This window comes from Hippopotamus amphibius, chromosome 1, assembly GCF_030028045.1.
Source record: "Hippopotamus amphibius kiboko isolate mHipAmp2 chromosome 1, mHipAmp2.hap2, whole genome shotgun sequence".
Classification (NCBI taxonomy): domain Eukaryota; kingdom Metazoa; phylum Chordata; class Mammalia; order Artiodactyla; family Hippopotamidae; genus Hippopotamus; species Hippopotamus amphibius.
This window is the reverse complement of record NC_080186.1, coordinates 220,658,524-220,802,702: the sequence shown is the minus strand read 5'-3', so window position 1 is coordinate 220,802,702 and position 144,179 is coordinate 220,658,524. Positions and strand designations below refer to the sequence as shown.

The following is a 144,179-nucleotide window of genomic DNA, read 5'->3' as shown; positions in this document are numbered from 1 at the left end:
TTATTTATTTATACCTGGGAGAAGGGAATACTGAAAATAAGCATGTATGTAATATACAAGTAATCATGTGACTTCAGAATAACCATTGATTTTATTCCTTTGTAATTACTCTAGTTTGAGTGAAAAAATTTGTCTGCAGGAAGATGATCAACCAAAGGCTTTCAGACCCGCACGACTAATGAGGGGCCTATTGCAAAGGCCAAAGCCAAATGTAGGTAAAGCTGCTGGAAGAAAAGAAGCTCTTACATCACAGGAAAAAACTGGGGCCAGTGTAGAAAAGAATGAAAATGAATCCTGTATTGATAGAGATGTAAGTACTCTGATGCTTTCCAGTTTTTTATTAAATACGTAAGCCTCCTTTCATCCCCTCTTTTAAACAGCAGTACTACACAATTATGTACACTAATTTTTAAATTTGATGGTCACATATCAAAGCCAGCAGCTTTGGTAATTGTGAAGGCACTTAGCTCTCTGCTCTGTGGGTTTTAAGCATTTGTATGATGAACCATCTGCTTTCACCTTACTCATGTTTGAACTTGCCTTCCCCTATCACTCAGCAGGTGTTTGAATTATACTTCCCTTTTGAAAAATAGCTACGTATATGAATTTTAACACTGACTTAAACAAAATAAAATGTTAAAAGCTCCCTACTAAAATATTCTAACAGCAAAGATTATAAATTTTAGATTATTTGCATAGTAACTGGATTTTGTGATAAGAGTTGGCATAATTTGAGATTTGAATTTCTTTTGTTATAATTCCCAAGGCCTATAATATGATTATAATAATCAAAAAGATTTAGAAAGACCCCAAGGGATAATTTTTTTAAGCTTTTTATTGAAGTATAATTGCTTTACACTGTTGTGCCAGTTTCTGCTGTACAACAAAGTGAATCCCCGTATCCCCTCCGTCCATGACTCCTTCCCACCCTCGCTATCCCATCCTTCTAAGTCATCACCCATCATCGAGTTGATCTCCCTATGTTATGCAGCAATTTCCCACTAGCTATCTATTTTACATTTGGTAGTGTGTATGTGTCAATCCTACTCTCTCACATCATCCCCGCTTCCCCTTCATCCCCCACCCTGTGTCCTCAAGTCCATTCTCTACATATGCATCTTTATTCTTGCCCAAGGGATAATTTTAACAGATGAGGCTGAAGCAATTACTTGCTTTCTGATTGGGAGGAAAAGAATAGGGGCTTTGAGATGAGGTAAAAAGTGTGGCTTATGAAATTTTCTATATCTAAAGAAAAAACATTAAAAAGTGCCCCTTAGCAAATTCTCTGGCAGTCCAGTGGTTAGGACTCCGCGCTTCTGCTTCCACTGCAGGGTCCCTGGGTGAGATGTTGCAAGCCCGTGCAGTACAGCCCAAAAAAAGTGCCCTTTGAATATCAGTTTATAATTTTGAAATGTTTACCATTTTCCTTGTAGTCAAATTGTACATAATTTTCAGTGAAGTCTTTTATAAATGGGTGTTTCATTGTGAGACCTAAAACTTTTAAAAATCTGTGTTTGTTGTTAAGACTCCTGAACAAATAGAAGATCAGTCATGTAAACATTTTGAGTGTGAAGACATCACATCACAATCTGAAAAAGAAGATACTTCTTTTCAAAATGTGCAGTCAGATGAGCTCAAGGCTCTTAATGAATGTCTAAGGTAAGCATCATCTTATTGATGATATATTTGAATTGTATGTGAAGTTTTAGACATTGTTAATCATTTTATGAAAACAGTAGCAAATCAGACTGCTTTGTTATCTGTATATCAAATGATATAATATTTACAAGTATACATTCACCTTTCAAGGCAGTTTATAGTTTATATGTCATTGCCTTCATGTTGATGTCTCACTTATTGGTATTTTGATGAATTGATGTATGCAGTGCAAATTAGACCTTGAATTCACATGGATAGTATTATCACTTTACATGCATATTAAATTACATGTCTATATCCAAATGTGAAAATGCTACTTACTTTCTTAATATTTGTTTCTTTGGGATTAGATTGATCACATATTTACCTTTATTTAAGGTTTACATAAATTTTATGTAAAACTCACATATAGAAATCCATACTTCTCACAGCCAGAGCTGTCTGTATGTATTATTTCCACTCTGGAGGATACCAGACCAGATCAATGGAATTATTGGTATGTTATAAAAACTTTTTTCCTTTTGGGAATGTTCAATGCACAAAACTAGTGAGAACAGAATAACAGACTCCCATGTACCTACTATCTAGTTTCAACAATTATTCATATTTTACCAATCTTTACATTTAAAGTCTGGCCTACTGTATTCTTTATTATAGCTGTGTGAGCCTGTTTAAATACTATCTAACCTGAGAGTGAAAACCAGGTTCCTGAACTACTTGAAAGATCTTTATTAGAAGACAGAAAAATTCCTTTATTCCTCTCTTCTTTCTCTATTCCTTTGCTTCTTACTCTCCTCTGTATACCCACTTCCTACACCCCCAGCCTGTTTTACTGCTTTGCCACAGAAACTCTGGGTAGAAGCCTGTACAACTGCATTACTTGTTACATATCTCTGATACAAAGATTAATTATAGATATCTGACAGTTCTGATATTTTATTTATTTATTTTTTTCAGTTTAAACCAGACTCCACTTTCATGTGGCTCAGGAGAAAACTGAGTTTTCCCTGAGTGGCCTTTGGGTTTTAGAACCCTGGTGGATATTGTTCAGAACTAATATCAAGTCTGATATCAACAACTTTCCTCTCCAAAGGCAGTGAGTGGCCTTTCTGGCCTTTGAATCTCCAGTATTCGTAAAAACAATTCTAAGGTTCTGTGTTTTATCAAATCATATGCCTATTTATATCCAATAGGCAGTTTCCCTCCTCTCCACTCTCAAACACTTTGAACTGTTCAAGATGCTATGTAAGAGAAAGAGATAATAGAGAAAGAGACTGAAATGAAGACTGCATTAAAAATTCTACTTGATCTGATAGGTTAGCAAATATGTTTTAGAAACATGCTCTTCTGGGCTGATTTTGCATCCTACTTAATATAACTATTTTGAGGTTTGTGTCATGATTGGTGAGTTATTGGTGAGTTATGAAAGTTTATAAATATTTTCTAGGTTCTTAAACTGTATTTTAGAAAAACACATCTGTGGACCCTGGAACAGATTTATATTTTGTGTCCATTCCTTCTCTTACCTTCTCCAGTTATGGTCTTTTTTTCTTTACTTTTCTCTTTAAATTATGTGACCTGAGGAGAGAGTTGTGGATTCCCTGTATGTTTTAAATTGAGAAATAATCTAGTTCAATTGCATATCTGATTTCCAATCTCAGACACTGCCTTTCAGTTAATTATGCAGCTGATATGAGCTCTATGATAGAAGGTCTGCCTTGTTTACCATTGTAGTCCCAGTTCATAGCACATGCCTTCCTGGCATGTAATACATGCTTAGAACTATTTGTTGAGTGATTGTTCATGAAGTCCAAGTAGTGTGATGTTTTTTATCAAAAGATCCTCTTATTACTTAGAGACAATCTAAACACATAGAACATAATCGTAATATTGCATATTTGTATTTTAAAATCTGAATTGATATTGAAGTAACAAAATTATGAATAAAGCCTTTGCTTAAAGCATTTATTTGTTTTAAGAATATCCTGGTATTTGAGAATTCCCTGGTGGAATTCCCTCAGCACTTCCACTGCAGGGGGTGCCAGTTTGGTCCCTGGTCAGGGAACTAAGATCCTGCGTGCCATGCAGTGTGGCCAAGAAAAAAAAAAAAGAATATGCTGGTATTTGAAGTTTGACTCTATGAAGGCAGTTTATCAGCACTAACCACATTAAATTTCCTTTATCATTTGGTATTAATTTTGCATTGAATGTCATCAGTTGCTAAAGTTAATGATCAGTATGAAACACCTCAGTTATATAAACAAGCACAATTTGAAAAGCAGTCTGGTTTTTAAAGACTGCCCTTGTGTTATCAAAATTTGCATTATAAAAAACAGTTGTTTCAATGAAGAAGGATAAAGACCTAGACAATTTCAAATAAGCAATAGCAGAGTTTTTAATTTTTTTTAAAGCTGTTATGTGTATACACTTATTCAGCCTAACACTGATGAAAAAATCTAGGGACTGAAAGAAATGTCCCTACAGGAAAATGCCCCAGAGGAGGTCAGTAATGTAGGTGAAGTGGAGGCAGGTTTGAAAGAAACTGGAAGAGAGATTTCCCTAAGGGAGAAGATACCAAGATAATTGATGCTGCTGAGGAAATAAGGATAGATTTAGAAGGAACTGAAAGAAGAGAAATGTCTACACAAGAAAAAGCCTCAGAGATCAAAATCTTAATCAGTCACTAAGTGCTCTTTCATTCATTTATATATTTTTATTGGTTTTACCATCTATTATTATGATTAAGCACAAAGCAGAGCAGGCTGCTGCTTTTTTGGAGAAGGTACTTGTACTAGATAGTGATTGTTATGTGCCCAGTGCAAAATGTTGTTATTTATTTACTCTTTTCTTTCATTCCCAGTTTCTATCATGAAATCACAAGCTTTTAGAGAAATGACTATATAGGAAGTCTTATTTTTAATTGTTTTTAAAAAGTGAGGAGGGGCAGACATAGTTCTTAGTCATAAGACTATACCTTTTTCAGATTTTGCCTCCATCCAGCTGTTTGAGATCCTGGTTAGTTCTGGCCATATAAGTGAGTTCTTTAACTCTTATGGCAAGGCATGTGTCTGGATAAAGGATAGTAGGGGTGAAAAGGTAGGAATAGCAGACACAGATTGGTCCAACTCCAGTGTAGAGCACTGGAGAGTCTTTCTCAGTCAGTTTTTGCCAAGGTTGATGTAGATGACAATTAGAAAGATGACGATTCAGGCCCAATTAGCTGCCACTCTGATTGACCTTATTGATAGATTTCTCTGTGTATGTGTCTCTCTAAAATAAATACATTTAATTATTTAAAAAATTTACGGTAATTTTCAAGCATGTAATTTTTTTCTCTCCTTTAATTTTTAAATTTTGCCCAGAGATTCCTGGTGCTTCATTAGTTTTGTTTTTTTTAAATTTGAGAGTTCCTGGTTTTTCCATAGTGATTTCTCAACCATCTTCAGTTGGCAGTCTGAATTAAAATTTGGTTGTGTGTCTTTTTTTTTTTTTTAATAGTATTCAAGAGGATAATAAAGCAAAAAAACAAGTTCAAGTTCTAAAGACTCGATTTCAGAAACCAAGGCCAAATATAGGAAGGAGAACTGGAAGAAGAGAGATTTTCTCAAAGGAAGAGATATCAAAGGAGATTCTTACATCTGAGGAAATGACAGCAGCTTTGAAAGAAACTGCAAGCTTGGGAACCTCACCGAAGGAGAAGGTACCTGTGGAAACTAATACTACTAAGGAAATGGAGTCAGATTTAAAAGAAACTGGAAGAAGAGACATCTCTCCCAGGGAGAAAATTCCAGAAATGATTGATGTCACTGTGGAAATGGAGACAGGTTTGAAAGAAGCTGGAAGAAAAGACATCTCTCCCAGGGAGAAAATCCCAGAAATAGTTGATGTTGCTGTGGAAATGGAGACAGGTTTGAAAGAAACTGAAAGAAAAGACGTCTCTCCCAGGGAGAAAATCCCAGAAATGGTTAATGTCACTGTGGAAATGGAGGCAGATTTGAAAGAAACTGGAAGAAAAGACATCTCTCCCAGGGAGAAAGTCCCAGAAATGCTTGATGTCACTGTGGAAATGGAGACAGATTTGAAAGAAACTGGAAGAAAAGACATCTCTCCCAGGGAGAAAGTCCCAGAAATGCTTGATGTCACTGTGGAAATGGAGACAGATTTGAAAGAAACTGGAAGAAAAGACATCTCTCCCAGGGAGAAAATCCCAGAAATGCTTGATGTCACTGTGGAAATGGAGACAGATTTGAAAGAAACTGAAAGAGAGATTTTCCCAAGTGAGGAGATAACAGAGGTGACTGATGCCACTGAGGAAAGTGAGACAGATTTGGAAGAGACTGAAAGAAGAGAAATATCCCTACAGGAAAATACCCCAGAGACGGTTGATACTATTGGTGAAGTGGAGACAGATTTGAAAGAAATTGGAAGAGAGATTTCCCCATGGGAGAAGATACCGGAGATGATTGATGCCGTGGAGAAGGTAGAGACAGGTTTAGAAGAAACTGATAGAAGAGACATATCTACACAAGAAAAGGCCTCAGAGGTCAAAACTATAGGTGATGAAATGGAGACAAATTTGAAAGAAATTGGAATAGAAATTTCCCCAAAGGAAAAGGTACTAGTGGGGATCAGTGCTACAGGGGAAAGGGAGATTGATTTGGAAGATACTGGAAAAAGAAACATTTCCCTGATGGAAAAGGTATCAGGACAGGTGACTGCCATTGAGGAAACAGAGGCAGATTTGAAAGAAACTGAAAGAGAAATTTCCTTGAGGAAAAGCAGATCAGAAGAGAACAGTGCTTCTGAGGGAAAGGTGGCAGATTGGGAAAAAATTGGGAAAATAGATATTTCTCTAAGGGAAAATGAACCAGAGGAGACTGGAACCTCAAGACAAACTGAGACAGATTCATTGCAGAGCGGTAGTGGTGACTGCAGCGCTGTGCCTTCACTAAATGTTGAAGTATGTATTATTCTGTCCTATAAAAATATTTTTTGAATACTTTTTCAGAGAAAAATTATTAAAATAAGTCCTGGATTATTGCCCTTAAGTCCAGCAACATTTAAAATCTCTAAAAGCATAAAGTCTTTCCCAGTCCTAAATTCTGTGTTTTAGGATCTTAAAGAAATTATATATTCTTTTTTTTTTAATAATGAAAAAAATTAAGTATGGGAAAGTTACTGTTCTTAGTGTCAGTTTAAAGTTACTCTTATATAAAAAGAATATAGGAGATTGGACTGAATTTGTGCTAACTCTAGTATGAGCATACATTGAAATTATTTCTTTTGACCATATCTGTATCAGTTTTTCTCTTTATTTCCTGCCCTGCCCCACTTCACTCCACTTTTTTTTAAAGAATATGCTTGTTTGTTTTTTAAATATTTATTTATTTGGTTGCACGGGGTCTTAGTTGTGGCAGGTGGGCTCCCTAGTTGCAGCATGTGGGATATAGTTCCCTGACCAGGGATCGAACCCAGGCCCCCTGCATTGGGAGCACAGAGTCTCAACCACTGTGCCACCAGGGAAGTCCCCACCCCACTTTTAAAAGTTCTTTTTATTAAAAGTTTCCAGTTAACTGAAGTTCAGTCTATTCTAACATTTTCTACTTTTCTAACTTTTGTTTTGGATAGGTAGTGGCATTTGTAAAACATAATATACAATATAGAAAGAAGAGTTTCCCGAATTCTGTGTTTTAGCATTTGTAAATTAAATTTTATTTTATTTGAAAATTTAAAACCCCCAAACTTCTGCATTTTTAAAGACAGTGTGTAGAATATATAGGCTTCTGTTTGAAATATATGGCATGCTTAAGGAATCTTGTATATGTGCCAATTCATTTCTAGGACATTAGCAGTGAAGTATTATCCGTGGTGCATACATCTGTGGAAGAAAAAAGAAATTCTGAAAAGGAAGTGTCAAGTCAGTTGAGTCACTTGACCATTTCTTCACAGACTTCTGAACTTGATAAAATAGAAGACCAGAGGATGCAATCTCCAGGTGTTGCAGAGCAGTTTTCAGAAACTAATTTAAGGTACAAGTATATAGGTCTGTGTGCTTTTAAAGACAAAGCATATGAAATTATATTTGCAGATTATGTTAAATTAAATGTGGTTTTAAGACATAGCATCTGTAGCATAGTGTTGAAAATTTTAAGCTTGTTTGGGGAAGACTGGGAGAGGTTTGAGGTCATTCTGATAGTAGATTGTGAGAATTACTAACATACAAAATTGTGTGCAGCACATACTTTTAAGTCAGTACAGGTGTGACAAACCCATATTTTCTTTGTGCAAAGATGATATTATTCCTGGGCTTATACCTGGATTGTACCACTCGTGTTTTTCAGGATCTACCAAATAGTCCAATTTGTTTTCCTGTTAAGAATTAGAATTAAATATTTACTGCCAGTCTCTAAGGTTGTCCTAAGACTCCGCTCCCACTGCCCCTTCATTTCATCCTAAATCTTGATAATCCTTATTCCAAAAGCAAATCTCTTCCTCAAGAACAGAAGCTATTTGAAGTTAAACCAGCACCTTTTGTGAGAAGTAGATTCAAAAGACCAAAGCCAAACTTAGCAAGAGCAGCTTCAAAAAGAGAGACTACGAAAGCAGAAAAACATGCATCTGGAAAGAAAGTAGAAGCTGATAAAACAGGAACTGTTGTGATACAGCAGAGCTGTGAACAAACGAGTACTCTCCCTTCTCAACATGTGAGTGTTATTTAAGATAGAGATTTTCTGTTTTAATGTAATTACTAAAGTAAAACACTTGGAATTAAAAATTCACAAATATTTCCTCATGTAATTTTTACTGCGTGATATTATTGTTACTGTACTTAATGTACCTCATTGTTTCACGGGGTTTGAGTAAGAATCTTTAATCTCTGATGGTGGGCAAATGTGTCATGGGAAGGATTTTAAAAGGCCCAGGCTCTAGTTCAAGTTCTGACCTTTATTCATTATGTGACCATAGCCAAATGATGCAGCCAGTTTCTTCATAGGAAAAATGAGAATGACGGTCCATCTTTATTTCACTCTGTTGTGAAAGTGAAATAAAAAGTTAAAAGCTTGATATGAGTTAAAGGAGATTATTTTATTTACTTGATTAACTTGGTCTATAAGAGATTAAGATGTGTGATACAGCATCAAAAACCTTGAAATGAAACATTAACACTCATAAGTTGAGTGCTCTAAACATAGGAAGTAATTTTTTGAATTAAAATTCTTCTTTTACATCTTAGCTCTGTTGTTACTGTGCTTGAACATCCGTACTTTTTCCTTCTGATCTTTTTTTTTTTAATTTTTAAATTTTATTTATTTATTATTTTTGGGGGGATACACCGTTTGATCATCTGTTTTTATACATGTATCCCCGTATTCCCTCCCTCCCTCGACTCCTCCCCCACCCTCCCTCGAGTCCCCCCCACCCTCTCCGCCCCAGTCCTCTAAGGCATCTTCCATCCTCGAGTTGGACTCCCTTTGTTATACAACAACTTCCCCCTGGCTACCTATTTTACAGTTGGTAGTATATATATGTCTGTGCTACTCTCTCGCTTCCTCAGCTTCCCCTTCACCCCCCGCCCCCCCAAACCTCGAGTTCTCCAGTCCATTCTCTGCATCTGCGTCCTTGTTCTTGTCTTGTCACTGAGTTCATCAGTACTTTTTTCTCCTAATCTTATATTTAAAAAAGATAAACCTTCGGAATTCCCTGGCAGTCCAGTGGTTAGGATTCTATGCTCTCACTGCCAAGGGCCTGGATTCAGTCCCTGGTTGGGGAGCTAAAATTCCACAAGCTGCACAGCGTGGCCCTCCTCCCTGCCCCCCCAAATCACTTTTTATTGATTATTTTATCTGATTAAAAAAATTTCAAATTGGAAAAAATATATCATCTAAAAAATATATCATCTAAAAAGTTAGAGTCCTTTATAATGTTCCATCTCTCCTTCCCAAGTTAATAATTTTAAATATATGTACCCAAACTTTTCTGTATAAATATTTATATAAATAATAAAATGTGTGGGTATTTTCATTATTTTACAAAAATGGCATCATAGCTTGCCTTCTGATTTTTTTCACTTAACACAATATTGTGAACATCTTTTTGGATCAGTATATAGAAATTAAACTTCTTTTAAATGACTCTCTACTGTTGCATTGTAAAGAAATTATAATTTATTTAGTTCCCTACTGATTTGTCTTGTTTCCAATTTTTTGTTTTTACTTTTCTTTTTCTTTCCTTTTTTTGGAGGGGCTATTATATTGTTATAATAAATATCCTTGCATGTAATTTACTAGATACTTATTTGAGTGTTTTTATAAGATATATTTCTAGAAGTAGAGTTGCTGAGAATTAAAATTATTGCTAGATACTGCCCTGTTGTCTACAAAGACTGTATCAATTTATTCTTCTAACAGTTTATTAAAGTTCCTATTTTCCTATACTTGTACCAACCCTCAATGAAATTTTTTTTATCTGCCTTCTAGGATGTGGCTTCCCTAATGACATCAAGAGAAAACGACAAATCAGATCACAGTCAGGAGGAGGCTGTGATACTACCATGTGTACAGACTGAAAAGGACCTTTCACCTTCAAGTTCTTTTGAACCTAAAGAGGAGTCGCAGTCTACACAAGCCCAGGAAAAGGAATTAGTTGTCTCTGTGGGGTAAACAGTGATAGTCTTTTTTAAAATCTAAAATAGGAGAATTCTTTCAAATATTTCTTCTTTTTTTTTTTAAGATTTTGAAAGTGAGTATCAAGAATACATGATTTATTTTTATTCATATGGCAGACTGCCTGAAACAAAAAATCAGGTCGAGTTCAACACCTTTTAACACATGCTTGCTTATGTTTACTGTTAGCTGCTTAAGATCTTATATACAAAGCAATGCATTTAAAAATATATGTGTATAAGGTATGTATTCATTACCTTTTTAAAAATTGTAGTAAAATACAAAGAATATAAAATTTATTATTTTAACCATTTTTTAAGTCTATAGTCCAGTAGTCTTAAGTAGATTCACATTGTTGTACACCATCACCACCATTCATCTCCAGAACATTTTTCTTCCCAAACTGAAACTCTGTACCCATTAAACAATAACTGCCCATTCCTCCTTCCTCCAGTCCCTGGCAGCCACCATTGTACTTTCTATTACTGTGAATTCAGATATTGTGGGTACCTCATATAAGTTCATTACCTTTTGAGAATTGAAAAAACTATTTTTTAAAAAAAAAAAGTATAATCAGAAAGTAATTTGATTTTCCTTTAGTGTACCAAATATTTTTACAGAGAGTTTATTAGATTCAAATTTTATATTTTGATGAAAACAGTAGTTTTCATCTTCTTACAACCAAGCCTTCTCTCTTTTCTCCTGTTCCCTTTTCTAGGACTCATAACATAAACACTTTAGAACAAGAAATGAAGGAAAGTGTTATCCAAACTGCTCCACCGGTAAGGGGCCGACTTCAGAGGCCCAGGCCAAACTTAAGAAAGGTTGGCCAGAGACAAGTAATAGAAAAAAGTGAAGCCAAAGAAATAATTAAGGAAGAAAGGACACTACAAAAAGATGAAACTGAAAAGAAATTCCTGACTGTGGTGAGTTTTTCCTATGTAATTAAATCAAGCCTTTGAATGCATATTAAAATATCAATGGTAGCTCAGACTTGGCTTAGAATACAGGCATCTGATACTTACTCTACTTAATACACAAGGTATCTAGTTTTGTTTCAGATTTACCGTTGTGGATTTTTGCTTTTTAATGAGAATAGATTTTTTTTTTCCTAACAAACCTATTCATTGTGAAAATGTTCAATCAATACAAAATAATATAATAACGACCCCAAGTCTCACCACTCTGAGGTAACCAGTGAAAACCTTCTGACGTATCTTCCCAGATATGTCTCCAGGCATGCGTGTGTGCATACTTCATAAATTTAAGTAATAAAAAAATTGTATATATGTTATTTTGTGACTTATGGGTTTTCACTTGTATTAATTGGCTTTCCATGTCATTAAATATGGAGATACATCATTTTTAACTGCTGTGTAACATTCTGCTATTTTGAATGACGGTTTAAACAATCTCTTATTGATGGATCTTTTGATATTAGAAACAAATCTAAGTAGTTAAATGCCCATTTCAACAGATCTTGTTTTTCTGTCCTTTTCTCTACCAAGGGAAAATCTACATTTAAAATAAAGTGATTGTAATCCTTATTTGACCCTCCCCCCAGATTAAAAAAAAAACACATTGAACTTTTGGGGAGGGAGGTTCACAACAGATGGTTATTGTAGTTTTTAAAGCATTATGTGAACATATTACTTCAGTAATCTTTGAAACTTTCTCTGTGAATAGGCAATTTTGTTTTGGGCAGCAAAATATGAACATTGCACACTCAAGTTTGAGACTTCATTTTAAAAAACTAAATATCTTTCTTAATGATTGAAATATTTTAGGAGATGTGTTCTGTTGGTAAAACAACAACAGCAACAACAAACTAAACTGATATAGTTTTGTCATTTCAGCCAAATTCTCAAATTGCAACCGAAATGGAAGTTGTATCCTCCAAAGTTTCAGAAGGCAGAATGTACGAAAACCAGAGTCACGTTCTTTTACAAGACCTTCATGCTAACAAAATAAATGTTTTAGATGAAAAGATGAGGTAAGTTTGCTTTTAATCAGAAAAGCATAAAACTTTTCAAAGATAAAGTTTGGATATTTGAATGATTGATTTTATGTAATTTCATACTTAGTAAGTTTTATGAAAGAAAAAAGTAATTATGAAACTAGAATATTTTAAATCTGCTTCTTCAAATACTCTAAGAATTGCATGACTCATACTCTTTTAATTTGTAATTTCTCTGAGAAGTTTGGCAAGCGTTCTCATCGTATTTTAAAACTAAACTTTGAGAATAGAGGTTCTTAAATTCTTTGCGTTTTTAGAAATTTATAACCTACTGATAAAATTAATAAATAGGAAGTGCTATAAAACATGTTCTATGTGCTGTACTTAGAGTTGTGCCCCACACCAAATGGTAAGAATCTTTTAAATGAGACACTAGAAGGCTGATGATATTTTAGCACTACTGCTTTTATTTATTACTTGCAATCTGCTTTATTATTGATGATATTAAATTGGAGTGTGTTTCTTCTTTTAGTGTGTAAGGAAAATTTAAAAATCTTTCCTTTTCTGGGTATAGTCCATGGTCCATCTAATTTTAATTTTATTACAATATCTTTGTAACTAGATCATGTTTTAGTGAATATTTATTAATTTTCCTCCAGAAAAATTGACTTTGAACATTCCAGCTTCCTTTAATTATATAGAATTAACTTGGTTTTGGGGAACTTACAAATTGACTTTGAACATTCCAGCTTCCTTTAATTATATAGAATTAACTTGGTTTTGGGGAAATGTAAAAGAGATGTTTCTGTATCCTTTTCTCACTCTCTGTGAAGCTGTAAGAATAGAATTTGGGCGTTATATCATCTGTCTGAACAAGCAATGCTACTGATTTTGCTGAATTTTAAACAGTCTGCTTTCATTTAGGCAGATTTGTTATATGAAACTTATACTGTTTTAGTATGAATTTCTGACATTTCTTTTGTTTCCTTTTATGTGTGTGTCTTGAAAAGCCTTTTCACATTGTTTTCCTTTTAAGATTAAGGCCAGTCTTTAACTTAAATTTAATTTTAATTAGCAGTGATCAGAGAATGCTGCATTGCAAGGGTCCCATTGGAGGGAAGATCTAAAAGAAGTGAAGGAGCAAGTCAAGGGATGTCTAGGGGAAGAGGGAAGAGCAGCTGAAAAGTACTTCAGGCAAAAGCATGTCTAGCATGTTTGAGGGACAACAAAGGGGGCCAATGTGAAACAGGGAAAAAGAGGAAGAGTAGTAGATGTATGAAAGGTAAAGGCTGAGTGGGGAGAAGCTCAGGCTATGTAGGACCATTGTATGGATTTTGTTTTACTCTAAATGAGCCTTTAAAGACTAGTGATCTTTGTGGTCACCTTTTCCTAATGCCTTCATTTATAGTTGACTGGATAGACCTAGAGCATTTAAATGGCTTGCTCAGATAATATTGGCAGTTTCGTTTTTACACTTAAGTTTTCAGGATTTACAACTTTCAGACTAGCAGATTCTATAGTTATATAGGCAGAGCTTTCTGAAAGAAACTACATATTTCAAGAGATTTTATGTTCAGCCTTTGCATTTCTTAAGGAGCGAGATCTAACTTTCAGATTTCCTATATGGAAACCCATTACCCACCCACCTCCCTTTTTAAAATCTTTTCTGTTTATGAATTTTATTCCAGCTTTTAGCTTTATCGTGACTGAGACTTTCTTCAGAGTATATGTTCTTCGTAGTTTTAAAGTTAGCTTATTCTTATGTCCGGAACTTTCTTACCCCTTTTAACCCCAGTAGCACAGTGAGCTTATATATATATATTTAATTCTTAAGTACCTTTGTAGAATCACACTTGATTGTAAGTTACTTATACTGAAGTTAAATATAACATGTTTTCCCAGATACATTAGCCTACACCGGAACATATTAGCCAGCATCATAACCTTGTTAGAACTTCCTGTGAACTTCCTTGGTGTTTCACTGCTGGAAGAACTTAGCAGGATTAGAGCATTTGGAAATGTAACTAACTACTTTCTCTTCTGGGTGATTTATTAGAAATATTACTTAAGATTAGTCTTTAATGCACATCTTTCAGAGAACTCATGATTCATACTTACATACCCAGTTTTTCTTTATAAATATCCAGATTTGTATTAGTTTTTTTTTTAAGTAGGGAAAGGGTTTTAATAGACATTTCTCAAAAGCAACAGGTTTGTATTAGTTTTAAACTTCCTAATTCAGATCCTTGTCAGTTATTAAATATTTCCCAGAAAACCTTGAGATAGCTGTTTGTGTTGCCTTGGGAGCTGTGGCTACTGTGTTGATTGTTAAAACCTTGTCTTTCTCTGATTTGGCGGATATAAATGGGTTATGTTGAGATCCTTATGACACTGGCTGTCAATAAATCCTTTTCTGTGAGCTGACAGGCATGTGGTAGGAGAGTAGACTCTAGCTTTCAAGACTGCTCTTGAACCAGAAGGACCAAGATTGTTGTGACCATTGTGTATTTGTTCATGCTACAGAGCCCAGTTGGGGCATTTGTTTAAAGTGTCATTATGAAGTCCATCTTCAGCTACTGGCATTTTTGTTTTGTATCTAGTTATTTCCCTGAAAATTACTTAAAGTAGCATGAAACTGTATACCAGAATCAATGAATGAAAGTAAAACAAAGATTAAGTATTATTGTGAAACTATTCCCCAGGCTATATAAAAAGTGAAAGTTATGAAAGCTTTTATATTCTTTCTATTCTTTCATATCAGCATGTGTGGTTTCATTTTATATGTTTAGTTTTATAGCCTATTTATATATAGTCCTTTGAACATAGAATTGGTTTGTGCCCAAAATTGTTTAATCAGCAGTTGCATCAACAGGAATTCTGATTTTTGTTCTTCAACATGATTTGTATTTCATTCTAGACATGAACATAAAACGTATGTTCCTAGTCCATCACAAATGATAAGAAGGCGATTCCAAAAGGCTAAGCCAAATTTGGGAAGAGCACAAGGGAAGAAAGAGGAATCAGGCATAGAAAAAGACAGAGCAGATGAGAGTGAGGCAAGGAAGCCAGAAGATAATTTGCTGCAACGTGGAGATTCTGACACCCAGCTTCTTCAAAAAGTAAGTTTGAAAAAAATAATTTTTATTAGTGGGCTCTGTTTTATTAATATCATGAAGGAGAACATTAAAAGAAAAGGTTTTCCTTTTGTACTATAACTATTTTCATGAGAATTGATTGACTTTCCGATACTGTGAAAGTTTAGGAACCAATTACTTGTGTCTATGTGTGTAAGGTTAGTGCTTTAGGCCAAACTACCAAACCAAATTACCATACAGATTGATTCTGTGATATTGTTAGTTCTTTCTTCTTAAATTTAAGGGAAAAGCTGAGTTTCTGACGTCTCTGGAGGTTTCAGCAAAAAAAGATTCTATAGGTTCCAAGGAGACTGGTTTGGCAAAAAAAGATGCTCAGTCAGAAGTTGGACCATCAGGAAGTGTTGGAGAGAAAACTGTAGGGGATAATTCTGTGCGTTCAGTTGTTGAAGAGCAGTATGTCAGTAAACCAACAAGGTAAAGTTTTATTTAACAAGCACTTTCACAATAGTAAATACAAATATGTCCTTCTAGTAAATACAAATATGTCCTACTCTAATTGATAGAGTAAAAAGATGGTTTGTTAACAGAAGTACAGGTTGTTTCCTATTGGCAGGTCTGTTTCTTTACCACTTTTGATTTTTATTTACTGAAATTTTTTTAATAATCTCAGAAAGATTTTTCTTTGCTACATTTAAAATGTCTGGGTGTTGAATATACTAGACAAGAGCAGAAGCCTGACTGAAGGGTAGTGTGATTACCTAAATAACTAGGTTGCTAATTCGAATGGAGTCACAAACGCAAGTGAAGGGTACCCTTCTTCAGCAGTTTTTAAGGAAAGTGGAGGGAGTCTAAGATCTAAACAATATTGCTCTGATGGATTTCCTTCTTCCTTTTTCCTTTTAACCTGATCTGCTTATCCAGTAGGATAAACTGTATCACTTTGATGTCATATTCTCTATTTATTGGCCCAGTGTTACCTCTTTTTCTTTTAATAATTTCCAGTCTTGCATTTCATCACCACTTAAATAGCAAGGAAAAAAATGGCTCAGAATTTAAAACTTACTGTGAAAAATTTGTAGGTAGATAGTAACTGAGATTTAACTCTAAATGAGAAACTAAATAGTAACAGTAAATTCCGTTCATTCTCTTCACAGCATAAGTTTTTGACAGAATGGGTAGTGGACATTTTATATTAATGGCTTGAGTTGAGATTTTACTTTAAAAGTTGGGTTTTCGTTAAAATTATCCTTGTGCACATAATGACTGTGTTGCTATTTTGATTAAACATCCAGCTCTTCACAACTGCTAAAAGAATCAAATTACTCTAAAATTGCTCTGGATCGAAGAACAGCTCGCTCTTCTGCCTCTGGGTGTGAGATAGATCGTAGTGAAAGGAGACTGCGTCGAAAGATTAAGCCAAACGTCCCGAAAGGGCGTGGATCAAAACGAATCCGGAGTAAGACCTCTAAGAAGGAACCTAGAGTTTCCAAGGCTGTGCTGGTGACTCTTCGAGCTTCCCAGGAAGAAGATGAAGATGATGCTGAAGACTTTGAGTCTGACTATGAAGAAGAAAGCTATCATCTTGCTCCAGAAGAAGTAAACAAAGCTCCAGTGTTTGTACCTGTTGGCCTCAGATCTCCTGAACCTGTTTCTGCTCAGATTGAGGAAACCATGGAAGAGGTAGTTTGAGTTTTGAATTCTTGGAACTTTATCTTACTTGTTTTTTGCTTTTAGTGGATCATTATTTCTTCTCTTAGTAATTATTAGGATTTGAAGATTATAGAGTAATTTGTTTGGGGCCTGCTGCATAGCCTAGGAAATCAGTAGAGATAGGCTTGTGTGATCTCCTGTGTTTACTCAGTCCCTGCAGCCCAGGCCCAGCACAAGGTAATCAGTATAACAATACTGAGAGAAATCTGATTTCGCTTGTGTCTGGGCACTGCTTAATCTACTTTCTGATTAATTAAAACAAACAAACAAACCTGGCAGATGTTTTCTATTAACTCTTTGTGGTAGGCTCAAGTTGAGCTCTGGTTGGTAGGAAAAGTAGAAGGGAAATTCTCTCTCTCTTTTTTTTAAATTGTGGTAAAATGCAAGTAACATAAAATTTACCATCTTAGCCATTTTTAAAGTACAGTTCAGTGGCATTAAGTGCATCCATCCACAGAACTTTTTTTCATCTTGAAAAACTAAAACTCTGTACCTATTAAGCAGTAATTCCAATTACTGCCTCCTCTCTAGCCTTTGGCAACCACTTACTCTAAGTTTCTCACGCAAGTGGAATCATACAGTATTTGTCCTTTTTGTGACAGGCTTATTTCACTTAGCATAATGCTTTCAAGGTTCATCTATATTGTAGCATGTGACAGGAGGTCCTTTTTAAGGGCCAAATAATATTCCATTCTGTGTACACAGTACCACATTTTGTTTATGCTTCTGTCAGTGGACAATTGGGTTGCTTCCACCTTTTATTACAGAGAACGCTGCTATGATCATGGGTGTACAACTATCTCTTCTAATCCCTGCTGTCAATTCTAGAAGTGGAATTGCTAGACTATGGTAAATTGTAAATCTATTTTTAACTTTTTGAACAACCCCCATACTGTTTTCCATAGCAGCTGCATCATTTTACATTCCCATCAATAGTGTACAGGGGTTCCAACTTCTCCACATCCTTACCAACACTTGCTTTTCCTGTTGTTTGTTGTTTTGTTTTTTTGGGGTTGTTTTTGATAGTAGCCATCCTAATGGATATGAGGTAGAGGAACATATTACTTCAGCTTCCTTTATTATGAAAGCTCCTTACTCTTTTTGCCTCTTGGTCTAGTAGTTTAACCTTGTAACTTCAAAGTTTTCTGTTCTGCCTCAATTGTCAGTAACTTATTTGGCTTATAGAATATCATACCTGAATCAGTTTTGTATTCATGATAGATTGAAAAGCCATTTGAATTCCAAATAGAATTCTGAACTCCTTTTTTAATCATCATTAATAGTATCATGTTAAATGTTATAAAGTTAATTGAAATGGTTGAAGCTAAATAAAAATGATGCAAAATGAAGTTGTTTCTTATAATTAAAGTTCAAAGTAAAGATAGTGATTTAAATTTTGGTTGAAACCAAGAAAATGCAAAAGGAAAGGTGATTTTGTGTAAGGATGGCTGGTTATCACTGCATGAAAATTCATTTAGCTATATGTTTTGTATGTTACAAATTTCTTTGGATGAAAGGCAAATTGCTTGTGAAAACTAATACTAGAAATTAGCTTCTAAAAATCAGGTTTGGGACTTCCTAGGTGGCACAGTGAGTAAGAATCCGCCTGCCAATGCAGGGGACATGGGTTCGATCTCTGCCCCAGGAAGATACCACATGCCGCGGAGCAAATAAGCCCGTGTGCCACAACTGTTGAGCCTGTGCTCTAGAGCCCGTGAGCCACAACTCTTGAGCCCATGTGCCGCAACTACTGAAGCCCACGCGCCTAGAGCCCGTGCTCTGCAACAAGAGAGGCCACCGCAATGAGAAGCCTGGGCACCACAATGAAGAGTATCTCCCACTTGCCGCAACTAGAGAAAGCCCATGTGCAGCAACGAAGACCCAACACAGCCAATTAAATAAATAAATAAATAAATAAATAAATAAATAAATAAATTTATAAAAATCAGGTTCTAGGATGTATCCCTGAATTAATACAGAATGCCTTGTTAAATAGCATTAATCATAATAATTAAGCAAGGAAAGCTTAAATTATATTCCTAATAGCCAGTTTACTAAAGAAGGGGAATTTGTTTATGTTAGAAAATGTTCCTTTATTTTTTATTTATTTGTTATTTATTTTGGCTCTGCCAAGTGGCTTGTGAGATCTTAGTTCCCTGACTAGGGATCCAACCCAGGCCCTTGCCAGTGAGAGCGCCAAGTCCTAACCACTGGACCGCCAGGGAATTCCCAGAAAATTTTCCCTTTAAAAAGTGTTGAAATGTAATGGCATATTATTAAATCATAAAGGGATCTAAAATATTAATATATACTTCAACATGAACCTTGAAAACCTTATGCTAAGTGAAAGAAATCAGTTACCAAAAAATCACATATTATGTGATTCCATTGATATGAAATGTCCAAAATAGGAAAATCTATACAGAAAGTAGATCAGTGGTTGCTTAGGGATTTGGAAATGATGGGTTAAAGAAGTGAGTTTAGGGTTTCTTTTTTTGAAGTGATGAAAATGTTCTAAAAATAACTGTGGTGGTGGTTGCACATATCTGTGCTTCCATCACCAAAAAACAGTGACTTATACAATTTAAATGGGGGCATTGTATAGAATGTAAATTATATCTTGATAAAGCTGTTAAAAAAACAGTTTGGGGTGGGGGGCTTCCTAGGTGGCGCAGTGGTTAAGAATCCGCCTGCCAATGCAGAGGACATGGGTTCGATCCCTGCTCCAGGAAGATCCCACATGCCATGGAGCAACTAAGCCCGTGTGCCAAAAAAAAAAAAACAGTTTGGGGGAATTCCTGGAGGTCCAGAGGTTAGGACTTCAAGCTTCCACTGCTTGGGGCACAGGTTCGATCCCAGGCCAGGGAAGTAAGGTCCCGCAAGCCACCAAAAAGAAGAAAGAAAGAAAAAGTTTTGAAACCGTATAGTGCTTACAGAACCAACTTTCAATTACCTAGAATATTCCCATTATCTACCCAACCCCACCTTTTCAGAAAATATTTTGTCATTTCAAATCACTTGAACCTTTAAAATTCATCCCAGGCCTGTAGGATATTAGCAGAGATTTTTCTCTAATTGCATATGAGAAAACAGACACGAGAACACATAGATTACTATAATAAATCCGTCTCAAAGGCAGGTTTTCAAACTTGACTCTACTCAGTTTCTACTGAATCACAGTCTTTTATACTCATCTCTCTGTTAATAAGGAAATAGGAGCCAGACTGCCTTCTTTATAGTCTAGGAGGTAAATCTTAGTCTTTTATCCCCCAGGTTATAGGGATCTTTGACATATGACTGCTGAGTGAAGAGTAAATGTGAATGGACCCATTATTTTGCATGGCCATTGCTATGGCTCTCCAGAAACACACAAGCTTTGGGGTTGTGGGCGAGGGTAGTTACCTTGGTGGGTCATGTGTGTGATAAATCTTTTTAAGTGCTTTCAACTCATCACTGTGATAGCACTTGGAACAGTGTATAGTTGATTCCATGTCTGTTTTTCTTAGATTGTGAGTTCCTTGCAGGCAGAGACCAACTTGTCTTCTTGAGCTTTGTATTCTTCTGCCTGTAGCCCTCTAGTTTTTAGGAGGCATTTCATGAATGTTGACAGACTGATGAGAGAAATTGTGGGAAAGTAGGGACAAACTGAGGATAATGGAAAGTGAAATGCTAGGTGCTAAGAAGATTAGCTCTGAAGTTTTGCTTACTGTTTGTACGAATCACAGACCCCTCAAAAACCTCAAATGTTCCACTTTTGCCAAGTTGATGTGAATCAGTTTGAGAATTACTGTATTTCAGTTTTTTTAATCATGTATAAATATGAATTATTTCTTCAGTTTAACATTTTATGATTTATTTTACTTTTCTGTGATAGTATGCCAAAATGAAATAATGAAACTTTTCACTTTGACAGCTTGAAATACGCACGAATATCCCAGATATAGGATACATAGCTGTTGTTGAACATCAGCTCTCATCAAACATAGATGTGACTACTCAGGAAACGAAACAAGAAGAAAATTTGAATGCGCTGTCAGTTGTAAGCATCCATTTTAATATGTTTTGTCTTTAATTCTTTGTTTACTTTCAAAAGACTGAAAGTTTATTTCGAAAGCTTTAGGTTTATATGTAGTTCTTAACTAGTATGATAGAAATTATTCTATTATTTCTAGGAGCTGTAAGTATGAATGGTGGAAACTAGTGAATAATTCATAGATTTTATATTTGACTTGAGAAGTGTAGGTATTTCTGTGTGGGAATAGTTCTTAATATCTTCATAGACTTACGTTAAAATTCTGATGCATTAAATATATACTAAATATAAATTATTTAAAACATATTCAGTTGCCTTTTGCTTGGCACTCTTCCTTATTTGGTTGCTATTTATCTTGTTTTTGTAAATGAAGAGTTATAACTTTTTAAAAAACAGCTTTATTAAGATATTATTCAGGGACTTCCTAGGTGGCGCAGTGGTTAAGAATCCGCCTGCCAATGCAGGGCACATGGGTTCGATCCCTGCTCCAGGAAGATCCCACATGCCACGGAGCAACTAAGCCTGTGTGCCACAACTGTTGAGCCTGTGTGCCATAGCTACTGAAGACCACATGCCTAGAGCCCGTGCTCTGCAACAAGAGAAGCCACCGCAAGGAGGAGCCCATGCACCACAATGAAGAGTAGCCCCCACTCGCTGAAACTAGAGAAAGCCTGTGTGCAGCGTCAAAGACCCAACGCAGCCAATAAATAAATCAATAAATAAACTTATTTTTAAAAAAAGATACAATTTATACACCATACACTTCATCCATTTAAAATGTTTAATTCAGTGCTTTGTAATGTATTCACAGATCTATGTACAGTCAATTTTAGAACGTTTTCATCACCTCAAAAAAAAATCTTATGCCTGTTGGCAGTTGCTCCCCATTTCCTTCCAGCCTTCTCCAGACCTAGGCAGCCAATGATCAACTTTTTGTCTCTATAGATTTCGCTGTTCTGGACACATACACACAGTATGGTGTTTTGTGCCTGGTTTCTTTCTCTTCGCCTCGTATTTTCGGGGTTCATTCAGGTTGTAGCATGTATCAGAACTTAATTCCTCTGAGGTCACATGATAACCCACATGAATATGCTGCATTTCCTTTCTTCATTCATCTATTCCAGGGCATACAGGTTGTTTCCATCTTTGGGCCATTAAAAATAATGCTACTGTAAACATTCATGTACAAGTTTCTGTGTAGCATAGGTTTTCATTTCTCTTGGGTACATTCCTAGGAGTATAATTGCTGTGTCTTATGGTAACTTGGTTTAATCATTCGAGGAACTAGCAAACTTTTCCAAAGCTGCTGCACCTTTTATTCCCGCCAGCAGTGTATGAGGGTTCCAGTTTCTTCACATCCTGACAATATTTGTTATTTGATTTTTTTGGATCTAACCATCCTGGTAGGTGTGAAATGGTACCTCATTATAGCTTTGATTTGCATTCCCTAATGATTAATGATGTTGAGCATCTTTTCATGTGCTTTTATTGACCATTTTTATACCTTCTTTGGAGAAATGTCTGTTTGGAGTCTTTGCCCATTTAAAATTTTTTTTGCTCTATTTGATTTTTTTATTGAGTTGTAAGAATTTTTTTATATTCTGGTTACAAGTTCCTAATTGTATATATGATTTTCAAATATTTTCTTTCATTCTGTGGATTGTCTTTTCATTTTCTTGATGGTTTCCTTTAGAGTTCTTGGACTTCATTTATCTATTTTCTTTCTTTTGTTGCTCATGCTTTTTGTTGTCATATCTAAGAATCCTTTCCCAAAGCTAACGTCATGAAGATTTACTCCTGCTTTAATTTTTTTTTTTTTTTTGGCCATGCTGCGCATGGCTTGTGGGATCTTAGTTCCCTGACCAGGGATTTAACCTGGGCCTCCAGCAGTGGAAGCACCAAGTGCTAACCACTGGACTGCCAGGGAATCCCCTCCCCACTGTCCCCCCATTTTGAGTTAATTTTTTATATGGTGTGAGATTAGATTCCCACTTCATTGTTTTGCATATGACTGTTTAGCTGTTGCACTATTTCTTTGAAAAAACTGTTCTCTCCCCATTGAATGGTCTTTTATTCTTGTCAAAAATTAGTTGGCTGCAGATGTGTGGACTCTCAGTTCTGTCCCATTGATTTATTTGTCTTTATGCTGGTGAGTCTCTATTGATTACTGTTACTTTGTAATAAGTTTTAGGATTGAAAAGTGTAAGTCATCCCATTTTATTCTATTTTTAGGATTGTTTTGGCTATGGCCGGTCCCTTGCAATTCTGTATGAATTTTAAAATCAACTTGTCAGTTTCTGCAAAGATGTCAGCTGAGATTCTCATTGGGATTGCATTGGATCTGTAGATCAGTTGGGAGAGCAGGTGTTGCCCTCTTAACAATGTTGAATCTTTTAGTCAATAAACGGGATATTTTCCCATTTGCTTAGCTCTCCTTTGATTTCTTTCAACGTTTTGTAGTTTTCAGAGTATGAGCTTTGCTCTTCCTTAACTTCATTTTCAAGTATATTGTTATTTTTGATACTATTGTGAATGGAATTGTTTCCTTAATTTCATTTTTGGTTTTTTAATTACAAGTTTATCAGAATACCTTTGATATTTGTATATTGGTCTTGTATCCTGCAGTTTTCCTAGACTCATTTATTAGTTCTAATAGATTTTTTTAGTGGATTCCTTAGGATTTTCTACATATAAGATCATGACATATGTGAATAAAGATAGTTTTACTTCTGCCTTTCTGTATTAAATACTTTTGTAGGGCTGCTATAACAAAGTACCATGAACTGGGTGGCTTACAACCACAGAAATTTATTCTGTCATAGTTCTGGAGGCTGGAATCCAAAATTAAGGTTCCCCTGGTGATGGGGCCTTCTGGTGGCTCTGAAGTAGAAATCATCTTGGGCCTTTCTCCTACCTTCTGGCAGTTGCTGGCAGTTGTTGGCAGTCCTGTCATTCCTTGATTTGTGGCAACACAATTCCAACCTTTGTCTCCATTGCCACATAGTGTTCTCCCTATATGTATGTCTGTGTTTCCTTTCTTATAAGGAAACCAGTCTTATTGGATTAGGGCTAACCATGATCCACTATAACCTCGTCTTCACTTGATTACATCTAGGAAGACCCTGTTTCCAAATAAGGTCACATTCACAGTACCAGGGGTTAAACTTCAGCATATCTTTCTGGGAGACATAATTCAATTTATAACACATCCCAGCCTGGATGTCTTTTATTTCTTTTCTTGCCTAATTACCCTGTCTAGAACTCCAGTTCAGCGTTGAATAAAAGTAGGGGAAAGCATCCAGTCTTTCACCCTTAAATTTGATATTAGCTGTGGTTTTTTCATAGATGCTCCTCCTTTTTTTCTTTTTTAAATATTTATTTATTTGGTTGCGCCAGGCCTTAGTTGTGGTTCACAGGCTCCTTAGTTATGGCACATGGGCTCCTTAGTTGTGACATGTGAACTCTTAGTTGCAACATGCATGTGGGATCTAGTTCCCTGATCAGAGATGGAACCCAGGCCCCCTGCATTGGGAGCGTGGAGTCCTATCCACTATGCCACCAGGGAAATCCCCATAGATGCCCTTTTTTAAATTGAAAAAGTTCCATTCTGTTCCTGGTTTGTGTGAGTTTATCATGAAAGAGTGTTGGAATTTGTTGTGTGCTTTTTCTGCATTTCTTAAGATGACCGTGTAATTGTTGTCTTTTATTGCATTGATATGGTGTATTACATTGATTGAATTTTGGGTGTTAAACCAAAAATTGCATCGCTGGGATAAATTCTACTTAGTCATGGCAAATAATTTTTATATATTGTTAGATTCAGTTTGCTAGTATTTTACTGAAGATTTTTTGTCCATATTCATAACAGATACTGGCCTATTATCTGTGATGAATCTAACACCAGGTTCTTGTGGTATCAGGAGCCAGAAGCCCTGCAGCTGGGGCCTGCAGGGAGAAGGGGCCCTGTTTTCTTGGCTGCAGCAGTTTGAGGTGGAGTCTCTGCCTTACAGAACTAGAAGGAGGGAGAGAGCAATCTTGGTTCAAATACGAGTCTTTCATTTTTGTTACTGAATTTTCAACAGTTTTATTGAATATATGTTCATCTTATGCCCTTAGGACCATTTCCAGAGGCTTTAAATGGTGGTTCTTTGATTTTACCAGTTTCTTTGGGGAGAGGGTCAGCAGAACTCCTCATGATGTCATGCTGGTTATAGATCCTGTAACTTTTTTTTTTTTTTTTTTTTTATTATTTTTTGGGGGTACACCAAGTTCAATCATCTGTTTTTATTTACATATCCCCATATTCGCTCCCTTCCTTGACTGCCCCCGCCTCGAGTCCCCCCCACCCTCCCCACCCCAGTCCTCTAAGGCATCTTCCGTCCTCGAGTTGGACTCCCTTTGTTATACAACAACTTCCCACTGGCTATCTACTTTACAGTTGGTAGTATATATATGTCTGTGGTACTCTCTCACTTCGTCTCAGCTTCCCCTTCACCCCCTGCCCCCTCCCAAACCTCGAGTTCTCCAGTCCATTCTCTGTATCTGCATCCTTGTTCTTGTCACTGAGTTCATCAGTACCATTTTTAGGTTCCATATATGTGAGTTAGCATACAATATTTGTCTTTCTCTTTCTGACTTACTTCACTCTGTATGACAGACTGTAGTTCTAGCCACCTCATTACATATAGCTCCATCTCATCCCTTTTTACAGCTGAGTAATATTCCATTGTATATATATGCCACATCTTCTTTATCCATTCATTTGTTGATGGGCATTTAGGTTGCTTCCATGTCCTGGCTATTGTAAATGGTGCTGCAATAAACATGATGGTACATGTTTTTTTTGGAATTATGGTTTTCTTTGGGTATATGCCCAGGAGTGGGATTACTGGATCATATGGTAGTTCTATGTGTAGTTTTTTAAGGAACCTCCAAATTGTTTTCCATAGTGGCTGTACCAACTTACATTCCCACCAACAGTGCAGGAGAGTTCCCTTTTCTCCACACCCTCTCCAACATTTGTGGTTTCCAGATTTTGTGATGATGGCCATTCTGATCAGTGTGAGGTGATACCTCATTGTGGCTTTGACTCCTGTAACTTCTTAATTTACTAAAATTCATTTGTTTTAAGCCACCTCATAGTTTAAAAAAATTATGACCTTCTTCAGACCTTGGTTTCCATTGGGTCAAAATTAGCAGCAGATAAGACTAAAGTTGAAGGATTATAAAAGTGAAGAAGTAAAGTAAGAAAGACAGATGCTTGTTGCGTATGATCAGAATTAAAATTTGCATATAATACAAGGAAAAGGTAGAAGAAGGAGCAAGAGATGAAAATATTTGGCTTTTAAATTATTTCTGCTCTTGTTGATGAAAACTTCTGAATAATTATGTTTCCACTCCATTGTAACCAAAAACTTCGAAAGACCTCTAAAATGTAGTGCTTTTTGAGATACAGAACGTGTATTTGGGAAAATACATAAGCTATTATTTTTCCTTTCATCTTTTAGGAAATGACCACAGGTGAACATTCCCAGGCCGAAACAGGTAACTGTTAATAAGGAAACTGCTAAAAATACTTCGTTAACATGAACGAGCACAGTGATTTAATAGTGGTGGTAGTTAGTAAGTGAGTCAGTTTGCTGCAGAGTTGAATGAAAAAATCCAGCAGTTGAATGTGTTATCTCTAGGAGAAACTTGGATTCTTAGAATTCTACTTTAGAGAGTGATTAAATGTTTGATAAAGAAGTATTTGTTTTCTCTGATATGCACAGATGTATTTCCTTTGAAAGTATTGTTATTTAGTGGGAAGGAGGCATTTTCAGTGAGTAAAAGTCAACAGTTGATGCTTTCTTTATTTGTAGTATATAAGCTGAATGAAACAATACCCGAGTAAGGGGTTAGTGGTCCGGGCCGGGGGGCGGGGGGGGGGGGGTGGTTTGAAACTTGTTACTAGAGGATAAACACTTAAATTAAAATTATTTTCTGAGCAAACAAACTTAAATTTCCAGATTCATTCTTCTGTTTTAATGTTAGTCTGGTTTTTCACAAGGTACCAGCGATGGAAGCACTGAAGCTGCCATAACTTTACTTACAATGGGAGGTCTGGTGTTGCAGTCAGAGATCGGTACAGAACAGAGTGATGGTAAGAATAAAAGATAAGTCCTACCAAAAAAAAGAAACCTTTAAAATCCAACTTTTAAGATGTTTTACCCATATTTGAATATTAAGTGAATATCTGCCTTTTACATTTGAAGTTGGCATCACTTTGTTATTTTTCCAGAAAAGGTAGTATGTATGCATTGATCCATCCTACTTACATAGCCCTCTACTGGCCTCCATTTCCATATGGTGCACTGGGTTTATTAGGGATAATTCGTATTCGTGAAATAGTTAATCTAGTGAATCCTCTACCTTTATCATCATAAACAACATTGGTTAACTGAACTCATTGATCACTGGTCACTTTACACGTTTCTTTTTTTGTTTTTTTTTAAAGAACTTTTATTGAGATACAATTGACATACAATAAACTGAATATATTTAAAGTGTACAATTTGATTTTTTTTTCTTATTAGTAAGGTATATATATAGCAATACCAGTCTCCCAATTCATCCCATCCCAAACCCCCCCGCTTTCCCCACTTGGTGTCCATATGTTTGTGCTCTACATCTGTGTCTCCATTTCTGCCTTGCAAACTGGTTGATTTGTACCATTTTTCTGTATTCTGCTTATATGTGTTAATATACGATATTTGTTTTTCTCTTTCTGACTCACTTCACTCTGTATGACAGTCTCTAGGTCCATCCATGTCTCTACAAATGTCCCAGTTTTGTTCCTTTTTACTGCTAATATTCCATATGGCTAATATACTTTATACATGTTTCTTTAGCAAAGTAGCTGCTGCTTTAGATAGTCTTCATGTTTACTTGCCAGTCAAATATAGTACAAAGGGGCTATAGTAGTCATTGAGATAATTTAGTTTAGACTATTCTGTTAGTTTGGACTGGGCCAAAAAATATGTTAACCCAGACTTTTATTAGGCCTTAGTCTTTACTATCAAAGTATCTTCTACTTTAAGTACATTAAATGGATAATTATGTTAATTATAATCCTGTTAAGTATTTTAACTGCTGATGAGTGACATGCCATTTGTTTTATTTATTTATTTTTTAAAGATTTTTTTGATGTGGACCATTTTTTAAGTCTTTATTGAACTTGTTACAATATTGCTTCTGCTTTATGTTTTGGTTTTTTGGCCTCGAGGCATGTGTGATCCTAGCTCTCCCACCAGGGATTGAACCCACACCCCCTGCATTGAAAGGCAAAGTCTTAGCCACTGGACCACTGGGGAGGTCCCCGGTCATTTGTTTTAAGTGTCAGACTTCTAGGCCCATAGCTATATATTTATCAGGAAAATCTCTGATTTGTGTTCCCTATAGGGCTCCTTTTTCTTTTTTTTTTTTTTTTTACTGTATTTATTAATTTCTTTATTCAACAAATATTTACTGTGCCAGCAATTTTTTTAATATCAAACACTATAATAGAAAATTAAAGGTGTCAACACAGTCCTTATCTTTTTTTTTTTCTTTTTTTTTTTTCTGACACAGAATATTAAAAGAACATTTATTTAAGGGGTGAGGTTTAGTAATATTAAATTTTGTTACTGCTCTTTTGAAGACATTGGTTTTTTTTTTTTTTTTTCTTTAATTCTTATTTTTTTATTATTTTTTTGGGGGTACACCAGGTTCAATCATCTGTTTTTATAGGGCTCCTTTTTCAATGGCAGAGTATTGCATTGCAGCCTGTCACAAATGTCTAGAACATAAAATGTAGATTTTAAAAAGTTATAAATGAAGGTAATCCTATCTTGAAATTCACCTGAGGTTATATAGTTACTGAAAGTAACAAAAAGGTTTAGTTTTACTTATAATAGCAGAAAAGTTTCAGTCTATAGAATTATTAAACTTAGAACGTGTCATATCTCTGGCATGAACTAAGAGGTCATAAATTTAAACTTGGAGACAAAAAGAGCAGACTTTAAAAATAACATAGATATTCAGTTTCTCGAATGTGTTTTATCCATTTTATCATTCTGCTGGTCTTCTCCTTAATGAATTGAATAAATCTTTAACACATTGTTTACTCAAAAAAAAGGGACTTCCCTGGTGGTACAGTGGTTAAGAACGCTCCTGCGAATGCAGGGAACACGGGTTTGAGCACTGGTGCTGCAACCAAGTCCGTGTGCCCCAAGTACTGAACCTGCACTCTGGAGCCTGTGAGCCACAGTAACCGAGCCCACGTCCCACAGCTACTGAAGCCTCGTGCCTAGAGCCCATGTTCTGCAACAAGAGAAGCCATGGCAATGAGAAGCCCGTGCACCACAACAAGGAGTAGCCCCCATTCGCTGCAACTAGAGAAAGCCCATGCACAGCAATGAAGACCCAACGCAGACAAAAAAAAAAAAAGTTAGGGATTTCCCTGGTGGTCCAGAGGTTAAGACTCCGTGCTTCCTCTTCAGGGAGCATAGGTTCAATCCCTAGTCGGGGAACTAAGATCCTGCATGCCTTGAGGCGTGGCTAAAAATAAAAATTTTTAAAAAGTAACATAGAATTTTACAATTGCTGCATGTTAAAGGATTAATTTGGACATCTATTTGTATTTGGTCAATTTTAATTTTCTGTATTTTTTCTGCAATAGGAGTATGTGTACTTCCTGACATTCATTCAAATGATAAAAGCCATATTCCTTTTAGCCCAGATAATATAAATCTCAAAATTGTTCGTGAATGTCAGGAACCGCCTTCACCTGTCCATAGTACATCATCTCCATCAGTAGAAGAAAACAGAGTTGTATTGGATGAACAAAGTACTAAAGAAGAAATTGGATTAATGGAAGAAGTAAAGGAAAACACTATATCATCCAGGTTTATTTTGCTTTTTTAAACTGTTTTGTTTTTTGAGTTGTACAAAATAAATTACAGTATTCAATTAATAAATATGTATAAACCAGCTATCAGTTTGGCCAGTAACTATGAGTAATACTTAGATAAAGTAAGGTGGGCAGTGCTAAGTTTTCACCCTTTAAAGTAAGGATTAGCTGATTTTGATTTTAGTTTAATGGTTTGCATATTAAAATGACCGCAATGCATGTTTTAAGCTTTAATGAAATGGTTTTTTTGTAAATATAGTCCCTGTTTTACAGACATGGTCCAGATTCTGTTCTCTTCTCAAGGCTTTTAGATGTTACTACCATGTGATTTTAGCATTAAGAAATGAACACTAGAGACAGTGTGACACCTGAGAAGGTGGCATATAACTGTACCAGTGCTGAATGGAAGGTATCAATGTGTGAGAGAGAGAATTCTTACACAGTTGATCAATTTCTCTCTCTTCCCATCTCTTTCTAGGACTGCAGCTTCTGAAGTGACCGGTAATTTGAGGAAGAGAAGTAGATTTGCCAAGCCTAAGCCAAACCTTAAGACGATTTTAAGGACCAGCAAGTTTGGTGCTCATCAGGAAGCTACCAGTTTGTTTGTAACTAAAGGAGAAGTGGAAATTCAAAGAGGTAAACTTTATTGTTCCCTTGAAAGTTACAAAATTACTTTGACACAAGAAATTTTCTTAGCATTTCAAATGGAATACTCAGTTTTACAGTCGTTTTAAGTATTAAAAAGTTAAAGCATACAGAAAGTAGAATGAGCTATAAAATAAATACCTGTAAATCCACCAACTAGTTTCAGTAATTATTAACTTTTCGCTATATTTACTTGATCAGACTTTCTCTTCATACGTTTTTTTCTATATGTGTTTATACATAAATACTCAAGCAGACATCTCATAGGCATACATGCCTGTGGCAAAAACACAATGGTACCCAAAAGGCAGAAGTTTCAAAAACTCCCTTCTTCCTTGGTTCCCAGCCCCTAACCCCATTTCCAGTATCAGTTTTTATTGTAGACTTGTAGAAATGTTTTATACACGTAAGCATCTAAATAAGGGTGTGTGTATATACACACATGCACCCATATATATATATACATACACATATATGTATACACAGGTATATTCCTTTCAGCAAGAACAAAAATATATGCATACTGTATCATATATACTGTTGAACACTTCTTAAAAGTAACAATTTTATCAAGATAATCCACATCTGTAAACTTCACCCATTCAAAGTGTACAATTTGGAATATTTTTAAAAAATAAATAAAGTGTACAATTCAGGAATTCCCTTGTGGTCCAGTGGTTAGGATGCCATACTTCCACTGCAAGGGCACGGGTTCGATCCCTGGTTGGGGAACGAAGATCCCACAAGCTGTGCTCCATGGCCAAAAAAAAACAAAAGAAAAAAAAAGTGTACAATTCAGTGGTTAGTATATTCACTAATCATTCATTTATAAGTTTTTGTGTAGACATATGTATTTTTTTTTTTAGACATATGTTTTCATTTGTCTTTTGTTTATACCTACAAGTGGAATTGTTGCCTCACGTGGTGATTCTATGTTTAACCTTTTGAGAAACTGCCAGACTGTTTCAAAAGTGGCTGCATCATATTATATTTTCAGTAACATTTGGTGAGGGTTTCAGTTTCTCTGCATCCTCCCAGACCCTTGTTATTATTTGTCTCTCTGAGTATAGCTATCCTAGTGGGTATAAAGTGCTATCTGATTGTGGTTTTGATTTGCATTTTCCTGTTGACTAGTGATGTTGAGTATCTTTTTATGTGCTTATTTACATATCTTCAGAGAAATGTCTCTCAAGATCTATGCTCATTTTAGAATTATTTGTCTTTTTATTAGAGTTCTTTATATATTAGTGCTTTGCAGTTTTCAGGATTAATATATTGAAAAAAATCTTTCCGTATGATCACATAATGCTGTTATTTCATTTTTTTCAATGGCCTCACTATATTGTGACACACACGTTGAACCTTAGTCCAGCTTCCTTTTCCATCTCCCCTCCCTGCCAAGGTCCCAACCCCTTAGGGTACTAGTGGGAGCAGGAAGAGCAGTGTAAGCAGCAGGCTGCCTCGGTTATATTCAGCCCCGTATGTAGATCTGACTAGTTAGCATCATCTTTTCCCTGTTTGGGGTTCCTGATTTCTGGGATTTCCTTTTCGCCAGCAATGCGTGTGGTTTAGGTAGTTAATTCATTACTTTGGCTTGAACAGTACCCAGAGGGTCTCTCAGTATGTAGGCTCCAGTTACCTCTTTTGTACAGATGGCATTTTCTTCCCCTTTGTGACATTATTCCTTACAGGACAGCTGCCTCCCCCAAGGTGGAACCAGCCAGACCTCATGTATACCCACCTCTAACCCTCTTTTGTTTTTGTTCTTTGGGGGTTTTTTAGAACTTTTATTGAGATACAATTGACATACAATAAACTGCATATATTTAAAGGGTACAATTTGATTTTTTTTTCTTATTAGTAATTTATATATGGCAATCTCAATCTCCCAATTCATCCCACCCCAATCCCCACCCCACCCCCCACCCCCACCCCTGCCTTGCGCCAGCTTTCCCCACTTGGTGTCCATATATTTGTTCTCTACATCTGTGTCTCTATTTCTGCCTTGCAAACTGATTGATTTGTACCATTTTTCTATATTCTGCCTATATGTGTTGATATACAATATTTGTTTTTTTCTTTCTGACTCACTTCATTCTGTATGACAGTCTCTAGGTCCATCCATGTCTCTACAAATGTCCCAATTTTGTTCCTTTTTACGGCTGAGTGATATTGCATTGTATATATGTACCACATCTTCTTTATCCTCTGTTGATGGACATTTAGGTTGCTTCCATGACCTGGCTATTGTAAATAGTGCTGCAATGAACATTGGGGTGCATGTGTCTTTTTGAATTGTGTCTAACCCTCTTTTGTATGTGGATTTCTGATTATACTGCTATTACAATAAAGTAGAAATACAATTGCTGTGGCTGCCAGGAGTGAAATATGTGCAGTGCAGATTCATTAATTATCTCATTTATGTAAAAAAATATAACCTTTCTGCCATGTGAATAAGCTTGCCCTTTGGGTTAAGAGAAGTTTGGAAGAGCCACTAAATAGTGATCTTTGAGAAAAGAATGTTTCTAAGATGGAGATGTTGACTTTACTTATTTTGGGCTATATTTTAAATGTGTTTTTCATTTAAGAAACTGAGGAAGATGCTTCTAAAGGAACAGAATTAGAAGATAAAAACCTTGGATCAGTTACAACAGCAGAGAGTAAGGAGCAGAGCAAATTGGCATCTGTACATGGTATTGGAGAAACCAGTGTTTCACAAGAAGCACACCTAACTGCAAGGTAAAAGAGGAAAGGTATTCTGGGATTTGATTTATATTCTGTCAACTATAGCCATAAGCTGTAGCTGTAAGAATTTGTTCTATTGCATTAAATATATCTTAGAAGTTTGAAAACCATTAAATTAAGATGAACCTTGACATACCTAGCTCTAAACTTTATTCTGTGATTGTCTCCTTGATTTCGGATACATACTAATCTGTCTTTCAGAAGTGAAGATCAAGAAGGGAGGTCTGAAGAGGTTCACATATCATCAGTTGCTCCAGTTGTTTCTTCTGAGTCAAGGCCCCACACACTTGGTTCGGGTATGGGTTCTGGTGAGAGTTCTGTTGAAGACCCCCTGGGAAAGGACTCTAACGGAGACAGTGTGCTTACACTTCATGTGCCAGAGGTAAAAGAATGTAAAATACAACAAGGGGTGGCTAGCTGTTTATTCCTCATTTAAAAAGTTAATTTCAAACTTACACAATAAACTTTACCCTTTTTAGTATACAGTTCTACAAATTTTGATAAACATATATAATCATACAACCAATACATGAATAATTCCATCACTCTCAAGATTTTCTAACGTCCTTTTTTAGTTACTCCTTCTCTCCACCGTCAGCTCCTGACAACCACTGATCTTTTTTTCTTTCCCTATAATTTTGCCTTTGCAATAATGTATCATGATAGAAATTTTATTGAGTGTGTTTTTAGTCTCTGGAGCATAGAGATAAAATAACCAATACCTAGCTGTGTTGTAAAAGCTTTGAAAAAGGAAGTGTTTTTTATAGAGAGAACTCTTAGCCTCTGGATCTGAGTTCATTCTCAGAGCAGGTGGTTTATTGAGATGTTGTATGTCCAATACTGTGTGAGATACTTGGAATACAAAGTTGTGAGAAACAGATGAGTAAATGAACGGTTGAGCTCAGTCTGGTAGGTGCTATGAAAGAGAACTGTGTCAGACTCAATAGGAGTGGCCCTCAGCCCAGTCCAGTGAAATCAGTCAGTGGCGGGGGTGGGGGGGTGCGTGGGGGCAGTCCAGGCATTAGCTTTTTTTTTTTTTATTTTCCCAGGTTATTCTAATGTGCGTCTAGCACTGAGCAAATCCTTGGTCTGGAAGGACAAGTATGAATTAGCCAGTTAAAGGGAGAGGAACATGTACAAAGAACAAGTGTGAAATAGCATGACATGCTCAGGAATGATATAAGTAGTTAGAGTGGAATGTAAATGAACAAAGTGCTTAAAGATGAAGTTTGGTAGTCTGGGGACAGATCATAGAAGGAATTTTTATGGCTTGCTAAAGAATTTGGATTACATCCAAAGTTGTGGGATTTTCCACCACTGCCCAACTTTTTAATTTTTACTTTTTATTTTGAAATAATTTTGAATTTAGAGAAAAGTTGCAAAAATCTTACATAGAAGTCTGTTAACATTTTGCCTGCATACCTAGCTCTAAACATTATGCTCTCCATCTTGGTAGATACTTTAAAAAAACTAAACCGTTTGAAAGTAAGTTGTGGACATGAGCCTTCACCCACAGATACTCCAGCTTGTATCTGATAAGACCACGGACGTTCTCTTACAGAGAAATGACAATACTATTACCATACTACGTAGCATTGATTTAATAATAATATATAATATACAGTTCCAGTCAAGCCTCTTACGTTGCATTTAGCTGTCATTTCTTCTTATTCTTTTAATCTAGAATAGTACTCCTGCCCTTTTTCCTCTTTTGTGTACTTGACATTTTAGAAGAATCCAAGCTAGTTCCAAGCTAGTCTGCGATCTGGATTTCTTTTACTGCTTCCTCATTGTTAAATTCAGGTTAAACATTTTTTGGCAAGAGTAATACGTAGGTGATATTTTGCTCTTCTTTTGCTTCATATCAGGGGACACATAATGTCAGTGTGTTCCCTTATTGGTGATGCTGACTGATCACTTGGGTAGAATAGTATCTACCAGACTTCTCCATTATAATTGCATCTTTTCCACTTAGTAAGTAATTTAGTAAGCATTGATGATTCTTGCCTGATCAGTTATTGACATTGTTGGTTGCAAAATGAAAATTTTAAGATCTTAAGCAGTAGAGAATTACAATTGGAATTGCATTTTAGAGAAAACAGCGTCTACAGTTTTGTGGAAAACAGATTGGAGGGAGCCATGCTGGAGGCAAGGAGACCAGTTTACTTCTGTATACGTCATCTACTAATGGTACAGTGGCCTCTCTGATGGGGATAGAGAGAAGGTTGAGGGGTTTGGATCTCCCTTTTCTGTTACTTCAAAAATCACTTCACAGCCTACACATATTTAACAATTTGGTCAGAATTCCTTTGTGTATATATATGTATTTATTTAAATGAATCAAAATTTTATTGGTACAACCTAAAGTTTCAAAACACTTGAAAAGTTCTGTGTATAGGTTAGATAAGTTGTTGAGTTTTGAAACAATAACTGTTCACAATATCACATTGTCAGGAAAACTTTTAAAACTGAGATTTGGTCAACCTCACTCTTTCATTTTAATGTTTCGTGGCAGTGTATACCAACTAGTATTCCAGAAGTCCAGCAAGAGAATGTAAACAATCCTCAAGACCTAACAGGTATGATAATCTGCTTTAGTAGAGTCATAGAACCTAATAGTATGTTTTTTACTCCCCATTTTGACTATGGAAAAAAAAAGCATTTTTGTTGGTCTATGATGGCCTTAAATTAAAAAAAAATAACCCACAATATATTTTGTGTATGTTCTGTTATTCAGAATTATAAATCTTAAAAAAAAAAGGAATTATAAATCTTCTCCATAGTGAATCATCTTAATCCGTTATGAAATTATTTTTATTTATTTCTCGAAGGGTATAATTTTAGTTTTTTATTCTTTGGGATAAGTTGTCATGAGACTTTTTAGAAATGAAATAAATTAATGATTTTCTGTCATTTCATGGTTCAGCTTTTTATTCCTAACTTTTAATCTTTGATAGTGAATCTATTTGCTAATGTACATCAAGATGGTGAGGATGAACAAGCATTCATTTTGACTCTGGTGGAAATCCCAACCAATGCAGTAGAAGAATTTGCTGATACCACTATGCAGTTAATGCCAAACACCTTACTGCCAGCGCCCATATTGGTCAAATCAGTGAATACAGAAGAAAGGGGGGACATGAGGTAATGAACCAGCTAAACTGTTTTTGCTGGGAAGAAGGGGTGGTTTATGAATTGAATAGTATTGATTGAACAAGCCATTCACCAGCATTATTTGTAATTGTCATGGAGATCTTATTTAGTAATTATGTGGTAAAATAGAGAAGAAATTACTGATTTTATATCTGATGAAGATGCCATTTAAATGTATAATATAATACTTTTGTATGAAACTGTTGGTATTTTAAGTATTTTGAAAGCTAAAAAAAATTAGCAGTCTGGATCATAAAATAAAATAGCATCAGTTAAAGGTGTGGTTACTTTGTATACATTTATATATATTTTAAATTCTGAAATAAATATACAGTCACAGAAAGTTACAAAAATAGTGCAAAAAGGATACATTTAAAATATTTTTGATACTCATTTTAATTCTTTGCTGTAGAATTCTTTTTTTTTTTTTTAATTTATTTATTTATTGGCTAAGTTGGGTCTTCATTGCTGCGCGCAGGCTTTCTCTAGTTGCGGAGAGCAGGGGCTACTCTTCGTTGTGGTGCACGGGCTTCTCATTGTGGTAACTTCTCTTGTTGTGGAGCATGGGCTCTAGGCACACGGGCTTCAGTAGCTGAGGCACATGGGCTCATCAGTTGTGGCACACGGGCTTAGTTGCTCCGCGGCATGTGGGATCTTCCCAGACCAGGGATTGAACCCGTGTCCCCTGCATTGGCAGGCAGATTCTTAACCACTGTGCCACCAGGGAAGTCCCCTTTGCTGTAGAATTCTTAAGTTGTATTTTACTAGTCATTGGTTAAGATGCTTAATTGTCTATCAAGTAACATTAGAAATTGAAGCCTTTTTTATTAAGAAGAGACATTTTAGACTAAAATTTAACCTTACTTACAAAGCAAACATTTTTATGCCTCAGATTTAATTCAATATTATGGAATTTTAAGTTGTGAACTTTTAAGTATGACTGGAGCTCAGACCTAACATTTTTGTGGCCATGGCCATGTATGTATTAGTTAATTTGAAGTTTTTTGGCAGTTTTCATTGGAATAGCTCAGCCTTTAACTTCATTAATTAATGTAACTAATTTAATGTGTATGTGTATTTTCTATGCAGTATCAGTTTTCCAGTAACTTCAGTTGGTCAGGATAACATGTGTTTATCTAATTCTGGAAGAGATGATTCTGAAAAGCCACCTGCTAATTTGGATCTTGTATCTAGGAAGAGACTTCATTGTAAGCTTGATGAAAGTGACCATGTTCCTCCTGCCAAAAAAAGTTCACTCACTTCAAAAGACGATTGTCAAAAATATACCTCTGAGGTAAGGTGGAATCATTAAGCAAGTAAGGTGGCCATATTACAACGGATGTATTTTTGTTTTTCCTTTAGGCTCTTTATATAAAGATAGTTCTAATACTTTTTCTAAAAAGATTTGTTATGTATGTGTGTATGTATTTATTTATTTATGACTGCGTTGAGTCTTCGTTGCTGTGTGTGGGCTTTCTCTAGTTGTGGCAAGCAGCGGCTACTCTTCATTGACATGTGCGGGCTTCCCGTTGTGGAGCACAGGCTTTAGTAGTCGCAGCATGCAGGCTCAGTAGTTGCAGCTCTCGGGCTGTAGAGCGCAGGCTCAGTGGTTATGGCATACAGGCATAGTTGCTCCCCGGCATGTATGATCTTCCCAGACCAGGGATTGAACCCGTGTCCCCTGCATTAGCAGGTGGATTCTTAACCACTGCCCCACCGGGGAAGTCCCAGTTCAGATACTTTTTACCATAAATAATCCAGATAAAACCAGTTTTGGATTTTTACTTTCAACCAGTTCTAGGTGAAAATTGATGGATATTAATCAGGAAGCCCATTCCCAGCTCAGTGTCACTGGCTAAAAATAAGGCCGAAAGCATCATACAGATGCGGATCTTGGCTGTACCACTTAACAGCTGTGGGATCTCAGGCAAGATACTTCACCTCTCTGAATGAGTTCCCTGTTGTGTAAGATGGTAATAGTGTTATCATCACTACCATTGTCATAATGCTTAAAGCTTCCCGTTTCTCTTCACGAATAAAACCAGAAGCTCTAAGGCCCTGTTTTTGTTTGGCTGTTTTCTGTGTCTAATCTCATCTTGTGCTGGTCTCTGCCTCACTGGCCATATTGGCCATCGTTCAGTTTCTTGAATGCACTGTACTCCTTCATGTCCCAGGGCGTTTCTTTTGCTGTCTCTTCTTTATGAAACATTCCCTTGCAAAACACACAGACTTCTTTAGCTCAATCATCAGTACCTCAGGGAAGCCTGACAATACTGTGCAGATTCAGTTACCAGCCACTGTGTTGTAGGTTTCTTAAGTACCCTCTTGGTTTTTTTTCTGGTACTCATCATAAGGTACCACACTATGGAAAATTAGAATCTATATTCTCAAAGGGACAGTTGAAGACCAATAGTCCTTAGATGATAGCAGACAACAGAGGCAGTGTATTCTATATATGATAGGTTAAAAAAATAGTACCCCAGAATAGTTTTTAATTTCTCTCACTGTGAGTAAGGTCGAACATCTTTTCATATGCTTAAGAACCAGTTGTATTTCCTTTCCTGTGACATGCCTCTATATTCTTTACCTATTTTTCAGTTAGGTTGTTGATCTTTGTCTTCTAAATTTGGAGGAACTCTCTGTTTTGTGTGTCTGTGATATGAGATGCAGATTTTTTTTCCCTCAGGTTATTGTCTTTTAACTCTACTTTTTGTGATTTTTCTCATACAGACTTTCTTTTTTGCTTAACTTTTTAATATGAAAATGTCCAAGCATTTAAAAAGGTAGACAGGCTAGTATAATGTATCCCTATGTATTAATAATCCAGTTTGGTCATTTTGTCAGCATTCCATGCAGACATTGTTTCATTTTATTTTAAAAGTGTATTTAATGACATGGAAAAAAGATCACAGTATATCACCATATGTAAAACTAGGTCACCAGTTTATAATATGCCATTTAAAGAATGATAGATATACGTTGGCGTGACTAAATACATAAGAAAAATATAGTGTCTCTTGGGCCTATTTGTGGTTTTTCTTTTCCTTTTTTAATATGTATTTTATTTAATTAATTTAATTAAATAATTTTTTGGCTGCGTCGGGTCTTAGTTGCAGCACGTGGGATCTTTGTTGAGGCACGCGGGATCTTTCGTTGTGGTGCACAGGCTCTTTGCTGCGGCTTCTCTCTAGTTGTGGCGTGTGGGTTTTCTCTTTTCTAGTTGTGCACAGGCTCCAGGTCACGTGGGCTCTGTAGTTTGCAGCATGTGGGCAGTCTAGTTGAGGCACGTGAGCTCAGTAGTTGTGACTCATGGGCTTAGTTGCCCCACAGCACGTGGGATCTTAGTTCTCTGACCACAGATTGAAACCTCGTCCCCTGCATTGGAAGGTGGATTCTTTACCACTGGACCACCAGGGACGTCCATGGTTTTTTATTTTCTAAAGTTTGTTTTCAGCATTTTAATGATAAAAAATTGCTTATAGAAAGTTGAAGTTATTTTAAATTCTAGAATGTACATACACTGCACTCAGACATGCAAACACTTTTTATTTTTCTGTAATCAAATTTATCAGTCTTTTGGGGAATTCCCTGGTGGTCTAGTGGTTAGCACTTGAAGCACTCACTTCTGGGACTTGGGTTTCATCACTGGTAGGGGAACTAAGATCCTGCAATACGTGTGGTGTGGCCAAGAAAAAAAAATTTTTTTATCAGTCTTTTATGTATGGCTTATGGAGATCATGTTATACATTGAAAGTCTACCTTGAATTTAATATAAATTCTTCTAATTAATATTATTGATTTGTTTAGAATTTATTTGGTTTTAAAACAGTGAAACCAACTTAATTTTCCCAAGATGCCTATCTGTTTGTCCCAGCACCATTTATTGAATAATTCATCTTTTCTCCACTGATTTAAAATTCCCCTTTTGGAGACTTCTCTGGTGGTCCAGTGATTAAGACTCTGTGCTTTCATTGCAGGGGGCATGGGTTCAATACCTGATTGGGGAAACTAAGATCCCACCTGCCACATAGTGCGGCCAAAAAATAAAGGTGTATTTTTTTAAATAAATAAATAAATAGAATAAAATTCCACTTTTGTCAAATATTAAATTCCCATACGCATTTGGGTATATTCCTAAACTTTCCTTTCTTCTGCATTGATTTAGCTATTTGTTCTGGGGCCAGTATCACCCTGTTTTAATTACTGTAGCTTTTAAGTGCTTTAATATCTTAAAGGGATAGTCTGTCCCACTCACTCAACCCCAGTACAATTTTCTTCTTTTTCCAAGTTTTTCCTAGATTGCTTATATGTTTTAAAGTTTATATTAATTTTAGAATTAGCTATTTAGAGCTTTAAAAAAAGAAACCTATTGGTACTTGTGTTAGGAGCATACTAACTTGATAGATTAACATGGAGAAAATTGACATCATAAATGTGATGTTGAATCTTCCTATCCAGAAACACAGTATATCTCAATGGTATTTCTCAATGGTATTTTATGTTCTTCTTCATATAAATCTGGTACATTTCTTATTGGGTTATACCTAAGAATTTTATCTTTTTTGTTGCTATTATTATTTTCTTTTTAATCTAGAGAGCTTTACTGAATTCCCCTCATTATGTGTAGTAATTTTTCTGTTGGTTCTCTTGAGTTTTCTAAGTAAACAGTCATATCATTTGCAAATATAATTTTAATTCTTCTCTTCTACTTTTTACACCTTTAATTTCTTTCTCTTTTCTAATTATATTGGCTAATATAACTTAAAAAAAATCAGAAAATCTTATTCCTGACTTTAATGGGAATACTTCCAGTGTTTATGAAGAGGGATGCTGGCTTTTGGATTGCAGTCGTTATATTTTATGGTGTTGAGAAAATGCCCGTCTATTCAATTTTATGTTTTTTTCAAGAGTGAATATTATTGGACACTTTTCCTGCAAATAGATAATATTATTATTTTTCTCCTCAGATCTGTTGAGTTATATTAATATGTTTTATAATATTGAGTCATCTTTGCATTCCTGAAACAAATTTTTTGTTTGTTTGTTTGTTTGTTTTTTGGCTATGCTATGCAGCTAGTGGGATCTTAGTTCCCTGACCAGGGATTGCACTCATGCCCTTAGCAGTTGAAAGTGCGGAGTCCTAACCACTGGACGGCCAGGGAATTCCCAAACAAACTCTATTTGATCGCAATGTTTTAGTCTTTTGATGTGCTGCTTAAATTATGCTTGTAATATTTTATTTGATATTTTTGTGCTGATGTGAGACTGGCTAGTTGATATCAATATTATGCTTGATTTATAACAGGCATTTGGAAGCTTTCCCTCTTCTGCTATGCTGTGGAATAATTTAAATAATAGTTGCAGTGTCTTTTTCAGAAATGTTTGGTAGAATTCCCATAAAACATGTCTGACCCTAGCGCTTTCTGGGAGATACAGGTTTTCTTTACTTAAGAAAGAAAGAAGGAAATAAAATTAATTTTATTTGACAAATAGATTTCTAATTTTTTTTTTTGTAAATTTTCTTAAAAAACAGGTGTGTTCACAGGAATTAATAAATGTTTTGGAGGAAACAGGTGAGTGAAATAAATGTTAATGTGACTGCATTTTGTTAAGTACCCCTGATTGTTTTTGATGGATCTTGTTTAAATTTGGGATTGAAGCAGAGTCTTGCTCATTTTTCTCTAAGAATCACGCTTTTTCTTCCCTTCTGAGATCTTAGATTTGGCACTTTGGTGGCCATAACAAGCTACTTTCATCCTGTATTTAATAGAAAACTATATGGCTCCTGGATTTCCTGTAAAAGCTTAACAACAACATTTGAGGAATTAGAGAGCTAGGTTAAAGGAGTTTTTATAGGTCCTTAGCTTTACTCTTTTCTTTTAAATTAGTTTTTATTGGAGTATGGTTGATTTACAATGTTGTGTTAGTTTCTGCTGCACAGCAAAGTGAATCAGTTATGCATATACATATATCCACCCTTTTTTAGGTTCTATTCCCATATAGGCCATTACAGAGTAGTGAGTAAAGTTCCCTGTGCTGTACAGTAGGTTCTTAGTAGTTATGTGTTTTATATATAGTAGTGTGTATATGTCAATCCCAGTCTCCCGATTTATCCCTCCCCTCCTCCTTTCCCCCTTGGTAACCATTAGTTTGTTTTCTACATCTGTGACTTTATTTCTGTTTTGTAAATAGGTTCATTTGTACTGTTTTTTTAGATTCCACATACAAGCTGTATCATGTGATATTTGTGTTTCTCTGACTTACTTCACTCAACATGACAATCTCTAGGTCCATCCATGTTGCAGCAAATAGCTTTATTTCGTTCTTTTTTATGGCCTAGTAATGTTCCGTTGTATATAGGTACCACATCTTTATCCATTCCTTCATTGATGGACATTTAGGTTGCTTCCATGTCCTGGCTGTTGTAAATAGAGCCGCAGTGAACATTGGGGTACATATATCATTTTGAATTACAGTTTTCTCTGGATATATGCCCAGGAGTGGGATTGTTGGATCATATGGTAGCTGTCTTTTTAGTTTTTTAAGGAACCTCTGTACTGTTCTCCATAGTGGCAGTACCAATTTACATTCTCACCAACAGTGTAGGAAGGTTCCCTTTTCTCCACACCCTCTGCAGCATTTATTGTCTGTAGATTTTGCAGTGATGGCCATTCTGACCTTAACTTTACACTTAGATTAGGAAGTGATCACTTTTTAATTTGAGAAATACTTATGGAGAAAGCTTTTCTAAGTCAAAATATATTGATACGAGTATTTTATATCTGAATGCAGAAGCTGTTACCATAGCTTTTACCTGTTATAATATTCCTAATAGTCCAGGTAACTCCTCTAATTTTTGACTTAGCTTACTCTTATTAGGGTAGGTTCATGATAGAACATCATGGGTTTAGTGGAAGGGCAAAAATAAAGATGCAGGTGTAGAGAATGAACTTGAGGACGGTGGAGCGGGGGAAAAGCTGGGACGAAGTAAGAGAGTAGCATTGACATATATACACTACCAAATGTTAAATAAGATAGCTAATGGGAAGCTGCTGCTGCTGCATAACACAGGGAGATCAACTCCATGATTGGTGATGATTTAGAAGGGTGGGGTAGGGAGGGTCGGAGGGAGGCTGGGAAGGGAGAGGATATGAGGATATATGTATAAATATAGCTGATTCACTTTGTTGTACGGCAGAAACTGGCACAACAGTGTAAAGCAATTATACTCCAGTAAAGATCTGAGGAAAAAAAAGAATATAATGGGCTTTCTTCTTCAAATATTGCAATTTAATTAGATATTTCAATATGTGTGCTTACCATTTATTTTCTTTTTTGAAGGGGGGTCTTACAAGGGACAAGATATTTTCCCTACCTCAGGAAACACACATACAATTCCAGAACCTCAGAAAGAGCAACTTGAACCAACTTTTCAGAGTATCACATCTAGATCTGTTGATAAAATAACAGATGTACAAGAAAGGAATGCATCTCAGTTACCTCAGGAGGAGATAATGGTGCCTGATAAGGAAGAAAGGACTTGTGCTGCCTCTACGTCTGAACAAATGGACAGCATCACATCATCTTCAAAAACCCCACTATCCAGGTATCATGAGAAAATCTTTAATAAATGTTTTTCTCTCCATTTTTCTCTCAGTGGATAAGTAGAACCTATATGGAATAGGTGTAACATGTATAAAGACTAAGTCCAGCACTAGGGATGGTGTTTTGTAAACATACCCCTCTGTCAGTAATGTAAGGGAAGGGGTGTCATCAAAGGAAGTACAGTAATGCCAGACACTTCTGGAGGACGTTCCATATGACAAGAGCTAAGCTTTTGAAACTTTGACTTTTAGATAGAAAATCTTTAGAATTTAGTATTGCACACTTTCTTTCTCAGGTTGTTCATGGTTGTTATTTTGATAATTATTTATTCTACCATACAGTAGCTGCCAGTGCAGATGTAGATGGTCTGAGACATAGGGCTGACGTCAGAAGTAGCTCTGGAAGTTGTTTTATTGACGTCCCAAATAATGTGTGCGTTTTTCTCTCTTGTGGCTTTCCAAAGAGGTAAACCCTGGCATTCTCCCTATAACAGTAAGGGGGGAATTTAAGCCCAAAGCCAGCTTGTCCCACATTGTTTCCTCATACTCTAGAAGCAAGTCTTCTGGGTTAGGGATGACTATTGGCTTGTCAGCAGCATTCAAATCATTAACGTGGAGTTGGTGAGTTGGAGAGGAGAGGACATGTACTAGCCTCCACTAAAGGAAAGTGGGAGAAAGTATGTATAACTTGAAAAGGCATATTTAACGAACCTGTTGTTTTTGTTATATAAACTACATCTTTTCTGGCATTAGAAGTATGCTAAAAATAGAATGAGGGCAGCATCATGGGGGTTTGGGTTCAACCAGTCGAGAAGCAGTGTTCTAGAGCAAGGGTCAGCAAATTTTTTTGGCAAAAGATAATGTATTATATATTTTAGGCTTTGTGGGCCATATATCTCTGTTGCAACTACTTAACTACTCAACAGATATGTAATCATATCTGTTTACATATATGACTATATGTTACATATGTAATATGTAATGTATATGTATACATATATTACATATTACATAATTATTACACATATTATATACATTATGTATCACATATGTAATATATAACCATATATGTAAACAGATGAACATGCTGTGTTCCAGTAAACTTATTTACAGAATCAGGCGGTGGATTGCGTTTTGCCTGTGGATCATAGCTTGCTGACCCCTGCTCTGGAGGCTTCCTACTCAAAGTGTGGTCCTGGGACCAGCAGCAGGGACATCATTTGAGAACTAGATAGAAATACAGAACTCAGGCCCCTCTCTCCCACCAACTCAGAATTTTCATTTTAATAAGATCCCCACGTGATTTGTATGTACTTCTAAGCTTGAGAAGTACTGCTCTAGAGTAAGCTTTGACCTTTGTCACATGTGTGTCATGGCCTAGTGATATCAGTAACTAGTGGTATCAGTACTTAGTAGATGTGCCACTCATGTGGTATCACACATGCCATTTTAGCATTCATGGAAAGAAGTTGGCACTAAGAATGTGTCTTCCTGGGACTTCTCTGGTGGTCCAGTGGTTAAGACTCTGCGCTTCCAGTGCAGGGAGTATGGGTTGGATCCCTGGTCGGGGAACTAAGATCCCACATGCTGGGCAGTGTAACCCCCCAAAAAAGTTTAACTATACAGACATAGGTGTTGTCCTGTAGAACTTTGTATATTCCTGCTTTCAGCTCCTTTGCTATAATAGCCTGCCTATGAAAAATTTAGTGAATAAATTTTTTTTTTTTAAATGTGTCTTCCTGGATATTCTTGAATATCTTTACATTTGCATTTCTAGACCTGGCAGAAGACCCCTGGGATTTTTGTCTTTAATATGTTCAAAGAATAGTTTGGAGTCTGATGAACCAACTCAGGTTCATAGTAAGAAACGCCTAAAACCTCTTATACCTGTATCAAGACAGAATTTGAAAAGATCTAATCCTCTCAATGTAAACCAGAAAAAAGCTGAAGAGTCCTCTGATCTTCCATCTCCAAGTGTTGTTGTTAATACTGAACCTAAAAATACTGATAGTTCAGCAACTCAGGTATGTGATAACTACTCTTTGTTTATTTGTATAGAATGGGTTGGATATCAGACTCAACTAGGAAAAACAAAGCAATTCCTATTTTCATCTGGACGTCAGAAATTATTACAGAGCAACTCCAGTCTGTCTCCCCCCTATCGTACCCCACTGCACTGGAAGAAGATAAGATGTTGAATTAGAAAGTTACAGCTAGTTTAATACAGAGCGATTGAACTAACCATAAATGGACACTTAATTGCCATTCCTTTACTGCAAAGACCCTTCTGACCTGTGGAAAACAAAGCAGTGCTTGCATTTTATTTCCTTTAGAAGAAATATCCTGACATCTACAAGCATTCAAGGAACAGTAGAATTAGAATTCATTTGCATGTTTCATTTCTGCATTCTGAAGCTCTCATAGCAAGTACTGGGGCAGAAAAATTTGTGAACTTGTATCAGAGACTTTGGAAAAATATTGAGATGACTTAAGATCTCAACAAAGAAAAGGCTGGTGACCGTCAATTGGCTAGCACAAGCCTCAAAGGAAGGAGTACTTTTGTAAAGAACATTTTTAACGTTTTAAAAATATTTTATTTCCTACAGTTATATTCAGAGACCAGGATTTTCTGAGTCTTTATCATTATTGCCAAATTACTTTGGAGAATAGTTGTATTTTCAGCAGTGTAACAGTGCCAATTCAGTCACATCCTTGACAGCCTGAGATATTACTCTTCAGAATACATTTGTTTGTCTTATTTAATGTAATGGTAGAGGGGTGGAAATGTCATTTCATTTTTAGAATTTGCATTTCTTCAGTTATTAGGGAGTTGGTTTTTTTCCATATATTTACCAGATTTTCTCCTTTTTTTTATTTTTCTTTTTTGTTCCTATCCTTTGCTGATTTACAGTTTTGGGGATCTTAGTAGTTTTCTTACCAATTTGTGTGAGATCTTTATGTATGTAAATAAGCCACATACCTTTTAACTCTTTACTGCAAGTATTTTTTCTAAGTTTATTTACTTTTTTAAATTTGGGGGAGTTTTTGTTATACATAACTTTTAAATGTTTAGTCAAATCCATTACTTGTTTCTTTGCAGTTTGTTAAATTGCTTTAATGATTAAAAGTTTTTCTCCAGAGGTATAAAATTATGAGTAATCAATTTTAAAACTTTAAACTCTATTCATGGTTATTGACTTTGGTATGTAGTGTGAGGCAAGAATCTAAACTAAATGTTATTCTCAAATTGATACTTTGTTTTTTTGAATAAGTAATATGTTCCACAAGTTTTACAATTCATAACCTACAAAAAAGTTTATAGTAAAAAGTTTCCCAGATCTGTCCTTAAGCTTCCTAGTTCCTCCTTTCTGCAGGTATATGGTATTATCAGTTTTTGGTTTACTTTTCCAGAGACATTTTAATATACACAAATATAGACATTTTTCTTCTTTTTTACATAAATAATAGCGTATCAGTCTATTCTTTGCTTTTTTCACCTAATAGTATGTCTTGGAAACCTTACAAAAGGGCTTCCTCCTCTCTTGTGCTCTTTAAAAAATTTAGATTCACTTTTTATTTTGAGATAATTGTAGATTTCACATGCAGTTGTAAACAACTATGCAGAGAGATCCCATCTACCCTTCACCCAGTTTTCCCCAGTAGTAACATCTTACAGAGCTCTCTTACAGTATCGCATGGGCTATTTTGACATTTCTACTACAGTCAAGATACAGAGCAGTTCCATCACCACAGGGATCTTTTGTGTTGCCCTTTATAGACACACCCACTTCCCAACCACCACCACTCTCCCCTTATCTTCTGGCAACCTGGTCGCCATTAAATTTGTCATTCTAAGAATGTTATATAAATGGAATCATATGTTTGGGATTGGCATCTTTTCACTCAACAGTAGTTCCCTATAGAGTCATCCAGATGGTTTTATGTATCAATACTTTGTTTCTTTTTATTGCTGAATAGTGTTCCATAGTATGGATGTACCAAATGTTTTGTTTATCCATTTACCCACCAAAGGACATCTAGGTTGTTTTCATTGTTTGCTGTTATGAATAAAGCTGTGAACTTTTGTACACAGCTTTTTGTGTGGACATAAATTTTCCTTTTTTCAGGAATAACTACATAATATTCCATTGTTTGGATGTACCATAGAATGATACTGACCTTACACTGATAGGCACTTAGATTATTCCTAATTATTTGCTATTTCAAACAATGTGTTAACAGCTAACTTATAAATGGACCGTTTTTCACATTTATAGGTTAAATTCCTAGAAATAGAATTGCTGATCTAAAGGAATGATTATTCTTTTGACAGACACTGCCTGATTGTCCTCCATCTGGATTATATCAGTTTCTGTTCTTATCAGCAGTATATGAGAGGGCCTTTTTCCTCATATTAGCATATTATCAATGCTTTTTATTTTTGACATCCTTCATAGATTTAATGAACACGTGTCTGTGATGTAGGTTGCAAATTTTTTTTCCATGCATTGCATTATCTTTTTTTTTTTTTTGTACAATTGTTTATACAAATTCAACAAAGGTAAAACTGAGTCAGGGAAGGTCTAGGAAAACAACACCTTACGACAATGGCACTTATGAATGCATAACTTTACACCTGGGAAACCTATTGCATTATCTTTTGATTTTGTGTATGGCGGTTTGTGCCAAGCAGACATTTAAAATTTTTGTGTACATGAATCTATCAATCTTTTATGGTTTCTGGCTTTCATTTCATTCCTTCACACTGTCTTCCCCACTCGAGGATCATAAAAACATTTTCCCATGGTATTTTATAGTACATTTTTAAAAAATGTTTTTACATTTAAGTCTATTGATCCATCTGGAATTTATATTGGTGAAGTATAGGTCTGACTTTTCCTTTTTGTGAGATAGTTATGCAGTTGTCCAACATTATTTATTGGATCATCCAAATTTTCTCAAATTTTTTTGGGAAATATCACTTTATCAGATACTAAATTTCCATCCATTTGTGTTTGGAATATTTCTAGTCTTCTATTTCATTGATTTGTATGTCTGTTGCTGTGCTGATACCTTGCTGTATTTAATTTTTTCTAGATTTATAGGTAGAGTTATAATTTTTGGTCATTGAGTATAAACGTATTTAAAGCTCTTAATATTTGTTGCTATATTGCTTTTCAAACAGATATTGATTTAGACTACCACTATCAATATATAAATGTTATACTGCATACTTATTGTTGTTATCTTTTTAGGTTTCTTGTAACAGTTCCTTACCAAAAGGAGAATGTAAAGGTGGCCAAAACCGGGTAACTGAAGAGGAGCCAACCACAGTCTCTGAATATTTCTTCAGCGATATCTTTATTGAAGTGGATGAAACAGAATAAAAGTCGTCTTTTTTTTTTTTTTTTTTTTTTTTAAGTCTAGGATTCCCAGAGTCAGTTATATCAGCAAAGCAGTATTTAGAAAAAAGCATCACTGGCAATTTTTCTTTAGGTTGATTTTGAATATTTAATAGGCTTGATTTGAAGCTTTTCTAATCAGTGAAAAGCATTGCTGAGGTTCCTTTCATCCTGATTGATCCATCAAGACTGCTTTCTCAGACAGAAGTAACAACTCTCGTTTACATTTTAACTCTTCTGTGTTGAACACACATGGACATGTTGGAATGTCGTGGATAAATGTCTCTGTATATATCACAGTGCCGTCGTATTTGGAGGTGGATTGCATTTAACATTTAGCAAACCTTTTGTGAAGGTTTTTTTCTGTTTCTTTAGGGTTTTTTGGTTTTTCGTTTCTTGGGGGGATGGGGGGGTTTGGATGGTGAAGGCCTTTTCAATTGCCCCTATGTGTATGAAAGGAAATTGTGAAACTCCACTTTAGTATGGTAAATGTTTAAAACTTTTCTATTATCAGCTATTTGACTGAAAAATGTGTATTTTTCTAATTCGTGTTGATGTAACATTAGTCCTAATTGAAGAACTGGTATTTAAACTTACTATTTATAAAGATAAAACATCAAAAAGCTTATTTATTTTTAAATTTTTTATTTAAAAGAATATTCAGTTTTAATTATTTTTACCCCTGAGATTGTGGGTAAAGAAGGCATTAACAAATTTATGTTTGTCTCCTTTCCCTCTTTAATTTTAAAGATATTTAAAGTGATGTAACTAAAGTGTTTCAATAGAGTATATGTTTTGAATACATTTTTTTCTCATAGTTTAGTATATGGACTTTGTACTGTGAATTTTTTGTTTTTCTTATTTCTTGGATAATCTCAGGATTTGTATGGAAAAAAAACACCCTTTATTTTTGAGGCAAATTTCCATACAAAACTCAGTCTCCATTACACACACACATGCTCACATACACACATTCCTTTTTTAAATAACAATTTCTTGGTATTTTTTTTTCCCCATTAAATTTTCCTTAAGGAACTAAGTACTTTTACCTTTATGCACAGAACGTAATTGTGATGTTAAAAACAGAAAATGAGGTAGCAGTAAGACTTTATTAAGTCAGTGATTATTATCAGTATGAATTTATTTGAAAAGCTTTCTGGGTTGATAATACATTAGATCAAAAGTCAGAAACATTTTCTGCAAAATATTTTCGAGTTTGTGGGCCCTCTGTGGTAACTATTCAACTCTGCCATTTCAGTGTGAAAACAGCTACAGACAATACTTTAATGATGGACATGGATGGATTGGATTTTTAGTTTGGCCCCTACATTAGACAGTAGTTTTCTTACCTTATGGTGCTGATGTCATGACCTATGAGATATTTGTCACTGGAGTTATGAGTTGTGCCTAGTAATTAAAACCATTGATTGCATTATGAAATCAGTATTTCACTTGGGAAGATATTTTAATGTCTAATTATGTTTGTAAATTGAAAAAAATGGCGGCCAGTTTTCAAGTTCAATGGTAAAATTGGATTTGGCTTGGCAAGTATAACAGTAATCCTAAATTATTAAAACAATTGATATTAGAGCATTTATTATTCATTGCCTTATAGTGAAATTTCCAGTTTAACTTTTTTTGTCCTAAAGGAGGATCTATAAGGAAATTCTCTTCATGTGATTAATATGTCACAGAAATCATGGTAGCAAATCACATTGCTATTTTAATGCCCTTTTTTATAACTTTTAAAAATCTCATATTCTGAAAATGTTTCTTTCATTTAGTTCATGTTAGTTTGGGTGTTAGGTTGTCATAGCTAAACTATTATTTTATTCCTTGTTTAATATTACTTTTAAATTTTGTTAACATCTGTCTCTTGTTCATCTACAGTGAGTTAATTTTATGGAAGATGTAACTTCTTACTGTATACAGGATAATTTTATCTTTGGGCATTCATTGTATTAGAGAATCAAGTCAGACAGCTAAATTATCCTACTATTATATCCTTCAAACTATTCTCGGAAAAAGAAACTTAATCAATGTATTTACCTTACAAGGTGGAAAGACTTGTGTTTTTAACAGAAGTGTTTTCACATCTGTGTTTAATCTGACTCATGTAAAGATGATGATGTGAAGAATTTGTATTTTATAAATCTTAAAAGAGATATGATTAAAGGTCTTTATTTTTTTCTTGACTTTTCCTCCTGAACACTTACGTCTTAGGAAGTGATCAACATGATGGCTTAAAAGCCTAATTGTTGGTAAATGATTGAGGCACAGATAAAAATATAAATATCCACTGTTTACCACCATGTTCTTTGAAATATAAGTGATCATGTATACTATGTTGCTTGAAGAAGTCTTTGACAAAAAGCAATATTTGTCATTGTAAATTTTCTTGTTCTAAAGAAAGCAGTTATATTCTATAGATGTAAATTATGTAAATAAAAGTTATTTTATATTATTTCTTTTGTGTCCTTTTTTCAAATGACTTAATAAAGATATTAATGTTAGTGAATGAAAAATAGTCTTATAAGTTCAGCTTACCCTTCTTCCCTCCTTCTGTTCCCCTCTTCCTTCCTTCCTCTCTTCCTTCCATGAAAATATAGTATAATTGGAAGAATTAATTTTTTTCTTATATGCATAGACTTTCCCCTGCATTTGGGACATATGAAGAGTTGCTTACTTTTTTGTTTATTAGCTCCTTATGCAATGCGTTTTTTGATAAAAGAACTCAATCTCTTTTACTCTTTTTTTTTTCTTCCCACTTATTTTTTCTCTGTAGAGAAAGACAAATGGGAAACTCTAGTTACAGATATGCTATAAAACCTGGACTTATTACGTTGTCAGTTGACTTTTTGTTATGGTATATAAGGATTTTAGCTTTCTTACAACTCTCCCCACTCTTTTTCTGCTTTCTCCCAATATGTTAATCACAACTTTGGATTAATCCATATTCAGTATTTGTATTGTATTAATTGTAATTATTCACTGCTGTACCAGCTCATGAACCAAGATGACATTTCCTTTCTGGTACAACTTTTTGTTTTTCTTGGAGTTAAGAATTATTTCATTTTTTCATTTGCTTTGGGTTTGTTTTTGAACCTGTGACTTGACTTCCCACACCCTCCAGCAAGTCTGTTTATACTTAGTTATAAATGCTTCTGTTTATACTTTTCCACATGGGCAAGCTGTCAGATAAACTGTTTTCCTTCTTTTTTTTCTTCCTGGAAAACCTCGTGGAGCTCTTCCTTCCTGCTTTAATCTGGACTGAGGCTTCACAGGTCTCCATGTGCAGCGCAGCTGCCATGCTGGGACTTCTCTGTGAATTCCCTACCCCTCTTTTCTGGTTTGGATTCCCTACTTCTGGAGCCAATGTCATTGTCTTTCTTCATTTATTTTGGAGACACACATCTTGCACTGTTTACTGCAAAAGAGTGCATGGATGATTACGTAACTTGAGACAACATGTCTGAGAGTTTATTCTACTCTCTCACTTTAGTTGGGCTCTGAAGAGAATTCTTGAATAATTTGAAAATAATTTCCACTTCATTTCAAAGTCATGCTCTGGTTATGTTCTGGTTTTCAGTGTTTAGAAATCTGCTGCCATTCTGATTTTCTATCCTTTGAATGTGGCCTTCCATTTACATATTTTTTGACCCTGCTATTCTGCTTAATAATGTGTCCACACTTTCCTGCGTGTGGGCATTCATGCTGCTGAGCATGTTATGGGCCTTTTTAAATATGGAAACTCATTTCCTTCCTTTCTGGGAAATGTTCTTGCATTATTACTGTGATAATTTCTCTCTTCCATTTTCACTGTTCTGATATCTGGAATTCCTATTAATCACATTTTTAAACATCCTTTACTGGTTCCCTAAGTTATCTTTTGTCTGCTATTTTCCATTTCTTACCCCCCCCCTCATTTTTTTGTTCCCCCCCTTTTTTGGGAGGGGAGAAGATTTTATCAATTTTTTCTTCCATTGGAGGAAAAATCATGTCTATTCCTTTTTAGAAGTGACTTTGTTAGTCACAAACTCTGTAGAGAGAAGACCAAGAGTCTTGATGCTTCTGACTAGCAGGTGTGCAGAATCAAGTCACGATGTGAACCATCCTTTGACTTAGTTCATAATTTTGAATCAACACAGTTTTCTACAATGAACATTTTTAAGGCATAATTTACATTTAATAAAGTACACAGATCTTATTCAGTTTGAGTACTGACAATGTGTACACCTGTGTAACCACCCCACAAAACAAACAGACAAATGTTTCCATCATCCCTGGAAATTCCTTTAAGCCCTTTCCCCACTGCCACCCACAAATTAGTTCTGCCTGATCTTGAACTTTATATATATATGTAATATATGAACTTTATATTATATATTCTTTTGTGTCTGGTTACTTTTGCTCAACATGTTTTTGGGATTCATCTGTTTTGTGTGTTAGTAGTTGTGTGTTGTTACCACATTGTATTCCATTTTATGGGTATACTACATATGAATATACCATAACTGTCTATCCATTTTCCTACTGATTGTTTCAGAATTTTGATTCTTTTGAATAAAGGTACTATAAACATTCTTGTATGAATTTTTTGTAGACATGCTTTTATTTCTCTTGTGTAAATGCCTAGGAGAGACACATCTTTTCTTAGATTTATTTTTCTAAGTACTTGATGTTCTGTGATGCCTTTATAAATGGTGTTTTTTAAATGCTTATTTTTGTTTGTATGTTTATTGTTGGAACATAGGAAAACAGTTTATTTTTCTATTGCAATTAAGATTTTAACAAATGGGGAATTCCCTGGCAGACCAGTGATTAGGACTCCATGCTTTCACCGCAAGGGTCACAGGTTCATCCCTAGTTGGAGAACTAAGATCCTGTGTACCTCTTGGCGCAGCCAAAAAAGCAAATAAACAAAAAAACCTCATTAAATGGCTAATTAAACCCTGTAAGTGCTAGCTTTTGTTACATTTTCTAGCCAAGGAATTCTTTTTTTTTTTTAATAAATTTATTTATTGATTTATTTATTGGCTGCGTTGGGTCTTCGTTGCTGCACACAGGCCTTCTCTGGTTGCAGTGAGCGAGGGCTACTCTTCATTGTGGTATGCGGGCTTCTCATTGCAGGGGCTTCTCTTGTGGTGGAACACGGGCTCTAGGCACGTGGGCTTCAGTAGTTGCGGCATATGGGCTCAATAGTTGTGGCTCACAGGCTCTAGAGAGCAGGCTCAATAGTTGTGGAGCACAGGCTTTGTTGCTCCGCAGCATGTGGGATCTTCCTGCAGCAGGGATCAAACCCATGTCCCCTGCATTGGCAGGCGGATTCTTCACCACTGTACCACCTAGGAAGTCCCTAGCCAAGGAATTCTTGATTTTATATTTTTTCCGAAAAGCCTTTTAAAATTTTTTCAAAATTCTTGTCTTTTATGTATGCAATATATTTTCATTTCTTCAAGGATGTTATAGTTTCTTCTGTTCTTGGCACTAAGGGCTTCTTTTGAGGTTTTTGGTTTTTATTTTCTTAGTTGTCGTGGCTGTCTTTTTCTTTTCCCTTTCTTTTTTTCTTTTTTCTTTTTCCACGTTGAAAGCTTTCTTCAGAGTCTAGTCATTACACCATGAAACTGCAAGGGAAAGCTTTCTTCAAATGCCGGTTGATCCTTGGTTATCCATGCATATGTTAGAGAAAGTTTCTAAAAAGCTGATTTGGAGCTTTTACAAGCTTATTGGAGGGTAGGTAGTATATGTCAATTTGTAGATTACACTGTAGGTCAGTTTTCCAGGGAACTTTTTCATAGTAGAACCTCAAATGTCATTTTGTAGATCTTTTCTTTAAAATAGGGTTCTCTAGACTCCCTTATATATAAACCTGGTAGGCAGCATTTTGGAACTGGGTGGGAAAAGAGACTTAGGGGAGAGGACTCTCTTGAGGGGACCCTCTAGACTTTCACTTAATCTCTCTGGTCTCAATTTAGCACTTCACTAATGCCTGGTGTCCCTAAATTTGGAACATCTCAGATTCAGTTTTTCCAGGGAATATATATCTCCTGGACAGGCTAGGGGTGGAAACTTGGGATTTTAACTGCTTCTCATACAGATTTTCAAGTAGTTCCACCATTTCTTGGTCTCCACCACCTCTCTCCACTTTTGTCCACATATTTTTCTGTACTTGGTACCACCAATTCCTGAGCCTTAGAGGGATTTCTGGGAGGCAAACTGACTTGTTGCTTGTTTGTATTTTCTACTGCAAGCACTTACATTTCAACTTTATTTTGCTGAATTTATTATTCCTATTTTTGCCTATTGTCTTCATATACCCCCTCATTTAATGGAAGGTGCGATATGAATTATTTTTCGTGTTCCTTTGCTGCTTTGGGATCATTTCCGAGAGAAGGAGGTGCAAACATCTTTATTTTCATGATAAAAGTTGAATTGTATTCCGTTAAAAATGAAAATAAAAATGTAAAAAGTAAATCTGAATACTATGAACAACTGAACACTAACAAATTGGATAATCTAGATGAAATGGACAAATTCTTAGAAACAAAACCTACCAAGACTACATCACGAAGAAACAGATAACCTGAATAGATCTATAACTAGTAAGAAGACTAAACAGTAGTCAAAAAATCTCCCCACAAAGAAAAGTACTGAATATGATGGCTTCACCAGTGAATTCTACCAAACATCTGAAGAACTAATACCAATCTTTCTCAAACTTTTCCAAAAACTTGGAGAGGAGGGAACACTCCCTAACTCATTCTATAAGGCTAGCATTATCCTGACACAAAAGCCAGACAAAGACACTACAAGAAAACACTATAGACCAATATCCTTTATGAACATTGATGCAAATATCCTTAATAAAATCCTGGCAAACTGAATTCAGCAGCATACTAAAAGGATTATATACCATGACCAAGTGAGATTTATTCCTGAAATGCAAAGATGGTACAACATAGAAAAATTGATCAATGCAGTAGTACACAACAGTAACAGAATGAAGGAACAAACCTCACATGATCATCTCGATGCATAAAAAGTAGATGACAAAATTCAACACTTTTTCATGATAAAAACATTCAACAAGATAGGAATAGAAGGAAACTACCTTAACATCATAAGAGCCACATGTGAAAAACCCACAACAAACATCACACTCAATGGTGAAAGACTGAAAACTTTTCCCCTAAGACAAGGAAAAGGCAAGGATGTTCACTTTGACCACTTTAAGTCAACACAGTATTAGAAGTTTTAGCAGGAGCAATTAGGTAAGAATGAGAAATGAAAGATTTAAATTGGAAAGAAAGTAAAATTATCTTTGTTCACAGATGATTTATTACATGTAGAAAGCCCTAAAGATTACACACAAACACGCACACACACATACACAAAACTTGTTGGAATTAATAAATGAATTCAGCAAAGTAGCAGTATACTAAGTTAACACACAAAAATCAATTGCATTTCTATACACTAATAATGAACAAACTGGAAAGGAAATTACAAAAACAATTCTACTTACAATAGCATCAAAAAGAATAAAATAGGAATTAACCAAGGAGGTGAAAGACTTGCACAATGAAAACTAAAAAACATTGTTGAAAGAGGGAATTTCCCTGGTCCCACATGCTGCGGGACAACTAAGCCCATATACCACAACTACTGAGCTTGCTTGCCTCAACTAGAGAGAAGCCCACACGCTGCAAGAAAAGATCTTGCATGTCTGAATGAAAATCCTTTGTGCCGCAAATAACACCCCATGCAGCCAATAAATAAATAAATAAAAACACTGCTGAAAGAAATTGAAGTCATAAATAAATGGAAACACATCCCATATTCATGGATTGAAAGACAATATTGTTAAGATGTCAATACTACCCAACATGATCAACAGATTCAATGCAGTCCCTATTAAAATCCTGACATTTTTCGCAGAAATAGAAAAACCTACCCTAAAATTTACATGGAATCTCAAGGGATCCCAGATAGCCAAAAAAATCTTAAAAAAGAAGAACAAAGCTGGAAGACTCACAATGATTTCAAACCTTACTGCAAACCTACAGTAATCAAAAAACTGTGTGGTACTAGCATAAAGACAGGCATACAGACCAATGGAATAGAATACAGAGCCCAGAAATAAACCATTGCCTATAAAATAATTTTTAACAAGGGTGCCAAGACTATTCAATGGCGAAAGGACAGTCTTTACAACAAATGAGTTGGGAAAACTGGATCTCTACATTCAAAAGGATGAAGCCACACCCTTACCTAACACCATATACAAAAATTAACTCTAAATAAATCTAAGACTTCAGTGGACTCAATAAGATTAATTTTTTCTCATTGTCCAGTGGGTGAGAAATTGTGAGGAAGCTCAGATTTGTTATAGGCAGAGTTTTACAAGTGTGTTATAATTGTACATCTAAGTTGTAATTTATCACTATTAGAATTTTTATTTACTTGTTTATGTTCTCTCCGCTCTCTAAAAGAGGTCGCTTTGTCTGTTCTCCACTGTATCCCCAGCTCCAGAAGAGCACCTGATAGGGGACAGTAAAGAAATATTTGTCGAGTGGATGGTTATCTCCTTTAAAGAGTTTAATTTCTTAGAGCATCTTAATAAGCCTGTTCAGTTTCCCAGCTCTCATATAAGGATAAGCTTTTTCATGTCCCGGAATACCCTTTCTAGCAGCAGGAGGAAGAAGAACACAGCATCCAGAAAAAAAAAAAACTGAGGCCGACGGCGAGGAAACTCAGCCGCAGCTCCCTGGCTCAATACCTCCGGAGGCGGGGAGGCCACAGAAGGTTCGCTCCGCCCCTGGACCCGCAACGCGGCCAGGCTAGCGAGGGGACTAGCCTCGCGAGGCTGCACCTCTGTCCCTTATTGGCTGAGTTCGTGGGGCGTGGTGCTCAGCGCCGACCAATCACGGGTGGCGTGCGCCGGCACGTACCGAGGCCGGCCCGAGAATCCAGGAGATTTCAGGTGGGCTGGGACTGCAAAGCCAGGGGCTGAGCTGTAGCCCGAAGCGGGGGAGTCGGAGAGGGAAGCCTCGGGTCCGGACCGGCGCAGGCCGCCCTCTCTTGTTCCTTCCCGCCTCTGTGCCGGCCGCCATGTGGGCCGCCTTGAGGCTAGTAGCCTTACGGCCGTGCGCCCGCGCCGCTGCGCCCGCGCCGCGCGCCTATCATGGGGACTCCGTGGCCACGCTGGGCACCCAGCCGGACTCGAGCTCTGCCATCTACCAGGTAGGGTGGGTGAGCGGCCCGGGCCTGGAGCACCCGGCCCGAGTCAGCGATTCCCCTTCGCCGACGGGACAAGGCGTTGGTAGGAGGGTAGAGGGTGGGTACGTTTTAACAGTGGCTGCACTTTGCTCTGGATCCCCAGTCACGAGACAGGGACGCACGAAGGGGTCGTGAAATGTGAAAACGAAAACAGTTCCGAGTCAGATAGATTTGAGTTCACTTTCAGCACTGGCAGTATACTTTGTGTCTTTAAAATCAGTGGTTCTTAAAACCAGTGGTTCTCTGGTTTAGCATTGTCACCTGGGAGCTTGTTGAATATACAGCTGCCTTAAGCCTCACCCTGGACCTTTTCGGGTCTCTGGGGTGGGGTCCTGGTGTTTGCATGGTTAATGAAGTTGGAGGAGGGGAGGGCAGGGCCTTGGTGGCTTTGGGAACCACGGGCCTAGCACAGCTAACCCTGGGTTGTGCTTACCAGACTTGAAATAGTCGATTATGTTAATAGAAAATACTTTAAATGGCTTTTCTTGGAATTGGGAGGTATCGCAAGGTTAAAGAAACAACTCCTGGTTGGTGAAATATCAAAGCTGGAAATTTTCAGTGTGTCCCTTGGTTTCTAAGCCTGTACAGATAACATTTAAGTTGTGCAAATAACTTTCATTGAAGACTTTACCCCCTCCTTGGCTGCGCCTCACAGCATGTGGGATCTTAGTTCCCTGACCAGGGATCAAACCTGCACCCTCTGCATTGGAAGCACAGAGTCTTAACCACTGGACTGCCAGGGAAGTCTCTCAGGGAAGACATTTTAAATAATTCTTGCCTTTGAGAAAACAAGGAAATTGAAAGAGAATCAGTAGACTGAGGCAGAAGCAATATCCAATGAGAGACTTCCAGAAGTCTTTAGATTTCCTGGAATGAAGAGAGAATGTTTAATTCAGAAGCATTAAGAGGTTACTGTGGTCTAGGCATTATTTTAGGTATTTGGAATAGATGTGTAGGGATGGAATGATAATTTTGTGGGGGAGATGAACAGGAAAGCAAGTGCATTGTGATGAATGCTGTCTAAAGCCTAAGAAAGTGATCAAGAAAGCTGCAGATAGGAGGTAATGAGTGAGTTGGCTCTTGAATTGGGGAAGAACTGGCTAGGTTCAGGATGGAGAATGGGAGGCAAGACTATATAAACTAAAGGAGTTATGAGAACATAGATACCAAGTTATGGAACTGGTTAGTGGGAGTGAGAACTTGGAAGCCCTAGCCAGGGTGTGGAATTCATGGAGCAGATGGGATCGCTTATGCTGCCAGGTAGAGGAGGGAAGCCACATGTAGAAGCCACATTTAGATTTCACTTTGCAGTCTGTCTGCTAAGATATTTAAGTAGAGAAGTGGCATGATCCTATGGACAGGGTGGAATAATCAGGGTGGCGGCAGTGTGGACAATGGATTTCCCACCATTTTCAATATGGCTTCTTGGCTGAATGTCCTCTTCGTTGCTGTAGACCTCTGAGTGTTTTCCAGAGCTCCTGTAAGGTTACTTTAGCTAGTTTTGGCTTGTTTTGTGATGTCTCTGTGGGGGAGTGAGGGCCTGGAGCTTCCTGGTCTGCCATCTTTTTGAAGTCAGGTCTGGGCTGATGTATTTGATGGTGGCTGCTAGCTAGAGGTTAGGGTGTATGAGCCTGAGATCATAACTTCTTTCTCTATGCGAAATGTCTTTTGTTCTGGTTTAGTCTGTGCACCAATAATGAGAATAGGGAAGTAGCTGTGCTATGGTAGAAAAAGCACTGGTTTAGTATTTCATCTATGTTTAAAAGCTAACAAGCAACATATTTCCATAGGAGGAAAAAAACCTGGAGGAAATGTGCTTAAATGTTAGCCAGTGGCCCTTTCAGTGAGCAAAAGAGACATGGTAGCATGTTGGTTTAAGAGCAAGTTTCTGGAGTTAGTGAGCTTTGGTTTAAATCCTAATTCTACTACTTGTTAGCTGAGTGACCTTGGGCTAGTTACTACATTAGCCAGATTTTGCTTCAGTAATGCTGAGCAGCAGTCAATCCCAAGATCTCAGTGTTTAAAAGAACAAATATTTTTTGTGCTTGGATCTTTGGGTTGGTTGTGGCAGTTCTGCTCTAGCACTGTATTAAATTCAGGTCTGCTCTACTTGTTTCTTATTCCAAGATCTAGAATAAAGGGGCAGTGGCTGCTGTGGGATGCTCTTCTCATAATGGAAGGCAGGGGCACAAGAGGAGAGCATGGAAACGCTTTGTCCCTCTTAAAGCCTCTGCTTGCAGTTGGTACACTGTCACTTTTGCCCACATTCCACTCGTCAAAGCAAGTAATATGGACCGATTCAGAGACTATGGGGTAGGGAAGTATAACCTCACAGTGAACCTTGGCAAGGGTGGGAGGGAAGGAAGAATTTTGAATAAGTAGTACAGTCTGCCTTATGGTCTAAGATGGCTGCCTTAAGCTCCAGCTATTATGTCTGAGTTCCAGGTGCAAAGGAGGAGAAAGGATGAATAGGGAAAAGGACACCCTTACCTGCTTGTCCTCTTTTTTAAGGAGCCTTTCTAGAAGTCATACCTAAAAACTTCTGTTTATATCTCATTGGTTAGAATTTAGTCACATGGCCACACTTGTCGGGAAAAGGCGGCTGTGATTACTTTATTTCATTTTTTAACTTTTTGGCTGCCTTTCAGGATCCTAGTTCCCCAACCAGGAATTGAACCTGTGCCATTGGCAGTGAAAGCTTGGAATCCTCGGCACTGGACCACCGGGGGATTTCCCCCCGTTCCTTTTTAAACATAAAATAGGGTCCATTTTCCCCCTGGGCTTTTTTTTTTTTTTTTTAACTTTTTGGCTGCGTTGGATCTTTGTTGCTAGGAGCAGGCTTTCTCTAGTTGTGGTGAATGGGGGCTACTCTTCGTTGCGGTGTGCGGGCTTTTTATTGCGGTGGCTTTTCTTGTTGCAGAGCATGGGCTCTACGCATGTGGGCTTCAATAGTTGCAGCACATGGGCTCAGTAATTGTGGCTCGTGGGCTCTAGAGCAGAGGCTCAGTAGTTGTGGTGCACGGGCTTAGTTGCTCCCCGGCACTGGGCTTTGTTTTTAAGTGTTAATTTGTCAGTAAGTGTAAAAGCAAGTATTTCTTCATCGGTTGGAATCTTCTCATGGTAGTGGTTGACGGGACAGAAAAAATAAGGTGGTGTTCTAACCTTCAAAGGGCTTATATTCATTAACAAAGGAAAGCAAATACTAGAGATAGCTTAAGTTCAGTAGATGTGTAAGGAAGTTGTTAAAATGAGTGGGAGTAGCCAGAAATGATGTTGGAGATGAGATGGAACATGAATTAGGCTTTAAAAGGGTGGTGAGATGTGGATAGAGAGACCAGAGAGGGGTGGTGGTAGTGCAGAAGAGCTTGAGCGAAGATAGAGAGGCACGAATTAATCTTTTTTACATTTTGGAGTTGGCCCAGCATGGAGGCCACATGGGTGGCCAAGTGGCCCAGTGTGGGGCCACATGGAGTTGGCATGTAATACTGTTCTCCTTAACTCTTATTACGGTAAAAAAAAAAAAAAGATCATTGCTTTCTTATAATACTCTCCCTCTTTTTCTTTGCTTCTATTTTAGGAAAACTATGAACAGATGAAAGCACTAGTAAGTCAGCTCCATGAACGAGCACAGAACATCAGACTAGGTAAGCACTCATTTATTCTTCAGTTTATGCTTTTAATTAAGATGTCCCTTCATAATTGTTTGTTTTAGGAAAAGCTGGTAGCATCAAGCTTTGACTCTTCAAGACTGTCCATTTTCTGTTGGTGGGAATGTAACTTGGGGCAGCCACTATGGAACGCAGTATGGAGGTTCCTTAAAAAACTAAAAATAGAGTTACCATATGATCCAGCAATTCCACTCCTGGGCATATATCTGGAAAAGATGAACTCTCATTCAAAGAGATACAGTGCATCCCAGTGTTCATAGCAGCACTATTTACAAGAGCCAAGACATGGAAACAACCCAGGTGCCCATCAACAGGCGATTGGTTTAAGAACATGTGGCATATATAGTCAGCCATAAAAAAAAGAATGGAATATTGCCATTTGTAGCAGTATGGATGGACCTAGAGACTATCATACTAAGTGAAGTAAGTCAGGAAGAGAAAGATACATATTATATGATATCACTTATATGTGGAATCTAAAAAATAATGCAAATTAATCTATACACAAAACAAAAACAGACACACAGACATAGGAAACAAATTTATGGTTACCAAAGGGGAAAGGAAGATGGGGGAGAAATAAATTAGGAGTATGGGGTTAATAGATAGAAATTATTATACACAAAATAAACAACAAGGATCTACTGTATAACACAGGGAACAGTATTCGCTATCTTGTGATAACTGATAATGGAAAACAATCTGAAAATATATATATATAAAACTGAATTACTTTGCTGCGTATGCACTTGAAACTAACACAGCATCGACAGATGAATGGATAAGGAAGATGTGGTACATATATATAAAGGAATATTACTCAGCCATAAAAAGAAATGAAATTGGGTTATTTGTAGAGATGTGGATGGACCTAGAGTCTATCATACAGAGTGAAGTAAGTCAGAAAGAGAAAAACAAATATCGTATATTAACGCATATATGTGGAATCTAGAAAAATGGTACAGATGAACCTATTTGCAGGGCAGGAATAGAAGTGCAATTTTAGAGAACGGACGTGTGGACACAGTTGGGGAAGGGGAGGGTGGGATGCATTGGGAAATTAGGTTTGACATAAATACACTACCATGTGTAAAATAGCTCGTGGGAACCTGCTGTATAGCAAAGGGAGCTCAGCTTGGTGTTCTGTGATGACCTAGATGAGTGGGATTGGGGGGGAGGTCCAAGAGAGAGGGGATATATGTATACACAGAGCTGATTCACTTCACTTTACAGCAGAACATAACAATTGTAGAGCAATTATACTCCAGTTAAAAAAGGCATGATATCACTTATATATGGAATCTAACAAATAATGCAGATGAATCTGTATACAAAATAGACACATACACATAGGAAACAATCTTTCCCAAAGGGGAAAGGGAAGGGGAGAGAGAGAAATTAGGAGTATAGGATTAACAGATACAAGTTACTATACATAACATAGGATAACAGCAAGGAGTTACTGTATAACACAGGGAACAATATTCACTATCTTATAATAACTGATAATGGAAAATAATCTGAAAAAGAAATATAAAACTGAATCACTTTGCTGTACACTTGAAACTAACACAATGTTGTAAATGAACTATATGTCAATTAAAAAAAAACTGCATTTGTTGGCATGCAAACATTTTATTTTTTCCTATTACTTGGCCAGTTTTTCTGTTCATATAGCACTGCTATTATTTGAGGGAAAGTAAAAATTCAGATTCGTCCTTTTTTTTTTTTTTTTTTTTTTGGCCGGGCCGTGCAGCTTGTGGGATCTCAGTTCCTTGACCAGGGATTGAACCCAGGCCATGGCAGTGAAAGCACCAAATCCTAACCACTAAACCACCAGAGAACTCCCTCATCAATTTTTTAAACCATTTCTTCTTAAGGTTTTTATTTCAGCCACAACATCACTGAAATTTTTGTTTTTTCACTTGAAGCAACTGAAACATTTTCTGTTCATTAGTCATATTCATACTATGTACTGCATTTCGGGAATTGTGTACTTTCTGCTGTGTCATGTATTTGGAAATAATTTCCATATGGGTTTATTGCTATTTAAATAAATGAGATTTCCTAAAAACTTTGTAAATTGTCACTTTTTATTTTTTAAATTGTGGACATAATAGACATTCTTTTGCTTGGAAGAAATTGCATCATAGGGAGGAATATAAAATACTAATGGATAAACAAGTACCACATTGCATTCTGTTGTGCCATTATTGGTATATATGGCAATTTACTTTAGAAGGCTGTGTGAAGTGAAACTAACAGCCATTTCCAAAATAAGAGTCTTAATATATTACAAGTACCTAACTGAGAAGGAGCTATATGAATTTTATAGCCTTCATTTAGAAAGAATTCTCCCCATTATCCTCATAAAGAATGTATTTTATCTGTAAACGTGTGGTTTAAGGGTATTGTTGTATTCCTGGGTATGATCTTATCACATTCAGAGGACAGACTTTCAGTAGAAGTCATTATTGAAATAATTTAGCAAAATCTTGATGGATTTCTCTTTAGTTTAAATAAAAATTTTTTATATTTTTTTCCTCTGAGGATGGAGGCAAGGTAATTGATTAATAGCAGATGAACGGAAAGCCCATCTAAAGTTGTGTATTCATTTGTGTAGGTATTAGGGAAGAAATAAGCTCAGTGTTTTGGTCCTTTGTAGAATTTTGAGGGTGGTACATTGGACTGGTTACTCTAATAACCAAGCAGTTTTGGTCCAGTTATTAATCCCTCTTGTAAATTTTCAGTATCTCATTCATAACTTAAGACTTAGGAGTAGGTCTGTGAATTATAGGCATTATTCACTCCAAGCACACATTTCTGTCTTCTTTTGACTTAATAGATTAATCCAAATTAATTGAAAAGACCGGAAAATAAATCCATTTGGAATATCTTGGTCTCTGTCTTTTGTACTATAGTAGTTTAGTGTCAGAATCAATTAAATCCTCTAAAACTTACCATGACAGGAACAAACAGATATGAAACTCAGTGTGGGACCAGTTGAAGCAAAGACCTCATTCAGATGGCAGTAATTGCTTCCATAAGAACTATGAGGGCATAGGGGAGAATTAAAAAAACAAAAACAAAAAACGTTAACTTCATATAGCTCCTTCTCAGTTAGGTACTTGTAATACATAAAGAGTATTGTTTTGATAATGGCTGTATTCAGTCCCTTTGGTTTTGAGTCACAAAAAACCAAATCAAACTTGTTTAATCCAGAAGTCAACAACCAAACCAAAAGAGGTGCTGAATGAACTGGGGGGCTCCAGCCCTTCCAGACTCACTTTCTCTGCCCTCCTTCTCTCATTTCAGGATGTGTATATGTGTGTGGGCCACGTTCTCTTCTGGCTTCTCCTTGAGGTGGGGAACTAGGTTGCTGGCAGGCCAGGGATTACATTCTTAGAGTTTATAACCTGAAGGCCAGATCTAGTTATCCTTTCATCTCCAATCTGGAAAACTTTGATGGGTTCACTTGGGTCCCATGTTCACTCCTTTGCCCAGCCACTGTATCCATGGGGATGCGGTACTTAAACGGTGTCAGCCTGGACCCATGTCCACCAGGGCCTGAGGATACTGTGGCTGGCAGCTCCTGGAACTTCATGGTGGTGGCAGTACTGTTTTCAGGAAAAGGGGAAAGGAAAGCAAGCAGTCAAAAAGGAAAGAAGGTCTATTAGACTGTCCCCAGACCAACCTAATTTCCCTCTAGGGAGAGGGGGATGTGTAAGTAGGGGGGTGACTTGTGAAAACAGGGGTAGTGAACATTTGTCATTCTTTTTGACCAGGTGGCTTTCGAACGCTGTTCTAATTGTGAGGAAATGGTGTTAAAAATGACATGAGTTTTTGTCTATTGGGTATGATTTGAGAGGCAAAATATCCTGGTAGGCTTTTCAGAAAGATGACTAGAATTGTAGTCATCTTGGAATAAGGTATTGTCTCCTGAAAAAGAACCAAAACCCTTGCTGAAATGAAAATACGTTTTATTAGGGAGCAGAGTTGATGAGTTGGTTATTCCCTGTGGCTGTGAAGACTAGGGGGTTGAATAAGGGGCGGTAGAGTCCTCCAGCACGGAGCATCTGCTAGGGATGGTGGGTTCTGATCGTCTGACGGTCTGGTCTCTAAAGGAGAATAGAGGACTGAGCAGGGCTCCTTGGGAGGGAAGCCAGGAAAGGACAGACAGCCTTCCTCACAGTATTGCCTAGAATTAGTACTGTTATGCCAGGAAAATGGATATTGCACAAGTATTTATAATTTAAAAGTAATATATACTATGTTATTATATAATATATATATTATACTTTGGAAAATAGAGAAAAATATAAAGAAGAAAAGAAAAAAAAATCACCTATCAGTAGTACCTCTAAACACACATTTAAAAAAAATTTATTTTATTGAAGTATAGTTGATTTACATCATGTTAATTTCTACTGTACAGCAAAGTGATTCAATTATACACATATATACATTTTTCATATTCTCTTCAATTATGATTTATTATAAGATATTGAATATAATTCCCTGTGCTATACAGTAGGACCTTGTTGTTTAAGGCTTGTGTAGTTTTTGAAAACATTTTAAAATGGGAGTTAAACTGCATGCATGTCGTTCCAGCAACGCAGATAGCACTACTGAAGTGACCATAGTTAGACATTTGTGCTGTGCACACAGAGGCAGACAGCTGTGTCACTACTGCCCCCTGATGACAGTGATGAAAAGATGCTATGAACTGTAAAATGCTTCCTGATTTCAGGGGGGTTAAAATGGGAACAAAATGTGTGTTTTAGAAACAGTGCAATATGGTAAATAAGGTTGAAAGAAAACATCAGGCTTTTCTGGCGCTCAGTCTGTGGGAGTGGAGATAATTAATGCAACATCTTTAAGAGTGATCCTTGGAAAACTGAGATGCTGTGACATGCTGTCTTTTCGTGGTGGTCCACATATCCTAGGCCAGTTTAAATGCCAGAGGAGCTGAATTCTGTGACCTGAGAATCTGTATTAGGGATGACACTCTTTCTGGTTTTTTCTAATAAAATCAGAATTCACTAGGGAACTCTGAATTCCCTTTGGCTGGGAGAAAAGAGGAAAGTCGTTTGATTTAATTCACACTATCTTGTAAGCCTTTCCCTCCCAGAATTATTTTCATTTTAAAAGATTAGATGTATGGTATGAATTTCTTAGTTACCTTTTTAAACTGTATTTATTTATTGTTATTATTATTACTTTTGGCTTTGTTGGATCTTCGTTGCTGTGTGTGGGCTTTCTCTAGTTGTGGCGAGTAGGGGCTACTCTTTGCTGTGGTGCACAGGCTTCTCATTGTAGTGGCATTTCTTGTTGCGGAGCATGGGCTCTAGGCGAGCAGCCTTCCGTAGTTGTGGCACATGGGCTCAGTAGTTGCGGTGCACGGGCTTAGTTGCTCCGAGGCATGTGGGATCTTCCTGGACCAGGGATTGAACCTGTATCCCCTGCATTGGCAGGCAGATTCTTAACCACTGCGCCACCAGGGAAGTCCTCTCTTAGTTACCTTAAGGCAGATTTAGTCTTAAAAATATGCCCTCTACCTCTTCAGAAAACAAAAAACAAACAAACCCAAAAAACCTCTCAGTTATAGGAAAGAGTCTCGATTTGAAAATAAGGTTGTGCTACTTGGAGGCTTGTTTAAAATCTGTATGAACTTCTTTTCTCATCTGAAAAAACAAATAGCTTTCTTAAATAGCTGAACATCTCAGTAGATATGCGGTATATTAAGATGAAATTCTTGGGCAACAGTGAAGGTAAACATGTGAAGGTGCAATTTAATCGTCTGCTCTGATCATTTGCCTTGGTTTGCTGAGAGTAGGTTGGGGTATTTCCCAGGCCCCGAGTCCGGCAGCTCTCAGGCTGGGGCAGGTTTGGTGTACCCCTCACCTCAAGCAGCCTCATGGGGTTGGTTACCCCAGTGGACTCTTCAATTATTGTCATTTCCTTTTGTCTGGAGCAATGCCAGGAAACACCAAAGACAATCTCTGAGTCAAGATACTAACTAAAGGGGACTTTTAAATTGCTATATAAGATGTTCAACGCTCTCATTTTTGGGGGCCTAAAAAGTTGTGGGTCACTAATGGCACCTTTAGTTAAGTTTGGTGGTGCTTATTATGGAAATCATTTCTAAAATAATGTTTTTTACCTGGTACAGATGAAGTTAGGAACTTTTCAGACTTCACATAGCACACAGGACGGTGCTGGTGCTTATAGCAGGTGTAATAAGTGTAGTGGCGATGAGACAGTATTTGCAGTGTATGAGACGCAGGGGGAAATACCGCATTATTTCCTTAAGTAGTTACTGCTGAATATAGAAAATGTATAATATACGTGTAGGCTCAGGGATAGGTTGATTTAAAAAAAATGCCGGTTTGAATGATCTGAAAAATTAGCTGTTTTCACAGGATATGTTAAATTTTTAAAAAGTACTATATTTTGCACTGTTATATGTTTTTCTGGTGTTAAGTTAAATGGAGACCTTATATTGAATTCATCTAATCTAATCATATTTTTTATCACAGGAGGTGGTGAGAAAGCCAGAGCACGTCACATATCAAGAGGAAAACTGTTACCTAGAGAAAGAGTCGACAATCTTATAGACTCAGGGTTGGTATATACCCAAGTGCTGGCTCAGGGTGTTCTCTATTCCATGGTGTTTTCTTAGATAGTTGTTTTTTTCTTTTTTTTGGCCATGCCGTGCAGCTGAAGGGATCTTAGTTCCCCAACCAGGGATTGAACCCAGACCCTTGGTACTGAAAGTGCAGAGTCCTAACCACTGGACCACCAGGGAATTCCCATCTTAGATAGTTTTGTAAATAAATGATTTTAAATTCTGGTTCTTATTGTAAGATTCAAAAACAAATGTTTATTGCAAGGCTTCTATGTGTCAGGTGCTGCTCTAGGTGTTAGTGGTAGATCCCTGAACAAAATAGACAAAGTTCCTTGCCTTACTGGAGTATGCATTGTAGCAGGAGATAGAAAATAAACAATAAATGTCATAAATTATATAGTGTGTTAGAAGGTGAGAAATGTCATTGGAAAAAGAAATGGTAGCCCAGAGTATGGGAGAGAAGGATGAAGGTCAAGTTGCAGTTTGAAATGCGGTGGTTAGAATGGGCCTCACTGAGGTGGTGACACTTGAGCAAAGATTGGAAAGAGAGATGGGCTGTAAATGTCTGGGCAGAGAGTGTTGTCGGCAGAGGGAGTGGCCAGTGCAAAGGTTCTGCGGTGGGAGCAGGTCGCATGTGCGCATGTGCTGAAGGGGCCCATGAGGTGGGGTGGAGGGGGAGGAGCAGGAGAGGGTCACATCTCCTAAGGGTTTGTAGGCCAGTGGAAGAGTCTGGGCTTTTACTCTGAAAGAAATAGGGAGACTTTGCAGGACTTAGCTGACTTACGTTTTAAAAAGTTATTCGGGCTGCTGTCTTGTGAGTAGACTGTCAGCCTTGAGGGTGGAAGCACCAAGATCAGTTAGAGAGAGAGATGAAGACTCAGAAGTATTGTTTCTGGGGACAGGCACACACACACCCAGCCCGGAGACAAACACCGTTAACATCTAGTATATATCCTTCTACACTGTTTTTATGGAAATGTGAATCAGAAATTTTTTTTTTTAAAGAAAAACAGAATCATACTAATATGCAGTGTTTTATAACCTCCCCCTCCCCCCCCAATATATCTTGACCATTTAAATGAGAGAATAATACAGTGGTTAAGAGCCTGGTCCCTTATTAAAGAGCTTTTTAAAACCAGCTCTGTCACGTACTAGTAGTCATGTGACCTTAGACAACTGGCCTAATCTCTGTATTTCAGTTTTCTCTTCGGTCAGCCGGGATCATGATAGGATCTATATCAGAAGGTAGTTATGAGGAATGAATGAGTTTCTGAAGCTGCTAGCAGAGAGGCTGGCAGGTGGTACGTGCTATGTAAGTGTTAGATGTTATTCTCTTTCTATGTTAATAAACACATCTGTACAACATCTTTAAAAATAAGTACCTAGTGTTCCTTTGTATGGCTATAATGTATAAATCCCCAAAGTGGTCACACTAGATTTTGTTTTAGACATTCTTCTTTTTGTAGATTTTATGTCCAACATGCATATTTGAAACATTGCCCCGTTAAAGAAAATCCTTTCCATGTGTAACTGTTTAAATATGATTAAAAAAAAAAATGACATTAATTCAGTCAACACCCTTTCTTCCATTCAGGTCTCCATTCCTGGAATTATCCCAGTTTGCAGGTTACCAGTTGTATGGTGATGAGGAGGTCCCTGCAGGTGGCATTATTACAGGCATTGGGAGAGTGTCAGGGTGAGTATTCTGCCCACACTCAGCTACGTGGATCAGGTCGGTGAGGCAGGGCATCCAGCACTCACTGCTCTGTGTATGAGCATGTGAGTTTTATGTTGGTGCTATTATTTAGAACTGAGGCTTCCTATCCAGACATATGTTAGATTCATCTGTGGAGCCTTTAGAGACAAAAATTGGAGGGAGTACCCCCAGCAATGATTCTGGGGACCGAATCCAGACCTTTGTACTTAATGAGAATCTCCAAGAGTGGACTTGGCTTGGGTAGTTTTCCAAGGCTCTGCAGGTGATCTCTTGCACATCTAGAGCGAAAACCACTGTCTTAGAGGAGTAGTTCTCTGAGTGGTCCCTAGGGAGCATCAGCATCACCTGAGAACTTGTCAGAAATGTTGATGATCAGGTCTTCCCAAGAAGTACTAAGTCAAATTCAGGGAGTGGGGCCCCGAAATCAGCGTTTTAACAAGTTCTCCAGGTTCTCCAACAAGTTCTCCAGGTTCTCCAATACTATTGTTTGAGAACCATTATAGACTTAGGGTATCTACATTGCTAGCTGTTACATTTATTTGTATATATTTATGTGGCCTCACATTCACCATGTAGTCACCATGCCTTGTACTGCAATAAACACTTCCTACTGACTAGTTGTCTTAATCTTCACACAGCTCTGTGAGAAGGGGTACTATTATAATAGTCATCACCGTTCTGCAGGTAAGGAAACTGCCTTAGAGATTGCCTAAGGTCAAGCCACTGGCAGAACTTGGCTTTGAGATCAGGCAGCCTGATACAGTTGCATTCGACTTGGATGCTGGTTTATGGTGTGTGTTCCTCCACCTTCACCCCATGATCTGTGCCTTCCCGGGAGGTGCGACTATAGCCATTCACCATTGTTTTTTCTTCTTGCTTCCTTCCTTAACCCTCAAACCTTACGCCACAGTGATATCAAAGAGATAGAAAGATAGGGGCCAGCACGCAGCCTTGTTTAATTTCACTGAGAATTTTAAACTTTGTAGTCAATACTCTTCTTATAGACACCCACTATATGACCTAGCAAATAAATAACCTAGGGAACAAAACTGATACTCAGAGGAGAGGAGCCGCATGCCCTAATAAAAGAAGCACAACCCTACCTGAGGCCGTGTGCGCAGCTGCTGTTCTCTACTTCATTTTCAACAACGTTTCAATAAGTTCCTTTTTAGAATTCTAGAGAATATAAAGTGAGGTAACAAAAACATCATAAATATAAAGAAGATTAAATTTTGTGAAGACCACACTGTTGTTCTCTCAAGTTTCAAGTGAGCTTCTGATCTTTGGATTTCCTGGCAGTACTAAGCAGGCTCCCTTACTGGCCCTCTTCATTCATTTCCCTGCTTCTTGTGTGTTACTTGTGGGCCATGGTCCCTACAAACTGGTTTTGGTGAGAAAGGGCACCACTAATGACTCATTATAGTATATGCTTTCAAAATACTATTTTAAAGTTTGTACCTGTTGTTACTTTAAGCAAGATCAATGTTGTATGTTAAACTTCTTTTAGTTTTATAGGAAAGCATATGGCAGTTAACATGAAGACCTTTTGAAAATATGAAAAATAAATGCCTTTGTTGGATCAGTTTTCCTTTTTGAAAATTACCTTCCTAAAAGGAAATTTTGAAGGTTTATCATGAGGGATTTTCTCACCCCAAGGCTTGGATTTGTTGTTGTTCTGTTATCTTGTGAGAACCCTTTCATTCAAAGAACCATTACAAAATGTGGCTTAGGTTGTTAGGTTTTGTCTGCTAGTACGGGGTGATGATTCTTTAAAAAATCAAGTATGAGTTTCTAAACTTATTAAAAATGGTCCATTTTGTATAAATGAATATGTAAACAATGATTAAAGCTTTTATATCATGAGATTGTCTACTAATGGCTGTCATCGGGGATATGTACTAGAAATTGCCAAATTGTATTGGGAGTGTCTTGTAATGAGATGCAGTTGGTCTTCACTTTGAAGAAAACACTCACATTCTCTTTCCAATGAAATTTCTGCCTTTCAGGGTAGAATGCATGATTGTTGCCAATGATGCCACTGTCAAAGGGGGTACCTACTACCCAGTGACTGTGAAGAAGCACTTACGGGCGCAAGAAATTGCGATGCAAAACAGGCTCCCCTGCATTTACTTGGGCAAGTGACAAGAATTGTAAAATAAATTATTACTAGCTAGAAAAATACAGGATTATTTAAAAGGCTATTCATATGGCGTTAACAGTAAGTATTTAAAAAAAAACTGTTGGTTTCTCTTGTAATTACAAAAATGCATATTCTCTAGGAGAAAATGTAAACAAGAACTACCCATAATAACATCACTGAGGAGGAATCCCTGACAATATTTTGGGGTTTGCCATTTTTTTTCCTCTACGTGAATGGTGTTTTCTTCCTTTATATATTTTGTTTTTGTGTTCACTATAATGGGTTCAAACTATGAAAAAATAATAGCTAATATTTATGGGTCTCTTGAGTGCCAGGTACTAGGTTAATGCTTGAGTATGTACATCATTTGAGCAGACATAATTTAAAGAAATATAATTTTCAATGAAAGTAAATTTACATTTGGAATTAAAATACCATGTTTAAATCTAAGGATATTTTTTAAAAGAGCATAAAAGCAAGGCAGTGTAAAGTTGGCACTTCCTGGATATTGGCTTAGTTTGTGAAAATACCAGTATATATTGTTCATTTTTGTGGATATTTGAATAGGTACTGAGACTTTTTTTTTTTTCCTGTGAAAATGAATTTACCTGGTTGACTCAGTGTGAACTGCTTTGCATGTATAGAAAACAGCACATGAGGCCCTACTGCTTGCAGGTGCTGTGCCCAACACTGTAGGGGATGCAGTGAAGGGTATTTTGTTGTCTGTCTTCCTTGTAGTGAATTAGAGACAGGATATAATGTATTAAACATCAATAGAAGACTTAATGATGGCAGGCAAGAATGATAGGTATAAGACTAGCTTTCTGTAACTTGCATTGTGCAGTCACAGTATGTGCTGAACTAAGTGCTTCACATACACTATTTCATGTCATCCCAATAACAACCCTATGGGATAGCCACAGTTACCTTCATTTTACAGATGGGGAAACCGAGGCACAGAATGGCTCAGAAACGCACCTGTGATTACACAGCTGTAAAGTAATGAAGCTCTGTTTTGAACTCGGCTGACATTCTTATCCACCACTGTAATCTGCAGTAGAAAGAGTACCAGAAGGCAATGTGCGATAAAATTATTACATGAATTCTGCAGATGATTTTTGGATTATTTTAAAAGAAAGATCCATTTTTTAGTTGAACTGGTTAAGGATTTTTGGTGCTTCTGAGGCTAGTCCTCAAAGAAGAGAACGTCCTAAACATTTCAAGTGGAATTTTGCACAGGGGTAGGAGAGCTTAATGTGTCTGAAGAAAACAGTACTTTTTTTGGACTGTGTTGGAAGATTGGAGAGAGAGGCTGTAGAAGAGTTTAAAAAGATAGGGCAATCCGGGTGCCTCCTCCCAAAAAAAAAAGGGCAAGTTTTTTGTGAATGTAGTTAAGAACTGCTGCTGTCATTGAGACAAGTCTTCCTATGTGTAGCATGTTTTGTTCATTGAGATGTACTTATTTCTGTTATTTCCCTTGTCTTCAGTTGACTCAGGAGGGGCAAACTTACCTCGACAAGCAGAAGTATTTCCAGATCGAGATCACTTTGGCCGCATATTCTATAATCAGGCAATTATGTCTTCTAAAAATATTATACAGGTAATTTCTCATTAATGAGATGTATTGCTTTTTGCATCAAATGTCTTTGCTAACCAGGTATTCTGAGATGACTTAAAACAGAATTTTTTTTTTTTTTTGGCTATGCCATGCAGCTTGCAGGATCTTAGTTCCCTGACCAGGGTTTGAACGCAGGCCGTTGGCAGTAAAAGCACAGAGTCCCAACCACTGGACTGCCTGGGAATTACTAAAACAGAATTTAATACAGAATTTAGGCTTTCTCCACAGAAAGTATCATAAGGATATCTCCAGTCAGATTCATCTGCTAAATATGGGAATACTGTTATGCTGTAATAAAGGTTATTTACCAAAGGAAAAGAGGTTTTAAAAAGAAAGGACACTGAGTAATTGCTTTTATAGGACTGCACTCTGGAGAAATTCCAGTGTGTGTATGAGGAGACGTACAAGGAAGTTCCTTACAGCATTGTTTGTTATATAGCAAAAGTTACAGAACAAAGTAAATGACCATTCATGGGAGAGTTATACCATTTAGCTATTAAAATGAATGAATAGAATTGTATGCATCAACAGAAATAAGTCTCAAAAATATGTTGGACAAAAAAAAAAAGTATAGAATAAATGTATAGCATATTGCTATGTATGCAGATATTAAATATATCAAGTAATCTATTATTTATGCCTAAACAGGTACATGGGAATGATAACACTCAACTTTAGAACACTGGTTACCTTTGAGGTGGGAGAGGGGAGGGAAAAAAAGGCCAGGTAGGAGGTCTGTAGGGGCTTCACCTCTATCTGAAATATTTTATTCCTTTAAAAAAGTTCAGAAGTAAATTTGACCGAACGTTAAGCTTTATTAAGACTGGGTATTAGGTAAAGAATGTTTATTTTACTATTCTCATCTTTTTTGCATGTTTGAAATACTTTATAATACTGCTGCAACGCCTTTGTTTTTGTTTTGTTATTGAATTTGTTTATAGTATTTTTATTAATAGTCTAATTAGTCATCACTTGCACTTATTATATCTCTCTTCTTTATATCCTACCACTACAATGTGTTAGTATTTCTTGTATTTTTACTGTTATGTGGCGACCTTGCCTATCTCTGTGCTTTGTTTATCTAAATAGAGACTTCAGCTTTGCTTACTTTTGCACAGATGGCCCTTCCATCCATTACCTGGTATGAAATTCTTACTATGATCTTTTGTCTTATAGCAGAAATTAGCCCATTTAACCTGATATTATGATTTATACAGCTGTACTAAACTTGCTTTAGTTTCCTAGGGCGGCCATAACAAATTACCACAAACAGGGTGGCTTAAAATGACAGAAATCTATTCTCTCAGGTTTCTGGAGGCTAGATGTCTGAAATCAAGGTGACGGCAGGCCCTGTCCCCTCGTTCCTTGCCCCTTTGAGCTTCTGATGGCTTCAGGCATTCCCTTGGCTTGTGGCTGTGTGGCTCCAGTCTCTGCGTTGGTCTTCCCATGGCCTTTTCCTCTGTGCCCTCTCTCCCTCACTCGTGACACTTGTCACTGGACTTAGGGCCCCCCTGGGTAATCTAGAGTGATCTTATCTCAAGAGCCTTAACTTAATTACATCTGCAAAGACCCTGTTTTTTCAAATAAGGTCACATTCACAGATTCTGGAGATTTCGGTGTGGACAGATTTTTTTTTGCGGCGGGGGGAGGGGGCACCATCCAGCCCACTGTGGAACTCTGCCCCAATGCATGCTTATTCTATGCTCTTTCTCTTCATGTCGCTTCTGTGGAAACTACAAGATATAAAACATCAACCAACATCTAACAAATATTTATGGAGAAGCTACTCTAAGCCAAGCCCTCTACTGGTGAATAAAACCAGGTAGGGTCTCTGCTCCTGTGGAACCTGTAGCTTGAAGTGCTTTAAAAACTAGGTCTTTTTAAAATTAAAAGTGTCCTTATATTTTTGAATAAGAAATTATCTGCTTATGATAAAAAATGTAAAATATCTAAGGGGCATTTGACTGAATGCCTTCAGCTTGCCTGTTTAATTTTTGTTTCCTAAAAATTTTAACATCCATATTTCTTTAACTGAGCCACTTGTCTTAGCATTTATTTTTTCTATTTCACTCCAATAGGAATTTCGTGGTTGAGGTTTGCCTTCCTATTTTCTTATGAACGTTGTGGAACTTTAAAAAAAAAATCAGATTGTTACTGTTACTGTATATAGCGTCCAGTGTGCCTCGTCTCATCGTTTCCCTAATATACAAGGGTGAGTCAAAAATTATCCACACTCTGGCTGTAGAATTTATTTTAATTAACTTTTAGAAAAGACAAATACATCATTTTTTGACATAATCTCCTTGCTTTTCAATACACTTTGTCCATCTGTCAACAAGCTTTTGTATTCCCTCATTAAGAAATGTCTTAGGCTGAGCTGCGAGCCACAAATGCACCACTGTCTTTGCTTCTTCATCAGAAGTGAATCCTCGACCTTGTAGGGCTGTGTTCAGGCGACCAAACAGGTGAAAGTTCGATGGGGCGAGATCAGCACTCCAGGGAGGATGCTTTAACATCTCAAAATGAAGTTTTTGCTCAGTGTTGACGGTGTGGGCAGAAGTATGCGGACGTGCACAGCCTCAGACCACAAAAAAACGAATCACTGCACGCTGCTCTTCTTTCATGCAAATCACAAATGGGACATCCATTTTTGCTCACACCACAGTTACAAATGAACTGATGTAACACGTTCACACCTACACAGCAGTGACTGGGGAGACAGTAGCCTTGAACGGAAAGTGCTGATAAGACAGTGAAGTCAAAAGAACAAAAGAAGTTTTAATATAACTGGAGTGCAGATGATTTTTGACTCTCCTGCGTATAAACTCAAAAACTGGCATCTCTACTGAAGCTATTGCTTCCTACTTAACTGAGAAGGTCAAGATGTGTGTGAGCACTGTTCTGTTAAAAACACTACTGCTTACTCTGTCTTTTTTTTTTTTTTAATCCCAGGAAGAACTATCTCTCTTCTGCAAGACTAGACTTGTCATTTATAATCTTAATACTAATCCCTCATTTGCGCTTCATTAATCCGCTTTCTCTCTTTTGCTTTAATATTACGCATCCACTTAATTTTTTTCCCCACAGCCAATAATCATGTTGACTTCCTGTTTGTTTGTTTTTTTTTAAAAGGAAAAAGAAAAAATAGCAAAAATTGATGCCAAAAGAAAAGTACCTTTTCTAGCTTGTACTGTTCCTTGAAGCTTCTCTCCCTCCCTGGATTATCAGACCTCTTAAGGACTGGCCCAACATCTTCATTCCTGACCACTCACTTTCCTAAAAGCCTTGCTGCCCTCAGAGGGTCCTGCTAACCTTAACACATTCTCACGCCATACAGCCTGTTGGCTTTGTCATTGTTCCCTTTCTTGAAATTCTTCTTAGCCTTCGTGCCACTGGTTTCCTTCTCCCACTCTCTTCATTTAATCGTCCCAACCCCGCCCAAGAACTTATTCTTAGTAGTTTAATAAAATCTAATGACATACCTGTCAGTTCCATGATCGTTCACTGGTCCTGGCCTCCGTCCACCTCCACGTACCCTTGGGGTTCTGTTATTTGGGTAGATTTCCTGGGGTACCAGAGGCTCAGACTAGACATTCTGTACTTCGCTGCCCCTGGTGACTTGTTCCTTCACCCATGTGTCTGTGTGCTGTTGATGGTACTTCCTTCTTGCTCTTTTCTCTAGGATTGAAACTTTGATGTCATCCTTGACTCTTCTCTGCTTTTTCCCCTGCTTAATCCTTTTAAGTTAGAAATATATCTTCCTTATTTTTGTATCCCCAGGAGCTTCTTTGATGCTGGGCAGATAATCAACATGTAGTAAACCTTTGATGAATCAAGTCATGTTGGTTTTTACCTTTGGATTGGTCCTCTCCACTCCATTCCCACTGCCATCACCCTAGGTAGTTCAGACCTTTTCTGTCTGTTGTACACATTACTACAAGGTTATTCTTTATCTAGTTCCGTTGTTTCAGACCAGACTTCATAGCCTGATACCTAAGACCTCGTGTGATCTGGTTCCAACCTAACTTTCTGGCCTTATTGCTCATGCACTGTAAACTGCTGTCAGTCTGAACCGTGTCCTGTTTTTCATATGCATCATGGCCTTTATGAGTTTCCGCTCAGATCCATGCCGGGCCCTCTTTTCCCCAGTCCTTCCATAGGAGTTGATCTAAGTCTCTAACCCATTTTCCAAGGCGCATCTCAGTTGCCACCTTTTCCAGGAAGGCTTCCCCAAATCCCTTACCGGAAGTAATCTTTCCTCCTCCCAACTCGCATAATTCTTGAACTGTACCGTATTTATCCCTTTTATCTAGACACGTCCTGACTAATTTCCCCTCCTGAACTCTATGCCAGTTGAGATGAGACAATATCAGATTATTTATATCCCAACACATTTACTGACCTACTTAATGATTTATTAAGAATGCAGCTCCTTCGTAACTCTTAAAGTGATGCCTAACATGCTGAGTAGTTCTAGCTCCTGTATTCAGTGTGTGTTTATTATTATTATTGACATCGTCATCATCGTCATCATTTCTGGCCATGCTGCACGCACGGCTTGTGGGATGCCAGTTCCCCAACCAGGGACTGAACCTGGGTCACAGCAGTGAAAGTGCTGAGTCCTAACCACTGCACCACCAGGGACTTCCCAATGTATTCTATTATGTATTTAAGACTTTAGCTTAGATGGACTGTTAAAAACAATTTTTAAAAAATATTTTACTACATAAAGCAGTAACTGTTGTAACTGCGATTACGTTATGTGTGTACTTTGATAGTGAGCACTAGCTTCCCTTACTTGTTCAATTCCTGTTTTCCTCCCAAGACTGGTTTTTATTTAATATTAACCTTGCCCATTGTAAATCCATTTATCCACTGATTTCTAAGAAGTAGGTCTCTTGACAGCCATATATCTGTCATTTCCAAATTTTTGCAGCCGTAAAGATGTGGCCAGATCCCTGCAGACCTCCCAGGTTAAATAACTTTGTTTTTGTACTTGAGAAAAGACAGTTAACTAGGTAGTTACCTTTGTATTCTCTTCTGTTTCATTTTCCCTTACTTTCTGGTAGGTTTTAGGACCCTGGTTTGTTTTTGAAATTGTGAGACTTGGCATATTGCTGTCCTGTGGTCCTTCTCTGAGCCTCATGCCCTGAGGATATCTTCTCTGGCCCTTCTCCAAATCTGTGCCTGATGCCCTGATGACCTTGGGGCTGCACTTCTTTTATTTTCCTGATGTGGTTCCCACGTTGCTGGCTTTTTAAATGTGAGACTTATAGTTCCCTTCAGAAGTGGGATCTTGGTGTTTGTTTTCCTCAAGTCTTGTGTTATCATTAATTGTTGTTGTTGTTGTTGTTAATGGATCCCATTTTTTTTATAACAATCAATCAATCAATTTATTTATTTTTGGCTGCGATGGGCTTAGTTGCCCCGCGGCACGTGGGATCGTCCCAGACCAGGGCTCGAACCTGTGTCCCCTACATTGGCAGGTGGATTCTTAACCACTGCGCCACCAGGGAAGTCCCATCATTAATTTTTATAGTCTAGTGAGAGTCTAGTCTAGACTGATCTTTGCTCTGATGCATCAATTCTCTTCCTTGTTTTACTGTGATCCTTACTGCACCAGCAACATATGTTTCTGTTTCTATTAACAGTTTATGTCTTCTGAAATAGGCATTATTCACCTAGCCATGCTTAGTTGCAGCTCCTCAAGCCTTCCCCCCACCCTTTCTTTTTATAAATTTATTTATTTATTTATTTTATTGGCTGTGTTGGGTCTTTTTTGCTGTGTGTGGGCTTTCTTTTTAGTTGCGGTGAGTGGAGTGGGGGCTACTCTTCGTTGTGGTGCGCAGGCTCCTTATTGCCATGGCTTCTCTTGTTGTGGAGGACAGGCTCTAGGTGCATGGGCTTCAGTAGTTGCAGCACACGGGCTCAATAGTTGTGGCTCACGGACTCTAAAGCGCAGGCTCAATAGTTGTGGCGCACGGGTTTAGTTGCTCTGTGGCATGTGGGATCTTCCTGGAGCAGGGATCGAACCTGTGTCCCCTGCATTGGTAGGTGGATTCTCAACCACTGTGTCACCTAGGAAGCCCCTCTCCCTTTTTCCTTCTTTGCACTTCTGCCTGTTTGTTCTTCTTTTTGAAGATGTACCTAGAGTTATTCTCAAGTGTCCCTCCCTTCCTCTTTTCTTAACTTCTCCCTCTTCCCACCTTGGCTTAGCTCATTATTATTATTATTTTTTAAAAACACTGTTTTTTGTTTGTTTTAAGATTTATTTATTTATTTATTTAATTTTGGCTGTGTTGTATCTTTGTTCTGCGAGGGCTTTCTCTAGTTGTGGCGGGCAGGGGCTGCTCTTCGTTGTGGTGCATGGGCTTCTCATTGCAGTGGCTTCTCTTGTGGGGCACAGGCTTTAGGCGTGCAGGCTTCCATAGCTGTGGTGCGAGGGCTCACTAGTTGTGGCTCACGGGCTTACTTGCTCTGCGGCACGTGGGGTCTTCCCGGCCCAGGGATCAAACCCGTGTCCTCTGGGTTGGCATTGGCAGGTGGATTCTTTTTTTTTTTTTTAAGCTTTTATTGAGATACAGTTAACATACAATAAACTGCATATATTTAGAGCGTACAATTTGGTATCCCAATCTCCCAGTTCATTCCCCCCCCAATGGCAGGTGGATTCTTAACCACTGCGCCACCAGGGAAGTCCATTAGCTCATTATTTTTGAAATTTATTTTCTCTGCTTCAGACCTTGGTAATTGTTTTGAGGGTCCTAGTTAGGATAAACACTGTGTATTATTATTTTTAAAATGCATTTCAACCTGCTCATGAAGCCAGATAGGGTCGGGGGTAGAAGAAACCACTCTGGTTGTTTTGAGGCTCTCTGATAAAGAGACTGAGGAAGAAACAGAATGTTCTGAGTTAGGTGGCCTTTTTGTTCTCTGTGTACATTTCGCCCTCTCCAGTGAGCACAGGTGAGCCTGCGTGTGCTAGGTCCAGCAGTGGGGTCAGCTGGCGTAGTGGATACTGTTCTTAAATTCTGCATAGCTGTTGAATGGATGTGTGTGTATTATGGCTTTTATTTCCTAATGGTGACTCTTTAGGTACAGGAAGAAGCAAGTGTGATACAGGCAGTATTTGCTTTCTACAATACTTTGGCTGGAAAAAGAAAAACGGTGAGAGATTTAAAAAACACATTATATAGTTTTAATGGCTTTTCCATCAAGCAACTGAAAATCTCCCTCCCAAGTTCTATTACATCTGTCACAGAGAGCCTTTGCACTGGATAGTCTGCAATTTTTCAGTGGAAAGATGGAGGTCTAGAGTTCACACAGCTTCTCAGAATTAGGTATAAAACCTCTTGACTCCCTCTCAAAGACCCCTTCCATAGGGCAGGCTGCTGATCTACAATACGTAATTTGTTTTTGGTGCAATGAGAACCAGTCTCTGTTTGTGCAGGCAAGACCTGGAGGGTAATGAAATTTTGTCCAGCGTTTTTCCAGACTATTAGCTCTGTTTGGTAGCCTCTCGTTTCCATTTACTTACAGCTTTTGCTGTACCGCCGGTGGCAGTGATGACAATGGTTGTCGCTGTCAATTATGCATCATTCTTAGCCTCCTTGCTGTTTTCTTGCTCAGGACTCAAGTTTTTGAGCTGAATTCAAGTTTTGAGCTCTTGGTTTGTCCATGTCGCGGAGCAGACGCACCTCACTGGTGACAGGGTGGATGGTGGCCTCTCAGTGGAGCTGGTGGGAGTTCTCTTTTGTTCTGATGCAGATGAGGGATGCTGTCACGTCTCTCCTGACGTAGTGCCTGGGCTTTGCCTCCCACACAGCCAAACCTATACTCTGAGTGTTTCAGAACAGTTTATGGTCGCAGAGCTTCCTTATGTCCTATTAACGCCCTTTTAGTAGAAGAAAGCAGCAGAATTTTCTTTCTGGGGTTCTGAATCATTTCTCCAGCATGGCCTGATGTAAGGTCTTCCTTGTACTATGGACCGGTGCTTTAGGACACGGAAAGTCATTGGTGCTGTTTGGGCTCTGGGGTCCCCATGCTCTGTGAGAAGCAGCAGTAGACACACTGGCAGAGTTCTTGGTGCACGTTCACTTTATTTTGCGAGTGAGTGAAGGGCTCAGAATTAAATGCAGAAGAGATTTTGTGACGGTGACTTAACTGTTCTTGTCATTCTATTGTCAAAATTTGCTTTAGCCATATAAAGTTTTGTGTCTGTTAGATACTTGGAACTAGAATAGCTTCTCTTTCCTATTGATGAAAAATTTAAGAATTTTGTTTCCTGTATACTTAGTAACTCTAGCTCCTGTGTTTTGTTTTTGTAAAATTTTATGTTTTGTTGAGGTGTAATTTATTGAGATATAATTCACAGACAGTTTACTCATTTAATATGTATAGTTCAGTGGTTTTTAGGGTATTTATAGGTTGAATCAATTTTAGAACCCTTTTATCACCCCAGAAGGAAATGTCACACCCATTGGCAGTTAATCTCATTTTCACCCAGTCCCTCTAGCCCCTGGTAACCTATGGATTCGCCTATTCTGGACATTTCATATAAACGGAATCATACTAAGTACTAAGGTCTTTTGTGACTGGTTTCTTTCACTTAGCATAATGGCTTCCAGATTTATCCGCATCTTTCTCTTGGTTTATCATCACTCTCTGGAATGCTATACAGAGTGCTAATACTGGTGTTTCTCCCGTCGCTGGACTAGAGGAACAGTTCACAGATACATTTAAGAGCAGCAACAATAAAGCACTTCAAACAGAGACTATCCTGGGTCTCAGATGGGCCTCAACTGCAGTCACTTAAGGGAGATGGTTTTTGTTCTCCGTATTAGTTCTCTATTACTGCAGAACAAATTACCCCCAAACATAGCAGTTTAAAACAACATTCATTATCTCGAGGTTTCTGTGGGTTAGGGGTCTGAGCACAGCTTAGCTGAACCATGGGACTGATTGCAGTCCTCTCAAGGCTCCACCTCCTTCCTCATTCATGCGGCTGTTGGCAGGATTCAGTTCTTTGCAGACCTCCCTCAGTTCCTTATGAGCTGTTGTAAGTTCTTTCCTATGTGGACCTCTCCATACAGCACGTCACAGCGTGTCAGCTGGCTGCATCAGAGTGAGCAAGCAGGTGGGTGAGAGAGAGGGCCAGCAAGACAGAAGACACGGTCTCTCGTACCCGAGCACCGCAGTGATGTCCCATCCTTGCCATATTCCATTCGTTAGAAGCATGTCACCAGATGCACACGCACAAGGGGACGGGATTATACAGGGCGTGAATACCAAGGTCTAGGATGCTGGGGTGTGTGTTTGGGGGGGGGGGGGCTGTTTTAGAAGCTGCTTACCACAGTCTCCTACCTTTTATTAAGCACAGGTCTTCTGTATACGTTTGTGATGTCTTACCTGGTGTCAGAGAAGTGAATTGATTTCCTTGATAGTGGAGATTCTGTGGAGAAAGGCATCTGAAGTGTTCCTAGGAATGTGGTAAAATTCGTCTTGTGAGAGCGCATTTGTGGTAGTTAAAAAGGGGCTTGGAGATGTCAAACCGTGGGTTTTAAAAACAAGATAGAGAAGAATACAAAGTGAGCACGGCGTTCTCTTCCCCACCCGTCCCCAGTCCAGCTGCGGAGGTGGGGAAGATCAGCCAGCGAGGCAGAAGAGTCAGAGCTCACGGGGCTGAGGTGTAAATGGGCGCCTGATGGGTGGCGCCCAGCAGCACTGCCCCTTGGAGCTGCAGGGTGAAAAGGCTGCAGCATGATCGAAGCCCTGACTGCACACCTCAGACGGACGCTGGAAGATCTGAGAGCTGGAGAGAATGTTGTTTGCCTTAGATGTGCTAATAATTTGTCAGCTGTTCCCTTGAGAGGCTTTTCTGCTACATTGGTACATCGTTTCTCTCCACCCTGAGATGGCAGGATGGATTTAATTTCCTTTCCCTCATTTTTGTCTTACGGCATGTGAGAAAATAATTTTCATCTTTGTCTCCCCCCCCCCACCCCCACCCCCACCCCCAGGGCTTGGTCTCGGAACACGACTTGCTGGCACTTGCTCTTCTTATCTCTCCTTCTGCTCAACAGCTGTTTTCATGGAACCCTGCTGTGCCTCTTTAGATCTTTAGATCCTACGTTTGAAAATTGTCCCTTTTTATATTCTTACATCACTGTAACTCTTCTCTGGTTCTTTGAGGTTTTGGGTTTTGTTTTTTCTTCTGATAGTGAACTCTAGTGTTCTAGGGCAGAGAACAGGGTGATAAGGTGAAACTGTGTCCTTTGCTTCTGATATAAACTTAAAGAAAAGCCCATACAATATTTCAAACTTGAAGAAAGTGCAGAGAATAATAGAACATGACACTCATGTACCCGCCACTTGGATTTATGAAGTACTAACCTTTGCTTATTTTTTGCCTCCAGTTTTTAAGGAAATTATTTATCCACAATATCCCTTTCAAGATATTGTGTTGATGGACATGTTGACTCTTTGCATATTTTTGCTGTTATAAACACTGCTATGACGAGTGTTTCCCTGTGCTCATGGGCGGGAGTTTTTCTAGCCTTAGATATCTTTAAAACAAACCTCTGTGGGGAGCTGGGGTGGGGGCAGGGGGGGAAATAGGGAGATTAAGAGGTACAAACTTCCAGTTGTAAAATAAATGAGTCATGGGTATGAAATGTACAGTGTGGGGAATGTAGTCAGTAATTATGTAATATCTTTATATAGTGACACTGTAACTAGACGTTGTGGCGATCATTTTGAAATGTACAGAAATATCAAATCCCTCTGTTGCATTACAGTAACTAACATAGTGTTGTAGGTTGATTATACTTCAAAACCAACCAACCAACCAAACTCATAGAAAAAGATATCAGATTTGTAGTTACCAGAGCCAAGGGATGCGGGGAAGGGGAACTGGATGAAGGTGGTCAAAAGGTACAAACTTCCAGTTATAAGGTAAATAAGTAATGCGATGCGGTGTGCAGTATGAATAATACAGTTAACACTGCTCTATGTTACACATGTTAAGTTGTTAAGAGTAAATCCTAAGAGGTTTTTTCATCATAAGGAAAAAACTTTTCTTCTATTTTAAAAATTTGGGGGACTTCCCTGGCGGTCCAGTGGTTAGGACTCTGGGCTTCCACTGCTGGGGCTGCGGGTTTGATCTGCCCCAGCATGCTGGGAACTAAGATCCCGCATGCCTCACGGTGTGGCAAATTAAAAAAAAGAAAACAAAAGAAAAGAAAACATATGTATGTATGTATATATACTCATACATACACACAGTTTTCTTTTTAATTGCCACACGGTGTGGCAAATTAAAAAAGAAAAAAAATGATATATATATATATATATATATATATATATATGCAATTTACTTTTGGGGGGAAGTCCCTGACAGATATTTTCTAAAACTTACTAGCCATTTTTCACAACATTACGTGAAATAGGGGAAAATGCCTTTTGTGACAGCCGTTTGGATGGGAAATGTTAGCTCATGCTGTCTTTCACTTTTGGATTAATAGTAGTGTGGCATATTTTTTTTTTTTTCAGAACAGATATTTGTAGGACTAGAAGGAAAACTGATGGAATATTGGAATTAGCAAAATCTACTTTCATGTGATAATTTAAGAAAATGTTCACTGCATATTTCTTTTATTTTTCTTTGTGGTATTGTTTATTCCTGTCTCGGGGTAATCAGTAAAACCCATATATATTATTTGTGTCATGCTAAGCTCTAAGCAAGAATTTTTTTTAAGCTTTTATTATGGAAAATTTCAAATACACACAAAAGTAAAGAAAACAGTACTGTGAACCCTCAGGTATGCATCACACAGCTTCAACACAATTGACTTTCTTTTTAAAAGCAAAATTTTCAGTTGTGATGCTAACATTAATTTTATATTTAGAAAGTCTTATATTCAGGGTAACACAAAATTAATATTACCCATTTGGAGAATTATTTCAGTATCCCTATGAGGTAAGTGGCAATTGTTTAGAGGACTTGTTATTACTATTATTATTATTAGATTTAGAAGTTGACCTTTTAATATAATTTTGCTAATTTGCGGGTGGATTGTGAGTTTCTTCTCTCCGTTAGTTGCTCAGGGTAATGGTCTGTTTGGCCAGGCTTCTCTTTGACAGGGAGATTGTCTGCAAGCTTTGTAAACTGGGACATAAGCCCTTCAAAATGCTTTGATAGAAAAGCTAGGAAACTATTCTAAACACTGAGAGGACTCCATTTTAAAAATGAATCACAGGGAGTTCCCTGGTGCTCCCTGTGGTTAGGATTCCGGGCTTTCACTGCCATGGCCTGGGTTCAATCCCTGGTCGGGAACTGAGATCCCACAAGCTGCAGGACGCAGCCAAAAAAGAGGGAGAGAGAGAGAGAGAAACACAGGTTCAAGCTAGTAATATCCCCTGGTACTGCAGTGTTTGTGGAACTATAGATCCAGGGACTGTATAATTCACTGTTTGAGCTGTACCACGTGAATTTCTTGTGTGCTTGGATTCCAGATAGCAGTGGTCATGGGCTCCTGTACGGCAGGAGGAGCTTATGTGCCTGCGATGGCTGATGAAAACATCATCGTTCGCAAGCAGGGTACCATTTTCTTGGGAGGACCTCCCTTGGTAAGAACCTATTGATTTGTTTGTTTCTTTTTGGTAAGAACATAGTCTTGCTTGCTTGATTGATTTAAGTAAAATGTGCATAATATGAAATTTAGCATTCTAACCATTTTTAAGTATATGGTGCTCTGGCATTAAGTATATTCACTTTGTTATGCAACTGTCACCACCATCGGTCTCCAGAACTTTCTCACCTTCCCAAACTGAAACTCTGTACCCGTTAAACACTAACTCCCTATCCCCTGCCTCCTTCACTGCCCCGGCAACCATAATTCTACTTTGTCTATGAATTTGCCTACTCTAGGAACCTCATTTAAGTGGGATCATGTAATATCTGGCCTTTTGTGTTTGGCATATTTCACTCAGCAAAATGTCCTCAAGATTTATCCGTGTTGTAATGTGTCAGAATTTCCTTCGTTTTAAAGGCTGAATAATATTCCAATGTATGTACATAGCACATTTTGTCTATTCCTCCATTAGGGGATTTTGGGGCTGCTTCCACTTTGGGGCTATTTGAGTAATGCTGCTGTGACCGTGAGTATACAAATATCGGTGTGAGTCCCTGCTTTCATTCCTTTTGGGTAAATATTCAGCAGTGGAATTGCTGAATCATGTGGTAATTCTATGTTTAAATTTTTGAGGAATCACTTCACTCCACTCTGTGGCTGAATAACTTTTATTGTATGGATGGTCTGCGTCTTGTTTATCCATTTATCAATTGACAGACGTTTGGGTTGTTTCCACTTTTTGGATATTATGAATAATGCTGCTATCCATGTTCATGTGCAAGTTTTTATACAGATATGTTTTCATTTCTGTTGGATATAAAGCTACAAGTACAATTGCTGGGTCATGTGGTAGCTCTAAGGTTAACATTTTGGGGAACAGCCAGGCTGTCCAGAGCATATTTTACATTCTTGCCAGGAGTGTGTGAGGGTTCTGATTTCTCTACATTCTTGCCAATGCTTGTTTGATGGTAGCCATCCTACTGGGTATGACATGGTACCTCATCGTGGTTTTTTTGTTTGTTTTTTTTTAAATTTTATTTATTTATTGCTGTGTTGGGTCTTCAGGCTTTGTGTAGTTGCGGCAAGCAGGGGCTACTCTTCGTTGTGGTGCACGGGCTCCTCATTGCCGTAGCTTCTCTTGTTGCAGAGTGCGGGCTCTAGGCGCATGGGCTTCAGTAGTTGTGGCTCATGGGCTCTAAAGCGCCGGCTCAGTAGTTGCGCACGGGCTTAGTTGCTCCGGGGCATGTGGGATCTTCCTGGAGCAGGGCTCGAACCCATGTCCCCTGCATTGGCAGGCGGGTTCTAAACCACTGCACCACCAGGGAAGTCCCCTCATTGTGGTTTTGATTTGCATTTCCCTAATGGCTAATGATACTGAGCATCTTTCGTGTGCTTGTTGGCCATTTGTATATCTTCTTTGGAGAACTATTTATTCAGATTCTTTGCCTGTTTTTTAACTGGGCTCTCATCTTTTTATTGAATTGTAAGAATTCTTTATGTGTTCTGGATAACAATCTCTTATCAGCTGTAGGATTTGCACATATTTTCTTCTGTGGGTTATCTTTTCACCCTCTTGATGGTATTTTCCTTTGAAGCATAAAAGTTTTAAATTTTAATGAAGTACAATTTTTATATATTTTTTCTCTTTTTCACTTGGGCTTTTGGTGCCCTATCTGTGAAGGCATTGCCTATTCCAATGTTGCAAATATTTAATCCTTTTTTTTTCTTCTAAGAGTTTTATAATTTTAGCTCTGATGTTTGGGTCTATGATCCATTTTGAGTAGTTTTTGGGTGTGGTTTCAGGAAGGGGTTCAACGTTCTTCTGCACGTGGACATGCAGTGGTCTCAGCATCATGTGTTGAAAGGACTGTCCTTTCCCCCTTGAATGGTGCTGGCCAAAGAAAAACACTTTTACTTATCTTTTTTCTACCTCAGCTGTACTATTGTTTGACTCAAGGTCAATAACAAGGCAATAAGCTGTTAAGTAAAAGCAGCAGGTGCTTATACATAGTGTGTTTAACTTTTGTGTAAAATGTGGGGGTGGGGGAATTATACATTTGTAAGCTTATATATGCAAAAAGAACCTGAAAAAGATAGAGTAAATGTTTAAATGCAGAGGAGATGAAACAGGGAGGAGAGAGACTTTTGACTTTCTGAATCTTGTGAAAACATAATCTTTTCAAAAGGTTAAGATCTGCACTCCCGCCCCGGTCAAAAAGAGTTAGAATAGCTGAGTGGTGCTCTAAATTTTTAATACTAGCAAGCTTAATGGATCACTGGTAGGGCAGCTACATGATTTGCAGACCCCAGTGCAAAGTGAAAATATGGGACCTTTTGTTCAAAAAGGAGAAAAGTACTGTTTTTTAAATGTATTTAATTAATTAATTAATTGGCTGCATTGGGTCTTCATTGTTGTGCACAGGCTTTCTCTAGTTGCAGCAAAGGGGGCTGCTCTTCATTGAGGTGCTCGGGCTTCTCAGTGTGGTGGCTTCTCTTGTTGTGGAGCACGGGCTCTAGGCGTGCGGGCTTCAGTAATCGTGGCATATGGGCTCAGTAGTTGTGGCGCACAGGCTTCGTTGCTCTGGGGCATGTGAGATCCCTCCCGGACCAGGACTTGAACCCATGTCCCCTGCATCGGCAGGTGGATTCCCAACCGCTGCACCACCAGGGAAGTCCTGAAAAGTTACTATTAAAAGTACTAAAATAGAAAACATTTCCCTTCTTCTGTGGTTTGTCTACAGGTCATGGTGTTTTTATTTACTATTTAATGACATGCCTCCCCCCCACCCCCCAACCCCAGGCATCTCTACTTCCCATGGGCCCACCACGACCCCAAGGATGTGCTGCCTCCTTGTGAGAATGTGCTCGGTACCCAGATGGGAATTGGCAGAAGGCTAGCTCTTAGCAACCCCCCCCCCCCCACACACACACAGAGTGGCCTGTTGGAGAGCACACTCAGCACTGCCATCCCAGGACAGTGGTGGGGCTGCCGTGTTCTTCCCTGAGAAACCGTGGGATGCACACCTGACCTCTGATCCTCCCTACACCTGAGCCAGGCCCCCGCTGGGGCAGATGTCACAGTTGCTAGACAGGGACGGGGAGGGGAAGGTAGGGCAGGACCCAGGGCCCAGGCACCAGTGGGCAGGGAAGTAGGGAGCCAAGAACCCATCCCAGGGAGCTGGGGGAGGCAGACTGCACAAGAGCCGAGGCTGTAAATCTCCACACACACGCTCCATTGTCCCATCAGACTTCACTTACAGAACACAGATTCAAAGATAAAGTTTTTTAGACGTTCCCTAGGGTGACCACTGAGCATTAAACTCCAAGCACAGGGCCCTTCTGAGAGTGGGACCCTGTGCAACCTCACTGGCCACCTGTGATGCTGGCACTGAGGATGGATTATGTCATCCTCGGGTCTTCCTTACCTCCCCTTTGGACATCTCCATTGTGATTTTAAGGAAAACAGTCATCACCCTGCTGTGCTTATGTCTCAACGTGATCCTAGACTTCAGAGTGATAAAGAGAGGCTGGGTGAAGACACAGGTAATTCGTACAGATTACAACAAAACATCCCACATGTAAGTAAAATCCAAGGATATTAAATAGGTAAAAAGAATAACGTCAAGGAAGTTCTAAAGCTATAATAAACCTACAAGTGGAGTAGTTCAGCCATGAAAAGAAATGAAGTTTTGACACATCGTACAACATGGATAAACCTTGAAAACACTGGGCCAAAAGAACATATATTGTATAGTTCCCCTTTTTTGAAATATGTAGAATAGGCAAATTCATAGAGACAGAAAGTGGATTAATTAGCAGTCGCCAAGGACAGGGAGGAGGTGGAATGGGGAGGGACTGCTAATGAGTATGGGGTTTCTTTTGGGAGTGATGAAGTGTTCTGGAATTAGGTGGTAGTGATGGTTACACAACCTTGTTAAGGTAATAAAAATCACTGAATTGTATTCTTTTAAATGATGACTTTTGTGGTATGTGAATTATATCTTAAAAAGTAAGTTTACTGCTTCAAAAGTCTGTCAAAGAATTATGTTTGGTTTTGGAATATTAACACAAGTTTGTTAAAAAGAGTACATTAAAAGATCTTATGCTTTGATGTTAAATAAGTTTATTTTCTGAATGATTGTGTTAATTTTTAATAACTTTTACTGGGGATCAGATAAGGCTGGAGAGCTGCCATTTCAAATGAATTAAGTGTCGAGGTATTATTCAAAAAGCCTACAGTATATTCTTTAATATTTCTGTAGCTATATGTGATAGTGATCAGCGGTTAATTTACCTATGTGTGGTAAACTTTGCTGGGTAATTCTTGTTTATTTTTCATTAGAGAATAAGTAAGGATATGCCTAAAATTTTAAAACATCTTTTTGGGAATATAGGCAGTATCATAATACTGAAATAATGCGAACCGTTTTCTTTTCCCTTTTTTTTTTAACTTGGTTTATTTATTTATTTATTTATTTATTTATTTATTTATTTATTGGCTGTGTTGGGTCTTCATTGATATACGCAGGCTTTTGTGTAGTTGCAGTGAGCGGGGGCTACTCTTCATTGTGATGCTTGGGCTTCTCAGTGCAGTGGCTTCTCTTGTTGTGGAGCACAGTCTCTAGGAGTGCGGGCTTCAGTAGCTGCAGCACCTGGGCTCAGTAGTTGCAGCACACAGGCTTGGTTGCTCCGAGGCACGTGGGATCTTCCCTGACCAGGGCTTGAACCCTGGTCCTTGGCAGGCAGATTCTTAATCACTGCGCCACCAGGGAAGTCCCCTGTTTTCAAGAGAAAACAGCTGTCTAAAGGTCAGTCTTACAATGTCTATTCAGTGGCTTCAGATTTAACTTGTGCCTTAAAAGGAAACAACATAGCAGCTGAAGTCTGCAGTTCTCTTAGAGAACTAAACCTTGTTGAGTAGTCTGCCATCAAAAGGCCATATTTAGTAGCACAGACATATATATACTACCAGCTGTAAAATAGATAGTCAGTGGGAAGTTGTTGTATAACAAAGGGAGTCCAACTCGAGGATGGAAGATGCCTTAGAGGACTGGGGCAGGGAGGGTGGGGGGGATTCGAGGCGGGGGGGAGTCAAGGAAGGGAGGGAATACGGGGATATGTGTATAAAAACAGATGATAAAACTTGGTGTACCCCCAAAAAAATAATAAATAAATAAATAAAATTTAAAAAAAAGGCCATAGTTACAGGTAGAAAAAGAAGCAGCAGCAGCATTATCTGCTTGAGAATTCTAAATTTTGATGCTTATTTCAGTGAAAATTGAGAGAAGGCTTTGTAGATTTCACACATAATGTGAGGTTCAGTTGCCATAGCTTTTAGTAGCTTAACATGGTTGAAAAAAAATGCATAATAACAAGACAAATGTTAACTTTTTATTTTATATTGGAGTACAGTTGATTAACAATGTTGTGATAGTTCCAGGTGTACAGCAAAGTGATTCAGTTATACATATGCATGTATCTATTCTTTTTCTTTTTTTTTTATTTATTTTTTTTTTTTATTTTTTTTTTTTATTTTATTTTATTTTTTTGGGGGGTACACCAGGTTCAATCACCTGTTTTTATACACATATCCCCATATTCCCTCCCTTCCTTGACGCCCCCCCCTCGATTCCCCCCCACCCTCCCCGCCCCAGTCCTCCAAGGCATCCTCCATCCTCGAGTTGGACTCCCTTCGCTATACAACAACTTCCCACTGACTATTCTACAGTTGGTAGTATATATATGTCTGTACTACTCTCCCGCTTCTTCTCAGTTTCCCCTTCACCCCCCGCCCCCTCCCATACCTCGAGTTCTCCAGTCCATTCCCTGTATCTGCTTCCCTGTTCTTGTCACTGAGTTCATCAGTACCATTTTTAGATTCCGTATATGTGAGTTAGCATACAATATTTGTCTTTCTCTTTCTGACTTACTTCACTCTGTATGACAGATTGTAGTTCTATCCACCTCATGACATATAGCTCCATCTCATCCCTTTTGATAGCTGCGTAATATTCCATTGTATATATATGCCACATCTTCTGTATCCATTCATTTGTTGATGGGCATTTAGGTTGCTTCCATGTCCTGGCTATTGTAAAGAGTGCTGCAATAAACATTATGGTACAAGTTTCTTTTGGGATTATGGTTTTCTTTGGGTATATGCCCAGGAGTGGGATGACTGGATCATATGGTAGTTCTATTTGTAGTTTTTTGAGGAACCTCCAAATTGTTTTCCATAGTGGCTGTACCAACTTACAGTCCCACCAACAGTGCAGGAGAGTTCCCTTTTCTCCACACCCTCTCCAACATTTGTTGTTTCCAGACTTTGTGATGATGGCCATTCTGATTGGTGTGAGGTGATACCTCATTGTGGCTTTGACTTGCATTTCTCTGATGATGAGTGATGTTGAGCATCTTTTCATGTGTTTGTTGGCCATCTGTATGTCTTCTTTGGAGAAATGTCTATTTAGGTCTTCTGCCCATTTGTGGATTGGGTTATTTGCTTTTTTGGTATGAAGCTGCATGAGCTGCTTGTATATTTTGGAGGTTAATCCTTTGTCCGTTGTTTCATAGGCAATTATTTTTTCCCATTCTGAGGGTTGCCTTTTAGTCTTGTTTATGGTTTCTTTTGCTCTGCAAAAGCTTTTAAGTTTCCTGAGGTCCCATTCGTTTATTCTTGATTTTATTTCCATGATTCTAGGAGGTGGGTCAAAAAGGATGTTGCTTTGATGTATGTCAAAGAGTGTTCTGCCTATGTTTTCCTCTAGGAGTTTGATAGTGTCTGGCCTTACATGTAGGTCTTTAATCCATTTGGAGTTTATTTTTGTGTATGGTGTTAGGAAGTGTTCTAATTTCATTCTTTTACATGTTGCTGTCCAATTTTCCCAGCACCACTTATTGAAGAGGCTGTCTTTTTTCCATTGTATACTCGTGCCTCCTTTGTCAAAGATAAGGTGCCCATATGTGTTTGGGCTTACTTCTGAGTTCTCTATTCTGTTCCATTGATCTTCCTTTCTATTTTTGTGCCAGTACCATACTGTCTTGATCACTATGGCCTTGTAGTATAGTTTGAAGTCAGGAAGCCTGATTCCACCAACTCCATTATTCCTTCTCAAGATTGCTTTGGCTATTCGGGGTCTTTTGCGTTTCCATACAAATCGTAAGATTTCTTGCTCTAGTTCTGTGAAAAATGCCATTGGTAATCTGATCGGGATTGCATTAAATCTGTAAATTGCTTTGGGTAGTACAGTCATTTTCACGATGTTGATTCTTCCAATCCAGGAACATGGTATATCCCTCCATCTGTTTATGTCATCTTTGATTTCTTTCATCAATGTCTTAAAGTTTTCTGCATACAGATCTTTTGCCTCCTTAGGCAGGTTTATTCCTAGGTATTTTATTCTTTTGGTTGCAATGGTGAATGGGAGAGTTTCCTTAATTTCTCTTTCTGCTCTTCCGTTGTTAGTGTATAGGAATGCAAGAGATTTCTGTGCATTAATTTTGTATCCTGCTACTTTACTAAACTCATCAATGAGTGCTAGCAGTTTTCTGGTAGAGTCTTTAGGGTTTTCTATATATAGTATCATGTCATCTGCAAAGAGTGATAATTTTACTTCTTCTTTTCCAATTTGGATTCCTTTAATTTCTTTTTCTTCTCTGATTGCTGTGGCTAAAACTTCCAAAACTATGTTGAATAACAGTGGTGAGAGTGGACACCCTTGTCTTGTTCCTGTTCTTAGAGGGAATTCTTCCAGTTTATCTATTCTTTTTCAAATTCTTTTCCCATTTAGGTTGTTACATAATACTGAGCAGAGAGTTCCCTGTGCAATAAGACAAATTTTTGAAGGAGTTTTTTTGTTCTCCTATCTTTTATCTTCCGAACTTGTTATTTAATAGAATGAGCCATTTTCGTTTTCTCTTGGACTTTTATCATCTTTGTACATATCACAGTTTCAAACATGTGGATGTTCCATAAATATTAACTGATGACAAATCTTTATTTTTTCAGTTGATGCTAGTCATTTCCCTGAAAATGAATATCATATATCGGTTGCTTATTCATTTTTACAACTTTCAACATCCAGACCCCTCTTATAAGTAGTTATTGTCTGGGCTGAATGTTATTTTACACTGAATTTTTGGGGAGAAGAGAATAAAGAATTTAGCTCTGGGGTGAACAATTGGAGGTGAAAAAATTTAATTACCTCTCCCTGTAAAATAATATTTTACTTAAGACAGAGCTTTTGATGTAGTGAATAAGTCATTTCTATGCTGTATTATAGATTAGTGTTCATTATTCTAATAAAAACTTTTCTTTTATTACTTGAAGAAAAAGAAACAAATCAACCGACCCAAAGAAGTAGGAATCAATAAATGATTCCTAAGGGATCAGGTTGACATTTAGCATTAAATGATTTTTCTTGCCTTTTCTAGTTAGAATTTCTCAGGCTATAATTAAGTCATTCTTAATTCATTACTTAAGATTTCTTTCTTTTTGGTCGTATTATGCTGAGTCTTAGATGTAGGTAATTATGGAGATTTTTTTCCCCATCGTAAAGATATTATACCTTTAACAGTTTGTTTTTGATAGTCACTGGAATTTTTTAGCAAAGGTGAAAAAATAGCGTTACTTCAGTATATATAATGTGTCCAAAGATGAATAAATCAGTTTTTCTTTTAAAAAAAAAAAGATTTATTTATTATTTATTTATTTATTTATCCATTTTTGCCTGTGTTGGGTCTTTGTTGCTACGCGTGTGCTTTCTCCAGTTGTGATGAGGGGGCACTACTCTTCATAGCAGTGTGTAGGCTTCTCAATGCAGTGGCTTCTCTTGTTGTGGCGCACGGGCTTTAGGCTCACAGGCTTCAGTAATTGCAGCACACAGGCTCAGTAGTTTTGGTGCACGGGCTTAGTTGTTCCGGGGCATGTGGGATCTTCCCGGACCAGGACTCAAACCAGTGTCCCCTGCATTGGCAGGCAGATTCTTAATGATTGTGCCACCAGGGAAGTCCCTAAATCACAGTTTCTGCCATCAAGTAACTCACAGTAAGGAGGAGATGACAGAGACACATGCAAATTGCTGACATACAGTCTGGCAGGTGCCATGTGGACGTGGAGGTGGAATACTCTTGAACCACAGATGAGCAAACATTGCTCTGTTAATTCCATGGAGTGTCATTAATGGTTAACAGGCCTGGGCAGGTCAGGGAAGTCACACAGAGCAGGTAGGGCTTGAAGGATAAGTGGGGATTTACCGGGTGGGTAAGAGGAAGAAGGGAGCCCAGCAGTGGGATCAGCATATGCACAGACACAAAGGCTTTAACGTGAATGTGGAGTCAGAATAATGTAGGGGAAAGAGAGCCTGCTTTCAGACCAGGAATGTCTGGGTTCAAATCAGGTTCCATCCCTTGCTCAGAGGCTGGGCAAGTTACTTAGTGACGCAGGGTTCACATGTCCCATCTATAGATGGGAGACAGTGTTATCTAGGTTTATCTAGGTGAGTGGAATGAGAAACAAAATGTCTAGTTCTGTGGAATAAAGAATGGTAAATATAGTCAGGTCAGGAGGTGTGTAGGAAGGCATTTTAATACAGTAAGTCCCCTACATATGAACCTTCAAGTTGCGAACTTTCAAAGATGCGAATGTGCCCCTGTATGCCAGCTGTTGTACTGTACTACTGTACCTTTCAAGGTACTGCACTGTAAGATTAAAAATATTTTCTTTATTTTTTGTGTTTTCTTTAAGCTCTTTAGTGGAATATAATTGCTTTACACTCTTGTACCACTTTTTGAGGTACACCGAAGTGAATCAGCTGTATTTATACATATATCCCATATCCCCTCCCTCCCGCTCTCCCTGTCCTGGCCCTCTAAAGCATCACCCATCATTGAGTTGATCTCCCTTTGTTATACAGCAACTTCCCACTAGCTATCTGTTTTACAGTTGGTAGTGTATCTATGTCTATGCTACTCTCTTACTTCATCCCAGCTTCCCCTTCGCCCCTCACCCCCCACCCCAGCCCCATGTCCTCAAGTCCATTCTCTACATCTGCATCTCCACTCTTGCCCTGTCACTGAGTTCATCAGTACCATTTCTTCAGATTCCATATATATGAGTTAGCATACGGTATTTGTTTTTTATGTATTATTTGGGTGAAAAGTATTATAAACCTACTATAGTACAGTACTATATAGCCAGTTGTGTTAGTTGGATTCCTAGGCTAACTTTGTTAGATTTACAAACAAATTGGACTTAAGAACGTGCTCTCGGAATGCAACTTGCTTGTGTGTAGGGGACTAACTGTATCCCTGATGGACAAAACTCACATTGACTTTTATTCTTGTTGTAGGTTAAAGCAGCCACTGGAGAAGAGGTGTCAGCTGAGGATCTTGGAGGTGCTGATCTTCACTGCAGGTGAAACAGAAGCAGTTGTTTCTTTCCAGGATCGATTGTCACTTGTTTGTTCAAAAAAAGTTTTAAATTATTTTTTCCAAGTGTTAAACTTGCCAGATCAAACCAGTTTATTGGTTCTAGATCTGCTGTTTTAGGGTTTAAGTCTTTAGAATTCCACTTCTAAGAAAGAACATCAACTTTTTCATTATAGCCTAGAAATACTGGAGAAACAGGTTTGTTATTTATTTAACAGACATCCATTGAGTACCTGTTATGTGCCAGGCACTGTTTAGGTATTTGAGTAGTAAGATAGACATTGTCTTTGATCTCAAGAAGCTTATAGTCTAGTGAGAGAGGTTGGCAATAAAGAAATAATCACCAGGGCTTCCCTGGTGGTGCAGTGGTTAAGAATCCGCCTGCCAGTGCAGGGGACATGGGTTCGAGCCCTGGTCTGGGAAGATCCCACATGCCGTGGAGCAACTAAGCCCATGCACTACAACTACTGAGCCTGTGCGGTAGAGCCTGCGAGCCACAACTACTGAGCCCATGTGCTGCAACTACTGAAGCCCATGAGCCTAGAGCCCATGCTCCGCAACAAGAGAAGCCACTGCAGTGAGGAGCCCGCTCACCACAATGAAGAGTAGCCCTCACTCACTGCAACTAGAGAAAGCCCTCCTGCAGCAATGAAAACCTAATGCAGCCAGTAAGTAAATAAATAAATACATAAATAAGTAAACTTATTTTTAAAAAAAGAAAAAAAGAAATAACCACCGAAAAATTATATAAATATGTATACATGATAAGGGCTACAAAGAAGAAGTAGAGGGAAGGCATATAGAAAGTGAAGTTAACCCAGGGATGTGCAGGCATTATGACTTTTTAAATAAACTCTTGTTAAGTGGAGCACAGGGTGCTGGATAGTGAGCCGTGGTTCAACAGCAGACCACAAGAGAATCTGAAATAGAGAAGCTTATTAGTCACAGGTCCTGGAGGAAGTACACAGCACGCCTTGAGGGGCCACATGAGGTGGTCAAGGCAGAGGCCCAGAGAGAGAGAGAGAGTACCCGGGGTGCATGTTTTTATTAGGGTCTGTGGTTGGAGTGCTTTGGGGTCCCCTGACTAGGGCTGGATTGGTCAATCAAACCAAAAGATTGGGATAGTGGTAAGCTCCACGGGGATTTTATCTAAGCCCATAGGCGCTGAGAGGCAGGGGAGACTGTTGATCATAAGGGCTGTTGGGGAAGCCATATGAGGACTTACATTTGCTTGTGACTGAGCTGCTGTCTAGGGCTTGTTTGAGGGGCTGGTGTCTATTTGAGGTCCCTGCAGGCTGCTTGGCATGCTGAGGGATAGCTTAGCTAAATGCTCAAGAACGGGTAAATGCTTCGCTGGTTCTCTGAGGAGGGAAAATGTCTGCTTTGTGGCGTCTGCCAATATCTCTGGTATAAATTATCCCGCCATAGCTGATTTTAAGTGACCAGCGGGACACCGCTGAACATGCGCTCAGAGAGAGATGCACATAGCTGGCTCTTGTGAGTCAGGCATGAGCCAGCTCCATCCCATTGCTGGTCCACCCATTTCAGGTTAGAGTTCAGGAGTAAGAAGACCATCTGCCTCCTAGAATTTTGTGAGAATTAAATGAGATGGTATGTGTAAATTGCTTGAAACCTGTTTTAAAATAAGTACCTGCAGTTGTTAACTGTCATTATTATTGTTAATCATCGTTATTGGTCATTAAATGTTTTGGACTTTTTCTTTTATGAGCAGGTAGGAAACCATCAAAGAGTTTTAAGGAGAGATGTGATATTATCAAATGTTTCATCAGAAAAAAAAAATCTCTTTGGCTGCTAAGTGGAGGCTGCTTAGAGGGTTGGCAAGAGTGTATGTGAGGGACCAGTTGGGTGCCTGTATCAAGAGCATAGCTGAGAGAGGCTGGTGGCTTAGATGGTTATGTTAGTAGTGAACGTAGTGGGGGAGTAATCAGAGTTGTGCTCTATTTTAGAGGTGGAGTTGAGGAACTTGGTGGTGGATTTTATATATGGGGCACAGGAAGGTGAGGTGACAGAGATGATGACATGGAATGGTTTCATTTCCTGAGATTCCGAAGACGGCAGGAGGGGCAGAGTTGGGGATGGTGCAGGGAGAGCAAGTATTGCTTTTGAACCTGCTAAGTGAGAGGTGATCCAGACATCCAAGTAGAGATGCTGAGTAGGCAGTTAACTGTAAGAGTCTGGAGCCTAGATCAGTGCTCGAGAACCAGCAACACAGGATGGAATTTAAACCATGGGACTAGATGAGCTCACCTCGAGGTGAGTGTAGATAAGGAGGAGGGCCCAGGACTAGACCCTAAAGAACCCAGACATAAATGGCAGGTGGATCTAATCACTGAGCTCAGTGGCCTGCGAGGTGCAGTAAACCTGTCTTTGCTTTGCCAAATGACAAACCAGGGAGGCGGGTGGCTGTGGGAGCAGTCTAGTTAGGTGGGAGACAGAAAATAGGTACAACATTTCCACTCTCCTATCAAAGAACCCTGCCATGCCTTTTGAAGAGTTGGCTAAGGAACCTACCTTTGTCTCAGTCTTTCATCCACTCCTTTCTTTTTGAGCACTTATTTGTGGATAGATTGATTGTACTGTTACAAGTAATACTGGAAAATTTCAGGCCTAGTCCCTGCCCTTAAGGATTTAGAATTTAACTAGGCAGATAAGAGATATAAATGAATGAACTAAAAAACAATTACAAAACAAATATGCTAGTATGCTTCCAGTTTTACACCTAGAGGCAAAAGGCAGAGAAAAGCTTCGAGAGCTTGAGTTTTCTGCCTGGGGTTTTTTTTTTTTTTTTTTTTAATTTATTAATTAATTTATGGCTGCATTGGGTCTTTGTTACTGCACGTGGGCTTTCTCTAGTTGTGGCAAGTGGAAACTACTCTTCGTTTTGGTGTGCAAGCTTCTCATTGCGGTGGCTTCTCCTGTTGCGGAGCACGAGCTCTAGGCATGCAGGCTTCAGTAGCTGTGGCACACAGGCTGAGTAGTTGTGGTGCACGGGCTTAGTTGCTCTGCAGCATGTGAGATCTTCCCAGACCAGGGCTCGAACCTGTGTCCCCTGCATTGGCAGGCAGATTCTTGACCACTGTGCCACCAGGGAAGACCCTTCTGCCTGGGTGTAAACAGAAGACTTACTTATTTCGATGAACACTACTGTGAGCAGAGATGCAGCGTTTCTCTTATCTGGCCATATACTGACCATTTCAGGGAGACAGTGGAGTAGATGTTTCAGCTTGACGAGAGAGAAGATGCAGGTAGAATAGAAACAGGACAAAGGGGGCTGCCACTGTTTGTAGGTGCTTAATCAGGGGAAGGAGATGAAGATAGTATTTGAGGAGCATTAATTAAGAAATTTTTTTTGACTGTTTAAAAAAAGTCATCTGGTGCCCATAAAAGTTGTAGGTGGTATATCAAGTTAGGGGTGTAGCTTCTAGGATTCATCTTCCATTTGCCTCACTTGTTACCCCTGTTGACTAGACAAACTACTTAACTTCCCAGAGCCTCATTTCCTCAAGTGTAAAATGGAGATATGAATAGTTCCTGCCTCACAGCACGGTGTCTGTGGCATACTAAGCGCTCTATTACTTCTAGCTATTATCGTTAATAATAGCCTGTTTAAAATCGTGGGACGGTGATTAGGTGGTGACGGCTTTTTTGGGAACAGTGTCATAAAATTTACTAGTCACAAGTTACTTTGGGTTCTCTCTGTCATTGTAAATACGTATTTATACGTCTCTGGTTTGTCATCCTTAGTAGTTAATTTGACACAGAGCTTTACGTAATAAAGTGTCTCATCAGAAGTTTCCCTTTCCTGCTGTTTCGGTAAATACTAGACAGTTTTTAAAAGAAGCCATTTTATTTTAAATATTTACTGATTTGGAAGTAGTCCTTTCTGCTTCTCTTTGCTTACTGAGCTACCACAGTGTAGCTAGAAGTCAGCAATTATAGCTAGTATTACGTATGAAGCATTCGAAAGATGGGGTCAGTTGTAAAATGTCCTATTAAATTAAAGAAACAGGTCTGCTATTTGCAAAGGGTTGGAGGACTATAAACAGGAGCACACATGGTCCCTGCTCTTATTGAGGAGCACCCAAGCCCGAGGTGGACAGTAACATGAAAACCACTGAGAGAGCCCAATTCTAAGACACGTCTCCCAAGGATCTGGTGTTTTCCTTAGACAAGACATCAAAATTTAGACTGCGGCAGCTTAGTCCTTGCTCATAAAATGAACTAAAATTCTGTTTTTTGCAGGTGTGTGTGTATATGTATTTTTTTTTTCTGTTTTTTTCTGTTTTTTGGTTGTGCCTCGCGGTATGCAGGATCTTATAGTTCCCTGACCAGGGATCGAACCCGTGTTCCCTGCAGTGGAAGTATAGTGTCTTAACTTCTGGACCGCCAAGGAAGTCCCTTCAAGTGTATATTTTTGCCTGATTTTATAATTTTTTTTTTTTTTTGTTAGGAAATCATAGTACATCTATAAGTGAAATAACAAGCCATCTAATTGGAACATACCTAAGAACCAGAGCATGCCTATGCTTTATTCATGTTGAATTTGAAATTGAGCAGGAACTTCCATGGCCCTTACCACAGTTTCATGTTATTGATATCCATTTTCACCATTGATCTGAGGGACAGAGTTTTCAAGCCTTTGTGCATGCTACCTGTGACAGCTTACTCTTGGGTTGCAACTTCGTAAGGAAGGCCTCAGCAGCCTCTCAGAAATGAGAGGCCATATATGGCATTTTCATTGGGGTCTCAGTGAGGTACAAACACTTTTTGTTGTTACCAACTACATCACGAAAGCTTGCCAGCTGCAGTTGAACTTTATCATATATGATTTCGTCTGAGGTGTATGGGATGAGCATTAAATAGAAGTCCTCATCAGCAGGGTCCTGTGATCTAGTAGAAGAAGGTCAAGATTGAAAAATAGAAGGTGTGGGTTCTTATGCAGGTACTGCTGGTCCTAGGGCAAGTACTTAACTTTCACGTACCTCAGGTTTTCCTGTTTGTAAAACAAGATTAATGCTGTTTTGCCAGGGATGTTATGAAGATCAAATTAGATGACAGTTATTAAAGTGTTTTGGAAGTAAAAAGACATCATCCTTAGATGAGAGAAGATGCTTGGGGTTTAAGGTATTTAATTATTTTCCTTTTCCCTGTTCTGATTATTTTAGTGTGCTTTACTCTGTAGAAAGTCTGGAGTAACTGACTACTATGCTTTGGACGATCATCATGCCCTTCACTTAGCTAGGAAGGTTGTGAGGAATCTAAATTACCAGAAGAAAATGGATGTGAGTTGGATCTGTTCTTGTATTTTTTATTTTCCCAAAGCCTTTTGGTTTATGTCACCTTCAATAATGTCTTTAAACAGGCTAATGTGATTGTTCCATATTTCTGCAGGTTACCACTGAACCTCCTGAAGATCCTTTATTTCCTGCTGATGAATTGTATGGAATAGTTGGTGCCAACCTTAAGAGGAACTTTGATGTCCGAGAGGTGTGTAGAGTGGAACTGTGAGCTGTAAGCTGTGCTGTCATAGTTTATGATGTGGTTTAAACTTTGTGTGAACTATAAGCTGTGTGTGTCCATTTTCAAAGCTGAAGTCTGTTTAGATATGTTCATCCCTAAACTAAGGGACTGTTGTGGGTCTCGGTAAGGAGCAACATATAAGGGAAGGATATCTTACTGAAAGAGGTGGGGGGGGAACCTCTTAATATTGGAAAGTTTTCATTGCATGATGACTAAGCTTGCTTTGTTCATAGTCCTGTAGACGTTAGGAATGATGTAGGACAACTTTATAATTTCTAGTTATTTCTTTTTTGAGTTCTTATTTCAGGAAATGGATGAGATGTCAGTAAGTTGTTGAGAGGGAAAAACACCCTTTTAGATCAGTATGACGTGAGCAAAGATTAGACTTTTGATTACAGTTGAAGATGTTGCTGTGGGTACAGATCATCTTCTGTGGTCAAGGTTGCCAATTTTTAGTGCTTGCATATAGCATGTCATCTTTTACTTCGCTCAGTGTCCATATCAGGCAGGGTAGTTTTTAAATTAGGAAATTGTCCTAATATCAGATTCTGTGCTAATATTTTGTTATGGTTCCCCTTGACTGTAAAACTATTATGTACTAATTGTGAAAAATATAGAAAATACAGAAAAACATAAGATTGCTTGTAATTCCACCATCCAGAGAAAGCAGCCAACATTTTGGTGTTTTGGCTTAATCTGTATGTATACATTTTTATGTAGTTCAGATAGTATATACATATATATATTATATACATACATATATATATATATATTTAATTCTACTTTTTCCAGTTTCAATTATAATATCTCTCCATTATTTTAAAGTTCTTCATGAAATGTTTTTTTGTGGCTAGGTCCTAATTCTTATACTAGTATCTGGTAACATGGAAGGCACTCAATAAATATTTTTCTGGATGAATTGATGAATGCAATATCCCACTTATGGATGTATACAAATATTTATTTAGGCAATACCCTATTATTGTTAGAGGGTCTTAAATCCTGGATTTTAATGGAGCTTCAACTGGTACTTCACTTTAGCAAGGTAACTTAGTTAACTATAAGTTTTAGAATTAGGTTTTTAGTTTGACTTTTTAATTAATTACAGGCATAGGAAAAAATGGTACTTATAATCTGATATGCCTGAAAAATGAGTTGTTCTAATAGTCAAGTTTTCTAGGTGGCTAAGGATTCATTCTTTCAAACATAATCACTTTTTTCATTTATTCGACAGTATTTATTGAGTGTTTTTTCCATGAAGGTGTTGTTTCAGGCACCAGGGGTATAGAAATGAGCAAAACAGATGCAAATCCATGTCTTCATGGTAGTTCAATTTCATTTTAATGGATATCTTTGTATAAAGGTAGACTTCTGCCTTCTTAAATTATACCCTGAACTTCTACCTTTTGCTGATTCATGTTAATCATTGTGATGATAATTTATTATATTTATTGTATCAATAGCAAATAAGCCTTGTATAGAGGTCTTAGTAGTATATGGAGCTGTGTGACAGCATTGAGATATTAACTGAAAAACCCAGGTTATAATCCTTGTTTCCCCAGTCAGTGGTACTGGGGTTGAACCTCTCTGAGCATTGATTTCCGCTCCTAGAAATAGGAAAAGTACCATATGATATGTCTGCTTCCTAAAGTTTGATCTTTGTAAAGATGAGTTAGTATATTTTATGTAGCTGAGTGGACTTCATCATAAAGCAAATAGAAGGGGGTTTCACATTAAGTGGCCCCAGGTTGCTCTGACCTTTTGAATGGCTTTATCTTTGTGTGGAAGAATGGTCATTGTTATGTGTTTGTTTTTCAAAAGGTGTAATTTTGGAGCTACATAGCACTTAGACAACAGTTATATCCCCATTATATTATTTGACCTTTTAGGAAAATAACTAAAACAATTCAGAGTAAGCTATTCACTCATTTTTCAGCCTTTGTGTCTTATAAAATAAGGCTTTGATTGATGTAGTAGACAGGAAAAAAGAAGTTTGACCTGGATAGAAAAAATGATTGTAGCATCCAAAATAGTTTCTGAAAAAATTTGGAATATGCTTCATGTTTAGAACACTTTGAAATCGTCTTGATGTACAATCATGAGCACTGAGGATAAACTAGTAACTTTGACTCTGTAGATTAATTATACGTGTATACGTGTGTATGTGTGTCAGATTCAGAATCAATGAACCTTTATTGAAGGCTTAATAATAATAGCTGCCTTTTGATGAGTGCCAGGCAGAGTGCTGTGTTATTAACTCTTAAGTATTATTATTATTGTTGTTGTTGTTGTTGTTGTTATTACTTTTTTTTTTAAACAGATGAGGAAACTGAGGCTTTGGGGATTTGAGGTAACCAGCCTGTGACTCTAGTTTCTCAGTAGTAGAGCTGGGAGAAGCTGGGAGTCACAGCCAGTTCTTCACCTCAGCGTTATTTTCTTAGGTTCCTTTATTACTAGTTCATCACATCTTCACAACTTTGTTCCATCTTTGCAGAAGTGAGAACCAGGATTCAGAGGGGTTAAGTGATTTACTCCAGGACACACAAATCATATGGTATACCTTAGGTTGGAGCCTGTCTTCTGACTCTAAGGCTAGACCTTGCTTTCTTTCTTCTTCTTTTTTTAAAAAATATATTCTTTTAATTGAAGCATAGTTGATTTACAATGTTGTATTAATTTCAGGTGTACAGCACAGTTATTTAGTTATATATATATAATGTGTATATATATTTTTTTCCCACATTCTTTTCCCGTATAGGTTATTACAAAATATTGAGTATGGTTCCCTGTGATATATAGTAGGACCTTGCTTTCTGATTGACTCCCTGACCCTTGGCCAATACATTTGACAGCCCCTGAAGCTCCGAATCTAACAATCAGCCCTTTGTAGTCTCTGTGCTTCTCTGGTATGCAACATGGTACAGTGCTTTTATAGTGAAGTGTAAAATCAGGGCCCAGAATGCCTTCAAGGCATTAGCCACGCATGTCAAGTGAAATTCTGTTGAGAAGATTTTCTGAGTAGGGTGAAATTTTGTGAAAGTGAGAACTTCTTTACAAATCTGTTTTCCTTAAAAATAAACTTGAATGCAAAAATTCTTTTATAATATAATTGCTCAGGGACATTGTTATTTTTCCTCTTAGGTCATTGCTAGAATCGTGGATGGAAGCAGATTCAGTGAATTCAAAGCCTTATATGGAGACACATTAGTTACAGGTATAAATATGAAGAATTGAAAATGTGAACATTTTATGATGTTTTGAAAATATGAGATCTCTTGTCTCACGGCTCTGATGCACTTGGCATGAGCTTTGTTATTTGGAGTGGTGCAAATGTGTGAGTCAGTATTCAAAAGGAGCTGTTTTGTAAAGATCATTTGTAGCTGAATGGCTTCCTGGATCCAGAGTTTGAAAGGATGAGGGTGAGATGCCGTGGTATAGGCCCTCATTCTGTGACTATTTGTTAGTCTTCAATTCGACTATGAAGTTTCGTGTGATGTTTTAGTTTCCCGGAGGACAGTAGGCTGAGTTAAACCTTCTCACCGCCTCTGTGTAGGTCTTATGTTGACCCCCACAAATACTAGATTGAGAATACAGGACAGGATACCAAGTCTGAAAAAACAAAATAAGAATGTTTATTAAAGTTAACTCGTTCACCTAAAGTGTTAAGTTTGTAGGCCTTTGAAGAAATATTTGAAACGTAGACCCCAGAGCCATAATAATCTATCTTGGACAAATGGCAAAACAAATCTGGGCATTTTATTTGGTCGTATAGAAGCTCCAGAATGAGTAGTTAATCTGGAAGGCAGCATATCAGAGTAGAAAAAACAACGAGCTGCAAAAATCCAAATTGCAAATATACATTGAGGCTTAAGGATAAGTCACAGCACTTTCTCCCGGCCTGATTTATGAGCAAGAGAAGGGTTCACACTGGGAGTGGAATTTATGTGTTTGTATTTAGGTGTTTAAGTGATTAAGAGCTTTTTGTTTGATATATGGACAGGATTTGTTACCAAATAGTTCAGGATGTAACCCTCATTGTGCAGTAGTTTAAACAAGTCAAAGTTGCTTCTGCTTCTTTCTCAGAGATGGATGGGCTGTCTTTGTCAACTGTTTTTATATATTTGCCCTGGACTTGCTAAAAGACTTGTGGTACCTTTGCCCCCTAAAATACCAGGGATGGATCCACTTTCCTCCACCTCTTCTTGTCTGTACTGAAATTCAAATAAGGTTGAGGAGAGGGAGAAGGGAGGAATGAGAGGGTGAGGGGGGAAGGAGAGAGGGTGAGGGGGAAATAAGAGAGGGTGAAACGGGGGATGAGATGGGGGGAGGGGGTGAGATGGGGAGGAGGGGATGAGATGGGGAGGAAGGGATGAGGGTGACGGGGGATAAGGGGGGAGGAGGGGACGAAGGTGAGGGGGGAGGAGGGGGAGGAGGGGTTGAGGGTGAGGGGGAATGAGACGGGGAGAAGGGGATGAGGGGGGGATGAAAGGGGGAGGAGGGAATGCAGGTCAGGGGGGATGAGGGGAGGAGGGGTTGAGGGTGAGGGCCTCATGAGGGGAGGAGGGGAGGAGGGGGAGGGGGTCATGAGAGGGTGGGGGCTGTGAGTAGGAGTGAGGAGGGAGAAGGACAGATTTTTCTAAGGTTCAGGTGCTCCCTCCATGGGGGACCCTCGTGTCATGGCGCAGGTGCCCTGCTCTGCAGGACTAAAGGTGGATGGAGAGTCTGAATAGCTAACAGGGCAGAACACCTTCCGCGGCAGCACCTTACGGCTGAGACACGGGCCAGATCCCCAGCTCTCTGTGTGGGGTGGGTCAGGGCTGAGACTGTATCCCCTCTCTGCGCTGCCTCTGTCACGGGAGTGCCATTTAGAATGTGTAGCACAGGGTTTTGGCTGGGGTTTTAGGTCTGAGAGACCAAGAGAAATTGAGGTGGCCATCAAATCAGTGTTTCATTGTAACATATGAAATAAACATAAGAATTTTAAAAGATAAATCAAGACAAAGCCAGAATAAAGAATAAAAATAAGTCTTAAACAGTGCAGTGTTGTGGCCTGTCCGGAGGTTGACATTCTCTCACATCCGTGCATTTTCCGAGCTTCTGCGTTGTGTTGGACGCCCCATGCCGGGGGTCTTAGCGCAGCCTGTCCAGCTTGAGCTTGGGCACAGAGCTGTCCTTTGAGCCACTCTCACAAGCACAGTTTGTTGACACTTGGCTTCCAGGTATTTGACAGCTATTGATAGGCAAGTAGGCTTGTTGGCTGTCACTGTTGGGGAGGTCTCTAGTCCTGTCCTTCGCGTTTACAAAACGGCCTCCTGAGGTCACCTAAAATGTCTGCTTCACAACATGACAGGGTTTTCTGCCTCCTTTTCCTTCTCTCTTATTTCGTGTGTGTGTGTGTGTGTGTGTGTGGAATGGTTTTGAGACAAAAACAAAACGGGTGGAAAGGAGAAAGAAAAAGATGCAGACAGAGAAAATGAAAGTGTGGTGATCATTCTTCTAAGCTTAACTGGACTTCTTACCTTAAACTTGGTGACCACCAGGCTTGACTGCATTCCTGCTTCTGAAAGAAGTTTGTCTTTGCTGAGTTTATCCCCTTTATTTCAAGGGCCTGTCGTTACCTCAGACGTCTTAGGGCAAGCTAGTCACTTGAGACCGCTCTTAACGTTGACCTTTAAAGGGATTTGTGTCTCTGATTTGTTCCATTTCAGAATACTGTTCGTGTCTGGTACGTAGTAGGCACTCATACATGTTACATGAATGAGCAGATGACACACTAACCCAATCACCTAACCAAACTGGTTGGTCAGACGGGTGGGTAACTATATGTAACATACCCCTTTCAAGAAAGAAAAAACCCAGACTCCGGTACCTTAGAAATAAATTGTGCCATGAGCTGCTTTGTACCATAGACAAAAATCTCTGCATTTTAAACATTGATTTGAAATTAAACAGTGTATACATACGTCTGTCCATTGTGAATTAAAAGCCCTCTGAAATACATACATCTTTTTTTCAATTTTCTTTTGAGGATTTGCTAGGATATTTGGATACCCAGTAGGTATCATTGGAAACAATGGAGTTCTCTTTTCTGAATCTGCAAAAAAGGCAAGTACTGTGAAAAATGTTTCAAGGTTTTTCTGTTTTAATTTAAACATTATCAAGTAGTGAATGAAAATGTATCTCATAAATGCTTTAAAATATTTAACCAGACGCCTTTGCAAACAGAACACGGTGTGCCTGCGCTCATGAACGTGTGTGTGTGTGTGTGTGTGTGTGTGTGAAATGTTTGAAGCAGCTTTAGGGAGATTTATGTGAACATGATGAACTGTCTTGAGTGCTATTAAAAATACAAATGTTTGTTTTAGGAAAGTTCTTTTAATACTTGAATTATAACTGCTATGGATGACGTGTACATTTTCTAAGAATATAGGAATACTTGTCTTGAAGGTATTTCATGCATGTGAGGGATTCAGAGATACTGTTCATATGGTTCTGAGACATGATCTGCTCTATTCTATTTCATCATCAGTTTCACTTGATTATATTTTTACTTTTTGGAAACAGAAAGATAGTGGGTCTTGTTACTAAAGCTCCGGTTGTAAGAGGGAATTCATGAATATCTTTTGGCTTAGTATTCAATTTCATACATCATTGTCTCAGATTTACCGCAGCTTGGATAGATGTAATTCATGTACTTATTTGATAAAAATTTTTTTAAGAAAATAAAAAGGTTTAGCCTTGTTTTTCCTCTTCAAATGACAGAGTAAAATAGCAAAGTGAAAGCACTTTCATACCCTAATTAGGAAGAATTTGTCTTTGGTGGAGTGTTTTATTAGTAAAATTAGTTTCTGGATTCTGTTATTCATTATTGTTCCTCTGCCAAGATTATAAGATGAAAATAAGAGAGTAAAAGAAAATAAAAGTCATCTACACTCATGCCAGAAATAACCTTGAGTAACGTTTTGTTATGGTTCCATAGTTTTTTCTATTCCCCCTCTTTTTTTTAAACAAAATTAGTTTTGCCATATAGAGAGAGGTTTTGCTGGTTTTCATTTAATAGTATGCATAGTGAGTGTTCCTAAAATATTAAATATTCCTAATACACTGACTTTTAATGACTATATAATGCACTTATTTCAATAGAGGATATGTCAGACTGAGGCCAACAATCTCCACCTTGTTTTATTTGTTGGCTTGTCACAGATAAATCTGGGAGGAGAGCTGTGTTTGGCCTCTGACATTTCATTTGTTGAAGTAAGCCCCACAAGTCTGTCTGTTTGATTTCCTCATTCTCGTATTTGAGGTCAAGCAATTGCTTTGCAATCTTGTACTTGCCAAGGCATTTCCAGCAAGGTTAAAAGATCTGCAAATAGAGCGTACAATATAAAGGAAATGGTTTTAAGTATTTCCTTACTCACATAATCTTTAGAAGATAGGGAAAGGAATAGTTACATTTTTGTGTCCTTAAATAACAGATTTCCTAAACTCAAGGTTAAAAGATGTTTAGCAGTCATCTAAAATCCCATTTATTTCAAGTATGTTGGTAAGAAAGATATATTTTACTATAATCCTGTTGCATGAAAGAATTTCAGGTAATCATCAAGATGTGGATATCCCAGAATTATATTCTATCTTTTTAAAAGTGGAAAACCAGAGAACTGCCTTATGGTAAGGCTCAGAAATTCTCATTGACAAGCAATTCTTTCTTCTCTGTTCCTGAAGTTTCACTTGCTGTTTGGAACGTTAGTGATTGACTTCGTCTCTGACACAGGAGTTGACCTATGGCCGTGTGCCGGTGATCACACAGGTGCCTGTGCAAAGCAAGTACAGTGCAGACCACAGTCACATGTTCCACTGACAGCGGGTCCCCACGGTAGTGTTATTATTACCGTTACTATAAGGTCGCACTAGCCAAGCAGAGGGTACTCTTTCTTTGACCCAGGTGTGTTGTTTGCAGGATGTGTGATTACAGATTTGTTAACCCCCCTCTAAAAATATTTGTATTTTATTCGCTTATAGGGGGCTCATTTTATCCAGTTATGCTGCCAAAGGAATATCCCTCTGCTGTTTCTTCAGAACATTACTGGTAAGAAAGTAGCTTAACCAGTTTGGTTGCATCTATCCGAGAGCTGCACTGCCCAGTAGGGCTCATGTATTGGACAGTGCAGACGTAGAATGTTTCCATCACAGCAGAGAGCTTTGTTGGACGTGCTCTCTCTAGATTATCTTTAAAGGTTAACACTTCATGAATCTTAAATATTTGGGGGAATTTATGCATATTTTTGAATGAAGCGATTTCTGAGTTCCGTGTACCACAAATGTTTGAGTGGCCTCCCTTTACTCCTGCACGTGGGCACCCACCCACGCAGAAGACAGCAGTGTTCTCGGCCAGTAATACTCTCATCGGTGCTGGAGGGTGTTTTCTGACCCGTGGTCTCTTTCTCAGTACTTTATTCCTTCTCCTTAAAGGATTTTAAGCACATGCTGTGGTCCTCCCTTTTCCTCATCTTTCATTGTGCAGTTAATTATACCTGAAACAACATCTTTTTAAAATGGACATGCACATCCTGAACCAGTGTCTGGGATTTGAGTTTTGACTCCAGAGAATGATAAGACCAATGTCAACTGTCTGATTTCGTGTTCCATGGATGACCCTAACATGGTAGACGAAATGATTTTTAAGGGCTCTTAGGGTTCTAGAGTTCTTTTTCCTGGAGTTCTGTGATTCTCTTATTTATACTGTTTGTGTGTTGCATGGTGCCTGACGGATAGGAGGCATTCCAGTATGTTGGCTAGCGAAAACTTTTTCCCCCCAGTCTTCTAAGTCATGCATGGTTCAAAGGAAGGAGTGGTCCTTAATTAGTTGTTGGCATCAGGCATGCCTTTGTGAGAAGGAGTTTGGCCTTTGGCTGTCAGCAGGGCTTTACATCGTACTGGTGCTAAAGCATCTTAATCTGGTGCTGTTCTTAAGTTTAAGATATTTGGTTAGGTGACTCTTGAGAAGAGTTATATCCAGATGGCAGCCAGGGAGGGCCCCATGTGGAAGACCTTCTAAGAGGGCAGGTAAAAGTATTCTGAAGCTTCGCTAGTCCAGAGACCTTGTTTCTAATAATGATTCATGATTGCTTAACCACCATTAAGTTAAACTGTGTGCTTGGGAGAGTCCTACATTTTTGTTGTGCTTTACTTTTAGGTGGGTTTGGGACAGAGAGCAGAGTTTGAGTTTGGTTTTGCAGTGTTGCATTTGAGGGACCTCACATCTATGCATGTGGAGACCTGTGGTGGGTAGCTGAAAGTCTTGAGCATGGAAGAGTCTTAGCTGGAGAGGTGAACGTGGAGGTGTCCTCAGAACATGGAGACAGTGTTTAAAGCTGTGTGAATAGATGACAGCCCGAGAGAAGAGAAAGGGCTCAGGGACAGTCTTTGAGTAACTCTGATTTTTCCACAGAGATGGGGGTAAAGGAAGACAGGCAGCATGGTTATGTTTCTGTTTATGGTGAGAAAAAGAAGAGTTGGAGAAAGCCAAGTGAGGTGGCCTCATTCTTCTTTTTCAAGGCAAAATCAGTCACAGGGACTAGGGGACAGTGGTGATAGGGTGGTGGGTGGGGGGGGCGAGAGCTTTTAAAGAGAGTGGATATTTGAGATAGCTGTTGTGGAAATGTTACAGGGAGTCGAGATAAAATAGATAACGGCGTCTGAGCTTTCCTGAGGGCCCAGTTCAGAGGGCGGGGTGGGTGACCAGAGGGAGCAGATGGTGCCTGGTGGGGGCGGGGGTTGTCGGATCAGTACTTTGTATCCGCCGCAAGGCCAGGTGGTCCGTACAAAATGGTTGAATTGAACTGGATTCCTCGGCGCTGGAGATTTGCAAAGCAAGAACAGCAGCAATCCAGGAGGCATGGCCTTTATAAGGTGAAGAGGAAGAAGCGCAAGGCCGGGAAGGCCCAGCAAGGCTGCAGGCCAGTTTCAACAGTGCGGAGAGCTTGGAGAAGTGGGAGGGTCCTGTAATTATAATGAGAATTCTTTTATCTTGCTATTGAGTCACTGACAGGGACTCTTAGCATCTCTATGAAACATTAATTTTATTTCATCAGAGTTTTAAAGCAGTGCTTCAGAAGGAATAATCTATGGTTTAAACCAGGTCAGTGACTCCTAAAGCCCTCAGAGTTGGGCTTTTGCCGCGATACTTTTTCCTAAGCTTGCCATATGCTGTTTTTTCATCACCAGGTATTGTTTTGAGATAATTTCTTGAAGATTTGTTGCCTTCTTATCTTGCTGGAGGGTCTCTGTGTGCTTCCAGATGAACTATTTGAACATTTTTTTGGATGATTAGAGAGCTTTTCCCTGAGGTGACCTCGAAAAGTGGTCCGCTATTCACTTGACCCAGAAAACCCTGCAAGTCAGGAGGTTCACATCTTTGGGTTCACTTTAAGAACACTCGTGACACTGCCCAGGCCATGAAGGGTGTGCGTATCCGAAAAGCCACCCAGTATCTGAAGGATGTCACTTTAAAGAAGCAACGTGTGCCATTCCGTTGTTACGACAGTGGAGTTGGTGGGGGTGCCCAGGCCAAACAGTGGGGCTGGATGCAGGCTCGGTGGCCCAGAAGGAGTGCTGAATTTTTACTGCACATGTGCAAAAATGCAGAGAGTAATGCTGAACTTAAGGGCTTAGATGTAGATTCTCTGGTCATTGAGCACATCCCAGTGAACAAAGCCCCCAAGATGCAGCAAAGGACTTACAGAGCTCATGATCGGATCCACCCATATATGAGCTCTCCCTGCCGCGTTGAGATGATCCTCACTGAAAAAGAACCGATTGTTCCTAAACCAGAAGAGGAAGTGGCACAGAAGAAAATGATACCCCAAAAGAAACTGAAGAAACAAAAACTTATGGCCTGGGAATAAATGCCACAGAAAATAAATGCAAATATATAAAAAAAAAAAAATTAGAGAAAATTTTATTTTAGCTTTGAATGCAATTTTTTTTTTTGCATTAAAAATTGGGGGGGGGGCATATTTCACATGTAAATATTTTATTAAAGTGAGAGGCCTGTGGTAAAATATAGTCCTTCTGGGATCTTGGTGAAAATGACTTCTGCACATTGAACTCATCACTCAGGGGCTCTCTTTCTGTTCCCTTCTCATAGGGTTTATGGTTGGTAGAGACTATGAAGCTGAAGGAATTGCCAAGGATGGTGCCAAGATGGTGACTGCCGTAGCCTGTGCCAACGTGCCGAAGATAACTGTTGTCATGGGGGGATCTTATGGGGCTGGAAACTATGGAATGTGTGGCAGAGCGTATAGGTGGGTAGTTGTCTTGAATTTCTCCGAAAGAACATATCATACTTCAAGTCCAAATGGTCAGTTTTATTATTACGAATGGTCAGTTTATTTCAAGTTTATTTGAAATATAGAATGACATTCACAAATCTTGATCAATTATACCATAATTTGTATCATTTGGAGGGTGAGATGAAATTTAATGCTGAGGGTACCCCTTGGAAGAAATCCACAGTGAGAATCAGGAAATATTTTGAAATGGCTGGTAATGAAAATACTACATGCCATAACTTGTGTGATGTGGCTAAAGTCTTGCTTTGAGAAAGGTGCGTAGACGTAACTATATATTATACACTGGAATAGAAGTAAGGCTGAAAATCAGTAAGCCAAGCAGCCACCCGAAGACGTTCAAAGAAGAGCAGCATATTAGAACAAGAAAAATAGAAACAGGACATAATAAAGCACAAACATTATAAAGGTAGAAGGAAGAGTCAGGAAAACCCAAAATTGCTGTGTTTGAAAGGGTTAACAGACTTGAGAATCCCCTGTTCAAGCTAGAAAGTGGAGGGAGAAGGCATGTATCACCGGTTTTAGGAACGCGAAACGGCACGTAGCTGCACACAATGAAAGCATATTTTGAATACTTTTTTGTCCAGTAAATTTGGATGAGATAGAAAAATGCAGTTTATCCAAACAGATATCAGAATCATCTGGAGAACTTAAAAATTCTACTGTGCTGAAGCCCCACTGCTGGAGATTAGTCTGAGCTGGGTTCTAGGCATTGTTTTCTGTTTTTTTTTTTTAATCCCCAAATAATTGTAATTGGCAGCCAGAATGAAGAACCACTGATTTAAAAGGTAAACGTGGGCCTCTGATCATCTCTGTGTAGTACCGTGAATTCATCTGATCATTCTTTCCTTTTTCCCCCGTAGCCCGAGGTTTCTCTACCTGTGGCCAAATGCTCGCATCTCAGTGATGGGAGGCGAGCAGGCAGCTAATGTGCTGGTGACAGTAGCAAAGGACCAGAGAGCGCGGGAAGGGAAACAGGTAAATGCCGTTCCTTTGTCCCTGGGTTTGACTTTCACCAGAACACTGTGGAGCCAGGGAGCAGCACACCCCAAACCCCTCCAAGTTCGAGGGTGGGGGTCCAACATGCAGGGCCTGGCTTAATCTAGAAGATGCTGACCTGGAAATTGTGTTAGCACCTTAGACTTACACATTCTCCATCTCTCTTTTTAGAGCCATTTCATGTGAAGTACCTTCTTGTGGTAATTTACAGATTTTTCAGAATCTCCAAGAAGACACTTCACAAACTCTTGTCTCTGAGTGCCTGAAGCATAAAGATGTTCAATTCTTAGTCATTTGCAGTTAGTGAGATTTAAATAAATCTGACTCACGTCTTTGATTTTATGACCTGAAGTGGCAGAATTTTGTGTTTCCTCTTTTACTTTTAGATTGTTGTTAAGGATCCCTTGAGTGGGAGGGCCCCATCATGTAATGAGAATTGAATACCATTATTATACTGTGGAAGTATCAGTGAAGAAGGAGGGAAAAGGCACCGGAAGCGTGATGAAAGGCAGATCAGCAAATGGCTGCTTTTAAGATGGGTTCTTTTGTTCGTGTCTCTGTTAGAGATTTATCTGAAATTCTGCATTACATTTTATTATAACTTACAACTATTTCACGTAAGCACCAGGCCTTAAAATGATTGGTGCCTGTTCCTGAAGTTGCTCAGGTGCACTGTTCCATCCTAACAAGGCCTAATGTGGGGGAGGCCCTGCCTTCTCAGGCTCTCACTTCTGCCGTTTAGAGATTGATCATCTTGGTCAACCGCCTAGTTTGTGGAGTGTGAATAATATAACGCCAGAGGGTGGTTCGGGCCTCCCTGAATGCATCTTACCCATGCCTCACATCCCCAGCCATCTTTTCCAGGCAACAGGAGCTCTGCAGACTGAAGTCGAAGTTCCAGATGCACTTTAGTACTAACCAGTATCCAAGCAAAAGGAAAGCTTTACTTTTATGTGTACGTCGCAGGGAGTGGGGAATGGGGGATATGAAATTCTGCCTGATATTTTGAAGACATGTCTTAAACTCTAGCCCAGCATGGCAGTATCTTATGAAATAGTTGTTCTTTGATTAATTTGATATACAGACATATGAATTCATCTATTTTCATATGTAAAATGGAAAGTACAGGATTTTAATGGTTCTCCCTCCAGTCTTGACCTGTGAATGATATTAAACGATGAAAGTACGTAAAAGAAGGTTGGATTTATTTGAAATAAATAATTTGGTTTCCAGTGTGGAATATTTTTTGAGTTGAACATACTTTCCAGGATTTCAAAATTAGTTCGAATACAGATTTTTACTTCTGAATGAATTATCACTGGTTTCTGGCAATACGGATCGGCAAGCCATTAAATTTTTAATTAGAGAAAAATCTCTCTCAGCTATCTGGGAAATTGAAGAGGTTGTTTAAGCTGTGGTTTATTGTTTTATCTCTTTAAGCTTTAAAATGCTTAAAATTTTAGCTACTTTGAGTGAAAATACCAGAAGTTGCTAGATATAATATAGCCCTTTTGTTTATTGTATAATTCACATCCATTGCTATACCCTGCTGGAATATGTGACACATTTGGTTTTGAACTTATATTAAACAGCCTCAGGATATTGGCTCTGCTAGGGAGATGTAACAGTGCACTAATTTGATTCTCATGTCTCCGGTGAGATCATGTATGCTAAAGCATCACACATAATCTATACATCAGTGTGCGGATGTTGGTTGTAATGTTATCATTCATGAAATCTGTTGCCTCTTTTTTCTTGAGGTTCTCTTGATTGAATGGAAATATTGTTGCCTTGCAGCGGACTTACTCATTGTCTCTTTTCTTTCAGTTCTCCAGTGCTGATGAAGCAGCTTTGAAAGAGCCCATCATTAAGAGATTTGAAGAGGAAGGAAGCCCTTACTATTCCAGTGCAAGGTGGGAGCCAGAGAATTACTGACTCCTTGATGGGCGCATCTTGGCAGTCAGGGCAGCAGCTTGACAGAGATCTGAGCCGTTGGCATGATCCCCAACCCTCATGGGAACCAAAAAATAATATTTGGACTCATTTAATTTTGTACTGTTGTTTCTATAATGGAAATGCCTACTGCTGAAATGCCGTCCCTTCTCCCAGGCTGGGCTTTGGATCCATCACTATTGGCCTGATTCTGCCACTCTCCACCCCTCTTCCCTCATCCCACTCCTAGTTGAAGTCATCCAAGGCCTGGAGGAGCACTGTGGCCAGAGGTGGACCACACTGAGGCAGGGAAGTTGAGTTATAATCCTGGCTGTGTCACTTTCAGGAATTAGTTCTGCAGTAATTTTTGCTGAAACACGATTCCTGTCATCCCCTCTGTGATGATTTTGTTTTTATCCCCTTTAAACGTGAAAATGGTTGCACACTTACTGACACTTGTTAACAGGTGAGCTTGTGCATTCAGAAGGTGATTATTCACAGCCAGGGTCCACGTGTCAGCACTAAGCAGTTACCTCACACGCCACTCTGGCTCCTGTTCTGTTTGTCCCTGACACCACTTAAATGAGGTAATAAATTATCACGGCTGTCCCCGCTGGAGACATGCGTGTGCTTTCAGGCCTCGTTTTTCAACAACTGCAGTGCTCTGCATTCTGAAGAATAATTTAAGCTTTGTGTCTTCCTTTTACCCCTTGGGCAGATGGAAAAAAGAAAATAACTGTTTGTGTCCTTTAAAAATTGGGTTATGCCGTGATTTATCCCATTTACTGGTGAAGGCAAACTGGAGAGGAGGGAGAAAAGAAAATCAAAAGTCAGAATCCGTGTCCGTCACTTGAACGCATCTTCTGTGGCAGGCACTGCTCCTGATGTTGGGGGGCTGCAGAGACTGAGCATACTTGCTTCCCAGAGCATCGCTAGTTCAAAATTCAAATTAGTACTGTTCGGGATTTTTGAAAAGCCTGTTTCTCTTCTTGTTAATAAGTATATCTGCAAGCAGATGTACAGGTATATTTTGTGGTGGTGGGTCACTGATTCACTTAAGAACAAAATGTTTTGTAGTCTTTGATTTGAGAAATAAATATGTTCTTTTTACCATCACTTAGATAGGCTAAAGTAGTAGCCAGTAGAAACAAAGAGGAAATAGAAAATCATATAAAAGATTAAAGAGGAAATATACATTGTAAGCTCACCTATAGTTTTTCATTTGTTTTTGGAGAAGACTTTGAAATTCACAAGGACAATTAGACTATTAAACTTTGAAAAATAGCATATTTTATGTGAGCCATTAATTTGTTTTTCAGCCCTGGCTAAGTTATCTCTTAAGAAAGACCAAATCCTTTATTATTTTCATACTTATATTATTATTGTGATTAATGGATTCAAGACAGGAGAGCATATGGCCCAGATAGACTTGTCTTTGGAAATTAATACTGAGAAACAATAAGGTTTTTCTGTTAATTTGTAGATGTTTAACCTGTCTGTTGAAACAGTTGGTAGCATTGAAACACCAACTGCGTTTCAAAGATGAAAGGATTTTCAGGATGGTTCATGGCGCCTTACTTGGATTTAATAAATCTCAGCCTAATAAAGTTCCGTGGTCTGCTGAGGCTTAACGCGGCCAGATCTGTCTTTTCAGAGAGCTCTGTCATCATCTGTACAGTACTGTAACCTCCTATGTTTTTCTTTTTTTTTAAGGACTTTTATTGAGATATACTTGACATACAATAAACTGCATGTACTTAAATGTACAATTTCATATTTTTTTCTTATTAGTAATGTATATATGGCAATCCCAATCTCCCAGTTCATCTCCTAAATTTTTCTTAATCCTTACATGTTAGGTGTACAGCATGCCAGTTCCTTCTGCTCAGTTGTTTTTATGATCAAACTTTTCCAGACATCGGACTAGGGCCTCTTACCTGGAGCAGCCCCAACACTGTCATGCTTGCTGTATTCTGTAGGCTTCAGAAGGGAGTGTAATCAATTGATCAGGTTACAAACTACAAGAGTAATTTTTTTTTTTTTTTTGGCTGTTGATACTTCAGGATCCCTATTATGAATGTTTTATGAGCAAAGATTTGATTCATGGTCTGTTGATGTAGGTATGGTTTAATAATTGATGCTCTGTCCAGATACTGAAGGCAGTTTGTTTAGAGAAAGCAAAACTGCCACCCACTAATGACCTTTAAAAAACAATATTTCTTACTCATTTTTCTTTATAAATGTTGTTTCCTTATAAATGAGGTTGTTCATGAAAAGCAAACTAGCATTTCTACTTAACAGTTTCTTCTGAAAGCAGTTTAAAGCCATTACTACATGTGAACGTATTTATTTTATTAATCAAATGTACTGAAGTCTATTCAATAATTTTCAGAGTTTCTTAAGAGTCTGGGAGTTTGGGGGAATATACCTTTTCCAGTAGGGACTTTGGTTGGAAGCTGTTACCTTAGCTTATGTGGCTCTCCATAATAATAACAATAATATATCAACTTGATCTGTATGTTAGTGTGGGCTGAGGAGGGACGGGAAAGTTTTTCCTGAAAAAGTAAAACCAGGTTTATTTTAAGGTTCCTTCTAGTAAGCTGTTCCTAAAGCCATAAGCTCGACTTGATATTTGGTGAGGCCTGAGACAAGAGTCATGTTATTTTTCTTCCTCCCTCTTTCCCCCTCTGGAACATCATTTCTGTTGTGAGATTATAGTCACAGAAGCTAATCAGTAGATCCACATATTACCTGAAGAAAAACCTCCTTCACACTTTTGAGCAGGGGGTGTATAACTGGTGGTTTGGTGGTAGATTCCTAATCACTTGTTTTTTGTTCTTTTATCAGGCTGTGGGATGATGGGATTATTGATCCAGTGGACACCAGGCTGGTCCTAGGTCTCAGTCTTAGCGCAGCTCTCAACGCACCTATCCAGAAGACTAACTTCGGCATCTTTAGGATGTAACTGGAATATAAAGTGTTGGACATGTACCGAAAATTAATGTATTAGTAGCCTTAACATTTTAGACTTTTTCAATATGGGGCTATTACAGTAAAATTGTTTTCTTAACACAGCTCATTGTACTTTTCTACCTTTGAAAAAAGATCACTGAAGATATTTATTTGATGAAACTCAATTCCTTGTCAATTCTCTTAGAGAAACTTTGCTATGGCTCAGCTTTACCACCCCTAAAAGGAAGAGAATAACTTAGAGTTATTCTTTCTAAGCCATAAGTACTGTGAAAAGTTCTGTAATCTGTAAATTGCAGGTATTGTTGAGATTTTTAACATAAAATTGTATTTTCACTGATCTGATTATTTTGCAGATTATGCAGGGTGATACTTTAATGTACTTTTAAAAAAAAGCATCTATTACTTTTCCCTCTACCCTTCATCTTCCTCCTCTCCATAGTCATCAGACTTCTCATCTGCACTCTCTGGGCTCTGTTTCCTCACCCTCTTGTTTTCTGGCTTCTACTGCAACAGCCCTCTCCAAGGTCACTACTGACCTCCATGTTCCTGAAACCAGTGGGTCCTTTTCCAGTTTTGCTTGATTTAATTCTCTGGGGCATTCTAGTCAGTCAGACACTTCTTCCTAGAAATTCTGTCCTTAGCTTCCACGCTGTAACACTCGGTTTTCCACGTGCCTCCGTGGCCATTTTCGTTCAGTTTCCTTTGCAGGCCCCACTTCCTCTGCTCATTCCTCCTTCCCTTCACTGTTTTTCTTGATTTCTCATTACTAATATGTGAATACCTTCTTATTCTAAAAATACAAATAGCACAAAAGTATCTCATTAATTATTCTTATTAAAAGAATAATTGTAAAATATACATAACAAAATTTACGCATTTTAACCATTTTCGCGTATGCAGTTCTGTGACACTAAGTACATTCATATCGTGTGCAAAATGATCACCAAAATAAGTCTAGTTTACCATCTATCATCATACACAGTTACAAAATTTTTTTTTTTTCTTGTGATGAGGACGTTTAAGATTTACTCACTTAGACATCCCCAGGACTTACTTATTTTATAGCTGGAAGTTTGTATCTTTTGATCCCCTGCACTCATTTTGTCCACCCCTACCCCTCTCCTTTCTGGCAAACACCAATCTGTTTTGTATCTTTAAGCTTGGTTTTTTATTTTGCTTTGTTTGTTTTGTTTTTTAGATTCCACATGTAAGTGAGATCTTACGGGGTTTGTCTTTCTCTGCCTGACTTACTTCACTTAGTGTAGTGACTCAGGGTCCATCCATGTTGTTGAAAATGGCAAGATTTCATTCTTTTTTTATGGCTGGATTTCATTCCTCTTCATTCTTAAATGTGTGTGTTTTCCATAGCTCAATCTACTCTGCCTGGGCCATTTCAGCCCTTCTTATGGCTTTAGTTGCCATCTAAATGGGGATGATTCCTGTGCTGACAGTTCCTTACACACTTCTCCCCTGAGCTCCAGGCCTGTGTATCTAACAGGTCTAAGGAACCTCAATCATCAGGTTCTATTGATTTTGCCTCCTAATTGTCTTTTGAATTCCCTCACTATTTTTATCTTTTATGAAAGCCTTAGGAGGGGTCTGTCTGCATCCATCCAGTCTTACCTAGTCCCATCTCTCCATCACTCTGGAATTAGAATGGCCATTCTAAGGTGCGCGTCTGTCATGCTGCTTCCTTACTTACATCTTTCACTGGTTCCGCAGAAGTGCCAAACCCCTAATGCCCTCCACGGATCCTGATCATCACCTCTTCAGTCTCACCTCCCTGACTCCTCTCTTCACACTGGGTGCTCCACCTATTCTAGACTTCTTCCAATTCCTTAAACCTACAAAGTCCTTACCCCTTAGAGTCTACAAGGTTCCCTGTGCCTGAACTGTTCTCTTCCCCCTTCTGCTTAAACACTTATCTTTTTGTCTGTGTGATTTCCCTGGGCTGGGTTAGGCACCGATTCTGTGCTCTTGTAGGGCACCATGTTCTTCCTCTGTCACTGCTCAGATATTTGTTGAATGAATGAAAAGTCCATATTTTAATTGCATCTTCAGGCCACGTCATTTTAAAATGAAGTGATTGATTATATGTTCTAATAGAATTGTCAGATGCTTTCCTAATAAAATTAATATTTCAAACATTTGTATGTGATGTTCAGTTCAGGATGCATTGTGTATCAGAAGTCTAAAAATTTAGTTTTTTGAGAAGTTCAGATAGAAAATCACAATTCAGGGGTAAGCTACATTTTCAGAAGAATATTTGAGGAGGTCCTGGGGAGGACGTGACTGCTGGTTGACCCCTGGCCCGGAACCAGCAATCATTGGCTCCTCCCCCCCACCCCCACTGCCCACAACTCCCATAGCTTCAAGGACGCAGCCTTGAGAGAGTAAGAGGTTGCTGAGACTGTCCGGACTAAATGTGTGACTGAACCCCGAAAAGACCTCTACATAAACTTCTAAGATCCTGGGAGCGGGTGGGGAGATCCCCTCGTCTTGCGGCCACAGCCACCAAGCCGCGTCTGTGAGTTCCCTGGTTCATTAAACCCGCCACCCCCCAACCTGGAGCAGCTGCCTCTTTCCTCGGCGCTGCGAGCCTTCCGTGTATGGTGGTCAGTTTGCCAACCAACAAAGGAACACAGTGAGTATTTTTAAATAGTAAATTGTATTAAATTTTCAGTTAAAATTTACATCCATGTCAGAAAACAAAATGATCTTTTATCAAGACTAGCTGGTATTCGGTCAGTAGGAACCATCAACAAGTCAAAGATTCATGGATGTTTTAGGAGTGTTTTCACCTTTCTATCCAGGAAGATCAGGGTCATCACTAACAGCACACAATTTGTTTTATCTGATAGAAACCATTTATAACGCGTTACCAAAATAGGCAACATTTTTTGTCTGCCTTTCGGGTGTTATTTAGATGTAATTGACATAGGTTATGTAAGTGTAAGGTATGCAATGTGATGACTTGGTACAAGTATTATATATTGTGAAATGATTACAATATGGTTACTTTCACACCCATCACCTCGCACAACTATTAATTTTTTTTGTAATGAGAATTTTTTAAAACATTTTGGTTATTATAAATATGAATTTCAGCCAGGATAATACAAGTAACTTAGAATTTTAAGAAATATACAGCTAATGAGTCTCTATAAATTAGCCCTCCGGGCACTTATAGAATGAAAAGGAGACAAAATTCCTTCAGTTTTTCAGTTTTCAAGAAACATGTTTTCAAATGAGAATTTGTCACACTAGCAGAAGGCACTGTTGAATGTGCAAGTGAAAAATTGACCATTTGCCAAACATGCATGGTTACGTGCTAGGCACGACTAGAGAGGCTGTATATTACCTTTACAGGGCGAAGAGCAGGTTTTTGAATGATTTCATTAACAAGACTTTTTGGGGGGAGATCACATAGTTCTTGGTAGTTGTAAAACATATTGGTAACGGTGTTCTGGGAGGATGATTGTTGACTGCTCTGGCCAAGGCTGGATCTTTTAATGATGGGCTCTGAAATTCAGTGTTTAGAAAAATGGCAAGTAAATGAACTAAATACTTAGGGCCTTCTATCATTTATAACATAAATGTTACAAATTAAATAAAACTAATATTTAGTGATGACATCGGTTTTTATTGTTTTGAAAAAGAGCCTTTCCACAAAATACTTAAAAATAATTTATTATTTAATGTGCCTCAGATTTGCTTGTATCTAGAATCAGAATGCTAAGGATAAAGTTCTTGGAGCTAAATGAAATTTCTGTCTGCCTTTGACCTTTGTAGGCAAATATGCATTCCAGGTGAGGAGGCTTATAATCAAAGTAGCTGTATAATTGGCCATCCGCTCTGGGCCACTTGAGAATGCAAGGCCCCTACTGCTAATAATTACACTGGGAAAACAGGTGTGAGCCAGGACCGACCAGGCCGACCGGGGCGTGTGGTTGCTCTCTCTGTAACTCACTAGCATGGACCTGTGGGAAGACATTCGGGAACCTTTCTGAAACCTTGAAAATGTTGAGGTATGTGGGCCGAGCGATGGGATTCAGAATGTCCTGCTTGAGCAGTGGAGGAGCTGAGGGTGCGGGGCATAGAGACTAATATCACCCTGTTTGGCCCTGAAGGACGGCTGGTTAGCCAAAGACGGGTAAGATTCCTCAGAGGAGGAACAACCTAAGACAGGCACAGCCGCAGAGGGGCCAACAGGGGTGGTGCATAGAGCCTTCCTTATATCACCCTGTTTGGCCCTGGAGGATGACTGGTTAGCCAGAGACAGGTAAGATTCCTCAAGGGAGGAACAACCTAAGACAGGCACAGTCGCAGAGGGGCCAACACGGGTGGGGCACAGGCCCCTAATATCTGAGAGAGGTCTCCTGCCCCCAGGGCTGTTTTGCTCTCCACACCCAGCTCAAATCCACACCTGCTCAACTTGGACCCAGGAAGCAAACAAAGATAATTGCCCCAGTCATGTGAGGCCTTTGATTGTTTATGGGTGTAACCTGAGAATGTTAGCAGACGAACTCAATAAAAGCAACCTGGGATGAGTCAGCAGGGCTCTTGATCGGAGAGGTCTTGAGCCCCCCGGTCCCACTTTTCTCTTCAGTCTGTGTCTGTGTCTTCTTCAAGCTTGCGGCACCCGTCACTCACCTCGAGTCGCCGAGCTGGTCTCGGCATGGACCGACTACTGATGCTGCATGTCAGGTGTTGATAATTCTTAAAAGCCAGTATTCCAGATAATTGCTTTGTACTTTTTAGTGGCTTAAAACAGCACAGAATTATTCTCTTACAATTCTGGAGGTCAGAAGTCTAAAAACAAAACGGCAGGGCTGCATGCCTTCTGAGGCTTTGAGGGGAAAATCCAGTTCCTTGCTGATTTCAGCTTCAGCAGGCTGTCTGCCTGATGTGTAAAGTTTAATGCAGATTTCAGTATAATATCAAACATGTGCGTTAGCACTCCAGCGAGCTGTTTAATTGACTCAAGAGGAGAGTTTACCATAGGGCAGGGGCAATTTGATTTTCTGTGGCAGTCAGCATTTCCGTATGTCTGGTAGATTTTTCTTTCACAAAGATGATCTAAAGCACAGGTTTGTGCTGCAACTTATGTTAAGGGATGGAAGTGTCTGAGGGAGAACGAAGTCCTAGAAGGTGGGGATTTCATGGAGAACTTACTGGAGAGGAAACATGACCAGAACCACTTGTCAGAAGTAAGCTGGAGAAAAAAATTTTTTTCTCATGTATAATTGAGCAAATATTAATTGTAAGACATGAACAAATAGAATTTTGGAGAAAGACTAATATCAAAAGGTTTCTGTAGAAGACGTATTTGACATTTCCAACCATAGCGCTATTCATCACATTCCTATAGCTGTAGGATAATTAAAAATAACTTTGTTGTAAAATTGTTTATAATTAAAAATCCGACAATACTATTTATAGAAAATTTATAGACAGTGAAGAAAATAAAGTGAAATTCTCCATAATTTCACCACCTAGAGATAACTGCTATTAATATTTTCTTCTATACTCTTTTCTATCTGTAGGAATTTTTTTCACAACAAAAGTTACTCTGTAATGTGCATTTTCACTTAATGTAGTGTAAATGTGTTGACATGTTTTCATGTCATTTAATATTTCCTCTACAATAATTTTGACGTTGCACTGGTTTCCCACTATTATAGATAATGCTACAACAAATATCTTATAGTTTCTTTATATGACTGTGATTACTTTGTTAGTACACATTCCTAGTAGTGGGATTGTTAGATCAAAGTGTATGTAGACTTTTAAGGCATGTTGCTAAATTGTGCTCTATAAATACACATTTATGGTACAAATATTGCTGGATATAATAACGACCCTGGTGCCTTCAGACACTGAAATAGCTTCCAGTAGAATTAAATGGTCTGTGAAACTAGTGTTTCCTTTAATTTTTAAAAGTCGTATCTAGGTGGCAATGTCACTTCAGTAGCAAGCCGTGAGGAGTCAGCATAAATGCATGGGAGGTGTCATGGTCGTGGAAAGAACACCAGACTGAGAAGGACTGAGAGAAGACCAGTTCAGTCTTAATTCTGCTACTGAAGTTGTGTGAACTTGGGCAAGATGGCAGGGGACCAAAATCAGCCTTTCTGACCTTGTACTAGTTGTTTTCTTTCTTTTTCCAGAGGCCCAAGTTTTCTTTCCACCTCCCCAGGTCCAATTTCTCTCTGCCAGGACTAGGGCAAGTGGGCTGAGGCGGTGAGGGTTTGAGGGAGGGTCTTAGAAGGTGGGGATTTAATAGAGAACTTCCAGAAGAGAAAATATGACCAGAACTATTTACTAGAAGTGAAGCTGGAGGGAAAAGAAAAGGAAACGTGTGCTAAGAGCTTTTTAAATTCTACACGTAAGTATGCACTAGCTGGCTTGGTGAGACTGACGAGAGCATTTAGCAAGGTGATGATGCGTTCTTCAGCTTTGTCAGTTTACTTTATTCAAATGAACAGACATTTACTGAAGGCCTACTGTGTGTCTGGCTGTGGGGTGGGATACAAAGATAAGCAGAGCGTGGCCCCTGTCCTCGTGCAGCAGTGAGGCAGTAACTTGGGAGGGTCTTTCCACCTGCTCAGTACCCCTCCAGCTCCTTCATTCTCATTAGGAACTACCCCTCTCCTGTACGATCTTGGTGAGTGTGTCAAGCAGAGAGCCCTGGTCACTAGCCGAGAGCTAGACACAGGACAGAGGCTTGGCCAGGCTGACTCTCACCAGTGCTTTGACTCTTGAGCAGAGGGGCAGAGATGGAAGGTGACTGGCCCTGAATTGTTTCAGCGGACTTGAAGAGGCTGTTGGTTCATTTTTGCTCTGGGCTCCCTGGCACTGTCCTGGTTCCTAGACTCTGCAAGCCTGGAGTATCCTGGCATCCTACAGTCTTCCAACAATCTTTGAAGAAAAGTTGCCAGTCAGGCTCCAGTGCTTGTAGCAACAAACTCTAATTGGTAGCATGTTTTGCAAGCCATAGTTTAAAATAAATTCCTCTGTATTTTCAGACTTGGTGAAAGCTTTACTGCCTGCAAGTAAAACAAACGAACAAAAAAAGACTTTTCAGAAATGAAACCACTGGAACATTGAAACCAATTCAGAAAGATAATGTAGACAGAAGAGTAAACTGAGGGTACTGACCCTCAAAGACTCAGAGCATTCAAAGGAGGGATGTAACTTCCCCTCACCATGGATAGTAAGGCTGGATCATGTGTTTAAATTGCCACAAGGGAAACTCAATTTACTGCAATCTTTCAAATACTGAAATATATCACTGAACAAGATGTTAGGTTACTTCTCATGGGCAATCTGGTTTAAAAAAAATCTGACAGTCTTCCATTGGGGATAATTTAAAGACAGCCTACCAAGAGACAGAAGGTAGAACTAAGTGACTTCTTAGGTAGCCTTAAGTGATCTTTTGAGTAGCCTTAAGACCACGGTACTGGTCTTAAATGAATGGTAAATAGATCATCCATAATCCCTTTTGAAATGTAAACACTGCATTTATCATATGGATGTTTGCAAGTATTTGTGAGGCTTCTGTTTTTATTTTATTTTTCTGTTGGTATTTTTATTTTATTTCTACTTTATCTTTTTTTTCCCAAGCATAAACATATTTACTGTCCAATAAAAGAAGTCTGGCTTTCAACAAAACATTTACAATACGTATGAAAGACAAATCATAGTGTGGAGAGACAAAGCCATCATCAGAACTGACATAGATACGGACAGCGGTGGACCTCTGAGACAATTTTAAATAGCAAATGTTAAAGACTGCGATTGAAATAGCAGATAACTTGCAGATAGATAATAACTCTGAGAAGGATTCCAATGAAGCGCTAAGAACAAAATCACAGTAAACATAGATGACAGATGCCTTCTGAAGTGCTTGTCAGTAGACAATACAGCTGACGAGGGCAGCATTGAGTTATGATATACATCAAGAAAAATTCCTGAAACTAAAACACTAAGAAAACAGGGTGAAAAACATGGAAAAGAGAATGCAAGATATGTAAACATGTATAAAATGGTCTAACATATGTCATTGGAAACCCAGAAAGAGAACCATGGAAAATTAAATTTTAAATTCTACTTTGTCTTGATTTTAACGTGGCCTGCCTTCTAACCTTCTCTTTCCACCATGAGGGATATAGGAAGTGTAACCAGAGGATCAGCTTCCTAGAACTGAGCCCTATAAGTAAAGGGACAATGGAGCCTTCAACTGGGTCACAATTTATATCTATACTAGAATGGATCTAGCATTCTGAGTAGGAGAACTTGAATTGCTTGCTGGACAGAGAGCTCAATTTGGGATCAAGGGATTTGGGTTCTTTTCTCGCTGGTGGTACTAACTAGCTGTCTAATCGTGGGCTAGTCTTTCCTTATCTCTTAATATAGGGGCGGGACTAGATTAGTGGTTTTCCACCCTGATTTCACACTAGAATCAGCTGAGTAGGTTTTAAAAAAATCAGAATCTTTGAGGTGTGATGGGGTATTGTTTAAAGCTTCACATAACTGCTCTGAAACAATGGTTCTCAAATTCAGCTGACAGCAGAATGGCCTGGAGGGCCTCTTAAAACACAGATTGCTGGGCTGCACCTCAGATTCTGATTCCATAGGTCTGGAGGGGGCCCCAGAATATGCTTTTCTAACACATTTCCTGTTGATGCAGATGTTGCTGGTCTTGGGTATCACACTTGGAGAACTACTGATCACTCTAGACATCTTGAAGTTCCTTCTAAACTTTTAGGATTCTAAGGTCAGTTTCTGCTGTGGTGACATGATCACTCTCATAGGTTTTTAGTTAGGTACATTCCTCTCCCTCTCACTTTTTTCAGGGCCAGGGGAATTTGTCTTAAATTCTAAGCCAGTGATGCACAGCCTGGGCTGAACATTAGAATCACCTGAGGAACTTACTTGGCTTATGAAAACTTCTGATGCCCAGGCTGGACTCCAGATAACTCAATCAGATTCTTTCAGCTTGGGATGCAATTAGTAAAGTGCCTTCAAGTGATTCCATTGTGCAGCCAAGGCTGAGAGTCACTTCACAGGGTAAGGCTAGCTCAGGAGATTTCACAATGGAGCCACTGTTCAGCTTAAGGCACTTCCGTAAGTTTAAGATCTTAAATTCCAGATTGTATATATATATTTTTTCTTTAGGTATATAGCTCACAGCCCAGATAAAAGTTTGTCTTATTTTGACGTCTGTGTGTACCTCATTTCAGGCTATTTGCTGAAAGTGGTTGCCAATAGCAAAAGTTTCTAATGAGATTTATTCAAGGTGATGGAAAGAAATAAGACCAGAGCAAAAACAAACAGTAAAAACAGGAGAAATATTCTACACCATGGGCCGTAACAGCAGCTGACATTTTGCTTCCACAGAGCTGTTTTCTGAGTGAGCTCTTTATGCCTTAGTGCCTTTGTTGTAACTTCTCAGTGAATTAGACAGAGGGTTTGTCTCTGAGGACTTTTGTCAGTTCCTCACTCCCAACCAACCGTAACTGGGTAAAACGGGGAATATTCATCAACATGGATGGTTGATGACTTCAGGTACATTTAAAACATTTTTTGTTGCAGCAAAATATACATAAAACTTTTCCATTTTAACTGTTCTTAAGTGTGTAATTCAGTGGTATTGGGTATATCCACTTTGTTGTGTGACCATCACCACCACGCATCTCCAGAACTTTTTCATCATCCCAAGCAGAAGCTCTGTGTTCATTAAAAAGTAATTTCCCATTCTTCTCTTTGCCCCAGGCCCTGGTGACAGCTATTCTATTTTCTGTCTCTATGAATTTGCCTTTTAGGTGTCTTATATAAGTGGAGTCACACAATATCTGTTCTTTTGTGGCTGGCTTATTTCACTTAGCATAATATCTTCAAGGTTATCCAGAGATTATTTTTGATCAGTTATATCTGTATCACAATTGAGTTAGCTCTATAAAGGTATCAGCCTCATTTCAACTAAACACATGCACAGGTGACAGAGAACATTCCTATTTCCCTGGAGCCTTTAAGCAACCATGTGGGGTGGGCTGAGGCACCATATGGGATGGTCCTGCACCAGTAACCAGCATCCTCCCAGCTGCTCAGTCCAGACACATGGGTGTCATTGTGAGTCTTCTTTCTTCCTTACCCCAACATTCTTATTCTTGCCCAGTAAATGTTACTGATTCTACCTCTCAATAGCTCCCTAAATCCTCCTTCTTTATCACTGAACCAACCTCAATTCAGACCTCCACCTATTCTCACTTATATCAGTACCAGAGCCTCCTAACCATTCCCCCTGGTTATCACTGCCATAGTCCTTACATCATTAAGTCATTCAACAAATATTAGACTGCATGAACATTTCTTGTCAGGCATTGAGCTGACCTCTTGAGTTACAGAGCCTTGTGTATAGCCATTTGAGCCATTTGTCTCAATAAAAGAAATCTGATTGTATCCAAGCATGTCTGATTCTAGAGCCCAACCTTCCCCAGTCCATTCCTTGCCTTCCAACAAAGGGTAGACTAAAGATTCAGGACTCTTGGCAGGTGAAATTAAGGGGTCAAGACAACAAGAGGAAATTTAAGATTCATAAGTACATAGTCCTACATCTAATTCTAAAGGAGAATAAAGAGCTTATGTACAGAACTGGGGAAACCTGGCTTTGCAGCAGTTCATATGGAAAAAAAGACCCTGAAGTTTGGGGTATTAACAGGCTTGATATGGGTTAACAGTGTGAGGAGACTCCTAAGAGCTGGTCACACCTTAGGCTGCTCTAATTATGGGCCGCAATAATGCCTATATTAAGGGCAACCCATTGTCTTCAGCTCTGTAAGCTGTATTCTAGGGAGAATATTAACGAAGTAGAGGGCATGCAGGGCATGGTTCTGAGGCATAGAACTGGGCCTTGGCTGAACTTGGGGAGTGTGTAAAAAACACAGATCCCTGGGTATTTTCAGGTGATTCCAATGCACATTTTAGCTCAGGGACCACTGATTTAAAGGAAATGAACAGCGTGCTCTGGAAAATATTGAAGGAACTTGGAGAGGGAGGACTATGGGGAGATGTAATAGGTGTTTCCAAATCTGAAGGCTTCCCATTTGTAAGCTGAGATGGCAGACTGAGGGGAAGGTGTTGAATGATCAGGGAAGCTTTAGTAAGAATTTGCTAATAATGAGAGCTGTGTGGTTATTGACCCAGCTATCCCAGTAAAGATTAGAGGAGCCCAGATGGCAGGGATGCTGTAGGACGGTAATTCAAACTTTAATGTGCCTATGAATTGCCTGGGGATCTTACCAAGATGCAGTTCTAATCTACTAGGTTTGGGGTAAGGCCTGCGACTCTGCATGTCTACTGAGTTTTTACAGATGCCAAGACTCATAATCTGTGGATCACACTTTTGTAGAAGACTGTAGGGGATGCTGGTACTGGTTGCTAAGTAACCTAGGTGATGTCTCAGGGCACAGTGGGTATTTAGGAAAGGTTTGTTAATTGAAGATGCAGAAAGCATGCTACTAAACCTACATTGGAATCCCTCAGAACTTTTGGTGTGGACCATCCTTTAACTTGTTTAGTTTACTTCTTCCATGTCTCTAGAAACTAGTTATTGTAGATGAGTGACCAAGAGCATGAGCTTCAGAATCAAACCTGACTTTGGGTATTGCCTTCCTTATTACTAGGATTATGAAGCTGAGCAAATAACAATCAACCTGAGCCTCATTTTCTTTATCTCTGATAACCCCTCACTGAATTTTTACAAGCATTTCGTGTGTTAATTTATGTAAAGTGCTTAGCGTAGAGCAGGTGCTTGATATGTGCTGTTTGTTTATTTATTTATTTATTTTTATAAATTTATTTATTTTATTTTTATTTATCGGCTGTGTTGGGTCTTCATTACTGAGTGCTGGCTTTCTCTAGTTGTGGTGAGTGGGGCTACTCTTCGTTGTGGTGCACAGGCTTCTCATTGCAGTGGCTTCTCTTGTTGCAGAGCACGGGCTCTAGGTGCTTGGGCTTCAGTGGTTGTAGCATGTGGGCTCAGTAGTTGTGGCTCACGGGCTCTAGAGTGCAGGCTCAGGAGTTGCTCCTCGGCATGTGGAATCTTCCCAACCCAGGGATCGAACCCATGTCCCCAGCATTGGCAGGTGGATTCTTAAACACTGTGCTACCAGGGAAGCCTGTTTCTATTTTTATTATTCATTTAAACATGCATGGGCTCTGCACTGTTACCTGTCCTGTGCCTCCTATATTCTTGGAGGACTCTTGAGAATCCTGCACACAGAGTGTGCCAGTGAGATCTCAGAGGCCAGGTGTTCTCCCAGATTTCTGTGAAATTACTGGAAACACTTTTTTGTGGGCCTTATGTCCTTACTGTTAGCATTTTCTTACCTTCACCTTCCAAAATCAGGATATTTTCTCTACTGATTTTGAGCAAAATTACCAGTTAGTGTAGTTTGATTTCCTGACCCCATAAGCCAGTTTTTCCACTTAGATGTTGTAATGGATGCTAATGGATGTCTGCCCAGCGTCCACCCTCCTGTTTTCTCTCCTATAGAGCTCTATTTATGTTTTCTTCAGTTATTCATACCTATGAATGCTTCCATGTGCCTCAGGGAAGCCAGTCAGCCCTCAGCTCCAGATGGGCCTGTCTGGTTTAAAGGGTTCCTGTTCTCTTTGCTAGTGACTGGTCCAGCAGCTGGCATGGGAGGAAGTCTGTAGCGGGTGGTTCTAGGAGATGTTTCTTTGCTCCAGGGAAAAGCCAGAAATTTGATCTCTTTCTTCCTCTGGATCTTGTCTTGTGGGGATGTGACTCTGGGAGGGGACACTCTGCCCAACAGAGGATGAAACGGACGTTGTGTGAGGCAAAGCAGGATGAAAGGATCTGGGTCCTTGGTCACATCACTGAGCCACAGAACCACCATTTTGAAGCTCTTCCCTTCCCTCTCTCTTCATTCATCCACATGATGTAAATATTTGGTTTAAAATGTGAGGGGAATATTTTCAAATATGATTTGCAAGTTCAGGGTCAGTTCAAAGACTGAGTGTGTTACCTCTTGGTTATCTCCCTCTCCAAGTCTCACCCACACGTGCCAGTAGGGATGTGCGTGGGGAAGTACCCGAGGCACCTGGAGGGTGCCGTTCAGATCCTCGTTCCGTCGCACCTTTATCCCGTGGCCGTTAAACTCCTGGCATCCATCTTGTCTCTTTGCTTCTTAGTGGAAGATTTTTTCTTCTAAACCTGCAGGTCGGGCCTGAGTACAATCTGGGGCCATATACAACTCTTTATACTCCAAGGCAATAATGATAACTGATAGAATAAATGAGAAAGTCTATGTCAGTGTGCTGTCCTACTATTGGAAAGCTTTATGAAGGATGAGCTTATGCATTCTCATTGCTGAACTTGGAATTGCAAGTGAAATAGGTCCTGAACTATTCAGCTATGAGAACCATGGGTGTGGAAAATTCCCCTCTAACTAGTCTTGATACAGTCCTGAGCCCCACCTTCCTGCAGGCCTCTGATATACTTTTTTTTAACATTAAAATTTTTTTCAAGTTTTATTGTGTATAATTGAGAAATCAAAATTGCATATTTTAAGGTGTGCAACATGATGTTCTGATACATGTGTACGTTGTTGAAATGATTACAATGGAGCGAACCTACCCACCACCTCACATAGTTACCATTTGTGTGTGTGTGTGGTGAGAACACAAGTTCTAGTCTCTTAAATTTCAAGAATACAGCACATTATTATTATTAACTATAATCACAGTGCTGTACATTAGGTCTCCAGAATGTATTAATTTCTAACTGAAAGTGTGTGCCCTTTCACTAATGTCTCCCCATTTCTCCCACCCTTCAGCCCCTGGTCACCACCATTCTACTTTCTGTTTCTATGAGTTTAACTTTTTTAGATTCCACATATGAGTGAGATCATATAGGACATTCTTCACATGGCAGACCCCCCGGCCTTTCTTAAAAACATTTTTGATCACACTGTTCTCTTGCTTACATACTTTTGTTGGCGCCCTAACAGGGATAAAAGTTACATGTCTTTCCTTGGCATCCCCAAGTGTTCTGGGCATGGCTTAAATTCTTTAAAATTAAAAAAAAAAAATCAAATGATACTTACAAGTAGTTAAATAGAACAAGCAGGCTCAAAACAGTCCCCTGATCCACCTTTTTCATCCATCTTTATCCACAGAGGCAACCACTTTTAACCATTTCTATTTTTTTTGGTGATATCCCTATTTAAAAGCTTATATTAATATTTCTTTGCTTTTCAGCTTTAGAAATCATCTATTTAATTCTTGCTATAATTTAATATAAATTAAATTTTTAGCTCGCTTACACAGCCATCCCCATCTCCTCTTCCTTCTCCCCTAAGTATAGTTATATTATCATGGGTTCATAATGTTTTATCTACAGCTTTTAAATTAAAAAATCTATGAAATCTGAAAGTGTTTTTTTTTTGAAACCTTGGCGTGGAAACCCATTTGCTGGCAAATTCAATCTGTACGCTATCTCACGTGTGGTTAATGGTGATGAAGCATCTACGGAAGCAAGTATCCTTGGGAACAAGTGGCTGCTGCACTTGACCCTTGTGGCGGTGATGATGGCTACAGAGGACAACAGCCTGGGATGCATTCTTCTGGGTACTTGGGAGCACTTAAAGAAAGAAAATGACAAGCTTAGATGTTTACATTCTCAGCTCTAGCTGTAGAGAATCAGAGAGCTTCTAGAGCCGCCCTAAAACAACCTCTTATTTCTTATAGCCACAGAGCCAATCTTGCTGAAAATGAAATACAGAATTTAACTGAATTCACAGCTTTGTCATGTCTCTCTTGTGAGAGTTAGAACATTGAGAAGGAATGAAATGTTAAGACTTGGATGGAGACATATTCTGGGCTCAGGCAGAGTTGAGAATTTAAATTCCCCAAGTCATTTCAAGCTTCCCTGGTTGATGGAAGCAGGCTACCCTTCTGCATCTGAGAAGACTAGTCTTTTTTAGCTTGAAGATTGTAATAATTTTACTTGGAGAGGTTGCCTTACAAGAGGATGCCTACTGTCATCAAGACCCACTCCAATCTCCCTTTGTTGTCACTAGAGCCATAATTAGGGTGACAAGCACAAAGTCTGACATGGGAAGAAATAGCTAATACTGCAGAAGAATTGCAGTCGAATACGTAAAAGATGTGAGCTGCTGAGACTTACTGCATCCTTGTTTAACTTTTCTCTTTGGCCTTTGAAGGAGGCGGAAGAATCTTGGAGAATGACTGTAGATGATTGTAAACTTGATTCCAATTTGACATGTTCTCTCAGGTATGGTATATATGCTGGAGCAAATTAATACAGCCCTGGGCACCTGGTATTCAGTTGTTGACCCAGAAAATGCTTTTTTCTCTTTACCAATTTGTAAGTATCGCCAGATGCAAATTGCTTTTACCCAAAAGAACCAACAGTACATTTCCCCAGTCTTGCCTCAGGTCTGCACAATCTTTTCTGCCCTCTGTTATAAGATAGTCCACCAAAGCCTTGGACATTCTGACATTCCATGAAACATGACCATGGATCACTGTTTTGTTGCCTAAATTAATTAGATCTGATGAGCAGGAAGTAAAAAATACTTAAGATGCCTTAATGAGACATATGTGAACCAGGGTGGGAGGTAAAGCCTGTGGTCTGTCTCCCTAGTGCAGTTTCTGGGGGTCTAGTTGAAACAGCACCTGCAAGGTGAAAGACAGGTTGCTGTATCTTTCATTGTCTACCAATAAAAGGAGGCACAGCGCTTGGTAGGCCTTTTTGGATTTTGAGGAACACATATTTGAGTATGGTATGACCACCCTTTGTGACCTTTCAGCTTTGCATGGATAATCGAGCAAGAGAAGGGCGGTGATCTGGCTGCAGAGTCTATCCTGCGAGGCGTAGTGAGAGAATGTTTGCTTGGTGAATGGACTTTCAGCGAATGTCCAGTTACCTCCTGCCCCATTCCTGCTGTGCTTCACACATGCTGAGTTTGGAGCCTATAGTACATAGCAGACGCTGTTGATACCTGGCATCACATCCCTGTAGCCCACCTCAGAGTTCACGTGCAGTTCCAGTTCTTGTAGAAACCAACAATTTCCTACGTTAGGTACCTGCCTCTCCTTGCTTGGAGGCTTTCTCCTGGGCCAGGAGGGCTTGGCTCCGCAAGCAGGGCATCCTGAAAGGGCTGGAGGTTTAAGCCTCCAGGGACAACCTTCCACCAGTGAGGGATGGAATTTGTTGGATAAATGCTCCAGCTCTGAGGTCCATTACATCCCAGCTAGGATGGAGCCCTAATTGCCCCCTAGTAACCTTCATATTAACATGCACTTTATTGGCTTTTTCTCCCTTCCTTTCCCATCTCTCTTATTATGCTTTTTTGGGATTACCTCCCAAATAAACTACCTGTACACAAGTCTTTGTCTCAGGGTCTGCTTTTGGGAAACCCCAAACTTAGAGGTCTGCCATCTCCTCTGCTTCCTGAGTCAGCACCGTTTCCAGTGCGTTCCACCTTGAGGCACCCGCTGACGACCCCCTTCCTGTATCTTTGTTGTTGTCGGCTTATTTCTTTTGTGCTGCTCTCTGTCACTTTATTGGCACATAAAGGGGGCAAGGAGACACATATCCTTGCTTAGTTTGCCTTCTTCGGGCAGAGGCTGCCTAATCCCTTTCACCTGATTTCCTGTTCGGCCATCATTTGCCCCTAATCCCACAGTCATGGAACCCTGTGCTCTGTTTCCCTCTTTCATGCCTTTGCCCGTGCTCACCCCCAACTTGGAATTTTATTCTCCTTGTTTGACTGACAAACTCCTACTAAACCCTCAAATTTCTGTTCAAATGTCAGCTCTTCTGTTACATTTTCCCTAAGTGTTCCCTCCCCCTTCAAACAGATAATAATTCTGAGTTCCCGATCTGTCTCCTTTACTTGGTTGTGTGTTCTGCAAGGGCATGGGCTATGCCTGTTTATCTACCACTGTATTCCCAGTTCCTGGCACAGTGCCCAGGCTGGCACGTAACAGGTGCTCGATAAATATTTGTTGAACGAACAAATGAATGCATTCCTTGAGGGTAAGAAAGCCCACTTGGCTTGACATGTCAGCCCTAGAACGAGATCTGGTACACAGATGGACCCTCCAGAGTGACTGCAGGGGCACGTCTCTCACTGTTTGGGGGAAGTGCTTCTAAGATGGACATTTGGGGCAGTCAGGGGGAGGCTGTGGGGGCAGCAGATTCGTGGTAGGGACATGAGTAGGAAGTGAGGTTACTGTGTTCTGTCCCAGCGTTTGTCTATTGTCACCTTGAAATTGGTGCTAAAAATGAATTGATTTTGTGATGGCTCAGTCTCTCACCATTCCTTTACCAGAGGCTGCGTGGGTCCCAGGTGAAGAGCTGGAGCTGAGTCTTGGGTTTGAAGCTCCAGGTCTGTCACTTCTTCATTTTGTAATTGGAGGGCAGGATACTCAAATGCTCTCTGTCTCAGTTTCATTATCTGTTGTGAAGAGTAAGCGAGTATGTATTGTTTATTTATAGTATATTATTTATTATATTATGTTGTACATTATAGGTATGTATTATATGTTGGGCATATGTATTATATAGTCACTTAGATCCCATTCAGGGCACATATTAAGGCCTAAGTGCTAGGTTTTATTTATACAATAATTAGCAGCGACTAATGCAAGATTCTGGGAGGTCCGGTGATTTGCCCATAACGACAGAGGAAGTCTGGAATGGGTCTAGAGTGATAACTATATTTTGAGGTTGATGACCCGTTAAAAAGAACCCCAGCTGCCAGAGGCCTGCAGCCACTGGCTCACCTCACTGAGCAAGAGGGCTTGTCAGAGACACGCAGAGCCGTGCCTGGATCCAGGTGACGAAACGGAATGATTCATAAAGCCTGTTTGATTTCCATCACCCGAGCTCTGATGTATTCGGCATCAACAGCTGGCTGTTCCTGAAGGTCTCATTCAAGCCCAAGTCACTGTGTTTTGTCTCTGCGGATGCATAGATGCAAAAAGGAACTGTCTTAGAAAAATTGCTCCCTTGATACTGAAAATGCCAGCAGACTTTCACTTTGGTTATCATACATTAAACTGTGTTAAAAAATGAATCAGGTCTTCCTAGGTGGCTCAGTGGTTAAGAATCTGCCTGCCGAGACAGGGGACACACGTTTGAGCCCTGCTCTGGGAAGATTCCACATGCCACGGAGCAACTAAGCCCGTGCGCCACAAATATTGAGCCTGTGCTCTAGAGCCTGTGAGCCACAACTGTTGAGCCCGTGTGCCGCAACTATTAAAGCCCACACACCTAGAGCCTGTGTTCCACAACAAGAGAAGCCACTACAATGAGGAGCCCGCGCACCACAATGAAGAGTTAGCCCCTGCTCACCGCAACTAGAGAAAGTCTGTGTGCAGCAACGAAGACCCAAGGCAGCCAATAAATAAAATAAATAAATAAAAAATTAAAAAAAATTAATCTAAAATTCCTTCAGTGGTGATAAACATTGTTAAAACTGAAATAAAGGGGATTAATGTCAAAGCTTCAGGACCCAAGCTTCTCTGGTTAGGCCATGGGTTCACAACGAGGGTACCTGGCTCTCACCTAGTTCAGGTCTTCTATGGTCCCCTCGGGACTATTATTTGTCTGTGTCCATTTTCTTTAAAGTTTTTTTCAGGTGGGTTTTGTTGCCATCATATTTTGAGTCGAAAGGTGGGACGAAGGAACTAGACCAGAGTCAAAATGTTAGAGGGTATTTTTATTCCTTGAAGAGCAGCAGGTGAAAATGGTGTAGTTGGCCTGCATCTCTCAATGATGAGTCCTTCCTTTTTTAATTTTTTATTATTTATTTTAAATTATTTTTAAATTTTGTATACAATTTTTAAAGGTTTCACTCCATTTTTAGTTATTACAAAATATTGGCTATATTCCCTGTGTTGTACAATACATCCTTTTAGCCTGTCTTACTCCCAACAGTTTGTACATCGACTCCCCAACTCCTGTGTTGCCCCTCTCCCCGCTCTCTGCACTGATAACCAGTATTTTGTTCTCTCTATATATGAGTCTGCTTCTTTTTTTGTTATATTCACCAGTTTGTTGTATTTTTTAGATTCCACATATAAGGGATAATGTACAGTGTGTGTCTTTCTCTATCTGACTTATTTCACTTAGCATAATGCCCTCCAAGTCCAACTATGTGGCAGCAAATGGCAAAATTTTATTCTTTTTTATGGCTGAGTAGTATTCCATTGTGTGTGTGTGTGTATGTGTGTGTGTGTGTGTGTGTGTACCACATCTTCTTTATCCATTCATATGCTGATGGACACTTAGTTTGCTTCCATATCTTGGCAATTATAAATAATGCTGCTGTGAACATTGGCGTGCATGTATTTTTTCGAATTAGTGTTTTTGGTTTTTTCGAATATATACCCAGGAGTGGATTTGCTGGGTCATACTGTAGTTCTATTTTTAGTTTTTTGTGAAACCTCCATACTGTTTTCCACAGTGGCTGTACCGATTTACATTTCCACCAAGTGTATGAGTTCCCTTTTCTCTACATCCTTGTCAACATTTGTTATCTGTGTTCTCTTTGATGACAGCCATTCTGACAAGTGTGCAGAGATATCTTATTATGGTTTTGGCTTGCATTTCCCTGATGATTAGCAATGTTGAGCATCTTCTCATGTGCCTTTTGGCCACCTGCATGTCTTCTTTGGAAAAATGTCTATTCAGGTTTTCTGCCTATTTTTCAACCAGGTTGTTTGGGTTTTTTTATGTTGAGTTGTATGAACTGTTTATATATATTCGCTATATATGTCAGTTGTATCGTTTGCAAGTATTTTCTCCTATGCAGTAGGTTGTCTTTTCATTTTGTTGATGGTTTCCTTTGCTGTGTAAAAGCTTTTAAGTAAGTTCTCCCTTTCTTTAAGTATAAGTTATTACTTTGAATCATATCATTACTATCTTATTTCATACTTTTTGTTTTAATTATTTGGTAGTTGCTCTTGGGTCTACAATGTGCATCTTATCACGTTTTACTTCAAATAATTTTTTTAAAATTTTATTTATTTATTTATTATTTTTTTGGGGGTACACCAAGTTCAATCATCTGTTACTTCAAATAATATTACACAACTTCCTGAATAATATAAGAACTTTACCAGAGTTTGTTTCCATTTTCTCCTGCCATCTTTTGTGCTATTATTGTCATACCTTTTAATTTTACTTCTCTTATTAAACGTACAATACACTGTTATTCCTTTTTGCTCTAAAATTTAAATTATCTTTTATAAAAATGTAAAAAAACCCAAAAAGTTGTTCACTCATTTATTTATCATTTGATGCTCTTCATTCCTTTGAAAAGTTTCCTGAGTTTCCATCTGGAATAATTTTCCTTCAGCCATAGGAACGTCTTTTCATACTTGTTTGTAGTATAGGTCTGCTAGCAACAAATTCTTCCAGCTTTCATTTTTCCAAAATTGTCTTTATTTAACCTTCTTTCTTTTGGAGGAGGGGGATAACAGTTGGTTAAATATGTACATCCACAAAATCGAACATATGCACTGTTTAATGCAGAAATACATTTAAAGACATTTGCTGTGTATTAAGTGGAAAATAGCAGTTTATAGAGATGGATATACAGTATAATGTCATTTTATGTAGAAATTATGTATGTGTATTTAATCACAGAATAACCTTGGAGCAATATACGTGGGAGTGTAAACAGTGGTATTTCAGTGAAGTGTCCTTTTGCATATTGGAATTTTCTAAAGTTTCTAAAATGAACCTGCATCACTTTTATCATTAGAAAGTAAAGTTTATTTGTTTAACCTATTTGGTTTTGCCTTCAAATCTTTTCATAATATTAAAATGCATAACTCAATAAAAGTAAATGTCATTTAAACTGTCTTCTAATAATACAAATGTTAATTGGTAGGATTAAATTTAAAGCATGTTTATGGATTCTGGGCTTTACAAATATAAATGATAGGAAAAAAATGAGACATTTTGTAAGAGTACTGGGAAAACTAAAAGGGCAGTGCATTGATTTCACATACTCATCAAAGTTGAAGAAATCTTTTTAAAGAGATAGAGTGTTAGATAAAATATTAGGGATACAGTTCTGCTCAATTTCTTTTCTCATCTCTCCCTCCTGATGTCTCGTTTCCCCCTCTTTCTGTAACGAACTGCTCTTAGCAGCTAGGTGTAGCTTCTTCCAATCCACATAAAAATAATTTTGCTTAGTGCATTTATATCCTAGTGGCTAGTACGTGGTATTTTTATAATATGTATGTGCTCTTAAAGTTTCCATAAATGATGTCTTACATAAAATTCTGCATCCTTTTTCCTCAGTCATATTTTATTTTGACATCTATCCATTTTGATCCCAATAGAAATACAGGCAGCAATGTGGTTAGGATCGCAGGATCTGAAGTCAGCCTGTCTGGGTTAAATTCCAGTCCTGCCATTACTTGTGTGTGACCTTGGGCAAATTCCCTATTTTCTTTGTGCCTTAATTTCTTTATCTGTGACATGCAGGTTCTTGTGGTCTTTTCTTTATTGTGTTGTTGGAGGAGAAGTTGAGTTAAACATGTAAAGCGTGTAGAACAGTACTCGACACAGAAAGAGCCCAGTGACTGCCATTTGCTGTTGCTGCTGTTATTAAAGATGTCCCTGGCTGCCCATCACTAAGATAAAGATGTTGAGTTGTATATTTCTATCACTGATACAGATTTCCACTGAATCCCTCTTGTGTTCTCAAGCAGGCATTACCAATGTTACTGCACGGAGGGGGTGGTGGATTTGGAATCATTGCATAGAACAGGAATTTGTCCAGCTATTCCATTATAAGCGCTTGATAAATATACGCTATTGAAAACATCTAGATCACTTCTTTTATTTTTATTAATTTTTTAAAATTAATTTTTATTGGGGTATGGTTGCTTTACAATGTTGTGTTAGCCTCCAGTGCACAACAAAATGAATCAGCCATAGGCATACAGATATCCGTTCCCTTTTGGACATCCCTCCCATTTAGGATACCACAGTGCATTAGGCTGTAGATCACTTCTTCTAACTCTTGTGCAGTATTCCAGCATAGCAATACCTCTCCTTAGGGTGGACATTTAGGTTGTTTCCTTTGTTTTTCTACTAAAAACAGTGCTGGACTACATATCCATGTCCGTGGCTCGTGATGCACACGAGGGAGAATAGAATTGCTGGGTTGGGATTGAACCTAGGCCTGTTTAATGCCAAAGCACTCAGTTATGTTTCGCTCACTTACAGGGTCATGTGTAAAGACAAACCTAATACATTTCGAGAATGGGGATGACCCATGACTAATGGAAAAATTCCCCAGAGGTGAACATTGTCCCTGAGAGGCAGTGGCAGGAGTCATCCGGAGGGGCCTTTGGCCAGGGAGATATTAGAAGTCTCCTCGCTCCATACGTGAATCTATGTTGACTAGTCAGCTAAATGTGAACACGTGAGACCAAGAGAAAAAAAGAAAAAAGAAGAAAGAAAAGATTTACAGGGATATTGTCACACAAACAGTTTTTATTGCTCCAAGAATTAGGGTTTATGAGAAAACAAAATTTTAATTTTATTTATTCACTTGATACTTAATTGTAGATATTTGTTGCAGACTTGAAAGCGTGGTGATTTGTGTGGACAAGATGTTTTAGATGTTATTTCTTCTTCAGTCTGACATAGTAAGTCTTATTACTGAGCCCAAAACTATTTAGCTATCTGTATATCAAGGATGTCAGGAAATTATTGGATGGTGTGCCTAAGTATTGGATAAGAGGTGGAGTATTTCAAACTGTCAAATTGGTGAAGACTCGTAGAGAAGGAGAAAGAAAGGGGCAGATAGAAGAAGAGAAAAGAGGACTTCACTGGGGTGGGTGTGGGGAGTCAATAGCAGAACGTCCTGGTTTGTTGGAAGGACATTCAATATGCAGCAGAGAGGACTATCCATCCTCTCCTGCAAAGTCCATTTCCAGGGACAGACGGCACAATCTCCCTCAAGCAGACTTTTCTTAGCTTTCAGCAGGCTCAAAAAGAAATTTGAAAATTCAGGTTTAGCCCCATTTCCTCTCCTTCAGGCCTCTGAGGACTGTGATGGCAGCCCTGAAGGTGGGTCTGGAAGCCTATGCTCACCTCTTCAGGCCCAGGGTATGGAGGACTTGGTTTAGAAGGTGAGCCTTTCCCTTTGTCCTCAGTCCCCTGCTCTGGGCTTCCCCTTCTCTTCCCAAGTCCCTGGTCTTCCTACGCCCCATTATTCTACCTAATGCATCAAGACACCTGCAGGGATGCTGGTGTGCCACGCTGGCAGAATTGTGGTCCTTGGTAGTAGGCTCTGCAGTCAACTTGCTGGGTTTTGTAGTCCCAGTCTGCACCTTATTTTCCTCTTCTGGGCAAGAATACAAATGATAGCTCTCACTCCAAAGGGTTGCTGTGGAATATGGGTAAGGCTGGAAAGGACTGTGCCGTTATGCTTCCTTGGGACCAAGAAGAGCACTTCAGTGTGATTGCAGAAGAATAGGAGAGTAACCTCAACCTGTGAAAATTCAGGGCTTGTGCCTATCCCCAACTCTAACCTTAACCCTAGTCTCTCAAGTACTTTGAGAGACACAAACAACAGGCCTTAAGTGGACCACTT

General features: G+C 38.6%; 3 protein-coding genes across 7 annotated transcripts in view; all 3 read left to right on the top strand.

The window, feature by feature from the left end:
* Window positions 1-52,059, top strand: part of BDP1 (B double prime 1, subunit of RNA polymerase III transcription initiation factor IIIB) — an 85,835-nt gene extending 33,776 nt beyond the window's left edge. For 3 of the 5 annotated variants that reach the window (XM_057741506.1, XM_057741498.1, XM_057741489.1), the window contains 25 exons: window positions 115-310; window positions 1,526-1,659; window positions 5,158-6,619; window positions 7,501-7,688; window positions 8,141-8,363; window positions 10,137-10,315; window positions 11,041-11,248; window positions 12,179-12,315; window positions 15,197-15,398; window positions 15,658-15,848; window positions 16,667-17,054; window positions 20,998-21,123; window positions 26,625-26,661; window positions 27,167-27,259; window positions 29,816-30,041; window positions 30,525-30,682; window positions 33,280-33,430; window positions 33,638-33,818; window positions 35,952-36,015; window positions 36,394-36,580; window positions 37,679-37,883; window positions 42,123-42,162; window positions 43,931-44,195; window positions 45,971-46,217; window positions 49,449-52,059. In XM_057741506.1, coding sequence (XP_057597489.1) covers window positions 115-310; window positions 1,526-1,659; window positions 5,158-6,619; window positions 7,501-7,688; window positions 8,141-8,363; window positions 10,137-10,315; window positions 11,041-11,248; window positions 12,179-12,315; window positions 15,197-15,398; window positions 15,658-15,848; window positions 16,667-17,054; window positions 20,998-21,123; window positions 26,625-26,661; window positions 27,167-27,259; window positions 29,816-30,041; window positions 30,525-30,682; window positions 33,280-33,430; window positions 33,638-33,818; window positions 35,952-36,015; window positions 36,394-36,580; window positions 37,679-37,883; window positions 42,123-42,162; window positions 43,931-44,195; window positions 45,971-46,217; window positions 49,449-49,580 — 5,620 coding nt within the window. In that variant the 3' untranslated portion in view covers window positions 49,581-52,059. Of the gene's footprint in view, window positions 1-114; window positions 311-1,525; window positions 1,660-5,157; window positions 6,620-7,500; window positions 7,689-8,140; window positions 8,364-10,136; window positions 10,316-11,040; window positions 11,249-12,178; window positions 12,316-15,196; window positions 15,399-15,657; window positions 15,849-16,666; window positions 17,055-20,997; window positions 21,124-26,624; window positions 26,662-27,166; window positions 27,260-29,815; window positions 30,042-30,524; window positions 30,683-33,279; window positions 33,431-33,637; window positions 33,819-35,951; window positions 36,016-36,393; window positions 36,581-37,678; window positions 37,884-42,122; window positions 42,163-43,930; window positions 44,196-45,970; window positions 46,218-49,448 lie in introns of those variants that run through there. The other 2 variants (XM_057741516.1, XM_057741525.1) reach the window with 2 other exon arrangements.
* A 6,492-nt stretch (window positions 52,060-58,551) lies between these two features.
* Window positions 58,552-122,645, top strand: MCCC2 (methylcrotonyl-CoA carboxylase subunit 2). Its single transcript, XM_057741466.1, has 17 exons — window positions 58,552-58,838; window positions 62,452-62,518; window positions 69,082-69,166; window positions 70,765-70,866; window positions 72,894-73,021; window positions 74,515-74,627; window positions 87,159-87,272; window positions 97,627-97,691; window positions 102,909-103,008; window positions 103,118-103,213; window positions 106,388-106,460; window positions 109,275-109,351; window positions 111,266-111,332; window positions 114,393-114,549; window positions 115,458-115,572; window positions 117,421-117,506; window positions 120,373-122,645. The coding sequence occupies exons 1-17, from the start codon at window positions 58,707-58,709 to the stop codon at window positions 120,488-120,490; spliced, it is 1,695 nt and encodes a 564-aa protein (XP_057597449.1). The 5' UTR covers window positions 58,552-58,706; the 3' UTR covers window positions 120,491-122,645.
* On the top strand, window positions 113,622-114,347 carry LOC130856699 (60S ribosomal protein L17-like). The gene has a single exon (XM_057741476.1). It carries the CDS (start codon window positions 113,701-113,703, stop codon window positions 114,148-114,150), a length of 450 nt encoding a protein of 149 aa, XP_057597459.1. The 5' UTR covers window positions 113,622-113,700; the 3' UTR covers window positions 114,151-114,347.
* Window positions 122,646-144,179: the final 21,534 nt, after the last annotated feature.

What these genes read in the sequence shown, in the direction of transcription:
- MCCC2 (XM_057741466.1), top strand. Translation starts at nt 58,707, where the DNA reads ATGTGGGCCGCCTTGAGGCTAGTAGCCTTACGGCCGTGCGCCCGCGCC. An exon ending in CGAGCTCTGCCATCTACCAG is followed by an intron (nt 58,839 to 62,451) that starts GTAGGGTGGGTG and finishes CTTCTATTTTAG; the next exon opens with GAAAACTATGAACAGATGAA. An exon ending in GAGCGCGGGAAGGGAAACAG is followed by an intron (nt 115,573 to 117,420) that starts GTAAATGCCGTT and finishes CTTTTCTTTCAG; the next exon opens with TTCTCCAGTGCTGATGAAGC.
- LOC130856699 (XM_057741476.1), top strand. Translation starts at nt 113,701, where the DNA reads ATGAAGGGTGTGCGTATCCGAAAAGCCACCCAGTATCTGAAGGATGTC.